This window comes from Nomascus leucogenys, chromosome X (genome assembly GCF_006542625.1).
Source record: "Nomascus leucogenys isolate Asia chromosome X, Asia_NLE_v1, whole genome shotgun sequence".
NCBI lineage: Eukaryota > Metazoa > Chordata > Mammalia > Primates > Hylobatidae > Nomascus > Nomascus leucogenys.
Window position 1 is genome coordinate 105,802,014 of NC_044406.1, and position 107,206 is coordinate 105,909,219.

The 107,206-nt window shown below is 43.8% G+C and overlaps 3 protein-coding genes across 5 annotated transcripts; 1 reads left to right on the top strand and 2 right to left on the bottom strand.

The window, feature by feature from the left end:
- Positions 1-3,800: 3,800 nt before the first annotated feature.
- On the bottom strand, positions 3,801-63,452 carry CXHXorf56 (chromosome X CXorf56 homolog). Of its 3 annotated transcripts, XR_004028651.1 has the most exons (9): positions 63,241-63,452; positions 58,286-58,403; positions 42,984-43,025; positions 41,863-42,001; positions 40,004-40,093; positions 39,307-39,399; positions 37,663-37,780; positions 11,900-12,040; positions 3,801-4,037 (listed from the first exon to the last, which is right to left on the bottom strand). XR_004028651.1 is itself a non-coding variant. In XM_003262249.2 (7 exons), exons 1-7 carry the CDS (start codon positions 63,362-63,364, stop codon positions 37,718-37,720), a joined length of 669 nt encoding a protein of 222 aa, XP_003262297.1. In that variant the 5' UTR covers positions 63,365-63,452; the 3' UTR covers positions 36,875-37,717. The 3 variants fall into 3 exon arrangements, 2 of the variants coding, with proteins under 2 accessions (XP_003262297.1, XP_030662264.1); XM_003262249.2 differs by lacking the exons at positions 3,801-4,037; positions 11,900-12,040 and having other exon boundaries at positions 36,875-37,780; XM_030806404.1 differs by lacking the exons at positions 3,801-4,037; positions 11,900-12,040; positions 63,241-63,452 and adding an exon at positions 62,722-62,798 and having other exon boundaries at positions 36,875-37,780.
- A 9,260-nt stretch (positions 63,453-72,712) lies between these two features.
- Positions 72,713-82,633, top strand: UBE2A (ubiquitin conjugating enzyme E2 A). Its single transcript, XM_004092669.3, has 6 exons — positions 72,713-72,995; positions 73,141-73,221; positions 73,614-73,639; positions 79,714-79,803; positions 80,794-80,882; positions 81,338-82,633. Exons 1-6 carry the CDS (start codon positions 72,952-72,954, stop codon positions 81,464-81,466), a joined length of 459 nt encoding a protein of 152 aa, XP_004092717.1. The 5' UTR covers positions 72,713-72,951; the 3' UTR covers positions 81,467-82,633.
- Positions 82,634-87,486: 4,853 nt separating this feature from the next.
- NKRF (NFKB repressing factor) lies at positions 87,487-105,421 on the bottom strand. Its single transcript, XM_030806672.1, has 3 exons — positions 104,726-105,421; positions 91,525-91,655; positions 87,487-90,452 (listed from the first exon to the last, which is right to left on the bottom strand). Exons 1-3 carry the CDS (start codon positions 104,989-104,991, stop codon positions 88,495-88,497), a joined length of 2,355 nt encoding a protein of 784 aa, XP_030662532.1. The 5' UTR covers positions 104,992-105,421; the 3' UTR covers positions 87,487-88,494.
- Between the last annotated feature and the right edge of the window lie 1,785 nt (positions 105,422-107,206).

Sequence of the window (107,206 nt, forward strand, 5' to 3'; positions counted from 1 at the left end):
AAGCCTCCCTCAGACTCTGAAGAGGATCAGGATCTGCCTACCCAGAGGAAGAAATGCATGGCTCTGTCAACTTTTCAGGTCATAGGTCTTGAGTGGGAGAATGGGAGCCCTTCTTCAACCCCATCCCCAAATTTCCTCTTGCCAGTTTCTTTCTCCCTCCTGGAAGGAAGCCTGGACACCACATTCTGGGAGATCATAACTCTCCCCCTGAGAGCTATTTGCTGGCTCTCCCCACAGAAAGACCTTGGGAGGGAAGCACAGTCACCTGTTGTGGCAGGAGCTGGCAAGCTGAGACCTCTCCCTTCCACTGGCCTTGCCTTCTTCCGGGCCGGGCTTCCTCATGGGCTGTCCCTTCAGAACCCAGCCCACACCTTTTCAGGAAGCCACTCCCCACAAATCCTCTCTGGTCCTATGGACATGCGCATTACTCTTCTCTGGGCCTTCCCCTGACTTCCTCATTGGTGTCAAAACTTTTTTTTTTCTTTTGAGACGGAGTCTTTTTTTTTTTTTTTTTGAGACGGAGTGTTGCTCTTATTGCCCAGCCTGGAGTGCAGTGGTGCAATCTCGGCTCACTGCAACCTCCACCTCCCGGATTCAAGCAATTCTCCTGCCTCAGCCTCCTGAGTAGCTGGGATTACAGGCATGTGCCACAATGCCCGGCTAATTTTGTATTTTTAGTAGAGACGGGGTTTCACCATGTTGGTCAGGCTGGTCTCAAACTCCTGACCTCAGGTATTCCGCCCACTTTGGCCTCCCAAAGTGCTGGGATTACAGGCGTGAGCCACTGCGCCCAGCCTCAAAACTTTCTTCTCAGTTTACATTCCTTCCTTTCTGCCAATGCTGGTAGGGTAAATCAGATAACCTAGAGTGGTGAGCTAGCTAATATGGCAATGCTGTCCCCAGAAACTACTGGAATAAGGGGGAACATCAGGCACCTACAACCTGGAGAAAAAGACTTGTCAGGCAGGTCTGCTTCCTGCTGCCTTGGGCACTTCCTTCGGGACTGGTTTGTTGAGAGGGTTGAGAATGGATTGGAGGGTGGGGTAGGGATAGTAGGGGAACTAGAGGCAGGAAAGCTCATCAGGAGGCGTTGCTGCACTTCCACGTAGATGGGGGCCTAACCTGAAGTAGTGACCGTGCATGGAGAGTGAGGTTGTTGAAGTGAAAACGTGAAGGCTAGAACAGGCCTGACTTGATGACTAGGCCTATGGGAGTGTGAGACGAGGGTGTGCCCAGATTTCCTGCTTGGCCAGGTAGGTGAGTGGCAGTGCCACTTATTGAGAAAGGGATCATCAGGCAGGACAAACTGTGAGTTTGAGGGGGAAGGAAAGGATGACAAGTTGTGCTGGGTAGATTCAATTTGAGTTGCCTATAGGACATGTAAGTGGGGCTGTCCAGGAGGCACCTGGATGGGAGTGTGTGTGTTTCGAGCACAGAAGCAAAGTCTGGTCTGGAAACAAGAGTATTAATTTTCTCTCTCTCTCACTATCTCTCTCTCCTTCAGACACACACACACACATGCACACACACACACACACACACACACACATATATGCAAACACCAGAACTTTCAAAGCTGGGTGCACTCACAGGGTCATTAAGCCCAGGACATTTGACAAGGGTGTGGAGGTGTCATCCTCGGGGACATGCAGGGAGTGTTCTTGGACAGTGGTTTTTACATCACTTCCCTAATTGTCCATAGCCATAACCATGATCCATAGCCATAAGGACAATAGGAATTGTGGTCCCCCAGAGATTTTTTTCCTACTGAAACTCCATAGTCACACCTCTTTGCAGACTTTATGGCAGGCCTTCCCTTTTTTCCAACCCCCTGTGAATAGTGTCAGACAGCATCTGCGGGAGGATGTGTGTGAATGCTGGGATGCAGGGGGCATGGCAGGGAGTGGAGCACTTGTAATTCTGTTGAGGTTGGAGCCCTCCCCTTTCAGAGTGCATTGAGTCCTTAGTGTGTGCACCCTCACCCCGATCAATTCCCAATCCCTGTGTTGCAGGGAGGGCAGCACCACCCTCTCAGCCTCACAGGATGTTCTCAGGCTGATGCCAAGAGCAAATCGCTCCCAGCCAGCACACTTCTGCCAGCCTTGGTAGGCACAGCGTGTAGCAGTGCGCATGTGGGTGGGGACAAAGGTGACTTTTCTCATAGATTGGGAGAAAAAAATGGCATCTGAACTTCCTGGTTACAGAACATCCGGCTAGTAGAAACCTTTGTGTGTTTGTACGTGTCGGGCAGTGGGGGATTAGTGAGGTTCCCCACCCCTCAAGTGTTAGCAATAATGAAGGACACTCTTTGTACAAGACGTCAAGATGAGAGCTTCCACACAGGACTCCACACTGTGCTTCTGTTTCACCAGGAAGAAATCTTGAATGTCAGCCAGGCTTGTACTCATCAATTCATTCAGCCAGTCTCTGAGGGCTGGTCCTTCTACTGAGTGCTGGCTAGGGTGGGGCTGAGGACTGTGCCCCTGGAGGGCTGCCAGCCTAGGTGCAAACACAGAACCTTCATTCATGCAACGACATCAGAGCAGCCCATCACAACACTGCCCCAACTGCATCAGAGCAGTTTCACCTGGTAAGTTTCCCAAGGGTTACCTGAGGAGCAAAGCCAAGTGGGTGTGGCCCGAAGGAGACAGCATATAGGGCCTGCACGCTGAGGACCACCCCAAATGCTGGCCCAGCTTTCTCCACCAGGGAGGGTCAGATTCCAAAGCCGACTAAGCCAGTCAGCATGAGGCCCAGACCCAAATCCCACTGCCAGCCACTTCTGCTGCTGAAAAGGAAATAGGGCTGAAAATGTAGACTTCAAGGGCAAACACTGGATCACCCTTGGGAGTAGCTTCCAGAGCTCTGGGTAACATCCTGGAGGCAGAAGAGAAAGGTTTGCCCTGCCCCCCAGTCCACAGTCTCCAGCATCACCAGCCTTTCTGGAAAGCCTTCCGAAATCAATTTCAGCCCAGCCAGGAGCAGGGCCAAGTTGACAGAGGGCTGAGCCAGAGCTCCCCTGCACTCACACCTCGATCTTTCTCTTCCTCTTAGACTTGTGTGCTTGCCAGGTGTGCATTCCAGAGTCAATGCAAGTGTCCCTGGCTCTCTTCCACCCCTTCCCAGGCAAAAAGAGGCCACCCACCCATGGAAAAGCCGCTGTTGTCAACCTGTCCCCAGAACTCTCACTCAAGGTGGCAGTGAGGCTTTGGTGCCAGCTAGGGTTTGCTTTGGAATCCAGGAGCTCCTATCAAAGGCGGTGGGCTATGGGGTCCTGAATGAATGGCAAAGGGGCATGGGAGTAGGGATGAGGGTCATTCAGGACTTGGAAATATAGTTGGCCCCGGGTATGCGCTGGAGCTGGCTCCCTCTGGCCCATGAGAGCCAGATGTTATATTTTCAGAAGTTTTGTGGGTCAGTCATTAAGCATAGCACTTATTTTAAAATCTATAAAATTAAAATTAAATAAATTATATTAAAAACTAAGGTAATCAATGTCCCAAAACTCATCATATCCTAATCATTTTACTTTTTTTTTTTTTTTTTTTGAGATGGAGTTTTGCTCTTGTTGCCAGGCTGGAGTGCAATGGCACGATCTCAGCTCACCGCAACCTCTGCCTCCTGGGTTCAAGCGATTCTCCTGCCTCAGCTTCCCAAGTAGCTGGGATTACAGGAATGTGCCACCACGCCCAGCTAATTTTTTATATTTTTAGTAGAGACGGGGTTTCTCCATGTTGGTCTGGCTGATCTCGAACTCCCAACCTCAGGTGATCCGCCTGCCTCGGCCTCCCAAAGTGCTGAGATTACAGGCGTGAGCCACCATGCCCGGCCTTCATTTTACTATTACCTGTGCTCTTCAGATGATTTATGTCTACAGTATCTGTAGAGTTGAAATACTGTATAATAGTGTGCAATTGCGTCTCTTCCCAACATCACATTGAAGTTAACTGCTTGAAATCAGCCATAGTGGGAACACTTACAACTCAGAAATCAGCAAATGCTATAAATCAGGCTTGATCTATTCTTTTGTTGTCTATCTAGAGGAAAGAAAGCAATAGAAACAATGTTAATAATGCAGATAAAACTCAAAGGTGTGCCATATCTATAGCTGTTAGATTGTGAATAATACCAAAAAATGAGAAAATAGTCTTCCAGAGTTTGAAAACCACTAACCTATTCAGCAAGGAAATCAGCCAGGCACGGTGGCTCACACCTGTAATCCCAGCACTTTGGGAGGCTGAGGCTGGCGGATCACTTGAGGCCAGGAGTTCAAGACCAGTCTGGCCAACATGGCCAAACCCTGTCTCTACTAAAAATACAAAAATTAGCCAGGCATGGTGCCATGCGTCTGTAATCCCAGCTACTCAGGACGCTGAGGCACGAGAATCACCTGAACCCGGGAGGCGGAGGTTGCAGTGAGCCAAGATCACACTGCTGCACTCCAGCGTGGGCAAAGAGAGTGAGACTCCATTTAAAAAAAAAATAGAAATCACTCACATTGTGGACAAATGAATGCAGTTCTGACATCATTGTTTCTCACTTAAATGAATATATCAACCAACATTCATGTCAGAACTACATTTGTTCGGCTGGGCGCAGTGGCTCATGCTTGTAATCCCAGCACTTTGGGAGGCCGAGGCGGGTGGATCATTTGAGGTCAGGAGTCGAGACTGGGCTGGCCAACATGGTGAAACTTTGTCTCTACTAAACATACAAAAAATTAGCCGGGCATGGTGGCGCACCCCTGTAATCCCAGCTACTCGGGAGGCTGAGGCATGAGAATTGCTTGAACCTGGAAGGCAGAGGTTGCAGTGAGCTGAGATCATGCTACTGCACTCCAGCCTGGGCGACAGAGTGAGACTCTGTCTCAAAATAATAATAATAATAATAATAGTAAAGTTCTGGGTAACAGTAGATTAAATGTTTATTTAATCCATTCATCCAACTAATATTTATTGAGCATCTACTATGTTTACTGAGTGTTGATTAGGTGCCAACCTGTAATATCAGCTACTCGGGAGGCTGAGGCAGGAGAATTACTTGAATCCAGGAGGCGGAGGTTGCAGTGAGCCAAGATCATGCCACTGCATTCCACTCTGGGCAACAAGAGCAAAACTCTGTCTCAGAAAAAAAAAAGAACTACATTTGTTCATCAAGTGCAACCACAGATACAAGAGTTGGGCAACAATCAATGAAAGCATTCTGTGAGAATCACTTGGCTGTATTGAATTTACAATAAATAATATTGTATATTTTATTGTTATGGATAATTTGTGTACTATATATCCTTTACATCAGTAAAATTTATAATTAATTAGCTTATGTACATAAATGCACACAAACATACACATACCTTACCCCACCCTGAGAGCTGGTTGTTAAACATTTACAAACACACCACTGGTTAAGCCCAAGGTTCACAACTACTTTGACACCAGAAATACAAGGTTCAAAGGTCCCAGAGGTACTCCAACCCTGACCAGAACATGATGGAGGACAGACAACATGGCTAGAAAACATCTATGTGTTAAAAAAGCAAAGCAAACAAAAACTTTTTTTTTTTGCTCTCACTAGGCCATAAACTCCATGAAGGTAGGAACTTCATTTCTGTCATTCATAGTGGTATCCTTGGCACCTAGTCAGCTCAATCAGTTGGTTTTGTTTTTTTTTTTTTTTTGGTGTGTTTTGTTTTGTTTTGTTTTGTTTGAGATGGAGTCTCCCTCTGTTGCCCAGGCTGGAGTACAGCGGCCTCATCTCAGCTCACCACAACCTCTGCCTCCCGGGTTGAAGCGATTCTCCTGCCTCAGCCTCCCGAGTAGCTGGGGTTACAGGCATGCGCCACCATGCCCAGCTAACTTTTGTATTTTTTAGTAGAGACAGGGGTTTCACTATGTTGGCCAGGCTGGTCTCGAACTCCTGACCTCGTGATCCACCTGCCTCGGCCTCCCAAAGTGCTGGGATTACAGGCGTGAGGCACTGCACCCAGCCAAAAGCCCATTACTGTTTTTTTTTTTTTTTTTTTTGAAACAGTCTCACTCTGTTGCCCAGGCTGGAGTGCAGTGACGCCATCTTGGCTCACTGCAACCTCTGTCTCCCAGGTTCAATCGATTCTCCTGCCTCAGCCTCCTGAGTAACTGGGATTACAGGCATGCACCACCACACCAAGCTAATTATTTTGTATTTTTGATAGAGATGGGGTTTCGCCATGTTGGCCAGGCTGGTCTCCAACTCCTGGGCTGATGTGATCCGCCCACCTCAGCCTCCCAAAGTGCTGGTATTACAAGCGTGAGCCACCGTGCCAGGACAGATTTTGTTTTTGTTGTTGAGTCAGACTCCCACTCTGTCACCCAGGCTGGAGTGCAATGGTGCGATCTCAGCTCACTGCAACCTCTGCCTCCCAGGCTCCAACAATCCTCCCGCCTCAGCCTCTTGAGTAGCTGGGACTACAGGTGCTCACCACCACACCCGGCTAATTTTTGTATTTTTGGTAGAGACGGGGTTTCACCATGTTGGCCAGGCTAGTCTCAAACTCCTGACTGCAAGTGATCCACCCGCCTCAGCCTCCTGAAGTGCTGGGATTACAGGCGTGAGCCACTGCACTCGGCCTCAATCAGTTTTTCTTGAAAAAAATGAATGGCTCTTCTATGTCAGCTAACTTTGGTCTGACTTCTAACATCACCCAGGGATGGCCTTGAGTGGAGAGCCAGGCCTGCACTCCTCAGTCTAGCAACGGCCCTCTCAACGGGTTCCTTGCTTCCCTCTCAGTCCAGCTCGGCAAGGACTCTAGTTCCAGCATGCCTCCTTGATGCCTGCCAGGAAGAGCCACTGCTTTACTTCCTGAACACTGGCATTGAATTAAAACCTAGCTGGTTCCCCAGAAGGTGGCCCAGGCTAGCTAGATGCCTCTGCCCCTTGTTCCTGGATCTGACAAACCAAACCACTTTGGTCTAGCTGCCAACTGTGGCTGTGTGGACAGAATTAAAAGAGGTCATGGGAGGATGTAAGGAGAGTTAAAGCAATGAGGGAAGTCTAGAAAAATAAATCCAAAATGGGAAGTCATTTGGTTTGGGGAAAAAAGCATAGACCTGTCTCCCTGACTAGAAACCTAGGAGGCTTTCCAGTTCTATCAACCACTTAGTAGCTGTAGATCTCGGACGAGTCACTTTAACTTTCTGATCCTCAATCTGCTTACGTAGAAAAAGACATAAAAAAGGCTATTCCAGAAAATCTGAGTTCCCTCACCCTCCAGTTTTGCTGGTCTTGAGGGCAACTGCTAACAGACTCCTGGAAGGAATCCTTTTTTTTTTTTTCTGAGTCACAGTCTCACTATGTTCCCCAGGCCGGAGTGCAGTGGCAAGATCTCAGCTCACTGCAACCTCCACCTCCCAGGTTCAAGCGATTCTCATGCCTCAGCCTCCAGAGTAGCTGCGACTACAGGCGTGCGCCATCACACCCGGCTAATTCTTGTATTTTTAGTAGAGACGGAGTTTCACCATGTTGGCCAGGCTGGTCTCCAACTCCTGGGCTCACGTGATCCGCCCACCTCAGCCTCCCAGAGTGTTGAGATTTACAGGCGTGAGCCACCACGCCTGGCCAGGAATTCTTATACACCAGAAGAAGCGCATCACTTCTTCTGGTATATATACTTTCTTTGGGAAAGGTGTGTTTTGTGGCAAGTGGGGAAGGGGTTGTTTGTTGATTGGTTTATTTTTTAGAGATGGGGTCTCGCTATGTCACCCAGGTTGACCTCGAACTTCTGGGCTCAAATAATCCTCTGCCCTCAGCCTCCTGAGTATCTACGACTATAGGCATGCATCACCACACCTAGCTTGGACAGGTGTGTTTTTATTTTCATTTTTTTCCACATTTTATTGTTTTAATTTTTTTATTTCAATGGCTTTTGGCGTACAAGTGGTTTTTGGTTACATGGATGGATTATATAGTGGTGAATTCTGAGATTTTAGTGCACCCATCACCCAAGTAGTGTACATTGTATCCATTTTACAGTTTTTTTATCCTTCACCCACTCCCACCCTCCCCTTTCTGAGTCTCTAGTGTCCATCATACCACTCCATATGCCTTTGTGTACTGATAGCTTAGCTCTCACTTCTGAGTGAGAACATACAGTATTTGGTTTTCCATTCCTGAGTTACTTCACTTAGAATAACAGCCTCCAGCTCCATCCAAGTTGCTGCAAAAGACATTATTTCATTCTTTTTCTTTTTCTTTTTCTTTTTCTTTTTTTGTTTGGAGATGGAGTTTTGCTCTTGTCGCCCAGGTTGGAGTGCAATGGCTCGATCTCAACTCACTGCAACCTCCGCCTCCCAGGTTCAAGTGATTCTCCTGCCTCAGCCTCCCAAGTAGCTGGGATTACAGGTGCTTGCCACCACGCCTGGCTAATTTTTGTATTATTAGTAGAGACAGGGTTTCACCATGTTGGCCAGGCTGGTCTCAAAGTCCTGACCTCAGGTGATCCGCACACCTCAGCCTCAGGAGAATCGCTTGAACCCGGGAGGCAGAGGTTGCAGTGAGCCGAGATCATGCCACTGCACTCCAGCCTGGAGGGCAAGAGCAAAACTCTGTCTCAATAATAATAATAATAATAGCCATTCTGGCTGTGGTAAGGTGGTATCTCATTATTGTTTTAATTTGCATTTCCCTGATGATTAGTGATGTTGAGCATTGTTTATGTGTGTGTTGGCCATTTGTATATCTTCTTTTGAGAAATGTCTCTTCATGTCATTTGCCCCCTTTCTAATGGGATTATTTGTTTGTTTTCTTGCTGATTTGTTTGAGTTCCTTGTAGATTCTGGATATTACTCCTTTGTTGGATGCATAGTTTGCAAATATTTTCTTCCATTCTGTGGGTTCTGTTTACTCTGATGATTTTTTCTTTTGCTGTGCAAGATGCTTTTTAGTTTAATTAGGTCTCATTTATTTTTGTTTTTGTGGCATTTGCTTTTGGGGTCTTAGTCATAAATTCTTTGCCTGCCTAGGCAAAGAATGTCCAGAAGAGTTTTTCCTAGGTTTTCTTCTAGAATTTTTATGATTTCAGGTCTTAGATTTAAGACTTTGATCCATCTCAAGTTGATTTTTGCATAAGGTGAGAGATAGGGATACAGTTTCATTCTTCTACATGGGGCTAGCCAGTTTGCCCAGCACCATTTATTGAATAGGGTATCCTTTCCCCAACTTAGGTTTTTGTATGCTTTGTCAAATATCAGTTGGTTATAAGTATTTGGCTTTATTTCTGGGTTCTCTATTCTGTTCCATTGGTCTAATATAACTACTTTTATTTTATTTTATTTTATTTTTATTATTTGAGACAGAGTCTCTCCCTGTCGCCCAGGCTGGAGTGCAGTGGCGTGATCTTGACCTACCACAATCTCCACCTCCCAGGCTCAAGTGATTCTCCTGCCTCAGCCTCCTGAGTAGCTGGGATTACAGGCACGCACCACCACGCCTGGCTAATTTTTGTATTTTCAGTAGAGATGAGGTTTCACCATGTTGGCCAGCCTAGTCTTGAACTCCTGACCTCAGGTGATCCACAAACCTCGGCCTCCCAAAGTGCTGGGATTACAGATGTGAGCCACCGTGACCGGTTAATGTAACTACTTTTATATCAGTACTATTTTGTTTTGGTAACTATAGTCTTGTAGTATAATTTGAAGTCCAGTAATGTGATACCTCCAGATTTGTTCTTTTTGCTTAGGATTGCTTTGGCTATTCTGGCTCTTTTTTAGTTCCATATGAATTTTAGGATTTTTTCTGATTCTGTGAAAAATGATGTTGGTATTTTGATACAAATTGCATTGAATCTGTAGATTGCTTTGGGCAGTATGGTCATTTTCACAATATTGATTCTACCTATCCATGAGCATAGAATGTGTTTCCATTTGTTTGTGTCATCTATGATTTCTTTCAGTAGCGTTTTGTAGTTCTCCTTGTAGAGCTCTTCCAGAGAGGTATGTTTTTAATAAAATAACTTATCTTTAAATGGAAGCAAAAACGTGTGGAAAACATCCCAATTGGTGAGGCAGGCTGAAAAGAAATACTGCAATTTCTGAAAGCTTTGGATAAACTCACACCTGATAGTTTACCAAAGGACTCAAAGATGACATTTGGGTCTTCATGTTCCATGATGACCTTGTCTGAGTCAGAGGAATCCATGGCTCAGCCACAGGGTGGCATTTTATGTTCTTGTGTTCTCACATCCTTCAAACATCCTCACTGCTGCATATGCACGCCCACACCTTCTTCCCACATCCTGAAACCACTGCCTGAAGACAGGCCAGGTGATGGGCAAAATGAAGCCCCTCAGCTTCCAGTGAGCAGACAGAAGGCTTCTTCTCAGCCCTTCCTTCCCCTTGCTACTTCCCAGGGGAGAGGCAGACTATGGCCCTATGATTTTAGGAGCAGTCCCTGTCCCCAGTTGCAATATGGGTTCAACTCCCGACGATTTATTAGTCTTAGGCCTCTTGCTCTGCCTCTATTTTATGATGTTCAGAACAATTCTATGAAAATGATAAGGCTGGCATTTTTCAATCCTGCCTCTACACTGCAGGTAGGGGTGAAGCCTCTTCAACAGTGTTTTCCTGCTGGGCATGGTGACTCACGCCTGTAATCCCAGCACTTTGGAAGGCTGAGGCAGGAGGACTGCTTGAACCCAAGAGGTAGAAGCTGCAATGAGCCATGATTGTGCTATTGCACTCAGCCTGGGCAACAGTGAGACCCTGCCTGAAAAAGAAAAAAAAAAAGTAGTGTTTTTTTCTTACTACTTCTCTTTTCAGAATGCTTTCAACTGCCTGCTGTTTTGAGTCCAAATTCGTGGCATGACCTTCAAAAACAAGTTATCATTAATTCAGCACTTACTATGTGCCAGACGTTGAATCTCTTTTATCCCCTGAACCTAGTAACAACTGTAGGACAGGCATGCCGCTATCTTTCAAATGAGTGAATAAATCCTCAGAACAGCCAGAAAAGCAGGTATTATTATTCCCCATTGTATTAATGAGGAGACTGAGGCCTACAGAAGTTAAGCCACTTGCCTGAGGACACAGTTAATAAGAAGAAAAATCAAGATTCAAACCCAGGTCTGTCTGATTCTAAATCTTGGGGATGCTATATATATATATCTATATGTATCTTTTTATTTTATTTTATTTTGAGATGGAGTCTTGCTCTGTCACCCAGGCTGGAGTGCAGTGGCACGATCTCTGCTCACTGCAACCTCTGCCTCCCGGGTTCAAGTGATTTTTGTGCCTCAGCCTCCCCAGTAGCTGGAACTACAGGCATGCATCACCACACACAGCTAATTTTTGTCTTTTTTGGTAGAGACAGGGTTCCACCATGTTGCCTAGGCTGGTCTCAAACTCCTGGCCTCAAGTGATCCACCCACTTCAGCCTCCCAAAGTGCTGGGATTACAGGCGTGAGCCACAGTGCCCGGCCATATATGGCTTTTTAAGTCTCCCCCACCCTCAGCCTCCAGAGAGCAGACAGACAGGAACGTTCTGGCCTAGCAGACACAGCCCTGTGATATTTTTGGTTCCAGTTATTACTGTGGAGATGGTTGCAGCTTTCCAGGCAGACGGAAACACGCCAGCTGCCCCATCTACAGACACCGCCCTCCACAAATAGCTTCTCATACCCTGAGGATTGCAATATAATAAAACGGCTGCCCCTGGGAACTCCCACAGCCTTCCCAGGATACACACCGTTGGCCAGCCCCAACCGCCGGTCCACCCCTGGAAGAAGGACTTCTCGGAAAGCCTGGTGGTAGAAGGATTTCCTTCTAGGTAGCTGCTGTGCAGCCAGTAACCAGGGCTGCTCTCAGGGAGGATGGCTCCACCTTTCATTGTGCGGGCCGTAGCCAGCTCTGCTCCTGTGGAACCTACTGACCTCTTGTGGGCAGAGTGTAAATGTACTGCAGCTGGACAGCCTCAGAGGGTGCAGGCTTCAGCCAGCTCCTCAGTTTGATTTGTCTCTGACAGTGCTGGAGTGTGCTGGTCTCTTGACCTCGCTGCGCCTTGGTTTCCTCACCTGTACAATGGGGAATAAACAAAGATCCCTGTCCTACTTGAAAACATGAGAAAATACCTTTTTTTTTTTGAGACAGAGTCTCGCTCTGTCGTCCAGGCTGGAGTGCAGTGGCACAATCTTGGCTCACCGCAACCTCCGCCTCCCAGGTTCAAGCGATTCTCCTGCCTCAGCCTCCTGAGTAGCTGGGATTACAGGCACATGCCACCACGCCTGGCTGATTTTTGTATTTTTAGTGGAGACGGGGATTCACCATGTTGGTCAGGCTGGTTTCAAACTCCTGACTTCGTGATCCACCCGCCTCGGCCTCCCAAAGTGCTGGGATTACAGGTGTGAGCCACCGTGCCCGGCCGAGAAAAGGCTTTAATTGCGGGGAAATATATGGGTAAATTCAAGATGCCAAGGTCCCAGGTGGGCACTCACAAAATTGCAGTACCTGACCAGAATGATTAGATATTATCCAACAGTGCTCATTAACCTTTTTAAGTCTGCAGCACACACAGAAAAAGGTATTTGTCTTGCACAAAGAAGGAGGCCTCTTGTGGCTAGAGCTGCCCCAGGCCCAGCCCAGCTACCCTAAAGGCTGAGAGCAGCAACATCTCAGGATTCCTGGAATCTTTTTGCAGCACGTGGGGTTGACAGATGTGACTGTATTATACAAGCAGTTGCAGAAGCAGTGAGCATTGTCAGGATTCTCACTGTCAGGATTCTCCTCTTTCCATATAAGTCAGTTAGCAAAACGTTTGGGTGGGTGGCCCTGCCTCTTAGACACCCACAGAGTCCATAGACACAGGTAGGAACCGTCATTGCACAGTTGGGCAAGGGTCTTATATGCCTGGCCCAGGCACAAGGCAGGGTTCCATAGGCTCTGGATCCTTTGTGCTTCTTTCGTAATGCAGAGAAATTAAGAAATCACAGCAGATTGCATTTTGGGATAATCTGGGTCTGTCAGATACCAAGGAGCCTCCTGTCTCCCCTCAAACCTTGTTTCCTTTTCTCCTGCTGTCTACTTGCACTTCATTGACTCATTCATCCAACAAGCACTTAATGAGCGGCAACCAAGCGCCAAACCCCGTGCCAGGTCGTGGGATTACAGGATGAAACTGTTGCCTTCAAGGAACTCAGTCTCATAGAAAGAAAGACACAGAAAGAGAGGCACTGGATAGGCTGCAAGAGGTCCAGTGGATGTCTGTAAACAGGAGAGGAAGTGCGAGGGCCTAAGTCAACCTCAGAGAGTCGGGGACACTTGTAAAGACACCGGAAGATTAAATAAGGGGTGGGGGAGGGAAGAGTAACCAGGGAGGAACAAGGCAGCTTTGCAGAGAGAAGAACATGTGCAAAGGAGGCCCCAAGACATGACAGAATGAAGCATGTTCAAAGCACTTCAAGTAGCCCAGTTGTGCTAGAATATAAAGTGCTAGATGGGGCAGGGACGATGGAACCAGGCAGGCAAGGGCCACATGAGAGGGGCCAATGAAGGGGTTTTTATTCAATACTTCATCATTTATTAAATCGTTCAGCCACAGGCACGGTGGCTTACGCCTGTAAGCCCAGCACTTTGGGAGGCTGAGGTGAGTGGATCGTCTGAGGCCAGGAGTTTGAGAGCAGCCTGGCCAACATGGCGAAACGCCTCTCTACAAAAATTAGCCAGGCGTGGTGGTAGGCTCCTGTCGTCCCAGCTACTCAGGTGGCTGAGGCATGTGAATCGCTTGAACCCAGGAGACAGAGTTTGCAGTGAGCCGAGATCGCACCACTGCACTCCAGCCTGGGCAACACAGTGAGACTCTGTCTCAAAAATAAATAAATAGATAGATAAATAAATAAAGGCAATAGGGGGCCACTGGGGCATCTTAAACAGAAGAGTGCCATGATCCAAATTACATTTTTTTTTTGAGATGGAGTCTTGCTATGTTGCTCAGGTCAGGCTTGGCCTCCTGGGCTCAAGAGATCCTCCTGCCTCAGCCTCCTGAGTAGCTGGAACTACAGGCACGTGCCACCAAATTACTTTGGTTGTTGGGAAGTAAGTAATAAGGGAGAGAGATTGTGCTGAGAGAAATCTGTTTTCTCGCTTGAGTAACCAGATACATAGTAGCATTCACTGAATCCGGGAACACAGGGAGGACCCAGTTTGAAGCAGGGAGTGGAGACAACAGCCATTGTGAATACACTGGGTTTGAGATACCTGTAAGACATGAACGTAGGGGTGTCTAATAGTCACTTGGATATAAAAGTGTTTCATGGGTAGGCACAGTGGCTCACACCTGTAATCCCAGTGCATTGGGAGGCAGAGCGGGGAGGATTGCTTGAAGCCAGCAATTTGAGGCTGTAGTGGGCAATGATCACACCATTACACTCCAGCCTCTGCGCTCCAACCTGGGAGACAGAGCAAGACCCTGTCTCAAATAAATAAATAAATAAATAAAGTAAAATAAAAAAATAAAGTGGGAGAGGGCCAGATGCAGTGGCTCACGCCTGTAATCCCAGCACTTGGGGAGGCCCAGGCGGGTGGATCACTTGAGGTCAGGAGTTCGAGACCAGCCTGGCCAACATGGTGAAACCCCATCTCTACCAAAAAATATAAAAATTAGCCAGGTGTGGTGATGGACACGTAGTCCCAGCTACTCAGGGGGCTGAGGCAGGAGAAGCACTTGAACCCTGGAGGCGGAGGCTGCAATGAGCCAAGATTGCGCCACTGCACTCCAGCCAGGACAATAGAGTGAGAGGAAAGGAAAGGAAGAAAGAAAGAAGGAAAGAAGGAAAGAAAGGAAAGAAGGAAGAAAGAAAGAATGAAAGAAATAAGGAGGAAAGGGGGGGAGGAAGGGAGGAAGGCAGGAAGGAAGGAAGGAAGGAAAGAAAAGAAAGTGAGAGAGGGCCAAGTGTCCTAGAAATGAAGGGAAGAGGGGATGGCCATTGGAGCCACACTCACATAGAAGTCAAATAAGACAGGGCTGAAAAAGGAGAACCATTTCAGCAGTGATGGAGACCGAAGCAAGACCACAGTGGGCTTCTTCAAGAAGCTTAGACTGTGAAGGGGAGGAAAGAATGAAAGCTAGAAGTAGGTTCTGTGTCAAAGGAGGTTTTTGTTGAAGGCATTAGTTCAAATTTACATGCTGAGGAGGAGAGATGGAGAAACAGGGAAAGGTTGAGCCTGCAGGAAAGACAGAAGGTAAGTAATAGAGCAAAGTCCAAGGGGAAGTGAGGAGGATTGAAATGAACACATGGGGGAAATGGGTGTCAGCCTGGGGCAGGAGGAGGGAGTTAGGGGAGGGGGGAGGGTGGTGCAGGTTGGATTTGCTGAGAAGACTCTGAGATGGAGATTAGCATGCAGGAGGTTTCTTAGGGAGTGCTCTTGGGAGCATCACGCGTGGAAAGGAAGGAATGGAAGCAGGATCGGAGAAAGGAGACATTGGGCTGCAGTGCAGATTCAACAAAGGCCTCAGCCAGACCTATGGGAAGCTCTGAAGCTAAGAGTGGAGACAAGGGGGCCAGGCCTTTATATCCCCACATCAGTCATTCATTGGACACAGGCTGCCCTGGGAAGGAGGCATGCCCTTGGGCAAAGTGGGTCTCTTCAGCTGAGGCTGTCCCCAAAGGGGTCCACCAGCTGAGGGCTGTCTACTGTTAGGCACCGAGTCTTTCTGTTGTGAAGATCAGGGAAGCACATTGCAGTGTCTCCTATAGAGAGGAAGGGGGCGCTATTGCATTTGAGTTGAATCTGCGGCCCAGTTGGTATGAGGCTGAAGTTCACGCTGTTGGCTTGAATTTTGCTCGGTGAAAATGGAAACCAATCTTTCTGATGAAAAGGGGGCTAGCTGGGGCTGGGGGCTACAGGAGAGTGAAATGATGATGAAATGGCTGCTTCAGGACACTGAAGATGCGCTGACCAGGGACATACAATAGGATTGCCAAGCGATATTAGGCTCTTAGTTGAAACTAAAAAAATCATTTTAGCAGGCCCAAACAGTGCCGTGATTTCAAGGCTCTGTCATTCTTGGTCACTTGGATATCTGTCCCTCCTCTTATGGATTTTGTTAGTTTTTATGAGGAAATGTCTATATTATTTAGAGAGGAATATTTTGTGAGACCGTGTTCCTAAATTCTGCAACTTTTTACCTAAACTACTTCTTGAACCAGGCCTAAATTCAAGGCCTTCAGTATATAATTATAATTTTCGCTACAACAATCGTTGCTGATGCTAATGATGACAGTCTTGCTAGTGGCAAACAAAACTGTGTGGATATTAAAATATTATAGAAAACGACTTCAGGCCTGACAATAAAGAAGATAAACACTTGTCTACAAGTAGATGAATAAAAATCAGGATTAAATCTAATTAGCAGGCAAATACAAAATGTAGAAAATCACAAAGGAAAACAAAATTTGAAGCTTCAAGGAAAAAAAACACTGCTATAATAACGAAATATAGAACAGGTGATTCATCAGGTACTGGAGTGACAATAGACAAGTACACCGTCCAATTAAACAGTCGGCTTTTAAAATCCATACAGGAATTATGTGGATGATCATTCAAAAACAATGTCTCACTGTTCTGTGAAGAAAGGGTCCCTCACATGAGGGGGAGCAGTTATAATGACAATTCACTAGGCCTAAAGTGTAGGCTAGGTAACCAACTGTGCCTTGCTCACGAAACCAGCTTGTTATTCCAGAGTAAGTGAGCAAGCAACAACCATGTTCATAGCAGCAGTAGCAATACGGTTCTTTCGTTTTGTTTTTTTGAGACGGAGTTTCATTCTTGCCGCCCAGGCTGGAGTGCAATGGTGCAATCTCGGCTCACTGCAACCTCCACCTCCTGAGTTCAAGTGATTCTTGTGCCTCAGCCTTCCGAGAAGCCGGGATTACAGGCGCCTGCCACCACACCCAGCTACCTTTTGTATTTTTAGTAGAGACGGGGTTTCACCATGTTGGCCGGGCTGGTCACGAACTCCTCAGGTGATCTGCCTGCCTCAGCCTCCCAAAGTGCTGGGATTACAGGCATAAGCCACCACGCCCGGCCAGCAATACAGTTCTTAGGGAAAAAAAAATGCAATGTCCAGTTCAAGAATAAAATCGACATTCATGATGGGGCCTCATTCGGCCTCCCTGCACAGATTTGTCACCGAACTTACATTTCAACAAAGGCTTTGGTGCCCAAGAGACTCCAATTGTAGAAATTTTAGGACATAAAGGATGGAAGACCTATAGGGAAACTCTTTAGGAGGAATTAACCAGATGTACCTTAAAATCACTCTAGGGCCGGGTGCGGTGGCTCACGCCTTAATTCCAGCACTTTGGGAGGCCGACATGGGTGGATCACTTGAGGCCAGGAGTTCGAGACCAGCCTGGCCAACATGGCGAAACTCCATCTCTATTAAAAATACAAAAATTAGCCAGGCATGGTGGTGCACCCCTGTAATCCCAGCTACTCGGGAGGCTGAGGCGGGAGAATCGCTTGAACCCAGGAGGCAGAGGTTGCAGTGAGTCAAAATCATGCTACTCATTAGGAGATATACCTAATGTAAATGACGAGTTAATGGGTGCAGCACACCAACATAGTTTACTATGTATACATATGTAACAAACCTGCAAGCTGTGCACATGTACCCTAGAACTTAAAGTATAATAATAAAAAAAAAAAATCATGCTACTGCACTCCAGCCTGGACTACAAAGTGAGACTCTGTCTCAAAAAAAAAAAAAATCACTCTAGATATGAGGGGAGTCGGTACTCTTTCCGGCCCAACTTTAGAAAAGAGCTGGAGATACCCACAGCCTCCAAGGGTGGAACACTCCCAGCAAGTATAATCTTACAGCTCTTTTCTACCAGCCTGCCTGACCACTAGGCACTAATCCCAGGAGCTCCAACTACTGTTCCCCAATCCTATACCCCCTAATCTCAGAAAGACACACACGTACTGTCAACTTAAATAACAGAAAGAGACTCTCTAATAGAAAATGACATTTATTCGGGAATAAGGCATTGCAATGGGAATAATAATGCCATAGTAAACTATGTGCATATTCAGGGAGGTAAAAGAAGACAAAGGCTTTTAAATGAAAAATGGGCTAGGCACGATGGCTCACGCCTGTAATCCCAACACTTTGGGAGGCCAAGGCGGGCAGATCACGTGAGGTCAGGAGTTCGAGACCAGCCTGACCAACATGGAGAAACCCTGTCTCTACTAAAAATACAAAATTAGCCGGGCATGGTGGTGCACGCCTGTAATCTCAGCTACTCGAGAGGCTGAGGCAGGAGAATCGCTTGAACCTGGGAGGCAGAGGTTGCAGTGAGCTGAGGTCACGCCATTGCACTCCAGCCTGGGCAACAAGAGCGAAACTCCATCTCAAAAAAAAAAAAAAAGGAAAAATGAGGATTATATAATTGTTTTTGAAATGATTATCCTTGGCTACAAAGATCAACAACAAGGGTGATGCCAGTCTGAGGCTGGACAGGCAGTTGCTGGGCAGATGTCCTTGCAGAAGTTTTTTTTTTGTTGTTGTTATTTTGTGTGTGCGTGTCTGTGTGTGGTTTTTTTGTTTTTTTGAGATGGAGTTTTGCTCTTGTTGCCCAGGCTGGAGTGCAATGGCATGATCTCGGCTCACTGCAACCTCCGCCTCCCGGTTCAAGTGACTCTCCTGCCTCGGCCTCCCGAGTAGCTGGGATTACAGCCGCCCACCACCACGCCTGGCTAATTTTGTATTTTTAGTAGAGACGGGGTTTCTCCATGTTGGTCAGGCTGGTCTTGAACTCCCGACCTCAGATGATCCACCTGCCTAGCCCTCCCAAAATGCTGGAATTACAGGCGTGAGCCACTGAGCCCGGCCAAAAGTATTTTTTGTGTAAGGTTGCAATGGCCATTGTGCAAGGTTGTGGTTTTTGTGGAGTTTTTGTGATAGTCTTGTTATCATACAAGTGTGAGAATCCTCTCTTCATAGCCTTGCCTAGCTCTGTGTGTCAGGGCTTTTTAAAAAATATAAAAGTGACTCCATTTTGATTCTGACAACTTTCACAGTACACATGCACAGAAAAAGTACTGATGATCTTGGTGATCTTCTGAATCTCCAAGGATACCTACCTTACCATGTTCCAGATAATCTACTAAGGGCTTTGTGCTCATATTACCCCTTTCTTCCTCTCAAGAACTCTATAAAGCAGGTACTTCTATTATCCCCATTTTATAGATGAGGACATGGATGCACAAAGAGGTAACATGACTTACTTAAGATCACAGCCAGTAAGTGACAGAGCCAGGACACAAACCTAGGCAATCTGATAGTAAGGCTGTACATTTCCCATAATGCTATGATGCCTCCCACATTTTGAGGACTAGACCAGTGATTTCTAACCATTCTTTTTTCATTGGTCCCTCTGAAAATTGGGTGAAATCAATGAATCCTCTCCCCAGAAAAATGCCCATCTGTTCACAAGCACAGAGAACATATTTAATTCCAAGGAGCTTGGGGACTCCCTGAAGCTCACCCCTGAAGCCCATGGAGCCCAGGTTAAGAGCTTCTATTGTGTAGGCTAGTCCGCTCCCGGGAAGCAACTTGGCCTAGACCCCACCCAACTCATCATACCCCTTGCTTCCCCTGGGAGAGCTCACCCCCTGTGCTTTAGGCTACTCTCATAGCTGAAGTTCAGAATGCTTTAGGGCTTTGTAACCTGGCTCTGTAACCTGACACTTGTGACCTCACATTTGCCCCAACATACTATGTCCATGCCATCTCCTGCTGCACCAGGATGAGGTCTCTACTGGGCTAGCCCGGCCCTGGTCCAGAGAAGATAAGCTCAAAGATTGTTCACAAAGAGAGCAGGGCATAGTGCTTCAACTCCAGAAACAGACAGGGAGGGAAATCAAGTTCCCTGGCAGAGCAAATAAAAACTGGTGATGCCCAATAGCCAAGATTTGGAAGCAACCTAAGTGTCCATCAACAGGCAAATGGATAAAGAAAATGTGGTACATATACACAATGGAGTACTATTTAGCCATAAAAGAGTGAGATCCTGTCATTTCAAGAACATGATGGAACTGGAGGGCATTATGTTAAGTGACATAAGCCAGGCACAGAAAGACAAACTTCACATGTTCTCACTTATTTGTGGGAGCTAAAAATGAATTCGTGGAGAGAGAAAGAGTAGCAGGATAGTTACCAGAGGCTGGGAATGGTAGTGGGGAGTTGTGGGGGGGAAGTGTGGATGGTTAATGGGTACAAAAAAATAGAATAAGATCTAGTATTTGATAGCACAACAGTGTGACCATAGCCAATCATTTAATTTTTAATTATTTTATTTTTATTTATTAATTTTAAATTAGTTATTTTAAAATAACTAAGAGTGTCATTAGATTGTTTGTAATACAAAGGATAAACGCTTGAGGTGATGGACACCCCATTTACCCTGATGTGATTTTTACACATTGTATACCTATATCAAAATATGCCATATGCCCCATAAATATATACACCTACTATATACCCACAAAAATAAAAAGAAAACTGGTGATGCCAAGGGCTCCCCAAACAATGGCCAGAACTGGAAGTACAGTCAGGAAAGGATACAAGTGGACACAGGTGGAAACCTGCTCTGGGGGCATCTAGGGTGGGTGCTGTGGTTTGGCCTCCCCAACCAGACATTCAGATTTGAGCTGCTCCAGAGCGCTCAGCAGGAAAGACATGTGAGATTCACATTTGAACTCAGAACAGGTCGGGGGCAACCACATTTGCGGTTCATTCATTCTGTCAACAGATGGTATTTAGCATTTGTTTTTTGTTGCTGTTTTTTTTGTTTTGTTTTTTTGAGACGGAGTCTTGCTCTGTTGCACAGGCTGGAGTGGAGTGGCATGATCTCGGCTCACCACAACCTCCACCTCCCAGATTCAAGCAATTCTCCTGCCTCAGCCTCCCGAGTAGCTGGGACTACAGACGTGCACCATCATGCCTGGCTAATTTTTGTATTTTTAGTAGAGATGGGGCTTCACTATGTTGGCCGGGCTGGTCTGGAACTCCTGACCTCGTGATCCGCCTGCCTCGGCCTCCCAAAGTGCTGGGATTACAGCCGTGAGCCACCGCGCCCGGCCTGTTTTTTGTTGTTGTTGTTGTTGTTTTTGAGACCTAGTCTCATTCTGTTGTCCAGGCTGGAGTGCAGAGGTATGATCTTGTCTCACTGCAACCTCTGCCTCCCGGGTTCAAGAGATTCTCGTGCCTCAGCCTCCCGAGTAGCTGGGATTACAGGCACCTGCCACCACACCCGGCTAATTTTTGTATTTTTAGTAGAGACGGGGTTTCACCATGTTGACCAGGCTAGTCTCCAACTCCTGACCTCAGGTGATCCACCCACCTTGGCCTCCCAAAGTGCTGGGATTACAAGCGTGAGCCACAACGCCCGGCCCAGAACTCTGCTAGACTCTGGGGTATAGCAGTGAACAACAACAGAAAAAATCCCTGTCCCCACTAAACTTTTAGTTTATAGTGGGAACACCAAACAATGAGCAAAATGAGCAAATATTTATATAGGGTTTTAGCGGAAAACTATAGAAGGAGAGGGGGATAGGAAGTATGAGGAGGTGATGAAATTTTAGATACAACGGTCAGCAAAATGCTCTGAGAAAATGACATTTTCTCAGACAAAATCAAGACCTGAAGGATGTGAGAGGGCGGGCCGTTTGCAGACACCTGAGGAAAAAATGTCAAGGCAGGAATGTGCCTGGCATGCCTGAGGGCCAGGGGGGAGACCGCTGTGGCTGGAGCAGAGTGAGCTGATAGGGACTGGAGTAGGAGTTGAGGTCAGAATGAATGAACAAGTGGAGATTGGGAATGGTACCAAGAAGCAGGGGAACCAAACCAGTTCCACAGCCAGAAGCCCTCCAAGTCCTGACTGGCCCCACCGGGAAAGGGAGAGGGGAGCCCCCACAAGAGTGCCTATTAACTCACACTCCTCCAGCTCCATTCCAAAGGCGTGACTTGAGCCCCTACCCGATGCCCAGCCCTGAAACTACTGGAAAAAAAGCAGGGTATTCCTTGAACCTCCTTTTTCTCCTCAATTGGGAATAAGGGCTGAGCTGGCAGGAACAAGCTGAGATTGAGAATTGACTTGTAGAGCTAACACAGTCCACCCTTCCTCCAGAATATTCCATTTGTCCTTGGAGACAGGATGACGGAGGCCATGATGGGCTCTGGCCATCTGTTCCCTCTGGTCCTTCTGAAAGAAAACACTTTCAGATCAGGCACCGTGGCTCATGCCTGTAATCCTAGCACTTTGGGAGGCTGAGGAGGGAGAATCATTTGAGGCCTGGACTTTAAGACCAGCATGGGCAACATGGAGAAACGCTGTCACTACAAAAAAAAAAAAAAAATATATATATATATATATATATATATATAATCTATATAGAGAATATATAGTATATATATACTATATATATATAATCTATATAGAGATAGTATATATATATACTATATATATAAAATCTATATAGAGAATATATAGTAAGGTTGGTGCAAAAGTAATTGCGGTTTTTGTAACGTGATGGCAAAAGCCACAATTACTTTTGCACCAACTTAATATAAATATAGTTATATATATAATGTTTATACTTAAATATATAAAAGCCAGACGTGGTGGCATATGCCTGTTGTCCCAGCTACTTGGGAGGCTGAGGTTGGAAGGATCACAAGCCCAGGAGGTGGAAGCTGCCGTAAGCCAGCATCACGCCACCGTACCCTAGCGTGGGCAACAGAGTGAGACCTTGTCTCAAAAACAAAAACAAAAACAAAAAACACTTCCAATTACAGTCTTTAGACAGCACATTTCTTTGAAAGTTCCACTTTTCCACCTTCCTCCCTCACTCTGGCCCCACCACCAGAGGCAAAAAGAGTCACTGGCACTGCCCTCCTTTTGGGATCCCTGTGGCCAAGGACGTGGGCCTGCACTGTCCCCAAAGAGTTCCAAGGTCAAACCCTCCATTATCTAAAAGATGGTTTGGGCCGAGCACAGTGGCTCATGCCTGTAATCCCAGCACTTTGGGAGGCCGAGGTGGGCAGATTGCCTGAGGTCAGGAATTCAAGACCAGCCTGGCCAACATGGTGAAATTCCGTCTCTACTAAAAATACATCATTAGCCAGGCATGGTGGTGGGCATCTGTAGTCCCAGCTACTCGGGAGGCTGAGGCAGGAGAATCGCTTGAATCTGGGCGGCAGAGGCTGCAGTGAGCTGAGATCACGCCACTGCACTCCAGCCTGGGCGACAGAGCGAGACTCCATCTCAATTTAAAAAAGAAAAAAAAGAATGGTTAGAAGGAACTCTTTAGACACTTTGGACACAAGCCCTTCACGATTTTTGTCTTACAAGTATCTTCACCTTCTCTGTAGCTTTTCTACCCTCGATAGCATCTTTTGATGAGCAGGTGCTTTTTTTTTTTTTTTTTTTTTTTTGAGAGGGAGTCTCGCTCTGTCGCCCAGGCTGGAGTGCAGTGGCACGATCTCGGCTCACTGCAATCTCCACCTCCTGGGTTCAAGCGATTCTCTGCCTCAGCCTCTCGAGTAGCTGGGACTACAGGCGCCCGCCACCACGCCCGGCTAATTTTTGTTTTTGTTTTTTTTTAGTACAGATGGTGTTTTGCCATCTTGGCCAGGCTGGTCTTGAACTCCTGACCTCATGATCCACCCGCCTCAGCCTCCCAAAGTGCTGGGATTACAGACGTGAGCCACCGTGCCTAGCCTGAGCAGGTGCTCTTACATTGAATGCGGTATCAATCTTTTCTTTCATGGTTAGTGGTTTTGTCTTAAGAGGTCTTTCATTTCCCAGAGATAATGAAAATATTTTTATTATTTTCTAGAAGTTTTACCACTTTGCTTTTTACATTTAGATCTCATTTACCTGGAATTGACTTTTGTGGATGATGTGAGGTAGGGGGTCAAGTTTTCTTTTTGCCATGGGAATAGACAATTGTCTTAGCAAAATTTATTACAAAAAAATTCTTTCCAGCCAGGCGTGGTGGCTCACACCTATAATCCCAGCACTCTGAAGGCTGAAGCGGGTGTATCACCTGAGGTCAGGAGTTCGAGACCAGCCTGACCAACATGGTGAAACCCTGTCTCTACTAAAAATACAAAAATTAGCCAGGTGTGGTAGTGCGCGCCTGTAATCCCAGCTACTCAGGAGACTGAGGCACGAGAATCGCTTGAACCCGGGAGGCAGAGATTGCAGTGAGCCAAGACCACGCCATTGCACTCCAGCCTGAGTGACAACAGCAAAACTCCATCTCAAAAAAAAAAAAAAGAAAAAAGAAAAGAAAAAAATTATTTCCTCACTGAATAGCAGGGGCGCCTTTGCTGTACATCTGGTGACTGCACATGTGGGCCTGTTTCTGGACTCTCTATTGTTTCATTGATCTATTGTCCATCACTGGGCCAATACCATACTGTTTAAATTACTTTCAATATATAATAAAATAATTTCTAGTAGAGCAAGTCCTATCACCTTGTTCTTCAAGAGTGATATTGGACCTTTTCATTCTGTATAAATTTTATTCCTATTCTTGGACCTTCTCCTTGCTTTATAAATTTAAATTAGCTTGTCAAGTCTCCCCTGCCCCCTGCCCAGCACCACGTGGACACATGCACATGTGGACACACACACACAATTGTTGAGATTTTGATTGTGGTCTCACTGAATCTATAAATCAGTTTGTGGAGAACTGACACTTTAAAGCTATTGAGTCTTCCACATGAACACAGTGTATCATTCCATTTACTCAGGTTTTAATTTTTCTCAATGATATTTTATAGTCTTCTATGTAAAGGCCTGCATAATACTTTCTTAGATTTATCCTTAGGTATTTTTATGCTATTTTAATGATTTAATATGTCTAATTTTAAATGTTAAGTTTCCAACTGTTGGTTACTTAGATACAGAATACAATTGGTTTTCTATATTAACTGCATGTCCAGCAACTTCTTTTTTTTTTTGAGATGGAGTCTTGCTCTGTCACCCAGGCTGGAGCGCAGTGGTACAATCTCGGCTCACTGCAACCTCCGCCTCCTGGGTTCAAGCGATTCTCCTGCCTCAGCCTTCCGAGTAGCTGGGACTACAGACGCGCACTACCACGCCCGGCTAATTTTTGTATTTTTAGTAGAGACGGGGTTTAGTAGTGGCCAGGCTGGTCTCGAACTCCTGACCTGGTGATCCACCCACCTTGGCTTCCCAACTGCTGGGATTATAGGCGTGAGCCACCGCAACTGGCCAACTTTTCTAAATTCATTTATCAATTCAAATATTTATTCTTCAGTTATTTTGGATATTCTATATACACAATCACGTTTTCTACAAATAATGATGTTGTTATTTCTTCCAAGTCTTTAAACGTTTTGTTTCCTTTTCTTCTCATTGCACTGGCTAGGATTCCCAGTACCATGGTAATAAAGGGAATCTTTGTCTCATTTCCAACTTCAGGAGGCAAGCTTTTAAGTATGCTTGCTGTAGGATTTTTTAATAGATGTCATTAATCATAATTTAAAAGTTTTCTTCTATTCCTAGTTCATTTCCATGTATATCCTTATAATTAATCCCTCTCATTTTCTAACATTCAAAAGAGCCTAATTACAACAATGATAAATGTGTCACTTTCTCTTAAATATTAATACCTCATATATTTTTCTTAAAAAAAAACTTTTTAAAAATAGAGACAGGGTCTCACCATGTTGCCTAGGCTGGTCTCAAACTCCTGGACTCTAGTGATCCTCCTGCCTTGGCCTCCCAAAGTGCTAGGATTACAGGTATGAACCACCCTGCCTGGCTCCCACATTTTTCTTAATTTTTAATTGACACATAATAACTGTACATATTATGGGATACAAAGTGATGTTCCGATACATGTATACAATGTGAAATGATCAAATCAGGGTAATTAACATATCCATCACCTTAAATATTTATCATTTGTATGTGATAACACTCAAAATCCTTTCTTCTATTTTGAAATATACATTATTATTAACAATAATCATCCTACTGTGTAATAGAACATCAGAACTTATTCCTCCTAATTGTAACTTTGTACCTATTGACCGATCTCTGCCATCCCTCCTTCCCCCTCCCCAGGCTATAGTAACCACTGTTCTATCCTCTACTTCTATAAAATCAACTTTTTTTACATTCAACATATGAGTGAGATTATGGGGTATTTCCCTTCCTGCATCTGGCTAATTTCACTTAACATAATGTCCTCTATGTTCATCCACGTTGTTACAAATGATGGGATTTCATTTCTTTTTATGGCTGAATAATATTTCATTGTGTATATCTATGTGCGTGTGTGTGTATGTATGTGTATATATACACACACATATATATATATGAACTGGGATTGCTGTATCATATGGTAGTTCTATTTTTAATTTTCTGAGGAACAGCCCATACTGTGTTCCATAATGGCTGTAGTAATTTACATTTCCACTAGCAGTGTGTAAGGGTTCCCTTTTCTCCACATCCTCGCCAACCCTTACCTTTTGTCTTTTTGATAATAGCCATTCTAACTAAAGTGAGGTGATATCTCCCTCACATCACCTCACTTTGATTTGCATTTTCCTGATTAGTGATGTTCAGCATTTTTTCATATACCTGTTGGCCATTCTGTATGCCTTCTTTCCAGAAATGTCTATAAAGGTATTTTGCCCATTTAAAAATCAGATTGAGGCCAGTGCGGTGGCTCACACCTATAATCCCAGCATTTTGGGAGGGTGAGGTGGATGGATCGTTTGAGGTCAGGAGTTCAAGACCATCCTGGCCAACATACCCCATCTCTACTAAAAATACAAAAATTAGCCGGGCAGTGGTGGTACGCACCTGTAATCCCAGCTACTTGGGAGGCTGAGGCCTGAGAATCACTTGAGCCTGGGTGGTGCAGGTTGTGGTGAGCTGAGATCACACCACTGCACTCCAGTCTGGGTGACAGAGTGAGACCCTGTCTCAAAAAAAAAAAAAAAAAAAAATCAGATTAAGGCCGGGCACCGTGGTTCACACCTGTAATCCCAGCACTTTAGAAGGCCAAGGCAGATGGATCACCTGAGCTCAGGAGTTCAAGACCAGCCTGGCCAACATGGTGAAACTCCGTCTCTACTAAAAATACAAAAATTAGCTAGGCGTGGTGGCGGGCGCCTGTAATCCCAGCTACTCGGGAGGCTGAGGCAGGAGAATCGCTTGAACCTGGGAGGGTGAGGTTGCAGTGAGCCAAGACCATGCCATTGCACTCCAGCCTGGGCAACAAGTGTAAAACTCCATCTCAAAAAAAAAAAAATCAGATTGAGTTTTTGCTATTGAGTTTGAATTCCTTATACAGTCTGGATATTAACCCCTTGTCAGTTGTAGAATTTGCAAATATTTTCTCCCATTATGTAGGTTATATCTTCACTCTGTGGACTGTTTCCTTTGGTGGACAGCTTTTTAGTTTGATGTAATCCTACTTGTCTATTTTTGCTTTCGTTGCCTGTGCTTTTGAGTTCATATGAAAAAAAACAAAAAAACAAAAAACCTTGCCCAGCCCAATGTCATAAAGCATTTCCCTTTTCTTCTAGTTGTTTCAGTTTCAGATCCTACATTTAAGCCTTTAATCCACTGGGTTTTTGTATACGGTGAGAGAGAGGGGTCTGGTTTTATTCTTCTGCATATAGATATGCAGTTTTCCCAGCATCATTCATTGAAGAGACTGTCCTTTCCCTAATGTGTGTTATTGGCATTTTTATTGAAAATCTGTTGGCTATAGATGCATGGATTTATTTCTGGGCTCACTATTGTTTCATTGATCGATGCATCCCAGCTACTCGGGAGGCTGAAACATGAGAGTTTCTTCAGCCTGGGAGGCAGAGGTTACAGTGAGCTGAGATCACGCCAGTGCACTCCAGCGTGGGAGACAGAGTGCACTCCAGCATGGGAGACAGAGTGAAACTGTCTCAAAAAAAAAAAAAAGCACCAATTCCATCTGGTTGTTTTCAAAAGGAAAAATTAATTGTATTTCTCTGAAAATGACTGTTTTGGGAAACTCTAAGTTTACCATCCCTGGAGACTTTAAAGCAAAGGCTGGACCAATATGTGTCTAGGAGGCTACACAGGAAATGCCTGCACACAAGAGAAGGTTAGAGGGTATGACATTTAAGGTCTTTTCTAAACTTCAGTGATGAAGATCCTGTGACTCTGAGTTTCTATAAATCCTATCATTGGGCCGGGTGAAGTGGCTCATGCCTGTAATCCCAGAACTTTAGGAGGCCGAGGCAGGCAAATCACCCGAGGTCAGGAGTTTGAGACCAGCTAGGCCAACATGGTGAAACCCCATCTCTACTAAAAATACAAAAATTAGCCTGGGGTGGTGGCACGCACCTGTAATCCCAGTTACTCGGGAGGGTGAGGCAGGAAAATCACTTGTACTCAGGAGGCGGAAGTTGCGGTGAGCCGAGATCACGCCACCGCACTCCAGCCTGGGTGACAGAGTGAGACTCCGTCTCAAAATAAATAAATAAATAAAAAATAAATAAATAAATCCTATTATTGTACTGCTTCTGCACCAGATCCCATTCCCTCCTGCCTACTCAAGAATATTGCTTCAGTTATTTTCTCTCCTGCATTATCAGTTTTTACTTCTCTCTTGGATTTTTCCTTATCAGCATTCAAATACGCTGTTATTGCTCCCATCTTGAAAATACTGTTAATCTTAATCTTACTTCCCCCTCCAAATACCACCCCCTTTCTCTTCTTCCCTTTCATAGTGAAACTAAAAAAAAAAAAAAAAGTACCTATATTCACTACCTCCAATTCCTCTTCTTTGATTGTCTCTTGAACTCAGTCCTGCTAGGCTTTCGTTTATGCCACTCCATTCAAACAGCTTGTAAAAGTCACCAATGACCTCCCCACTGCTAAATGCAGTGGTCATTTCCAAGTCCTCATCTTGTCTGTGGCATTTGGCGGATGATCATTTCCTCCTCCTTTAAACACAGGCTGGTCATTTGTCTATTTGCTCTCAGACTCATTCTCCGCTTCTCAAACTCCTGACCTCAAGTGATCCACTTGCCTCGGCCTCCCAAAGTTGCTGGGATTACAGGCGTGAGCCACAGTGCCTGGCCCCATTCCACTCTTCGCCTGCTATGCTATGTGCAGCAGACAACATTTCCCAGGCTCCTTTCCCTCCTGACTTCTGGAGAGGTTTGGCCTATGGATGGGAATCTTTGGCAGAAGATTGGAAAGCAAGAGAAGGGAAGAAGCCAGGGTATTTCCTCCCTTTCTCTCTGTTATGAGGTCATCTCCAGCACGGACTGTTATCTCTTCTGTGGCTCCCACTGGAGTCACTCCCTCCATGGACCAAGCTCCTGCTGGGCTGGCGTTCCTGCTTCTGCTGGGTGGTCCTCGATCCCGGACTTGGGTAATACCACCTTCTGTTTTTGTCCCTCCAGCCCTAGAGGTGAAGTAGCTTCCTGCTGTTGCTAAATCTCTGAATCAATTCATCATCCCTTCCTGGGATTCTAAGGTCTTCTATCCCCTGAGTACCAGTTCCTCATGTCAAATTCGGTTTACAATTCTGAATATGTTTTGTTTTCTTTTTTTCTTTTTTAAAACGGTTGTTCGCTCCTGTTGCCCAGCTGGAATGCAATGGCATGATCTCGGCTCACCACAACCTCCGCCTCCCGGGTTCAAGCGATTCTCCTGCCTCAATCTCCCGAGCAGCTGGGATCACAGGCATGTGCCACCACGCCTGGCTAATTTTGTATTTTTTAGTAGAGACAGGGTTTCTCCATGTTGGTCAGGCTGGTCTCGAACTCCCGACCTCAGGTGATCCACCAGCCTCGGACTCCCAAAGTTGTTTTCTGTTTTCTTAACTGGACCTCGAGTCATGTAAAACACTTGCTTCTCTTCGCTGTCAGTTTTACTCCGTCTTCATCCAGCCTTAGTAGCCATTCCTTTGCAGTCTTTTTTGCTGATTTCTCCTCCTCTCTTGACCATTAAATGATGCCCCAGGACTCAATCCTTGGACTTACTCCCTTTGCTATCTGTATTTAGATCTTTGGCAATTTCATCCTGTCTCATGGCTTTAAGTAACATCTATATACTGACAGCTCCCCAATTTATATTTCTAGCTAGACCTTCCCAGTTGAGCTGACTACATATCCAACTGCCTACCTGACAACTCCACTTAGTCAATAGACATTTCAAACATAACATGTTCAAAATGGTGCTTGGCTTTCCCTTGAAAGCTGTTCTTCCCCATCTCAGTAAATGACACTTCAATTTGCCCAGTTATTCTAGCCACAATTGAGGAGTTATCCTTGATTCCTCTCTTCCCCTCACTTCCCACACCAAATCTATCACCCAGTCCTGATAAGAAAACCTCCAAAACACATCTCAAATCCATTCACTTTCTCCAATTCTTCTTTTACTACCCTGGTCCAACCATTCTCACCTCTCACCTGGACTACTGCCATGGTCTCCTAATTGGTCTCTCTGCTTCCATTCTGCCTCCCAAAAAGCCACTCTCCAAGTAGCAGCTAGAATGGCTTTTTTTTTTTTTTTTTTTGAGACAGAACCTTGCTCTGTTGCCCAGGCTGGAGTGCAGTGGCACAATGTCGGCTCACTGCAGCCTCTGCCTCCCAGGTTCAAGTGATTCTCATGCCTCAGCCCGGGAGTAGGTGGAACTACATACAGGTGTGTGCCACCACACCCGGCTAATTTTTGTATTTTTACCATGTTGCCCAGGCTGGTCTTGAACTCCTGACCTCAAGTGATCTGCCTGCCTCAACCTCCCAAAGTGCTGGGATTACAAGTGTGAGCCACCGCACCCAGCCTAGAATGACTTTAAAACAAATTGGCTGGGCACGGTGGCATATGTCTGTAATCCAGCACTTTGAGAGGGCAAGGCAGGAGGATCACTTGAGCCCAGGAGTTCAAGACCAGCCAGGGCAACCTAGTGAGAAAAAAAGGACAGGACAGGACAGGACACAACAGGAAAAAGGGAAGGACAGGAAAAAGAAAAAGGAAAGGAAAGGAGGAATTTCTTTCTACAAAAAATAGAAAAAATTAGCCAGGCGTGGAAGCACATGCCTGTACTCCCAGCTACCACTTGGGAGGCTGAGGTAGGAGGATTGCTTGAGCCCAGGAAGTTGGGGCTACAGTGAGCTATGATGGTGCCACTGCACTCCAGCCTGGGCAACAGAGACCTTATCTCAAAAAAAAAAAAAAGAAACCATAAATCATATGATGTTACTCCTCTGCTTAAAAGACTTCAATCAATAACTTCTCATTGTATTTTTAAGAACCAAAATCCTTATTCAGGCCTGCAAGGCCCTACATGGCCTGGTTTCTGCTCACTCCTCTGACCTCGCCTCCTTCCACTTGCTTGCTTTCTCTTACTTACTACAACCTAGTCACACTGGCCTTATTTCTGTTCCTCCAACATGTAAACTTATTCCCTTTGTAGGGCCTTTGTCCTTTCTAATGCCATCATCACCTGGAATGCTTTCCCCTGATCCTTATATGGCTGGCTCATTCAGATCCTTCAGGTCTTATGTGGCTCATGTGTCCCCTCCTCAGAGCCTATCCTTGATTACTCATCACTTGCTATCATATCACACTATTTTCATGGATAATTTTCTTGTTCACTTGTTCATCTGTCACCCTGCCCTCAGAATGTGAGCTGCTTTGTTCTCTACTATGCCCCCAGCTCCTAGTGCAATATCTGGCATATAATAGATACTCAATGTATACTAGTTGAATGACTAAAAGGTAGTAGATTAGCCTTAAGTAGGAAGAGGGGGATCTCTTCCTCTGAGATTTGAAAGAGAAAAAGATGGAGGCAGACACAACTAAGTGTGCCCTTAAGTTGTTGGTGCTTTGGAGATCCCTCTCTGGTCATCTACCAAGAGAGAGAGCTTGCAGGGAGAGGCTTGAAGAAAGCAGCTGTAAACTGTTCCTTAGGAAAACAGGAGAGTTGCTGATCCAAAACATACAGAAGGATTGACTAGCTGTGGTGAGAACCCATCTGACATTGGAACCATAAATTCACAGTGCCAAATATCCACTCATTGACAAGACATGAACACTCAACTATTTGGGTAAGAGATCAGACAAAACATATTGTAGGACTGATTCTAAATTGAGAGTTTGTAGGACAGATGTTATAGTTTTAAAAGAAGGTAAGATTTACAATAGCACCAGAAAAATGAAGTACTTAGGTATAAATTTAAACAAAATATCTGCAGGACCTATACATGAAAAAAAAAACACTGATGAAAGAAATCAAAGATCTAAACAAATGGAAAGTGGAAAGATACACTTTGCTCATGGGTTGGAAGATGTAATATTATTAAGATGTCAATTCTCCCCAACGTGATTTTTAGATTTTACACAATCCCAATCAAAATCCCAGAAAGAATACTGGAGATACCAACAAGCCAATTCTAAAATTTATACTGGAGGCCAGGAGCAGTGGCTCACACCTGTAATCCCAGCACTTTGGGAGGCTGAGGTGGGTGGACCACCTGAGGTCAATTTGAGACCAGCCTGGCCAACATGGTGAAACTCCATCTCTACTAAAATTACAAAAATTAGCCAGGCGTGGTAGCATACACCTGTAGTCCCAGCTACTCAGGAGGCCGAGGCAGGAGAATCGCTTGAACCTGGCAGGTAGAGGTTGCAGTGAGCCGAGATCATACCACTGCACTCCAGCCTGGACGACAGAGCGAGACTCTGTCTCAAAAAAAAAAAAAAAAATTAACCACCACACAAAAAATCAAATAATCCAATTTTAAAATGATCAAAAGAACTTGAATAGACATTTCTCTAAAGATGATATACAAATAGCCAACAAGCATATGAAAAAATGCTCAACAGCACTAATCATTAGAGAAATGAAAAAAAAAAGAACCTACAATGAGATACCACCTCACACCCACTAGGATGATTACTATTAAAAAAATAAAAATAAAAAAATAACAAGTGTTGGTGAGGATGTGGAGAAATTAGAGCCTTGGTGTATTGTTGATAACATTGTAAAATGTGGCCGGATGCAGTGGCTCACGCCTGTAATCCCAGCATTCTGGGAGGCTGAGGCGGGCAAATCACTTGAGATCAGGAGTTTGACACCAGCCTGGCCGACATGGTGAAACTCCATCTCTACTAAAAATACAAAAATGAGCTGGGCATGGTGGCACACACCTGTAATCCCAGCTACTTGGGAGGCTGAGGTGAGAGAATCACCTGAGCCCAGGAGGCAGAGGTTGCAGTGAGCTGAGACTGCACCACTGCACTCCAGCTTGGGTGATAGAGTGAGACTCTGTCTCAAAAACAAACAAAAAAAGATCGTAAAATGGTACAAGTGCTGTGGAAAACAGTACGTATGGAGGTGCCTCAAAAAATTAAAAATAGAACTACCAGCAATTTCACTTTTGGGTATGTATCAGAATTGAAAGCAGGGTCTCAGAGATATTTGCACAGTCATGTTCATTGTGCTACTATTCCACAATAGCAAGGGGTGGAAGCAACCCAAATGTCCATTGACGGATGAATGGATAAACAAAATGTGGTATACACATACAAGGGAACATTACTCAGCCTTAGAAAGGAAGGCGTTCTTGTTACATATAACATGATTTAACATTGAGGACATTATGCTAAGTGAAATAAGCCAGTCACAAAAAGATAAATGTTACATGATTCCACTTACATGAGATATCTAAAGTAGTCAAATTCATAAAAACACAAAGTAGAATGGTGGTTACCAGGTGTTGTGGGGAGAGAGAAAGGGAGAGTTGTTCCTTAATAGGTATAGAGTTTCAGATTTACAACATGAAAAAGTTCTGGAAATCTGTATCACAACAATTCAAATATACTTAACACTACTGAACTGCACAATTAAAAATGGTTAAGATGGGCCGGGCACAGTGGCTCACGCCTGTAATCCCAGCACTTTGGGAGGCCGAGGTGGGCAGATCACAAGGTCAGGAGTTCGAGACCAGCCTGGCCAACATGGAGAAACCCCATCTCTACTAAAAATACAAAAACTAGCCGGGCATAGTGGCAGGAGCCTGTAATCCCAGCTACTTGGGAGGCTGAGGCAGGAGAATCACTTGAACCTGGGAGGCAGAGGTTGCAGTGAGCCGAGATCACACCACTGCACTCCAGCCTGGGCTACGAGAGCAAAACTCCGTCTCAAAAAAAAAAAAAAAAAAAAAAAAAAAAGGTTAAGATGGTAAACTTTATGTGTTTTTTTTACCACCGTTTAAAAAAAATAAAAAGGAAAACAGTATGTTCAACACCATCTGCCATTAGGGAAATGCAAATTAAAATTACAAGATACCATGAAGAAACTGTTGCAAATTAGAGATCAAGGAGACATGGGCAGAGTGACACAGAACCTAAAATGGCCCAGGCAACCTAGTTTTTTAAAAAGCTTTTCAATTTATCTTAAAAAAATAAAGTGACATTTCTAAATGTCACTAATTAATAGAGAACATTTTGCAACATTTTAATGTTTTGTCCTACTTGATAATTTGCAAAAACGAAAACAAAAATAGAATAAGACTCTCCAAAATGTCAACATGGCTCTTCATACCAACAGTAAAACGCTGTATTTCCTGTTAAAATACAAGTTAATAAAGAAAATAGAGAAACTAAATACTAACATATCATGTTATTTTAATAACTATTTAAATATGAAAGAGTAAAACATAATGAAGAGCATATGCTTGCTTGGCGCTAATGACGTTTTACAGTCCTATAGATGAAGCAACATGCATAATTTCAACCAAATGTTGAAATGGTTTAGGATTAGTATCTAAAGACAAGTATTTCAGAAAATATGTAGAAAGGTAACCACACACTTGCTACAGGGGGTCCTCTATACAACTGTTTTGACTTTGCACTTTATTTTTCAAAATGAAATTATAATCTGTTCTGAATAATGTATGTTTTAAATTCATAGAGGGAGTTCAGCATAGTTAAGAGCTCAGGTTTGCCGGGCGCGGTGGCTCACGCTTGTAATCCCAGCACTTTGGGAGGGCGAGGCGGGCGGATCCCGAGGTCAGGAGATCGAGACCACGGTGAAACCCCGTCTCTACTAAAAATACAAAAAAAAAATTAGCCGGGCATGGTGGCGGGCGCCTGTAGTCCCAGCTACTCGGAGAGGCTGAGGCAGGAGAATGGCGTGAACCTGGGAGGCGGAGCTTGCAGTGAGCCGAGATTGCGCCACTGCACTCCAGCCTGGGCGACAGAGTGAGACTCCGTCTCAAAAAAAAAAAAAAAAAAGAGCTCAGGTTTTAGCATCAGATTTTTGGCTTTATTGCTTACTGGCTAGAGAAACTTAAACTCTCTGAGCCTCGGAGTACTCATTTCTAAAACAAGGATGGTAACAGTTAATCCTGTCCCGTAGGATGTCGTGTTGTTTAGATTAAGATAATACCTGTAAAGTGCTTTCCATGGCATCCAACACATAGTTAAGTGCTCAATAAAAGGTAGCTGGTATTATTGTTGCTATTCTTACTACTATTTTTTCATTATTACTGTTAATAAAATAATCACCCTTCAAATCTAAAAACAAAATAAAACAGGTTTAGAGGAAGTGAGCACCTGAGAGTAGCAAGGATAGGTTGTGGTCAGAGAGCAGAGTACTGGATTTCAGAGGCGGAGTGGATGACATCCAGGCTGTGGTATGGGAGTTTGTGGCTAAAGTGCAGGAAAGGTAAAGGTCACTGTCTGGAGTTGAGGTTAAGGAACTGTAAGGAGGTTATGGTTTGTCATCCACATGACGGTTAATTATCTCTCAGAATGTGGATGGGAAACAAGGTGGAGAGGAAGAATTGGTTGCAAAGACTTCATTGGATACAGGAAAATAACCGGGAAGATGGTAACATAGCCCCATCCTGGGCCTTCCTGGGACCCCCACCCCTCTTTTCCCCAGTTCTTGCTAGCTCACATCTAACCTACTTTGCCTTGCAAATAAGGAGATCAGAAAAAAAGCAAAACAAACAAACAAAAAAAACCCTGCCCTACTATCCTACTATCATCTCCCGGTAGCACCTCATGAACCTGCCTTGGGCACCTACTAAGTGCAACTTTTTGTAGATAATACAAGAAGGTTAACACAACTCCTGTCCCAACACCTTTTAATACAGTTGAATGGATAAAAACATGGATACAAACACATGGATATAGGTATCACTGAAGCAGTGTGACATAAAATAACATCTATATATACAACACTCCTCTGCAAATAGCAAATGTAAAGTAAAAGATATCCAACAGATCATTTTGTTTGTCTTGCTATTATTTCTTAATCTATAACGTCTCCCTCCCATGTATCCATGCAAGGAAGCAGTATTAGCTGCCCGACTAGAGGGTAGCTCTCTCCCTTGGGCTACTTTTTTTTTTTGTTGTAGAGACAGAGTCTCACTCTGTCGCCCAGGCTGGAGTGCTGGAGTACAGTGGTGCAATCTCAGCTCACTGCAACCTCCACCTCCCGAGTTCAAGCAATTCTCCTGCCTCAGCCTCCCAAGTAGCCGTGACTACAGGCGCACGCTGCCACACCTGGCTAATTTCTTTAGTATTTTAGTAGAGACAGGGTTTCACCATGTTGCCCTGGCTGGTCTTGAACTCCTGAGCTCAGGCAATCTGCCTGCCTCAGCCTCCCAAAGTGCTAGGATTGCAGGCGTGAGCCACCGCACCCGGCCACCCTTCGGTTACTTGAGACCCTACTTTCATTCGGATCTGAGCTGTCCTACCCGCTCACTGCAATCTGGCTTTTCCTTCTTTGAGTATAAAGTCGATACGGGATGGCTCGCCTACAGCTTCAGTGTTTGAAGTAAAGAAAGCTTTATGCAGATTCTGGCTTTTAATGGGTCTCCTCTGACAGTAGAAAGATTCAAACCACAGCCAATTCCAAGAATCATTCTAAGAACAGAGACAGAGTCACTTCAAAGGATCTGACTTGCTGTACCTAAATATAATTCATGGTGCTTTTTCTATGACACACCATAATATTTTGTCCAAAAATCTTGAAACATGTTATTAACTTTGAAGAAAGAGTAAAAGCAGCCACTTTAGAGACTGGAGACACTCAAGCACTGATCTATTCATAAAGTTTCTACATAGCTGAAGAAGTTTGCATCAAGTGGACAAAAAATAGTACAGAAAACCTAAATACAGAAAAATTCAAAAAACTCCATCTCCTAGAAAGCAGGGCAAGGCTGGGCATGGTGGCTCACTCCTGTAATCCCAGCACTTTGGGAGGCCAAGGTGGGTGGATCATTTGAGGTCAGGAGTTCGAGACCAGCCTGGCCAACATGGTGAAACCCGTCTCTACTAAAAATACAAAAATTAGCCAGGCATGGTGGCACACGCCTGTAATCCCAGCTACTCAGGAGGCTGAGGCAGGAGAACTGCTTGAACCTGGGAGGCGGAGGTTGCAGTGAGCCGAGATCACGCCACTGCACTCCATCCTGGGCAAAAGAGCAAGACTCAGTCTCGAAGAAAAAAAAAAGAAAACAAGTTAAATGGACTCAGTTAAAGACCTCACTGAATGTAGGAGAATCAATGGGAAACAACGCAAAGCCTTCTGCTAAGACATAAATAGAAGTCCATCTATGTAATCAAGAAATTACTTTGCCTCCTGATCTAAATGCTTGCCTCTAGTCTAGGGCTCAGAAAAAGGCCTGGTTATTTGAACTGGTTGTCAATCAAGGTCCCCTTCATTTTTGCTTTCTTGGCTTCCAATTCAGCCTAGAAAGAAAAAAAAAGCATATGTCTTGATACATGACACGAAATTATTTTCCTTCCTTATTCTAACCAACCCAAACACTCTCCCTTAATGTTCATTTAGTGTACAAACTAGAATCATGGTTCCCAAATCATTATAAACCTCTAACATCTACTTTCCAACCTTTCTGATGTTATAATAGCACATACACAAAAAATGCTATTTGTAGGCAAAATGGGCAAAAAGACAAGGCTGTGGCCATAGGAAATCAGCACAGGGATCCCAGCAGCCCCAGCGCCCCCCACGGGCTGAGGGAACCAATACTGTGGCATACCAGTATGCTATTCTCGGCAGAACAGGAAGAACATCACCCTAGAACAGTGCTACTTAAAAGTTATATGGTCTATGAACGATTTGTTATTGGTCCACACAAAATAGGTACAAAAACTGATAGTAAGCATTTAGAAGCTTTTATAGCAATTTGACACAATAATAATTTTTAAAATCCGATAAAAATTGAGACAATTCATTTTTATTGTATTTTATAAATTACAAATCTGTTCATGACAAATTGGAAATTTGAAAAAAGGAAAGCACTGGTCTTTCTACCTTTGAAAGGTTGAGAAGCACTGTTCTAAACGACTATGGCAAGGTAAAGCAGCTCCCAGGACCCACCACTTCTGTCACCAAAAACTCACTACAGACACGATGAGACACCAACATAGTGATATCTGATTTTGATGAAATATTTTAAGTAATTGTCAAAAAAATATATATATAGGCACCATCATACACAGATCCATATGCTCTAAGATGAGCCCATGAATAGTGCAGAAAACCACCAGTGCTTTAAGAAGCAATGACCAGCCCCAACCCCGGTACTACCAAGGTAGCCCTATCATGTGCCATTACATCCTGGGACAACGTCCAGAAACCCTGACCTTTAACTCCTGACCTTAGACCACAAGAAGCAGATTAAAACAGCATCCTGGCCTGGTGTGGTGGCTCACGCCTGAAATCCCAGCACTTTGGGAGCCCGAGGCGGGTGGATCACCGGAGGTCAGGAGTTCGAGACCAGCCTGGCCAACATGGTGAAACCCCATCTCTACTAAAAATACAAAAATTAGCCAGGCGTGGTGGCACGTGCCTGTAGTCCCCGCTACTTGGGACCTGAGGCAGGAGAATCCCTTAAACCCGGGAGGCGGAGGTTGCAGTGAGCTGAGACCACGCCACGGCACTCCAGCCTGGGTGACAAAGTGAGATTCCAGCTCCAAAATAAATAAATAAATAAAATAAAAATAAAATACAGAAAATAACATATCATCCTAGTTAGGGCTATAACAAGTATCATGATTTAGGGCCTAGATCCTGGGGTCACTACTACAGAGTAGGGTATACTGACAGTCACAGACCAGGGTTATAAAACTGGCAGCCAACCACTCTAAAAACTCCCAACAGATTTCCTAAAAGATTTCCCTGCCTGCTGGAAGGTCTTTCACACCAAATGATAGGGCCCCAGCACCTTGCTACCCTACCCCTTGCTACTCACCAGCTCTTGCAGTCGCCTCTTGCTCATGCCTTTGCGCTCCAGCTGTTTTTCAATCACTTTGGCATTCTGTGCATATGAGTCAGCAACTTCCCTCTGAAGGAAAAAAGGAGCATCCTTAAACCAGAGGTCTCACCAAGGAATAACAACAAAGACGTTAAGTCCTAATGTATACTACTCAAATCATGAAATCATGACTAAAATGGCAGGACTGTTCCTTTTCCACTCTCCATCTTTTCAGTAATCCAGGAGCATTTAGGGTATTTTTTTTTTTTTTTTTGAGACAGAGACTGACTCTGTTGCCCAGGCTGGAGTGCAGTGGCGCAATCTCAGCTCACTGAAGCCTCCACCTCCCAGGTTCAAGCGATTCTCATGCCTCAGCCTCCCGAGTAGCTGGGATTACAGGCGCGCACCAACACGCTCGGCTAATTTTTTGTATTTTTAGTAGAAACGGGGTTTCACCACGTTGGCCAGGCTGGTCTTGATCTCCTGACCTTATGATCTGCCCATCTTAGTCTCCCAAACTGCTGGGATTACAGGCGTGAGCCACCATGCCCGGCCCATAGTTTCTTATCAGCAGAGCAGGGTCTAAAAGTGAAGTCTCTAATATTTCCACTACTCCAAGGCTCCCGCTCTAGAATCCCCTTTCCTCATACCCTTCTCCCCAAATTCCAGTTTCCTTAAGACCAGAGACACTTACAGCCTCAATCTCCTCTTCCTCTTCATCAATGGTAGACACAGTGACAGAACTGAACTTGCCCATGTCTTTGGTCCGTTTGGTCATCATCACCTGGAGTGGCAGGCAAGAAGAAGTCAGTCCGGTTCACCAAAACAGGATCCATGAGCCGTGAGTGTGTGCGCACATGCCTGTGTGAGGGGCTGTGGGTATTGGGGGAAACACTACCTCTTTGGGACAGGCTGACCTATTTAAAAGTGCCAATGTTTTTATTTACATATTTTTCTAACATTTGCCATCAAAGGCTCTTATTTTTTTTTTTTTTTATTTTTTTGAAATAGGGTCTCACTCTGTTGCCCAGACTGGAATACAGTGGCACAATCATAGTTCACTGCAACCTCAAACTCCTGGGCTCAAGTGATCTTCCTGCCTCAACCTCCCACGTAGCTAGGATTACAGGCATATGCCATCACGCCTGGCTAATTTTACATTTTTTGTAGAGACTGGGTCTCGCAAAAAAACAAACAAACAAACAAAAAAAAACAGAAGGACGGAAGGTATAAAAAAGCATCCTTAACGCTTAATGTCTCAGGCTTGTATCCAACTACTGGCCTCAGGCAATCCTCCTGCCTCGGCCTCCCCAAAGTGCTAGGATTACAGGCGAGAGACACTATGCATGGTCCATCATGGGTTCTTAAAATTTATTTTTAATTACTTTTTTTTTTTGAGATGGAGTCTCACTCTTGTTGCCCAGCCTGAAGTGCAATGGTGCGATCTCGGCTCCGTAACCTCTGTTTCCTGGGTTCAAGCGATTCTCCTGCCTCAGCCTCCTGAGTAGCTGGGATTACAGGCATGCACCACCACGCCCAGCTAATTTTGTATTTTTAGTAGAGACGGGGTTTCTCCATGTTGGTCAGGCCAGTCTCAAACTCCTGACCTCAGGTGATCCGCCCACCTCGGCCTCCCAGGGTGCTGAGATTACAGGCGTGAGCCACTGCACCCGGCCAATTAATTTTTTTTAAGAGACAGGGTCTTACTGTCACCCAGGCTGAAGTGCAGTGGCACAATCACAGCTGACTGGAACCTCAAACTCCTGGGCTAAAGTGATCCTCCCGCCTCAGTCTCCTGAGTAGCTAGAACTATAGGTGAATACCATCACACCCAGCCAATTTACTTTTTATTTTTTGTAGAGATAGGGTCTTGCCATGCTGCCCAGGCTGGTCTCAAACTCCTGGTCTCAAGTGATCCTCCCACTTCTGCCTCCCAAAGTGCTCGGATTACAGGCATGAGCCACCATGCCCAGCTTGGAATATATTTTTTAATTAGCCTAATTAGTTGTTTTTAATTGTTCAAAAAAACCATTTGTAAAATATCACATGACATCTCTCCATAAAAAGAGGAAAATTTGAAGGAAATTAATGTGAGTAAAAACCATACAATTTCTAACCTTACTCATGAGGCAACTGTAGGAAAGAGAAAACACTTAACAGGTGTTACAATTATGTAGTATCTGTTTATACACAAAAATGGCATCCGATTAATAAAGAATACATCCATATACATGCTCGAGGGGACGAATACCCCATTTTCCATAATGTGATTACACACTGCATACCTGTATAAAAATATCTCATGTACCCCATAAATATGCGCATCTATATGCCCCCCAAATTGTTTTTAACTTTTAAAAAATAAAAATAAAATATAAGAATATATCCATAAAGAAAAAAGAAAAAGAAATAAAAATAAGAAAAAGACAAAAAAGAAAAAGAAATAAAAAGAATACATCCATAAAGAGCAGTTTCTCATCACTATAATCTTATTTCAAAACATGAGCTAAATCTAGAGCTATATTAAGCAGTCTCTCCTTCAGTAGTAATTACCTTCTTAGGAGGCTCTTGTTTCTGAGTATATATGTTCGTTTTCCCAAACCCCTGGCCAAACTTGACTACTGCTCCATCCACAATGAAGGTAACAGGAGCATTCTTCGGCTGGGATTGGTAGAAGAGCGGCAGTCCACACCTGCAATGACACAGTGAATTTCTGTGAGGTCTCATAATCCAAATTCCCAAAACAGCAATTTGCAAAGTGTGCTTAGACTCTGGGAATATTTCTGTTTGTGGCATAAACTAATGACTGGCTCTTCTCAGTGTTTCCCAAAACTACCTCTACCTGATAAGAATCACTTAAGCCGGGCATGGTGGCTCACGCCTGTAATCTCAGCACTTTGGGAGGCCGAGGTAGGTGGATCACCTGAGATCAGGAGTTCGAGACCAGCCTGGCCAACACGGCAAAACCCCATCTCTACTCAAAATACAAACATTAGCCAGGCATGGTGGCAGGTGCCTGTAATCCCAGCTACTCGGGAGGCTGACACAGGAGAATTGCTTGAACCCGGGAGGTGGAGGTTGCAGTGAGTGGAGATCACACCACTGCACTCCAGCCTGGGCAACAAGAGCAAGACTCTGTCTCAAAAAAAAAAATTCATTTTTCTGGCCAGCTGGTCAAAGATACAACTTTGACTAGCCTCTTTGGGGAACATATTGGTTATTTGTGCATAGTTGAAGTCTGAAGGCAGTTGAGATTATAAGGATAAAGACATAATGGGGGTCGGGCGAGGTGGCTCAGGTCTGTAATCCCAGAAGTTCTGGAGGCTGAGGTGGACAGATGAACTGAGGTCAGGAGTTCGAGACCAGCCTGACCAACATGTCGAAACCCTGTCTCTACTAAAAATACAAAAATTAGCCAGGCATGGTGGCATGTGCCTATAATCCCAGCTACTAGAGAGGCTGAGGCAGGAGAATCGCTTAAACCCAGGAGGCAGAGGTTGCGGTGACCTGAGATCGCACCACTGCACTCCAGTCTGGGCGACAGAGCAAGACTCTGTCTCAAAAAAAAAAAAAAAAAAAGACATAATGGAGAGTTGTATCCAAATAATTATTTTCCTAACACATTATGCCTCTACTTGCCTATGCTTAGAGAAACCCACATTGTTAATACTTACTTTGCACATTTCTTCCTGTACTGTCGTTCAATGCCTTCAGGTCTGCACAGAAAATGGAAGTTAAAAAATAAAAAGATATGAACAAATCTCATTATGTATCAACCTTACTATCCCATTTCTTCAAACGCTAAGAGGGCCTTTCAAAAGTTTTCGTTTGGGGGCCAGGTGCGGTGGTTCATGCCTGTAATCCCAGCACTTTGGGAGGCTGAGGCGGGCGGATCACCTGAGGTCAGGAGTTTGAGACCAACCTCAACATGGGGAAACCCCGTCTCTACTAAAAATACAAAATTAGCCGGGCATAGTAGTGCATGCCTGTAATCTCAGCTACTCGGGAGGCTGAGGCAGGAGAATTGCTTGAACCTGAGAGGTGGAGGTTGCGGTGAGCCAAGATCGAGCCATTGCACTCCAGCCTGGGCAACAAGAGCAAAACTCCGTCTCAAAAAAAAAAAAAAGTTTTCGTTTCATAGGTCAACTCATTGGTTCAACATTCCTCCCTTCCTGCAACAAACATTTATGGAGCTCCTGATACAGGTCAGGTATCTCCCTGACAAAGGAAGAGGAAGAGGAGGAGCAGTGTAGTCATAATCATAGGTAGCAATAGTAGTTGTCGTAATAACAACAACAATAATAGCGGCAACCACTTATAAACCCTTTACTATGTGCCAAGAGCTATTCTAAAGTATACTTGTATTAACTCGGCTGGGCACGGTGGCTCACTCCTGCAATCCTAGCACTTTGGGAGACCCAGGTGGGTGGATCATTTGAGGTAAGGAGTTCGAGACTATCCTGGCCAACATGGGGAAACCCTATCTCTACTAAAAATATAAAAATTAGTCGGGTGTGGTGGCGGGTGCCTGTAATCCCAGCTACTCAGGAGGCTGAGGCAGGACAATCACCTGAACCTGGAAGGCAGAGGCTGTAGTGAGCCGAGTTCACGCCACTGCACTCCAGCCTAGGTGATGAAACGAGACTCCATCTCAAAAAAAAAAAAAAAAAAGTATACATGTATTAACTCATTTAATCCTTACAACAACTCTGTGAGGTATGTCATATTATTATTCCCACTTTACAAATGAGGAACCTAGGCCCACAGAGTATTACATGGCTTGCCCAAAGTCATGGAGCTAGGAAGCAGAGGTTGAATTTAAGCCTAGGCAGTCAAGCTCAAGAGCCCACACAATACCACCTTAGACAACAAGTCATATACACAAGGACTCAATTCCACCCACACGGCTGTTTAACAGAAACCTGGGACTCATCCTTGATTCTTCTCTTCCCCTCACCTCCCATACCTACTTCATCAGCAAATTCTATGGATTTTTATCTCCAAGAAAAGACCTTAAATCTGTCTGCTTGTCTCCACGTTCCTGCCACTATCTTAGCCTACACCACCATTATCAACTCCCTGGACAACTGTAACAGCTGGTCCTGACTGGTCTCCTCACTTCCCCTCCCCTTGTTTCAACTTTGTAATAGGCAATATATGCATATGGTATACATAAGAGTATAAAACAAAAAATATCTTCCCCACTCATCCTCCACCCACCCAGTTCCCTTCCCCAGAGGCAAATACTGTTTCTGGTTTCTTCTGTTCATCCTAGAGATAGCTGATGCATATATAAGCAAAGAATTCTGACTGGTACATAAAGAAAATATTTTTTTCCTTTTTTAGACAAATGTACGCTGTTCTCTACTTTTGTTCACTTAAAAATATAACTTGGTTAAATATATATATATATATATTCCATATCAATAGATAAAGAGTTACTTCATTCTTTACAAGGACTGCATTGTATTCCTTTGTATAGATGAACCAAAATGTCTTTTACGTGTTGGACAAATTCCTAGAAGTGTGTACATTTTAAATTCTGGTAGATGCTGCCAAATTTCTCTCTATAGAAGTTGAACCAATTTAGACTCACACTACCAATATACTGAGAGTTCCTGTTTCCCTACAGTCTCACCAACACTGGATGCCATTAAATTGCATCACTGCCATTCTCACAGTGAAAATGGAATCTTTTAATTTGTATTTCTTTTTTTAAGAGTAAAGTTACACATCTTTTCATATATTTAATAGTCATTTGCATTTTCTTTGTTTTGAACTGTTAGTTCATGTCCTTTGTTTATTCAGTTACCTTTTAATTTTATATTAAGGAAACTTGCAATAATTAAGGGGCCTTGTTTATTCTCTAGTTTGTCATTTGTCTTTGACTTTTTCCACCATGTGGAAATTTTAGGTTTTTCTGTGGTCAAACCAATCTTCTTTTCTCACATAATAATTCATACAATTCAATAGCAAATAAATAAATAACCTGATTTTTTAAATGGGCAATGGACCTGAACAGACATTTCTCCAAGACATACAAATGGCCAACAGGTATATGAAAAGACTAATCATCAGGGAAATGCAAATCAATACCACAATGAGGGCCAGACGTGGTGGCTCACACCTCTAATGCCAGCACTTTGGGAGGCCGAGGCGGGCAGATCACTTGAGGCCAGGAGTTCAAGACCAGCCTGGCCAACATGGTAAAACCCCATCTCTACTAAAAATACAAAAATTAGCTGGGTGTTGTGGCACACGCCTGTAATCCCAGCTACTCGGGAGGCTGACACAGGAGAATCGCTTGAACCTGGGAGGCAGAGGTTGCAGTGAGCCAAGATTGCGTCACTGCACTCCAGCCTGGGCAACAGAGCGAGACCGTGTCTCAAACAAACAAACAAAAAAACCATAATGAGATATCCTCTCATTCTAGTTAGAATGGCTATTATCAAAAAGACAAGGCTGGGTGCAGTGGCTCACACCTGTAATCCCAGCACTGTGGGAGGCCGAGGCAGGTGGATCACAAGTTCAGGAGATCAAGACCATCCTGGCCAACATGGTGAAACCCCGTCTCTACTAAGATACAAAAAATTAGCCAGGCATGGTGGCATGCACCTGTAGTCCCAGCTACTAGGGAGGATGAGGCAGGGGAATCACTTGAACCCCGGAGGTGGAGGTTGCAGTGAGCCGAGATTGCACCACTGCACTCCAGCCTGGTGACAGAGTCAGACTCTGTCTCAAAAAAAAAGACAAAAATTAAGTATTAGGGAGGATGGAGAAAAGAGAACCCTTACACACTGCTAGTGAAAATGTAAATTAGTACAGCCATTATGGAACACAGTATGGGAGATTCCTCAGAAAATTATAGAACTACCCTATGATCCAGCAATCCCACTTCTTGGTATATATCCAAAGGAAATGAGTTCAGTATCTCAAAGAGATACGTGCACTCTCATGCTCATTGCAGCATTATTCACAACAGCCAAGATACGGAAGCAACCTAAATGTCTATCAATGGCTAAATGGATAAAGAAAAGGTGGCACGCATGCACACATGCACACACAACAGAACATTATTCAGCCTTACAAAAAGAAGGAAGTCCTGCCATTTGTGATAATATGGATGGACTTGGAGGACATTATGCTAAGTGAAATAAGCCAAATATAGAAAGACAAATACTGCATGATCTCACTTGTTTGTGGAATCCAAAATAGTCAAACTCATAGAAGCAGAGAGTAGAATGGTGATTGCCAGGGGCTGAAGGTGGAGGAAATGGAAGGTTGTTGTCCAATGGGTATAAAGTTTCTGTTACACAAGATGAGTAAGTTTTGGAGATCTAATGTACAGCATCATAACTATAGTTAACAATATTGTATTGTACATTCTAAATTTTTTAAGTATTCTCGCTACCTACACACACAAAGAAAATGGTAACTGTGAGGTGATAGATACATTAATGAGCTTAATTGTGGTGATCATTTCACAGTGTATATGTATATCAAAATATCAAGCTGTATCCCTTAAATTACACAATTTTTGTCAATTATACCTCAATAAAGCTAAAAAAATTAACACATCATATTGATAGAATGAAAGAGAAAAACATAATCATTTCAATAGACACATAGAAAAAGCACTTGACAAAATTCAAAACCCCTTCAATATACTAAGAATAGAAGGGAACTTCCTCTACCTAATAAAGGGCATCTCTGAAAAACCCCCATCTGTTTACCCACGTCTTAGTGCATTTTCTGTTGCTGTAACATAATACCACAGACTGGATAATTTATAAATAAAAGAGATTGATTTCTCACAGTTCTGAAAGCTGGGAAGCATAAGAGCATGGCTCCGGCATTGGGCAAGGGCCTTCGTGCTGCATCATAACATGGCAGAAGGGCAAGTAAGTATGAGAAAGCTCGGTTTTAAAACAAAGCCGCTCCTGCAATAACAGACCTACTCACATGACAGCAACGTTAATCCATGCATAAGAGCAGAGCCTCATTAATCCATTCATAGGGCAGACAGATGAACTTTTGGGGAACACATTCGAATCATAGCACCACATAAACTAACATCATACTTAATGGTGAAAGACTGAAAGCTTTCCCCCTAAAACGAGGAACAAGATAAAGATGCCACTCTCACTACTTCTATTCAACACCTAGAACAAATTTAACAAAAGAAGTGCAAGAAATGTACACTGAAAACTAAAAAGTATTACCAAAAGAAATTAAAGACCTAAATAAATGTAAACACATTTTGATGTTCAAGATTGGAAGACTTAATATTGTTAAGGTGGCAATACTCCTCGAATGAATTTCCAGATTCAACACAATCCCTTTCAAAATTCCAGCTGGCTTTTTCACAGAAATTTAAGCTGATCCTAAAATTAATATGCAATTGGAAGAAATCCAGTACAGCCAAAGCAATCTTGAAAAAACAAGAACAAAGTTGGAGAACTCACACTTCCCAATTTCAAAATTGACTAAAAAGCTACAGTAATAAAGACATGGTGGTACTGGCATAAGGACAGACATATGGGTCAATGGAATAGAACTGAGAGTCTAAAATAAACCCATACATATATGGTTAACTGATTTTCAACAAGGGTACCAAGACCATTAAGAGGGAAAAACCCAGTCTTTTTAACAAAAGGTCCCGGGAAAACTAGATAGCCACATGCAAAAGGATGAATTTAGCCCCCTACCTCATGCTATATAAAAAAATTAACTCAAAATGAATGAAAGATCTAAATGTAAGAAGTAAAATTATAAAACTCCTGGAAGAAAACATAGCTGCAAATCTTCATATGCTTGGATTAGGCAAACATTTCTTCTTTTATTTTTGAAACAGATTCGGGCTGTGTCACCCAGTCTGGAGTACAGTGGCACGATCTTGGCTGGCTCACTACAACCTCCATCTACTGGGTTCAAGCGATTCTCTCCTACCTCAGCCCCGAGCAGCTGAGACTACAGGTGTGCACCACTCATATGGTTAATTTTTGTATTTTTAGTAGACATGGGGTTTCACCATGTTGGCCAGGCTAGTTTCAAACTTCTGGCCTCAAATGATTCACCCACCTCGGCCTCCCAAAGTGCTGGGATTACAAGCATGAGCCACCACGCCTGGCCACTTCTTAGATATGACGCCTAAAGCACAAGCAATGGAAGAAAAAAATCAGATAAATGGGATGATAAAAATTTAAAACTTGTGTGCTTCAAAGAATATCATCAAAAAAGTGAGAAAACAATTCACAGGGTGAAAGAAAATATTTGCAAATCATATATATGATAAGGGACTAGTATGCATAATATAGAATTCTTACAACTCAACAACAGAAAGACAAATACACCAATTTAAAAATGGGGGCCAGGTGCAGCGGCTCACACCTGTAATCCCAGCACTTTGGGAGGCCAAGGCGGGTGGATCACCTGAGGTCAGGGGCTCAAGACCAGCCTGGCCAACATGGTAAAACCCCATCTCTACTAAATACAAAAAATTAGCCGGGCATGGTGGTACGTGCCTGTAATCCCAGCTACTTGGGAGGCTGAGGCAGGAGAATCGCTTGAACCCGGGAGGCAGAGATTGCAGTGAGCCAAGATTGCAACGCTGCATTCCAGCCTGGGCAACAAGAGCAAAACTCCGTCTCAAAAAAAAAAAAAAAAAAAAAGAATTTCTACTTCCTCTGTTTCCCCTGTCCTTCCTAAGGTTCCCCTCCAACTTGACTGGCCAGGGCAGAGATGAGGGAGGAACAAGGAAGCGGGCAGGCAGGCAGTACAACTGAGGCAGATGGTCTATTGGTGAATGCCAGCTGTTTGGGAAAAACTCTGTCAACCTGGGTTTTTCCTCTGATCACACCACAACAACAACCCTCAACACAGAAGAAGACTCCCATGACCAAATGTGTGTGGGGTTTTCCCCACACTCCAATAAATGGATGCCAGCTAGGTGTCCTCCAATTCAGTTCTGACACTGTCTACTCGGACACAGCGTCAGATACCACAGGTTGAGGGCTTGGTCCCCAAGACCGGCCACCAACCAGATACCAGTCGCAAGTCCAGGCTTCCAAAACTTTTTTTTTTTTTTTTTTTTTAAGACTGAGTCTCGCTCTGTGACCCAGGTTAGAGTGCAGTGGCACATCTCGGCTCATTGCAACCTCTGCCTCCCAGATTCAAGCAATTCTCCTGCCTCAGCCTCCTGAGTAGCTGGGACTACAGGTGAGTGCCACCACGCCCAGCTAATTTTTTTGTATTTTTAGTAGAGATGGGGTTTCACCGTGTTAGGATGGTCTTGATCTCCAGACCTCATGATCCACTTGCCTCAGGCTCCCAAAGTGCTGGGATTACAGGCATAAGCCACCGCACCCGGCCACCTGGCTAATTTTTGTAAGTTTTTTGTAGAGACAGGGTTTCGCCATGTTGGTCAGGCTGGTCTCGAACCCCTGACCTCAAATGATCTGCCCGCTTCGGCCTCCCAAATTGCTAGGATTACAGGCGTGAGCCGCCATGCCTAGCCAGGCCTCCAGAACTTCCAACCAACTAGCTTCAAGCTGGGGTTCCCACAACCCCCTCTTTGGGTTCGATTAATTTGCTAGTGCAGTTCACAGAACTCAGGGAAATAGTTAATGTTTACCAGTTAACTACAGAGGATATCACAAAGGATACAGAGAAGAGATGCACAGGGTGAAGTAAGGGGCAAGGGGCATGGAGCTTCCATACCCTCCCTGGGCACGCCACCCTTCAGGAACCTCCACATATTCAGCCATCCAGAAGCTTCCCAAACCCTGTCCTCCTGGGTTTTTATGGAAGCTTTGTTACAGAGGCATGATTGACAACCATGTAGAAATGTGATTGGACAAAAAGCACGTGATCTAAACCCAGCAAGGCCTGTCTGTTCAGACTTTTCTTGGCCTCTGTGCAGCATTCCTTTCTCTAGGGCGGAGGTGTCCAATCTTTTGCACAATCTTGCAAACATACTAAAACCACTGAATCATACACTTTAAAATGGTGACTTTTATGGTATGTAGATTATAACTCAATTTAAAAGAAACCAAATCTCGGCTGGGTATGGTGGCTCATGCCTGTAATCCCAGCACTTTGGGAGGCTGAGGTGGGCAGATCACCTGAGGTCAGGAGTTCAAGACCAGCCTGGCCAACATGGTGAAACCCTGTCTCTACAAAAATTACCCAGGTATGATGGTGGGTGCCTGTAATCCCAGCTACTCAGGAGGCTGAGGTTGAAGAATTGCTTGAACCTGGGAGGCGGAGGTTGCAGTGAACAGAGATCACGCAATTGCACTCCAGCCTGTGTAACAGAGTGAGACTCTGTCTCAAAAAAATGGAAAACAGAAACGAAATCTCTGAGGGTAAAGCTGAGGCATTCAAATTAAAAAAAAAAAAACAAAAAAACTCCTCCAGATGATTCCGGCACACAGCAAAGGTTGAAAATCACTTTGCTAAGGTGTACATGAAAAGTAGAATTTCTAAGGCATACATTATATGCATCTTTAGCTATACTGGATGTTGCCAAAGTGCTTTCCAAAGTCATTATAACTATTTATGTCTTTCTGGTACTGTAGGAGACTTCCAGTTGCTCTTTGACAACACATGGGTATTATTTTCCCAATTGAAGGATAAGGAAATTGGGGGCCTAAAAGATTACTCGCCCAAAGTCACAAAGTGGTACTGCTTGGGATATACAAGACTGTATAAACTATACAGACTGTGCTGACCATCATCTTTAACGTTCTGCCTCTCCATTTACAAGTATTACTTATGTCAAAGGTGCTCCAATTCATTGACATCACTGGACCAGGGCACTAATAATATTTTTGGTTCTATATACCCTCTCTGGTCCCACTGGGACTAAATTCAACCCCATACTGAAGAGAGAGATTCACTATACAGAGAATGAACTTCTCCTAGAATCCTGAAGTCGGCCAATCCCGTAAGTTCAAGCTTTCAAAATACATAGAAATATCAAATAAATGGGGCTGCATATTTCTCAATGAGTTAATCTTCAAGTACCAACGACAAACTGGATTTTGTCAAGTTTTTAAAAATGTATCTATTTCTAACTATGTGCCAAGAAGCAGGCAAGATGTCTGTCCTAAGGGTTTCAGAAAAATAAGGCAGGGTTCCTGCTCTCAAAAAGTTCATCTTATTGAAATAGTGAGACTTTAATGTAAATGAGGTAAGAATTTCAAGTGGTATGACTATAAAGAAATGATTAATATGAGATAGATGTTTGGGATAATTGACCTTGATTTTCTTTCCTATCCTGAATCTCAAGGAATATATGAGATAGGGAAGACTCTGTGACCAAAAACAAAACAAAACATTCTCGGCCGGTCGTGGTGGCTCATGCCTGTAATCCCAGCACTTTGGGAGGCCAAGGCGGGTGGATCATTTGAGGTCAGGAGTTCGAGACCAGCCTGGCCAACACGGTGAAACCCCATCTCTACTAAAAATACAAAAATTAGCCAGGCATGGTGGTGCATGCCTGTAATCCCAGCTCCTTGGGAAGCTGAGGCAGGAGAATCACTTGAACCCAGGAGGTGGAGGTTGCAGTGAGCCAAGATTGTGCCACTGCACTCCAGCCTGGGCAACAGAGTGAGACTTCGTCTCAAGAAGAAAAAAAAAAAATTATCCATTCTGGCTGTGGTAGCTGGCCTCTAAGGTGGCCCCCAGTGATCCTTGTCCCTGGTACTAACACCCTTGTATAGTCACCTCCCACAATGAATAGCACTGACTTGTGACACCAAAAGGACATCACAGAAACAACTGTGTGTGCCTTCTGAGTCATAGCCATAAAACGCATTGCGGCTTTTGCCTTGCTCTCCTGAATTACTTACATTGTGGGAAGCCAGCTGCCATGTCATGAGGATACTCAAGCAGCCTTATGGAAAGATCCCTGTGGTGAGAAACTGAGGCTTCTTGTCAACAGTTAGCACTCAACTGCCTACCATATGAGATACCCTGGAAGAGGAATCTCCAGCCCTAATCAAGATTTCAGGCCAGGCATGGTGGCTCACACCTGTAATCCCAGCATTTTGGGAGGACAAGGCAGGGGGATTGCTTGAGCCTAGGAGTTCAAGAACAGCCTGGGCAACATAGGAAGACCCTGTCTTTACAAAAAAAATTAAAAATTAGCCAGGCATGGTGGCACATGCCTATGGTCCCAGCTACTCAGGAGGCTGAGGTGGGAGGATCTCACTTGAGCCCAGGAGATTGAGACTGCAGTGAGCTGTGATTGTGCCACTGCACTCTAGCCTGGGTGACAGAGTGAAACCTTGTCTCAAAAAAAAAAAAAAAAAAAGACTTCAGATGACTGTTTACATAGTCATCTTCTTAATCGCAGCTTCATGAGAGACCACAACCACCTAGCTAAGCTTGCTCTTGAATTCCTGACCCACAGAAAATACATAAAATGATGTGTGTTCTTTAAAAAAAAAAAATCAAGAGAGTACCAGAAGATGAAGATGGACAGATCATAGAGTGCATTCAGGCTTATATTTTTATCCAGCCAACTAGGAGTGTTTTCCTTGTACTCCACAATGATCCCTAAATGAAATCAGATGGGGAGGAGGGAAGAGTCCTTAATGGATTGGGCTAGACTCCTCCCCACTCAGAGCAGCTTTCTGCTTATCAGTCTTATTTATTTATACTTCTGGGTAAGAATTTAATTAAAGAAAGGATTTTTCATCTAAAAATGTTTGAAAGGCATTGCTATAAGTGATGAAGGGTCACTAACAGATTTGAAGCAGGTGACTGACATAATGTGTATTTCAGATAATTCAAGCAGTAGAGGATAGACTGGAGGAGAGCAAAACTAGAGACCAAAAGACCAGGTAAGAGGCCACTTCAGTAGTCTAAGTAAGTGATTTTGGGTACTGAAATAATGGCAGTGCAGCAGGGCTGAACAGGAGGCGGCAGCCACAGAAGAGATTAGAAGGCAGAATCGACAGTACATGGTGAGTGACTAGATGTATGCAGGGGAGGGTAGGATGGTGGGGACAGATGAGACAAAGAGAGACTGACTCCTAGATTTCTGGCTGGGGCCACTGCACGAATCCTGGTGTCATCATAGGAAGAAGGAAAAGAAGGACTATCATTTGGCTAATAGTAATAGAGACCTGACTGCAATGGCTTCAACAAAAGAGCTTGTTCTCTCATGTAAAAGACATCAGGAGGAAGGCAGTTCTGAGCACTGGTTGAGACCCAAGGATAGCAAGGCAAAGGCTCTGCAATTCTTGTGGCCTCTCCTTCCCAGTTCCAGGCTGGCTGCTAGTGCTCCAATTATCATGTCCATTTCCCAAGAAGCAGGATGGAATAAGGATAAGGGATAAAAAAGGCTTGAAGTCACCCATCAGCTGACATCTACTTCCATCTCTTTTGCTTGGCCAAAGCTAAGTCATATTCAGAATCTTAGTTGTTGGGGGGAAGGGGACTGGAATATGCACCCTAACTTTACAGACACTCGTGTATAGGAGGGTGTAGCAGAAGAGTGTCAGGGTACACCTGTAATCCCAGCACTTTGGGAGGCCGAAGCGGGTGGATCACGAGGTCAGGAGATTGAGACCGTCCCGGCTAACACAGTGAAACCCCGTCTCTACTAAAAATACAAAAAATTAGCTGGGCGTGGTTGCAGGCGCCTGTAGTCCCAGCTACTTGGGAGGCTGAGGCAGGAGAATGGCCTGAACCCAGGAGGCGGAGCTTGCAGTGAGCTGAGATGGCGCCACTGCACTCCAGCCTGGGCGACAGAGCGAGACTCCGTCTCAAAAAAAAAAAAAGAGTGTCAGAGTGGTGCGGAGTGAATCAATCTGTGGTATTGTCCACAGTAGAGAAATGATGAGTTTGGCCTTCATCATGTTGGATCTGAAAGGTAGGACATCAGGGACATCAGGTGAAGAGGCAGAGTAGGCAACTGGCTATACAGTTCTGGGACACAGGAAGGCACAGTAGGCAGATTTAGATTTTATCATCAGCATAAAAGTATAACTAATGCCATGTAAGGTGACAAGAATGCCCAAGGAAGGCATAAAGAGAGTGGGGACAAAAGCAAGGTCAGAACCGCGTGGAATACCAATACTTGAGGGGCAGGCAGAAGAAAAAGAATCCAAAGGATTGAGAAAGCCAAAGAAGGAGAAGGAGGCTCACAAGAGCAGCTTCACGTGGTGAAACCCTGTCTCTACTAAAAATACAAAAATTAGCCAGGCGTAGTGGTGCACAACCGTAATCCCAGCTACATGGGAGGCTGAGGCAGATAGATCACTTGAACCCGGGTGGCAGAGGTTGCTGTGAGCTGAGATCGCATCACTGCACTCCAGCTTGGGCGACAGAGAGAGACTCCATCTCAAAAAAAAAAAAAAAAAAAAAAAAAAGAAAGAAAGAAAACACGTAGCTAGATGTCAGCCTATAGCTTTTTCTGGTTCAACACTAAAGTTTCATAAGGGCAGGATTCTTTGCTGTTTACTGGTTATACTGGGTTAGATAGTGACCCTTAAAAATTCACATTCTGGCCGGGCACAGTGGCTCATGCCTGTGATCCCAGCACTTTGGGAGGCCGAGGTGGGAGGATCACTTGAGTCTAAGAGTTTGAGACCAGCCTGGCCAACATGGTGAAACCCTGTCTCTACTAAAAATACAAAAACTAGCCAGGCATGGTAGCACGCACCATCTCAAAAAAAAGAAAAAGAAACAAAGAAAAAAGAAAAAAAAAAATCCACATCCATCCAGGAACCTCAGAATGTGACATTTGGAAATAGTGATGTTGCAGATATAATTAGTTAAGTTGGAGGAGGATGGGCCCTTAATCTAATATGATTGGTGCCCTTGTAAGAAAAGAACAGGCAAAGGGAGAATGCCATGTGATGATACAAGCACTGACTGGAGTGATGCATTTACAATACGAGCCAAGGAATGCCAAGGATTGCTGGTAAACGCCAAAAACCAGGAATGAGGCAAGGAAGGATTCTCCCCTACAATCTTGAGAGAGAGCATGGACTAACACCTTGATTTCAGACTTCTAGCCTCCACAACTATTAAACAATTTCTATTGTTTTAGGCCACCCAGTTTGTAGTACTTTATTTTTTTTTTTGAGACAGAGTCTCACTCTGTTGCCCAGGCTGGAGTACAGTGGCACAATCTCAGCTCACTGTAACCTCTGCCTCCCCATACAAGCAATTCTCCTATCCCAGGCTCCTGAGTAGCTGGGATTACAGGCACATGCGCCACCATGCCCAACTAATTTTTGTATTTTTAGTAGAGATGGGGTTTCACTACGTTGGCCAGCCTGGTCTCGAACTCCTGGTCTCAAGTGATCCACCCACCTCAGCCTCTCAAAGTGTTGGGATTACAGGCGTAAGCCACCACACCCAGGCTGTAGTACTTTATTATGGCACCTCCAGAAAACTAACACACTGGCGGCAGGGCGCAGTGGCTCAGGCCTGTAATCCCAACACTTTGGGAGGCCAAGGCAGGCGGACCACAAGGTCAGGAGATCGAGACCATCCTGGCTAACACAGCGAAACCCTGTCTCTACTAAAAATACAAAAAAAAATTAGCCGGGCATGGTGGCGGGCGCCTGTAGTCCCAGCTACTCAGGACGCTGAGGCAGGAGAATGGCGTGAACCCGGGAGGCAGAGCTTGCAGTGAGCCGATATCGCGCCACTGTACTCCAGCCTGGGCGACAGAGCAAGACTCTGTCTCAAAAAAAAAAAAAAAAAAGAAAAGAAAAAAGAAAACTAATACACTGGTATATATTCCAGACTTCTAGGATAGTATCTGGAACGTAGCAGGAGCTCAGCAAATGAAATATTTGTTGCATGAATGGATGGATTTTTTAATTCCCTAGGACTGACCTTTCCATGACTTCTAGCACCTGCTGCTGACCGTCCCCTAGCCACACCCCCACACACTTCTTGATACTCTCTCCTCTGTTTTCTGCATCACCAGGTTCTTCTGGTTCTGTTCCAATTCTTTTGTCTGCCTTTTAAATATTCAGTCCTATCTGCTTGCTCCACACTCTGTAATTTTATCCCTTCCCAGGTTTCAATTTCCCATATATACCAAACTCCCAAATCTAAAACATAGCTAACCACATCACACCCCTGCTTAAAAAACAGAGATAGGCCGGGCGTAGAGGCTCACCCCTCTAATCCCAGCACTTTGGGAGGCAGAGGCAGGTGGATCGCCTGAGGCCAGAAGTTCGAGAACAGCCTGGCCAACATAGTGAAACCTCATCTCTACTAAAAATACAAAAAATTAGCCAGGCGTGGTGGCAGGTGCCTGAAATCCCAGCTACTCAGGAGGCTGAGGCAGGAGAATCGCTTGAACCTGGGAGGCGGAGGTTGCAGTGAGCCAAGATCACACCATTGCACTCCAGCCTGGGCAACAAGAGCGAAACTCCATCCAAAAAAAAAAAAAAAAAAAAAAAAAACGGAGATGGCTCTTCATTGCCTACAGATTAAGGCCAAACCTGTCCACTTCAGCACTTTACTCTGTCCTCACCCTAGTATGCATGAACCCCTTCCTGTAAAGTAACCTGTGCTCCAGTCACAAAGGACAATTCAGGTTTCTAAAGCACACCATGTTTGATGTTTTTAATGCTTCCATATTCCTTCCACCTGAAATGCTCTTCATTCCCTTCATCTACTTGGTGAAATCCTAGTTCAGGCTAAATACAAATGCCATCATCTTTTGAAGCCTTTCCTGGCCACCATTGAGGACAAATGACCCACTCCCACCTGTTTTTCCTTTCATTGAGAAGACCAGTATTTTTTCCTATCACAATAGGAGTCATTCCCTTAGAGTCATGAGCTCTTTAATGGTAAAAATTATACCTTATTCATCTTCACAGATCCAGTACCTAGCTCAGTGCCTGGCACATGGTATGCTCCACAAGATTACAGGTTGAATGAACTCATTCAAACCTGTAAATTGTAAACAAACTACAGCTATCAAATGGCAATGGAGGGGCCGGGCACAGTGGCTTATGCCTGTAATCCCAGCACTTTGGGAGGCCAAGGAGGGAGGATCACTTGAGGCCAGGAGCTCAAGACCAGCCTGGCCAACATGGTGAAACCGCGTCTCTACTAAAAATACAAAAATTAGCTGGGCGTGGTGGTGCACGCCTGTCATCCCAGCTACTGGGGAGGCTGAGGCAAGAGAGTTGCTTGAATCTGGGAGGTGGAGGTTGCGGTAAGCCGAGGTCACACCACTGCACTTCAGCCTGAGCAACAGAGTGAGTGAGACTCCATCTCAATTAAAAAAAAAAAAAAAAAAGCAATGGAATCACATCTGAGCACCATTTCAACAAAGCATAATAAAGATATTACTACATTAACAGAAGTTAGAAAACCACCACAGGGCTGGACATGGTGGCTCACGCCTGTAGTCCCAGCACTCTAGGAGGCCGAGGCGGGTTGATCACTTGAGGCTAGGAGTTCAAGACCAGCCTGGCCAACGTGGCGAAACATATGAAAAATACAACAAACCAACCAACCAACCCAGCAACAACAAAACAGGTCTACCCTGGAGTCATACTCTAATTTTTTCTATTTTCCTCCCTTTCTAATCCTTTATCCCACTTTCTTTTTCTTCCTCTTCCTTCTCCTTCTTCTTTGTCAAATAGAGGATTGAGTTATTATCATTGATCCATACAAAGTCCCTCTCTCATTTATTTTCTTTAATTCCCACCCCCCATTTCTATTCCCTGTCTTCCCATGTGCAACCTTCCTAATATGTTTGATATGCATCTTTTTGTTTGTATGTATTTTTAGAAAATGTTTATTGTTTTGTGTGCAAAAGAAAAAATTAATAATAAAAAAATAAAAAAAAAGAAAGAAAACCACCACAAATGTCAAAGTATTGGGACCAACTGACCTGTTCAACAATAGATGTGATATTTATATTATTCAGAAACAGACTCCAACACAATAGGGAAATCCTAAACAGGAAGCATCAACCTCTTACCTCCGCAGATACATAGTCTCCTCGTCTTCTGTGTTACAAAACTTATGGGCATGTTTGGCAGCATCAATCACACGGGACCGGTCCCGGGGCCTCATGGGCAATTTCTCTAACTGGCAGTCTGAAGGAATGGAGAGATCTGGTCACTAGAGTCACGGCAAAATACAGCAAATGAGTCACTGCAAAATATCCTGAGAAGTTTTGAGTGGGGTCCCTAGCACTAGAATTTTCTACTACAATTACTATGCTTATTGAAGCCTATTATTGAATGTTCCAACTAAAAATGACTTGCTGTCAGGAGACCTTGGTATTTGGTCCCAGCTCTCTTACTACCCTGGTGATCTTTGGCAAATCACTTCCTCCTTTGGAGACTTTTGCCTCATTTGAAAGATGAGTTAGATGATATCTCAAAAGTCCTTCCCAGTACTGCAATTCAGGTTTCTATGAGTATTTCTGTGATCATAGTACACTTTGTTTGTGTTATAATGCATTAGAATCAGGAGACACAATCAAGCATACTGGAATGCCTACGAGGAAGCACTGGGAAAAGTGGGTATGTGCTAAGAAAAGGAGAGAGGCTGGGCGTGGTGGCATGCACCTGTAGTCCCAGCTACTCAGAAGAATGAGGCAGGGCGATTGCTTGAGACCAGGAGTGCAATGCTGTAGTGTTCCATGTTTGTGCCTGTGAATAGCCACTGTACTCCTGCCTGGACAACACAGCAAGACCCTGTCTCTGTTAAAAAAAAAAAAAAAAAAAGAGGTGGCTCATGCCTGTAATCTAAGCACTTTGGGAGGCCAAGACGGGCAGATCACCTGAGGTCAGTAGTTCAAGACCAGCCTGGCCCAGCTACTTGGGAGACTGAGGCGAGAGAATCGCTTGAACCCAGGAGGTGGAGGTTGCAGCAAGCCGGTAACGCACCATTGCACTCCAGCCTGGGCAACAGAGCAAGACTCTGTCAAAAAAAAAAAAAAAAAAAAAAAGAGAGAGAGGGTGATTATATAGTATACAAATGATCCATCCTAGTTGGAGGAATTTTAATCTGAAAACAATGAAAACACAGTAAACAAATTAGGTACAGTTGTAAAGCAGATTGAAAATTGATATAATGGGCCGGGTGTGGTGGCTCACGCTTGTAATCCAGCACTTTGGGAGGCTGAGGTGGCAGGTGGATCACCTGAGGTCAGAAGTTCGAGACCAGCCTGGCCAACATATAGTGAAACCGTCTCTACTAAAACATACAAAAATTAGCAGGGCGTGGTGGCACACACCTGTAGTCCCAGCTAGTTGGGAAGCTGAGGCAGGAGAATCGCTTGAACCTGGGAGGCAGAGGGTTGCAGTGAGCTGGGATCACACCACTGCACTCCTGCCTGAGCAACAGGGCAAAACTCCGTCTCTCAAAAGAAAAGAAAAGAAAATTTATATAATGCAAATTAAGTACCTAAAGGATCACAGAGAAAGTCAAGTGGTCAGAGTAATTCAAGATGAATAGAGGAGGTGAAGAGAGGAGTTAGAGAACACTAGGCAGTTTACATGTCAGCTCATTTACTCTTCACAATGAATGGTTAAAATAGAGATTTGTTGTTCCTGTTTTAAAGATGAAGGAACTGAGGTTAAAAAGGGTAAGAGATATACCATGCATCTAATAAGAAGCAGAACAAGAATTCACACCCAACTCTAAGTGATTCGAAAGCACATGCTGCTTCCACCACACCTCCTTACCAAGAATTAATTTCTTCAATAAATACGTGAGGGCCCTCTAGGTAGCAGGCACTGTTCTAACACTGTGCTGAAGATTCAGCAAACAACAAAGCAGATAAAGTCTCCGCCCTGGCCGGGCATGGTGGCTCACGCCTGTAATCCCAGCACTTTGGGAAGCCAAGACAGGTGGATCACCTGAGGTCAGGAGTTCGAGACCAGCCTGGCCAACATGGTAAAACCCCGTCTCTACTAAAAATACAAAAATTAGCCGGGTGCGGTTGCTCACGTCTGTAATCCCAGCACTTTGGGAGGCCGAGGTCAGCGGATCACCTGAGGTCGGGAGTTCAAGACCGGCCTGACCAACATGGAGAAACCCTGTCTCTACTAAAAAAAATACAAAATTAGCTGGGCATGGTGGTGCACGCCTCCCAGCTACTCGGGAGGCTGAGGCAGGAGAATTGCTTGAACCCGGGAGACGGAGGTTGCAGTGAGCCCAGATGGTGCCATTACACTCCAGCCTGGACAACAAGAGCGAAACTCACTATCAAAAAAAAAAAAAAAAAAAAAATTAGCCGGGCATGGTGGCAGGCGCCTGTAATCCCAGCTACTCGGGAGGCTGACGCAGAAGAATCACTTGAACCTGGGAGGCAGAGGTTGCAGTGAGGTGAGATCGCACCATTGCACTCCAGCCTGGGCTACAAGAGCTAGACACTGTTTCAAAAAAAAAAAAAAGTCCCGGCCCTGATGAAGCTTACATTCTAGTGGAAGAGGCAACATATTTTAAAATAATTATAATATGACCTTGGGTAATGATAAGTGCTAAATATTAAGCAGGGTAAGAGGACAAAGTGACAGGGATGATGTTTTAGATAAGGTAATCAGGGAAAGGTTCTCTAAGGAAATGACATTTTAGCAGAGACCTGAATGAAGTAAGGAGGGACTGAGGGAAAAGTTTTTGGGGCAGAAGAAATACCAATTCCAAAGGCATTGGGGGGCAGGAACACTTTGGACATGATGGAAAAAAAGCAAAAAGGCCACTGTGGCTGAAGTGCAATGAGCAAGGGGAAGACTGTTAGGGGATGAAGCCTGAGAGGTAGCCACAGGCCTGATCAAGGGTCTTGGGATGGATGGACTTTGGTTTTATTCTCAGTGTTATATGAAACCATTGGTTTTGAACAGGACTCTGGCTACTATGTGGAAAAGAGTGGAAGCAACGAGAGCAAGAGACTATTGTGCCAATCCAGGTGAAAGATGGTAGTAGCTTGGACTACAGTGTTAGAAGTGGAGGTGGTAGGCCGGCCGCGGTGGCTCATGCCAGTAATCCCAGCACTTTGGGAGGCCTAGGTGGGTGGATCACTTGAGGTCAGGAGTTCAAGACCAGCCTGGCCAACATGGTGAAACCCCGTCTCTACTACAAATACACAATTAGCCAGGTGTGGTGGCGCATGCCTGTAATCCCAGCTACTAGGGAGGCTGAGGCAGGAGAATCGCTTGAACCTGGGAGGCGGAAGTTGCAGTGAGCCGAGATCACACCACTGCACTCCAGCCTCGGCAAGAAGAGCGAAACTCCGTCTCAAAAAAAAAAGAAAAAAATTAGCCGGGCCTGGTGACGCACACTACTTGGGAGGCTGAGGCAGGAGAATCGCTTGAACCTAGGAGGCGGAGGTTGCAGTGAGCTGAGACCGTGCCACAGCACTCCAGTCTGGGTGACAGAGTGAGACTCCCCCTGTCTCAAAAAGAAAAAGAAATGGAGGTGGTAAGAAGCAGTCAGATCCTGCATACATTTTCACGAAAGCACCTGCAGGATTTCCTGATGGACTGGACAGATGTAAGGTATGTGACAGAGAGAAATCAAGACTGATTCCAGGATTTGGTCTGAGATACTGGATGAATAGTTGCACTACTGACTGCAATAGGGATGACTATAAGAGGAGCAATTGGAGAGCGGGTGTAGAGGGTCATGAATTCAATTTTCAGCACGATATGTTTGAGAGGCCCATTAGACATTCAAGTGGAGATGTTGAATAGGTAATTGGAGTCTCAGGAGAGGTGCAGGTTAAAGATGAACATCTGGGAGTTACCAGCATGTCGGTTGTATTTAAAGCTTGGGAATGAATGAGATCACCTAGGGGGTGGGTACAGAGTGAGAATAGGTGAGAGTACTGAGCTATATATAAGGCGTTGGAATGCCTAAAAGTCTGAGAGAGAAAAGGGAGCCAGACAAGAAGGGGAAAAATCTAAGGCTGGGCGCGGTGGCTCACGCCTGTAATCCCAGCCCCTTGGGAGGCCGAGGCGGGTGGATCACGAGGTCACGAGTTCGAGACTAGCCTGGCCAACGTAGTGAAACCCCCGTCTCTACTAAAAACACAAAAATTAGCCGGGCGTGGTGGTGGGCGCCTGTAATCCCAGCTACTCGGGAGGCTGAGGCAGGAGAATCACTTGAATCCGGGAAGCAGAGCTTGCAGTGAGCCGAGACTGCACCATTGCACTCCAGCCTGGGCAGCAGAGTGAGACTCCATCTCAAAAAAAAAAGGGGGGGGGAAATCTGAGGTAGGAGGAAAATCAGGTGAGTATGGAGTCTTGGAAGCAAATAAAAAACATGTTGCAAAAGGAATGAAATGATTACCTCTGTCAAATGCCACTGAGAGAAGAATTAAAATGAACATTGATAACTGACCACTAGAACTGTTAACATGGAGCCAAATACGGTTAAGATGATGAGGTGGGAAGGAAAGCCTACCTGAAGTGAGGTCAGGAGAGAATGAGAAGTCAGGATGCAGAGACAGCCAATATAGGCAACTCTTTTGAGAAGCTTTGCTATAAAAGAAGCAACGAAATGGGGTTATAGCTGGAGGGGAATACAGGATCAAGGGAGGGTTTTATTTTCGTTTGCTGTGAGGTAAGAGCAACTGCAGCATCTTGGTAACCAGCAGAAACGTTATAAAGCTTCTAGAGGCAGTAGTTTTTGAAGACAGTGGATTAAGAGGGAAATACAATATGTTTGTGTTTCTATTTTTGTTCTCCTGAAGGAGTTTAGTTTTGAGGAAGGTCTGGATACAGCGTCACAAGGCTAAACAAAAAGCAGGAAAAAAAATGCCCTGGAGTGCGGCGGGGATGCGTAGGGAGGATTCAGTCCAAGAGAGAAAACCCACCAATCTTCGTTGAGAAGTGGCTCCCAGATCACAGCCAGAGAAAATTCGCCTTCAAGAACCCGAAGTCTGGCTCCTTGCAGACGCCCCCGCAGTTCCCGGCTACTCACCCAGCACTAGGACCATCTGGCCGCACAAACAGTAGTAAACATGGAGGGGCTTCTCGCCGTCGTCATATTCCTCCCGGTCCCGAGTGTCAGAGCAGACTACTGACCGAGACACTACTTTCGGCATGGTTCCCAAGAGCAATCTGAAAACTCTACGCCAAGAAGAGGGTCGCGCCGAAATGACGTCACGAGTGAGCCTTGCACCGTTTCCTTGTGGCTACGCTGGTCACGTGTTAGCAGAAGTCTTATAAACTTCCGGGCTGTCCTATCAGGCTAAGATGTACGGGGGTGCGCCTGGAGCCTCCCAGAACCTACTTTGTCTTGGCCAAGTTAGCTGGGACTCCTGTGATCTGAGAGTCACTTCTCAATGAAGATTGGTGGGCTTTCTCACAACACCCTTAATATTATATAAATTCTTTACATTTCTGTAACGCATGCATTTATATGTATATATACACATACTTATGTATAAGACCAGCTAAATAAAGGACTATGCATTATATAGTTTATATTTTATATATATATATGATACTGATTTGGGTGTGTTTCTGAATATGATTTTGATTTTAATGACTATTCTAGATGAGTACCTAATTTTTTAGGTATCTTATTTTTTAGTTGATATAAGTCACGTAACATAAAATTCACCCTTTTAAAATGTGTAATTGGGTGGTTTTTAGTGTATTCACAAAGTTGTGTAACCATCACCACTAATTCCAGAACATTTCCATCTTCTCAAAAAGAAATCTTATACCCATTAGTAGTCACCACCACCCGCACACCCCTCACCTTCCCAGCCCACGGCAACCACTAATCTACTTTTTATCTCTGTGGATTTGCCTATTCTGGACATTTCATATAAATGGAATCCTACAATATGTGGCCATTTGTCTGGCTTCTTTCATTTACCATAATGTTTTCAAGGTTCATCCATGTTACAGTACTTCTTTCCTTTTTATGGCTGAATAATATTTCATCATATGGATATACCCCATTTTGTTCATTCATCAATTGGCAGACAACGGGGATGTTTTCACTTTTTGGTTATCATATAGATAATGCTGCTATGAATATTCATGTACAAGAATACTTCCACCGCAAATTTGTGTGGGAATATAAATCTGGATTTTTAACTTTTGACAGCACGAGAAGTGATTAAAGCACCTTGACATTGTTTGTGATTCAAACAATGTAGGATGTCATTGAATGACTTTACTGTGGTACAAGTTTCAGGTATAAACACTGTTTTGCGTTATAATTTTAGGTTAAATTCATTAAGGAACATTACTAAGTCTATGGCAAAAGCCATTTTTAAAAACTATTCGTGTTCAATAATAGTGGTCAAGGGTGGAGTTCTTCTCATTTAGAAAATTTTCTAAAATTTTGAATTCAAATTCAAATTCAAATTCAAATTTTCTAAAATCTTGAACTCCTGACCTCGTGATCCACCCATCTTGGTCTCCCAAAGTGCTGGGATTACAGGCGTGAGCCACCGCGCTCAGCTGAACTTCACTGTTGACACTACTGTCAAGAATAACACAAGATAGATTCAAGTTTGTTTATTTGTTTGTTTTTTGCAAAGTACGTGCTGTTTAATAATACAATTAATAACTACAGGATTTTAAACAACTTACATTTTGACAAGTATTGTACATTTGTCTAAACCTTTTCTGCTCCATACATATTTGTAATACATCTTAGCAGATTCTGCTTTAGACTGAATTGAATTAGTGTTTTCTTGACTTCTTTGAAAATACTCTCATCTGCAGTTGTTCCACACGGACCATATACACAGGCCAATTTTTTTTTTTTTTTTTTGAGACAGAGTCTGGCTCTGTCACCCAGGCTGGAGTGCAGTGGCACAATCTTGGCTCACTGCAACCTCCACCTACCAGGTTCAATCGATTCTCCTGCCTCAGCCTCCTGAGTAGCTGGGATTACAGACACATGCCACCATGCCTGGCTAATTTTTTTTTTTTTTTGTATTTTTAGTAGAGGCAGGTTTTCACTATGTTGCCCAGGCTGATCTCAAACTCCTGACCTCAAGTGATCTGCCCACGTCGGCCTCCCAAAGTGCTGAGATTACAGGCGTGAGCCACCGTGCCCGGTCCAATTCTTCAGTCACTTTAAACTCAACATTGACTCCTTGAGTAAAAAACAACTGAGGAATATTGGTAAACATTCAATTCATCAGGAGCCAAGGAAAACCACTTGAAATCATTTGCATTGTTTTTGTTTTTGTTTTTGAGACAGGGTCTTGCTCTGTCACTCAGCCTGGAGTGCAGTGGCATGATCACAGCTCACTGCAGCCTCAAACTCCTGGGCTCAAGTGATCCTCCCAGCTTAGCCTCCCTAGTAGCTGGGACCACAGGTGCACACCACCACATCAGCTATTTTTTTTTTTTTTTTTGTAGAGACAAGGTCTTGCTATGTTGCCCAGGCTGGTCTTGAACTGTTGGGCTTCATCCTTCTGCTGCAGGCTTTCAAAGTGCTGAGATTACAGGTGTGAGCCACCGTGCCTTGCCCTTTTTTGTTTGTTTTTGTTTTGATGTTGCTTTCAATGTCCTCAACTCTTAGCGCCACTGTTGTTGCTGAAAGGTGAATGGTCTTCAACAAGTTTTATTTTTCTTGAGCCTATTTCTTTGACTTCTGCAACCAAACACAATTTAGCTCAATATCAGTAAATGACTTTCCTTGGTTGGCTAACAAAGGAGCCACTCAGAAACTTACTTTGACTACAGGCTTATTTTTATTTTTTACTTTTTTTGCGGGGGGGATGGAGTCTCGCTCTGTCGCCCAGGCTGGAGGGCAATGGCGTGATCTCGGCTCACTGCAACCTCCACCTCCCAGGTTCAAGCAATTCTCCTGTCTCAGCCTCCTGAGTAGATGGGATTACAGGCATGTGCCACCACACTCAGCTACTTTTTGTATTTTTAGTAGAGATTTGGTTTTACCATGTTGGCCAAGCTGGCCTCAAACTCCTAACCTCGTGATTCGCACACCTCAGCCTCCCAAAGTGCTGGGATTACAGGCAGGAGCCAATGCGCCTGGCCTATTTTTTAGTTTTATTATGAATTTTGCCATAATAAGATATTCTACTTAAAATTTTAAATTTTACTAGCCATTGCTCTCCTCTGAGTTGGGAATATTGTGATGAATGCTTTGTCTGGTAACGTTGATGTACATTATAATCTTGTAGCAATGTGATGGTGTCATTGTGTAATAAACACAATGCTCCCACATCTAATTTGGTAACTAAGTAATCCACACTCCATTGTACCTTAAAAGCAAGACCATCAAAGTCCACTTTCTTTACTTTTGACACAATAGGTATACACTTATAACTTTTTTTAATGCCATGGTAGATACATGTGGTATTCAATACACTGTGGAGTTATGCTGCATTCCTGCAATTTGTAGTACTTGGAGCAGCAGTATGAAGTGATGAGAGCACCACACACAGTCTCTGTCACTCAACTTTGCCATTGTAGCACAGATGCAGCCACGGCCAATACAGTAGGCCCTCTGCATCCGTGGATGCAGGACCCACAGATACGGAGGGCCGAATGGGGGACTTTAGCATCTGTGGATTTTGGTATCTGAGAGGGACCCTGGAACCAATCCCCTGAGGATACCAAGGGATGACTGTGCATAAATGAAAGAGCATGGCTGTGTCCCAGTGAAACTTTATTTATGGGCATTGAAATTTGAATTTCATGTAATTTTCATGTGTTACAAAATATTATTAAATTTTTTGACTTTTTTCAACCGTTTAAGAATATAGAAAGCCATTCTTAGTTTGTAGGCCATAGACAAATAATGGCAGGTTAGATTTGGCTGTAGTTTGCTGAGCCCTGGTCTGGTGGATGTGGCTAGTTTGATTGAATTCCCATGTACAACATGGTAGACATGTGTATTAGTTTCATATTACTGCTGTAACAAGTTACCACAAACTTGGTGGCTTAAGACAACACAAATTTATTATCTTAGAGTTTTGGACATCAGAAGTCCAAAACCAATATCAGCGGTCTAAAGTCAAGGTGTCAGCAGGTCTGATTGCTTCTGGGGCTTCAGGCTTCCATCTTTTGCCCCTTCCCACTCCTACTGCAGACATACTTTGGCTCCTTCACTGGTGGCCACATCACTCCAGTCTCTGCTTCAGTCATCACATGGCCTCCTCTTTGACTCCTACTTCATCTTTCGTATAAGGACTGGTGTGATTGCCTCAGGCCCACCCCTTTAATCCAGGATAATATCCCCATGTCAAGATTCTTAATTTAATCACATCTGCAAAGTCCCTTTTGCTATGTAAGGTAACATATTCACCAGTTACAGAGATAAAGGAAATGGAGATCTGGGGGGGGTGGGGGCGGAGGGGGCAGGGTTGTGCATTATTCAGCATACCACACCATGCCTTTGTTTTCTTTGATTCAGTAATTTAGCAGGTAGTGAAATCCTTTTTTTTTTTTTGAGACAGAGTCTGGCTCTGTCACCCAGTCTGGAGTGTAGTGAGTGGCGTGATCTCTGCTCACTGCAGCCTCCGCCTCCCAGGTTCCAGTGATTCTTCTGCCTCAGCCTTCCAGGTAGCTGGGATTACAGGCCCGCACCACCAAGCTTAGCTAATTTTTTGTATTTTTAGTAGAGACAGGATTTCGCCATGTTGGCCAGGCTGGTCTCAAACGCCTGACCTCAGGTGATCCGCTCGCCTCGGCCTCCCAAAGTGCTCGGATTACAGGCGTGAGCCACTGTGCCCGGCCTGAAATCCCATTTTCAAGGCCTTAATTTCCCCATTTCCCTCAGCTTTGAAATTCCCCTCCCTCCATCCCAATCTCTTTGTCTCTCTCTCTCTCTTCCCCCCCCCAACTTATGTCCTAGAGGCTGAAGATGAACAACATACTACAAGTTGTCAAGAGCAAGAGCACGCACTTTGCTAACTGTTGCTTCCTAAAAGTGATTCTCTTGAAATATTTTCTGAGATTATTTGAGTCAAGAAATACCTTTCGATTTTATTTTCTGTTGGTGCTTTGTTGCTGTTTGTACTAAATTTTATCAACAGAGGTGAAAACCGTAGGAAAATAAAAGTCCTTTGCCTTCACTGGATAACAGAAATACAAACTTACAGCCTGATAAGGCAAGAAATGGTCTTTAATTTCGTCTCTTCTCCTAACCCAAAATACTTCAGGAAAATAAAAACCTATTTTTCACGTTGAAATCTTCATGAATGAAATCTCACAATTTTTTTGGTTTTTTTGAGACAAGTCTTGCAGTTTTGCCGGGACTGATCTCAAACTCCTCACTTCAAGTGATCCTCCCACCTCCACCTCCCAAAATGCTGGGATTACAGGCATGAGCCACTGTGCCCAGCCCACTTTTCTTTAAATTGAGAAGACTTGTCCTTTCTGGACCCCTGCTCTTGGGTAGGGGTGGTGCTTGGCTGCGAAGAGGGTATTTCTTCAAGATGTCAAGGTGATAAAAGGGTAGAAAGAATGCTTGGCCAAACTGTGCTATAGTTAGTATGTTCTAGCCTGATAATCATCATGCTGGAAAACAATCTTCTGTATCGCTGCTTGCTATGACAACCCTGCTTCTGCTGAGGAATGTGGGGGCACGGTGTTCCTGCAATGCAGTTTCATTCCTTAGTCAGAGAATGCTACTCCCATGCAGGTGCCAGGGGGCTTCCAACTGTTTGGGTCATGCTCCTGAGTTTTTTTTTGTTTGTTTGTGTTTTGTTTTCTGAGACGGAGTTTCACTCTTGTTGCCCAGGCTGGAGTGCAATGGTGCAATCTTGGCTCCCTGTAACCTCCGCCTCCCGGGTTCAAGCAATTCTCCTGCCTCAGCCTCCAGAATAGCTGGGATTATAGGCATGCACCACCATGTCCGGCTAATTTTGTATTTTTAGTAGAGATGGGGTTTCTCCATGTTGGTCAGGCTGCTCTCAAACTCCTGACCTCAGGTGATCCACTTGGCCTCCCCAAGTGCTGGGATTGCAGGCTTGAGCCACTGAGCCCAGCCCTTAGTTTTCTTGATTATGTAGTCCAAGAAAAGAAGAGAAAGGGGGTTTCAAAAAACAGACAAGCTTGCAACAAACTTACATACATCTATATCCTTCAATAAATTTCAGACATGTATATCCAGTAGCAGGAGCTTCTCAGTCCCTTTCATACTTTCCAGTACGGTACATGCCAATTCTTAATAGGATATTTTCTTTTTCTTTTTTTTTTTTTTTTTTTTGTCTGGTTCTAATGCCCAGGCTGGAGTGTAGTGGCATGATCTCCACTCACTGCAACCTCCGCCTCCTGGGTTCCAGCGATTCTTCTGTCTCAGCCTCCCGAGTAGCTCGGACTACAGGTCCTCGCCACCACGCCCAGCTAATTTTTTTGTATTTTTAGTAGAGATGGGGTTTCCCCATGTTGGCCAGGTTAGTCTTGAACTCCTGAACTCAGGTGATCTACCTGCCTCGGCCTCCCAAGTGCTGGGATTATAGGCGTGAGCCACCATGCCTGGCCTCAAAAGGATATTTTCTTTTTTTTTTTTTTTTTTTTTTTTGAGACAGAGTCTCACTCTGTCGCCCAGGCTGGAGTGCAGTGGCGCGATCTTGGCTCACTGCAAGCTCTGCCTCCGGGGCTCACGCCATTCTCCTGCCTCAGCCTCCGGAGTAGGTGGGACTACAGGCGCCCTCCACCATGCCCGGATAATTTTTTGTATTTTTAGTGGAGATGGGGTTTCACCGTGTTAGCCAGGATGGTCTCGATCTCCCGACCTCGTGATCTGCCCGCCTCGGCCTCCTAAAGTGCTGGGATTACAGGCGTGAGCCACCAAGCCCAGCCAGGATATTTTCAATACATCTCTCTCATGCTCAAACACCTATAAAAGCTGACTAAATTCCCCATTCTCGCATTTGAGGGCATTTATTCAACTTCTGTCACCCTCACTTTTCCTAGCTGAGGTCTCACCATTCCCCAGCCAAGAACCTGTCCATTAGCCAAGCTCATCTGCCCATGGGTTTAGCTCCATGCCCTTGTCTGTGCCATTGCCCCCATATAAACTGCTTAAGTTCTTCGTTCTCAATCTCCACTTTCATCTCTTTTGAAACAAAATTGAAATACACCCATTTCAGGAAGCTTGTCCTGATCCCTCTAGAATGACGATTCCTCTGCTGTGCAATCTCTCAGCATCTGTGGTTTCATATACTTCTACAAGTTGAGGATCTCAAATCTGAAAATCCAAAATCCCAAATGCTCCAAAACCTGAAACTTTCATAATGCAAATAATTCCAAAATCTGAAAAAAAAAAAAAAAAAAAAAAAAAAAAAAGAAACGTGAAACCGTTCTGGTTCTGCTGTTGCTGTCGTAGGCAGACTTCTAAGATGCTACCCTCCCCTAAGATTCTTGGTCCTTGGTATATACACACACTTTCTCCCAGTTATTAAATGAAATACTAATCTAGGTTCTGCAGTGACAAAATTTAGCAGACGTAGTAAAGGTCCCAAATTAGATGTTTTTAAGATAGGGAGATCATCCATGGGGTGGGCCTGACATAATCTGATAAGCCTTTAAAGTAGACTGTGCTCTTCCTGAAAAGAAGATTCAAAGAGTGAGAGGGATGTGGTGGGAGAGAAATCCTCTGTTGATGACTTCGAAGATGGAGTAGGCCACTTGGCAAGGAATGCAGGCGGCCTCTAGGAGCTGAGAGTAGTTCCCAGGTGGCAGCTAGTAAGGAAATAGGGACCAAAGTCTTACAACTGCAATGAACTGGGCTTGGCCAACAACCTAGAATTTGTTAAGCAGTGATGAAAACGAATATATTTGCTTTTGTAGATCTTGCTTTTGTTGATTTCATATGTGTGTATGTGTGTGTTAGTAGACTGCAAGTTCCTAGATGAGAGGAAAAAAAGTTTTTTTTTAAATTTTTGTACCCCCTTCCTACTACAGCCATAATGTGATGCTATTAGGGAGACTTGCCTTAACTGATATGTTGGAGTTAATGGGAGATAGAAATCCTTGACCATGAAAGTACCTGTTGTTAAGCAGCAGCTAGAATCACTACCATTGTCAAGTGCCTCCTGCTTCTCATGTTAGAAACAAATTCCTGCACATCTGATATCTTCTGGACATCTTCACGGGGATGTCTCACCAGTCCCATGAACTCAGTAAGTCCCACCCAAAATTTCCTCTCCCAAACTTGTCCCCCTCTCTCTATTCTGTAATTCTGTTAATGGCACCTTCAAATCCCCAGTTATCTTGGGGCTTAGAGTTTCAGCCACTGTTGACTCCTTCCTCTCTCTTGCCTCCATATTCAACCTGTTGCCAAGTCCTCCCCATTCATTCATATCCCACTCGCCTTTATTGTCACTGCCTGGTTCAGTATCTCGCACCTAGATACTGCAAGAGTCTCCTGCCTGCTCTCTTGAGACCAATCTCTGATAAGCACAGCTCTAACGATGTCACTTCCCTGCTCAATGGACTTCCAAGGAATCCATTAGCTTGGCATTCGAAACTCTTGATGACTTAACCCAAACCTACCTTTCTCCTATTTTCAATAATTTTTAAATGTGTATTATGCCTATCTTCTAAGTTATTTTGGGTTGACCTTTAAAAATTATCCTTTAAAACTGTTATTGCTTTTGCAGGTCCACGGACTGTGACTCTTCCTGCAACCTGCAGCTTTTCCACGTTCCTTTTACTTCAGACCCACTGTCCTTGCAACTCCCTGCAGTCGGATAGTCTCATACCTTGGACTCATCTGAACATAAATAGCCGCTTGGCTTGCTGAACTACCAAGGGGAAATGTGGTTCCAGAGCCAAATTGTGAGTGCCCAAAACAAAACAAAACAAAAAAAGCAAAACCCTACTCTGCGTGCCTTAAGCTCCCATTCCCTCCCACAGGACAGACAACACCATTTCATTCTGCCCTGGGGTGATCATTGGCCTAAACGTTGAGCGCGCAATCCTGCATTCAATCCCACAGCCCCGCCCCGCCCCCCCGTCGTAGTCAAGGCCGATTTATTCTTTTGATTTTCCGTGATTTTAACCAATCACCCCGCTCCCCAACCCTCCGACCCCAGTCTCCGGTGTCCGCAGGGGTTGCGCACCCTAGAGTTGCTGGTTTTTGAGAACCGGTTTTACCTCCGCCCACTCCTTCGTCCTCTAGTTTGGGAGTTCCAAACTTCTCCCCTCTCCTCCCTGGGCACAGTGCGCGCTTTCATGAATGATCTGGTCACAAAACAAACAAAAAAGAATAGAAAAAGAAAAAAAAGAAGAAAAAAAGAGAAAAAGAAAAAAAGCCGAAAACTTCCCAGGGTTTGCCTTAGAATTAGCAGGTGGGGATGGACCCCGTTCCACCACGAGCTCCTCCAGCGCCCAGGGCTCCGGCGTACCCTACGCCTCTGCGCTCGCGGCCCCGCCCCCGGCCTCCCGCGGGGCTTTAATGACATAAGCAACTTTCCTCGCGCACCCCCCGCCCCGTCTTGGTACGGCCTGTCCGGCGCTCGACGTTCCACCCCCCTCTCTCTGCTCTCAGGTTGGTTCAGCCCCCGTCTACACTGGGGTGGTGCTTAGCCGGCGCCAGACCGACCCTCGACTTCGGAGAGGCAGCGCGGTTCCCCTGGGTGCTTCCGCCTCCCCTTCCCCGGCTTCTCCAGCCTCCTCGGCCTCGTCGCCCGCCGCGGGAACCCGAGACCCCAGTGTATGCCCCACCCCTGACCCCGCTCGCGACATGTCCACCCCGGCTCGGCGGCGCCTCATGCGGGACTTCAAGAGGTAAACCGAGGGGACGGCCGAGGCCGGGGGTTGCGAGCCGGAGCACAGGGCGGGTCCCGAGGCGCGCCGGGCGGGGAGGGCTGGGGAGCGGCCGGGAGCGGGCGCCAGTGCCGGCCTAGGGGGACCCCTGTCTGTCTTCCCGAAGGTTGCAGGAGGATCCTCCAGCCGGAGTCAGCGGGGCTCCGTCCGAGAACAACATAATGGTGTGGAACGCGGTCATTTTCGGGTGAGTCTGCGTTCGTGGCGGTGGCGAGAGAACTGGGGACGCGAGCTGCCTCGGTCTGCGCTCCGGGGCGGGCCCCCCGCGGAGGCCGACGGGGTAGGGGAAAATGTTTGGGTCTGGCTGGGCCTAGGCGCCTCCCCGGAGCCTGTGCCTCGATTAGCTCAGTTCCCGCTGCCAGGGGGAACCGCTTGGGGTTCTAGGGGGGCGGGGCGGGGAGTGGTGGCGGTTAGGCGCGGCGGTTTGCCCTGTGTCTGTGAGCCCGGGACATCCATTTGTAGTGGCTTCCGACCCCGGCAGCAGTGCTGGAGATAGCAGAGCTCGGGATAGGCATCTCAGATGAGGCAGGGAGAAGGGGGCCCCTTAAGTGGAACTGACCATTTTTCTCTGTGTTGCAGGCCTGAAGGGACCCCGTTTGAGGATGGTAAGAGAGAGTTTCTTTACCCACTTTTCAGGAGCCTGGTCATCGGGGGAAAGGGTTCCCAGTCATCCTGGAAGTGTCTCCTGCTTAGGAACCTGCCTCTGCCTAGTCTCTGTCTGCTAAAGGCTTGAGTGGAATGCAGTGTGTGGCTGGTTGTTCTGGATATTGTATGCTTGACTAGAACTGCACCTTTCTTCTTGCTTTCTTAAAAAAAAATCTGGGTAAGGCAGTCACTTTTTAAAAGGAGCAATCATAGCACTGGTATTAAGGATTTTTGAGGCTTGGGCTATGATTCTGCTAAATTCAGCCCTCCATCACTGAATTAGTATAAACCCAACCAGTTGCTGATAGTCAGCAGAGACCCCAGAGACCATCTGGTTCAGAATTCTACCCCAAGGGCAGGAATTGTGTTCAGCAGGTGCTTGGTAGATGTGTGTTGGATGTTGAGTGGATGCGAGAATCCCTTGCATACAACTGTCTGGTTTCTGCAGTCTGACATTGAATGCCTGTCAGCCTCACTGCTCTAAGATGGTCTTAAATGCCTCATTTGAGTACAGTATTCTTTCTTATTTTTAAGTGAATTTGCAGTGTGTGCTTTCATCAAGACGTTATGATCAGTAATTTCAAAGCAGCTTCACAATTGAAGTTAGCCTTAATGTACCCTTTTGATCAGTGTCCTGCCTACTTGAAAGTACTACATGTACCAGTAGGTACATAATTTTTAATTGATTTAGGTTTAACTTTTAAAAACATGTAAATTGCTTTTTAAAAACTTTCTGATTTTAGATAATTATAGATTCATATGCAGTTGCAAGAAATAATAGAGACACCCTTTATACCCTTAACCCAGTCCTCTCCCCAAACCCTCCCGTTTGGTTACATCTTGAGTGACTAGACCCTATCACAACCAGAAAAATGACATTGATAGTTCTACACTCAGTTGTGTGTGTGTATGGTTGTTTTTTGAAAGTTTAATACATTTAAAGGATGATTAAAGTATTTGAACTCATGAAATTCTTTAATATTTGAGGTTTTTTAAAAAAAGGAAAAGGATCTTTCTGTTATTTTTTTCCTCAATGATTTCCTTCGGTCACATAGCATTTATACACACACACACTTCAGTTTGAAGGTGGGAACAAAAACGTTTTTTGCAAACTACTTAATACATACTTATGTTGCTGAGCCGGATTGCTTTTTGATGCTACCAGTCCACAAAATGTTGTGAGGTAAGTCAATATCAACTAAGTCTGTAATTCATCTCAAGTACTTAGATTTCCCCAGGAAACTGTGGACAGTTACCTGAATATTTTTAGCTTCCTCTTTACCTTTACCCCCTGGGTAAATATCATTACTCTTCAGGGCTGCAAAGGAAAGAAATGACAGCAAGAGACAGTGATTGTAAGGGCATACTACTGTGGCGTGGTTAATCATTTGAACTGTAGCAAGAAACTATAGCTAGATTTAATTTTCCTCTACCAGACTGGCACTAGTTTTTTTTGTTTTTTTTTTTTTTTTTTTGAGACGGAGTTGCGCCCTGTCACCCAGGCTGGAGTGCGATGGCGTGATCTCGGCTCACTGCAACCTCCACCTCCTAGGTTCAAGCGATTCTCCTGCCTCAGCCTCCTGAGTAGCTGGGATTACAGGTGCGCGACACCGCGCCTGGCTAATTTTTTGTATCTTTAGTAGAGATGGGGTTTCACCACGTTGGCCAGGCTGGTCTCAAACTCCTGACCTTGGGATCCACCCGCCTTGGCCTCCCAAAGTGCTGGGACTACAGGCTTGAGCCACCGCACCCGGCCAGCACTAGTTCTTTATACCTGAGCTTTAAATGTACAGATTAACTGTGTATTTGCTTTAGCCCTAGTAGGCCTTGTTTTCATTGGCTTCTTTTTTCCTTGTCTTACTCTGTTTTATGATGGGCACAGCTTTATTAATAGTACATCATTTTGCTGGGGATTGGCTACCTAAATATTTCAAGGGTGCTTCTCTTAAGTGGTATGAATTGAAAAGGTACTTATGGAGTCCATTATCTACCAGGACTGTCACCTTTGACATTACTGGTTCTATTTTTGATGATGTGTATCTCCATCCTAGCATTACTGAAATTAATTACTCAGGCTGATTTGTTCTGTTGAACAGTCTGCTACCCATGGATGCTTCCTCAGGTGTCTGGAACACTGTGGCCTGTGTTTCCCCCCCAAAAAAATTTAGCTTTTTTTTTTTGAGACGGAGTTTTGCTCTTGTCGCCCAGGCTGGAGTGCAGTGGCACGAGCTCAGCTCACTGCAACCTCTGCCTCCCAGGTTCAAGCAATTCTTCTGCCTCAGCCTCCCGAGTAGCTGGGATTACAGGCACCTACCACCATGCCCAGCTAATTTTTGTGTTTTTAGTAGAGAGGGGGGTTTCACTATGTTGGCCAGGCTGGTCTCGAACTCCTGACCTGAGGTGATCCACCCACCTCGGCCTCCCAAAGTGCTATGATTACAGGCATGAGCTGCCGTGCCCAGCCTTAACCATTTTTTGAATATCCTTTATTTATAGTTGGGGAATTTACAGTTAGAGAAAAGACTGATTAGGGATAAGTAGCATAGTTGATTTTGCTGTTTCCAATGTATTATGTTATTAATTAAGAACCTCAAAACTACTTTTGCTTCATTGTAAACCGTTCGTTATGGAAGTTTCTGGAACAACCAGGTCCTAGTTAGAGTGATGAAATCTTAAGAAAAGCAACACTTAAGGGTATTTTGGTTTAACTTCACACACTCGAAGTAAGAGGAATATATTCTCAAGAGCTTACACTACCAAAACATTGGGGAGAAATGCTTCCTCATCAGAATATCTTGGTATACATGCCAAATACAAAGGTTATGGGATATAATCTTCATCACATAATCTAAAAATTGTTAATAGACATGGTAAGGTACTGGTATTTGCTTTTCATAATAGATGTGTTCTTTAGAATTGGGGTATAAATCTTTTTTATTTTTTTTTTAATTTTTGGAAATGTTTCTGAGTCATAAAATCTTTTTCAAAATGAATCTCTAAAGTCCACTAAGAGTGTTTTAAAGATAAACAAATCCTATGATGAAGAGTTTTGGATATTACTTGAAAAATCGATTTTCAGTCATCAAAAATAATTTTGAAGTTATATGTATTTTGCTTTCTTCTCAGGGGTCACAAACTGGTGGCCAAATGGCAGAAAACACCTGCAGGTGTGTTTTCTTTGGCCAATATAGTATTTTCCAAAACTTGACTTTGTGAATGTCTTTAGGCAGAACATATACCCCTTCTAGTCCAACCATATCACTCCTTATTGCCATACACCAGTCACTTAACACGTTTATGTAATTTTGGTGGTCTCCCTGTATAGATGGATTAATTGATACTTTCCTTACGATGTCTTAGCCTCCTCGGGAAGATGAACAAAATTAGTATACATTATGTACAACAATGGTGAGGCTTAAGTTTTCAGTTATTTTAAAGCCTAGCCTTCTAAATATTCAGAGGGTAAGCTGTAGTCTCAGACTGCATAATACTAATTCTGGGATTTTAAATTCCCTTAACATTTGTTTTAGAGCTTAGAAATTACATTGAAGGTTATACTAAACAGGTTCCGATTAATGTGACTAAAAGTGTGAAGTTTTTACCCTCTTTTTAATGTGTACCTTGAATAAGATTTGGGTTAAGTCTTAATTTATATTCAAGTAGACATAAATAGGTTGCTTCACTTCTCAAGATTTTAAGTGAACTGTTTTAAAAGACTTGCGATTAACTTCTTTGGTAGCTAGGTAATCACCTAGTTGAACTTCTGGGCAAGTGTATGCAGAAAGCTCAAGTCAAGGAACTTGTAAGCCACCAATATAGGTACTCAACTTGCTTTGAACTGTGAGTGTTTGATGTAGACCTAAAAGTACTGTTTAATATCTGAATGCCTTAATTGTATATTTCTTACTGATAGTTCTGATTTTTGAGTTTTACCTCCTTCAGCTGAGTCTAGAGATGTGAAACTTTAGAATTACTATAGCAAAAATAGTTGCTCATGGTTTTGGAGCACTTAACTTTGTGTCACTGCATATTTCTCTCATTTAAACCTCACAACAATGCTGTATGGTGGGTACTATTATTAATCTCATTTTACAAATGAGGAACTTAAGGTTTAGTCAAGGAGAACACCTTCCCCAAAGTCTCACAGCTAGTAAGTACCAAAGCAAGGACTTGGGCCCAGACCTGTCTGACTGCAGAGCTCATGCTCTTAGCCAGTATGTTTTTACTGTTTTTGCTTATGGCTTCCCTATGTCTTGCTTTACTACCTTTAGATACCATATTTAGTGATGGTTTTAAAGTAGCTGGGATCTCCATGTGCTATTACATCTGCCCAGTTTTAGAGCAGTGTCTCTTACCCATAATTTAGTCAGATTGCAACATTGATCCAAGTGTGTTTACACTTGAGATCATAATACATAAGGAGACTCAAAGTTTTGAACTCAAACACATTCCCACTTTTTCTTGCATATTATAATGTCAATAAATACTGAAAAGGAAGAACTGTGCTTTCTTCCTCAGAAAGAGGAAGATTTATGACCAAGTGGTGATAAAGGTGAAGTATGTTCTGATGGACATACTTCCGCACTTCTAATGGGCATATGTTTGTCCATTCCATAAGATTTTACTTTCTTTCCTTAGTTATAATACATAGTATCTTCAGGTCTGGCTTTGAAAAGAGAATAGGGAGTAACAATAGTTTGAGGAATATGTCTCTGTATGTTGCATTTTATATTATTATGAAGCTTTGAGACACTTGTTGATACTAAGGGCAGCTTTGTTAGCAAATTGTTTCCAATGAGCTTGCTAAAAACAAACTTCTTGATATTGTTTGGTCAGATCTAGTCCTAGAATGATTATAGTCTTCTCTCTTTTTCTTAAGCAGTGATAAACCTTTTAAGGAGAACAAAAAGGAAATAAATTGCTAACTCTGAAGGAACCAGTAAGAAATACACTGAAGTACGGTCTGTTGTTTTAGAATAATTTGTTAAATGGACCAGAATAATACAGTGGAACACGCATCACCTTATACCATATAGTAACTGATTCTTTTAAGTTTACTTGAACAGATTTCAGTCAGGAAAAAACATTGCTCAATTGTTTTCTTGAATTTATTCAACAAACAATTGAAAATAATATTTTAAAGGGCATAATCTCTTCAGATCACATCTTACAATTCTTGAATGAGATCCAGTTTGTCCATGCCTTGTAAGTAAGTTTATAACCTACTATGCTTTAGGGCCTCCTGCTACCTTAGGTTGACATATATTTAAGAAAAATAATTTCATTTCAATAGTAGCGTAAACATTAGAAAAATAAATTTGCTGGAAACATGAATGCAATCTAAACCAAATGTGATTTTAAAATTATTTCTGCCATTAATTCCCTCCATATGTGTGAATAATTGAGTTGATTTTATAGTGAAGTACCTTATGAGCCATACTTAAGGGTTTCTGAGAGGGACTATGAAGTTTTTCCTGGCTTAAATTCAATTAAGTTTTCATTATAGGGTCACTATGACATGAAAAGGAACCAGTATGAACACTTTTATACTTATTCCCTTTTATTTTAAAAACAACTTGATGATGGATTTGTATTCTGGCATTGGTTTTTGAACCCTCGTGCTTTCATTCTTTCTAGTCTGTTTAAAAATCACTGGAGAGTTTAAGATGGCAGCTGACTAAAATAGGCCTTTGAGGTCTTTTGGTCTTCTAAAGGAAGAAGGCCAAATTTTGGGCCCAGTTTCTTATTTTAAGGATGTTTTCAAAATGTACAGTGGCTAAAGTCTTGTAAGCAGTAATTTGGTGTTTATGATGGCTGTCTTCACGTTTGGGGGAAAATAATGGCAAAACAAAAAATCACATTTGAGTAGTTCTTAGAGCAATTCCTAGAGATGTATTTCTTACCTGGCCTCTCCTCTCTACCCTGTATCTTTGCTTTATTTAATACTTGGAAAAACCCACATAGCATTAAAAACAAAGTACTACTGAACAAAGTGATAAATACATTTTCTTAAATCTTTCTTTTCTAACCACAGGAACATTTAAACTTACAATAGAATTCACTGAAGAATATCCAAATAAACCACCTACAGTTAGATTTGTCTCTAAGATGTTCCATCCAAATGGCAAGTATCACTTTTAGTACAGTGTTTTAAACTACTATAGTGTTTATTATGGAGTATTCCACATTTCCTGTGTATTTTGTGGTGCCTGAGTATTTGTTTAGGCAGCTTGCTGCTTCCTGAAAGCTGAACTTGTTCTTGGTTGTCTGTGGCTGTCTTGTCCTAGAACTGAAGCAGTTGGAGGTATTTTCCCTTTGCTTGGAGTCTGGGAGCCTCCTGATTTTGATGATCTTTGTCATTTACTTATTAAACAAAACGAAGGATGCTTTTGAGGTTTCCTTTTAATGCTAGGCCAGATTGGGATAGTCTTGTGTTGTAATTATTTTCACTAGCGTTTAGAAAATTAGTTTTCATTGGATGCATATCAGAATTACTGTGGAACATTTTAAAAATACAGATGCCTTCGCCCCACTCCAAACCTACTGAATAGGATTCTGTTGTTGAGGGCCAGGCATACGGTATGTCAGAAAAGCACCACAGGTGATTCTAACTTACCACTTTGCACTTTTTAAAATAGTAGTAAGCCTAGAACAGCTTGCCTTTTATTTAGGTTAATGAAGTATTTTTCAGGGTATCAGATATTTTTATCTTTATGCCAAAATGAAATCTTGTGAACTCTGAGTGATCTTTTGTTATTTCAGATAGGTGATACAGCCTACAAATTTGGTGGAATGAATTTCCCACATCTGTGGATAGCTAGGGACCCTGTTCAAAAATGTTTCTGATTTCCTGGATAATAGGGCAGCCTTTCCCAAAGGATGAACACTAAGTATCTTCCAGTTTTATACTGATCACATCTGACATTCTCTGATCATCCTGATTATTTCACTAGTGGTGGTTATGACTCATCTTTTCAGGCAGTTAACTGGGAAGCAACATAGGAATCTTTTTAAACTTCAAAAGCAAAGTATTCTTGACTATTTTTGTTTTGTCTATAATGTTAAAACCTTAGTGGTCTTGTTACGTTTAATGTACCTACTTCTTTGTTCTTAGTCTATGCAGATGGTAGTATATGTCTGGACATACTTCAGAACCGTTGGAGTCCAACCTATGATGTGTCTTCCATTCTAACATCCATACAGGTGAATTTTTCCTTAATGTGACGAACTATAACTTTTAATATGTTTATATTAGCAATTGAATTGTTTTGGAAAGTCATAATGTAATAGATCTTTTTATTTTTGGTCAAAGCTTGTTTGTTTTATAGATGAAAAGTAGACCATTAAGACCCAAGTCAGCTAGGCGCAGTCCCTCACACCTGTAACCTCAGCACTTTGGCAGGCCAAGGTGGGAGGACTGCTTGAGTTCAGGAGTTTGAGACCAGCCCGGGCAACATAGTGAGACTCCATCTCCTTTAAAAAAAAAAAAAAAAAGCCACATATATTTTCCTAGCTACTAGCAGATTCATATAATTCTGGGTTTGTATGCTAAAGACAAGAAATGTAGCTGTACTTAGGACAATTCAATTGAGTGTCACTACCTTATAAAATAGTTGTTTTGCATTAAGGAACTGACATTTAAAAAATTGTCTCTTTAGTCTCTATTGGATGAACCCAATCCCAATAGTCCAGCAAACAGCCAGGCTGCTCAGCTGTACCAGGAGAACAAACGGGAATATGAAAAGCGTGTTTCTGCAATAGTAGAACAAAGCTGGCGCGATTGTTGACCCCGGGTACGGTTTAAAGAAGCTGGCCATAAGAAAAATATATATTGATGTGTTTGTCACCTCCCTACTCCTGTCATTACATTTACTTTATTAAAAGCAAAATAGCTGTTGTGCTGTTTCCATCTTCCTTGCCAAGTTTTCCTACCCCTTCTACCCTCTCCTTAAACATCAGAAAACACCCTCTATGAAATCAAATGTACTGTACCTGGGTTACTTGCAAAAATTACTAATGCTTCAGTTTTTCTGTTGTATTTCATTTCCAGTTTTCAGGCAGTTATTTTTATTATTGTACTTTAAGCTTTTAAGATAAATTGTTATACAAGAGGTGCTTATGCTTAGCTTGATGACCAGGATGTTATTTTTAACAAAATGATTGCTGAAGTGTTTCATCCTGGCCGGTCCTTCACTTGTGTTGGATTTAGAAGTGAATGTGTTTGGAATATGGCCTACAGAGAATAGAAACAAATCCATGTAAACAATTTTGAAGGAAGAATGGGAGCTAAAAATCTTGTGATACTAAGATCTGAGTCATATGAATTACAAGATAGTATTTACTGGCAAGAAGGAGAAAGCTGAAGGACTCAGCTAAAGGAGTACAGCAATTGTAGTAACTGACACATCCTCTCTTTGCAAGCTGCTGACTGGGCACACTCATGCTAAGTTTCAGAATTATTGGTCTTCTGGGTTTTTGCTTTTTAAAAGAGGTGTGGGAGCAGAGGAATGGAAACAATCATGAGTTTGTGAGCTAGGGAAAGTTGGAGATCCTTTAATCTTTTTAAAGGATCAGTGCTGCCCTAGGTGAATAAATTCAATTGTCCGTCTTTATTTTAGAGTTTTAATGAATTCAAGGAAGGGAGCATAGCATATCTGTGGCAAACTATTTTCCACTCAAATCCTGAGTTATTACTGCATGCTTTAATTTCTTCCCTTTCAGCATCTGACAACCTTAAAGCCAACGTCTGCGATCTTTTTTTGGATATTTATACTTCTAGATATATAGTACCTTTAAGTAGCAGTATGGGACAAGGCTTGTAAATGTTTTGTCTAATGTTCTATTGTCACCTTTTATGCATTTATCACTTCCAAATCTAACTTTGCACAAGTAACCCATGTAAAAAAAATGTACATTTTTCAAAAGTTGTAAATAAAAATAACCTTAAAATTTCATAGTCAAGGTATCTTTTTTTTTTTTTTAGCTCAGTATAAACTTTTTGTATTGGTTTCTTACTGGGATCTCATATCTACTCATTTCCCCCCTCAAACATTAAGGTAAAAGCAAAAATACTCATTCTGGGAATGGAAAAGACAAGACAGATACTTCTGGAGAGAACCTTTGTTTTCTTTCCAGTCATAAGTGGTAATGCTTTTTAAATATATTAACAGAATATGTTGCTGGGCACGGTGGTTCACGCCTGTAATCTCAGCACTTTGGGAGGCCGAGGCGGGCAGATCATGAGGTCAGAAGATCGACCATCCTGGCTAACACGGTGAAACCCTGTCTCTACTAAAAATAGAAAGAAATTAGCCAGGCGTGGTGGCATGCCCCTGTAGTCCCAGCTGCTTGGGAGGCTGAGGCAGGAGAATTGCTTGAACCCAGGAGGCAGAGGTTGCAGTGAGCCAAGATCGCGCTACTGCACTCCAGCCTGGTGACAGAGTGAGACTTCCTCTCAAAAAAAAAAATTTAACAATGTAAAATTATTAAATAAAGTTACCTCAGTATACATTATAATCAATCAAGGGAATGAAGTTATGGGGGGTGGGAGCAGGGATAAACCAACCTAGATATTTATCAGTACCCTCAGAGACCAAGATCTAACTTGTTGATCCTGACACACAACCTCTTTAAAAGCCCTAGCTCAAAAACAAACAGTACCAAACTATTAATTAGATTTTTTTTTTTTTTTCCTGAGATGGAGTCTAGCTCTGTCACCCAGACTGGAGTGCAGTGGTGCAATTTTGGCTCACTGCCACCTCTGCCTCCTGGGTTCAAACGATTCTCCTGCCTCAGCCTCCCAAGTAGCTGGGATTACAGGCGCTCGCCACCATGCCCAGCTAATTTTTGTATTTTTAGTAGAGACAGGGTTTCACTGTGTTGGCCAGGCTGGTCTTAAACTCCTGACCTCATGATCCATCCGCCTCAGCCTCCCAAAGTGCTGGGATTACAAGCCTGAGCCACCGTGCCCGGCCTAGATGGTATTTTAAATCCTATGTAGTTTGGGAGTACAGGTATCCTCAATCATTTTGATTAAACAAAACTGCTTTCTTGTGAGGAGCAACCAATCTCATTTGAAAGAGGTAAGGACAATGACTTTGTAAAAACTACCACCTCTTGGTACTTGGTTTTTTTTTTTTTTTTTTTTTTTTTTTTTTTTTTTTTTTTTTTTGAGACGGAGTCTCGCTCTGTCACTCAGGCTGGAGTGCAGTGGCGCAATCTCGGCTCACTGCAAGCTCCGCCTCCCGGGTTCACGCCATTCTCCTGCCTCAGCCTCTCCGAGTAGCTGGGACTACAGGCGCCCGCCACCACGCCCAGCTAATTTTTTGTATTTTTAGTAGAGACGGGGTTTCACCGTGGTCTCGATCTCCTGACCTCGTGATCCGCCCGCCTCGGCCTCCCAAAGTGCTGGGATTACAAGCGTGAGCCACCGCGTCCGGCCTCTTGGTACTTGTTTGGTTGGGTGGATGGGGCTAAATGAAGTTAAGTCCTTATGACACATGTATCTCACTCATCTTTTAAGACATGGTACTTGAAGCCTCAGTATGGAAGAGTACAATCTGCACTAATTACATTACTTGGATTGTTTCACCTAGGAGCAATGTCCTTAAATTTGCTTAATATTTTCCCTCAAGTCCATTTCTGCTTCAAAGTAGAACCACATTAAATTTTTCTATTTGGTGGATTAGTTTTACATTAACTTTTTCATCCTGCTATGTGGCTGAGTGCTTTAAATATTGACACTGTTAATCATACCTGAAAAAATGTAAGGCGAGACTCAGAATGGTCAGATTTAATACCTGTTTTCTTTTGTACACCTCCTGAGAAACACGATACCCAGTCTCTTTCATAGGATAATCCGTTTAAAACCTTACAACAGAGCCAACAAGCTGACCTCCCAAAACAACATATGCATGGTCAAAGGCACCACAAACCATTCATTTGAACATTTCATGCTAATTGCCTGTTTCTCCCTTTAAAATTTTTAACACCGTAGGCTACATGTGTTGGTAACAAAGTTAACGAAAACAAATTTGCAAGTTCCCTTTTTCAAATGGCAGTCAGGTTTGAACTTTCCAATTCTGCACGTGCTGATGTGGGGAAGGAGGTATGATGAAGAACCAAAACTGCAATTAGAATCCTTTATTTAGGACCCATCTCCAGCTTCAGGGGTTACTCATAGCAAAGAGAATGCATTGTATACTACTAAAAAAGAATCCCAACAAAGTGCATGATATTGCCATTCATTTTGCAATCAAAGGGGAGGAAAAAAATCCAAAAAGTAGATCTGTGAGACTAAAAGCTAGATATAAAATGAACAGTTCCTCAGTGTAAAAAACACTTAATCCAAATAAAATTTGAAATTGCTCATGTACCTGTACAGATTTTATAGGAAGGTTACTGAGTTAAGAATGACTACATTTCGGCAGGGTGCGGTGGCTCACGCCTGTAATCCTAGCACTCTGGGAGGCCGAGGCAGGCGGATCACGAGGTCAGGAGATCGAGACCATCCTGGCTAACACGGTGAAACCCCGTCTCTACTAAAAATACAAAAAAATTAGCCGGGTGTGGTGGCGGGCGCCTGTAGTCCCAGCTACTCAGGAGGCTGAGGCAGGAGAATGGCGTGAACCCGGGAGGCGGAGCTTGCAGTGAGCTGAGATCACGCCACTGCACTCCAGCCTGGGCAACAGAGCGAGACTCCGTCTCAAAAAAAAAAAAAATATATATATATATATATATATATATATATATTTCAAAGAAAGGGAAAATACAGTAACCAACTGAAAGGGGACAAAAATGGAACAACAGCAAGCTTGTCAGCAGCTCATTCATGCCAACGCCATTCTCAACATTTTATCCTCAAGCAAGTTAGGTGATTTTGCTCTAATTCTGTATCAGTATCACAGATCCTAAGAAGTTAGGCAATCTGGCCCCTCAAATCCGGTAACCAAATTTGTATCTACTTGGCGGAATTATTTGGGAGCCTTCCTAACTGTAACTACCTTAATATTCTGTTCTGTTGGACTCACCTAGACAAACCAGATTATATTTAACAACCCCCTACCTTTCCCTGCCTCAAAATCATTTGGGAGAAGAAAGAAATGTAAAGAGAGTAATCAGTCAAGTTTTCATATCCCTTAATCCCAAAGCCACTCTTTTTTTTTGAGACGGAGTCTCGCTCTGTCGCCCAGGCTGGAGTGCAGAGGCGCGATCTCGGCTCACTGCAAGCTCCGCCTCCCGGGTTCACGCCATTCTCCTGCCTCAGCCTCTCCGAGTAGCTGGGACTACAGGCGCCCGCCACCACGCCCAGCTAATTTTTTTGTATTTTTAGTAGAGACGAGGTTTCACCGTGGTCTCGATCTCCTGACCTCGTGATCCGCCCGCCTCGGCCGCCCAAAGTGCTGGGATTACAAGTGTGAGCTACCGCGCCCGGCTCCCAAAGCCACTTTTACTCAGAGAAGACAGGTTTTTTCTAACTCACAAATTCAACCATAGCTTCTGAAGGTTGGCATGAACCTTGTAAATTAAAAACAAACCAAACAAAATTGTAGCCCGGGTGTAGTGGCTCATGCCTGTAATCCCAGCACTTTGGGAGGCTGAGAAGGGTGGACTGCGTAACTCCAGGAGCTTGAGACCAAGCTGGTCTCTTTGGCAGAGACCAGAATCCCATCTCTACTAAAAATACAAAAAAATTAGCCAGGCCAGGTGGTGCGCACCTGTAGTCCCAGCTACTCGGGAGGTGGAGGTTGCAGTGAGCCAAGACTGCGCCACTGCACTCCAGACTGGGTAACCGGAGTGGGACCCTGTCTCAAAAAAAAAATTGTAATCCTATAAAATCTATAAATATTTTGCTTAGTTCTTTTTGCCTATGTTAATATGAAGTGCCAAAATAAAATGTACACCTCATTTCTCTTCCTACCAACATTAAGAAAGGCTATGCACTGTAGGAAGACGGTTAATGGAAAACAATTATCACACTGTTTAGTTACTGTAGATGATTACCAGTTACAGAGATCCAGGTGTAAAGGCTAATCCCTTTATATTTTTTAAGCATTAATTTAACTACAGTGGGCAGCTGCTTAATGTAAAATATAAAAAACAGGGCCAGGCGCAATGGCTCAAGCCTGTAATCCCAGCACTTTGGGAAGCCAAGGTGGGGAGATCACCTGAGGTCAGAACTTCAAGACCAGCCTGGCCAGCATGGTGAAATCCCGTCTCTACTAAAAATACAAAAATTAGCCGGGCGTGGTGGCAGGTGCCTGTAATCCCAGCTACTTGGGAGGATGACACAGGAGAATCGTTTGAACCCAGGAGGTGGAGGTTGCAGTGAGTCGAGACTGCGCCATTGCACTCCAGCCTGGGCAAGAAGAGCGAAACTCCATCTCAAAAACAAACAAACAAAAAACAGGGGAAAGGAAATTACGATTTCTTGTTGGCCAATTACATGTCAAGCACGGTGCTAAATGTTTTCAAGCACTGTAAACCACCTAATTGTCCTGAACATCATTTCATTAGAGGTGTCTAATGATCAATGGTAAATTCACCTGTGCTATTATGAGGTTATACTTGATTTATCTGAGATACAAAAATAAAATCACATAAAAGGGGGCAGCCTAAGATTTGGTTGAAGCCAGCATGTTGGTCCATAGGAAAAAGGTGATAGTTGACTGATTCCTATCTGTTAAATCTGGACATTCATCCACATGTGCTCTGGGTGCTGAACTATTCTGTGCAAACACCACTTCCCTTCTCCAAAGACCCAGTGTTGCTACAAGGCTGCTGCCCGGAAATGAGCACGCCACCATTCTGATCAACTTTGGCTCCTTTTTATTCAGGAAGCATACACTAATTCTTTTTATACATTTTTTTTTTTACATTCCAGAAATAAGCGAAAATAGCAGTTTTAAATATGTTACAAAGTTGGCTTTTCAGGCTTAATAAGCTTTTTGAGAGAGGGACCAGCCAACTGACCTTTTCATCAAAGCACCAATGTATCTTCAGTCTTTTACCAAGCTCTACCACAGCTATGGTTGCCTTGGATGTGCTGCACATCCAAACCGTGTGAAAGCTATAATGGAGAGTTGCTGTGAGTCTCTCTGCAAGGCACCAAGAACAAACAGTTCAAGCTTCCTTTCTTCAGATTGAACCAAAGTTTTTGAAACTTTCAACTGCTCTCTCAAGTAGTGCTCTCTCAGCGTGAAGACTAGAATTTGTTAAAACCCATATATCACAAGATACAGTAAATCACTTCCAATATTCTGGAAATCACATGGTAGAAGTTATAAATAAATGAACACTAAAATTACTTTAAGAAAGTTTTACATCATTTAGTTGGTAAGGACATTTACGTGTACAGCACAATTTATTGTTAAACATTCTATAACTGGCTTCACACAAAGATGAAAATAGATTAATACAAAATGATCTGACATTTTCAGTAAATCTGGAATTAAGACTGGATTTTTATTGTAGTCAATATCAACTTTACATATTGTTGCAGATTGCTGTGCTATGCCCTTTAAAATGATAATTTCTCAGGGTAAAATTCCATTTGGATATGTGTTCTTGCTTGTCAAACTACTAAAATCCGAGGAACACAGCAATATCAAAGACACAAACAGTAACTGCACAATATCATCTGCTGGATTAAGCTAATACAAGTGGACAGAATTCTTTAGGTTCCAATATCTAATAAACCACTATGTGAAATGAACAAGGTGAGACATCTGAATATACTCTGCAACCGGAACATGTAGCATTTCTTTAATTCAAAAATCTGCCTCATTAGGCATTTACAAAATAAATTAGTAAGATCTCAATTTGCTTGAGGCATAACAAGCTCGTAATGGCCCACTTGGCCTTCCTGTTTGAGCTGATCTAGTAGGTCTTCCTTCCGTCTTTTTCTACCTACCACTAGGTACCTATCATGGCCCACCCCATGAGACTTACTCTTAAGACCATACTTCTGGGCAATCTGATGTATTTGCTTCCGTTCGTCATTAGTCAGCTCTCTAGAGAAAGTCAAATCTGTGTGGCTCTCAGAGCGGGCGTAGTTTCTGATGATCTGTTCAATATCTCTCTTGGCAATTTTATTCACCCTCTCTACATCCAGACCAAGCCCTTCCCGCTTATGCTGCTCTTTGACTGAGATAGGCTCCCGTATGCCCTCACCAGATTTACCTAAACCACCACCAGTCCAACCCATCTTTCTCAGCAGCTGATTTCCAATATTATCTTCTTTGATTTGCTGTTTGTAAGCCTCCTCTGCTGAGCGGCCCTGAATTTCATTTCTTGAAATCACATCTTCAACAGCTCCTTTCTTCAAGTTGTTAATGACAGTTGGCTGGGTCTTTTTGAGGGTTTTCACAGCTTCCCCAGCAGCTTCATATTTGACAGTTTTCTTCACCCCAACTGCTTCTGCAATTACTTCACTCTCTAGAATCACTTTGCATTTCCAGCGGAGGCCTGTCATCCTTTCATAGACATACTCAACTGTCATTCGGTTAAACTGAGCTGTGTCGTTCAGCGTGCACACGGGATTTGAAGAATTCTCATAAACTACAAGATCCTTTATATCTTTCTTCTTTCCAGATCCTCTGGGTGAAGAGCCTGTATGGCATTGTGAACTTTTGACAGATGGATAAGTGGGCTGTGTTTTTTGAAGAATTTTCAAAGCCTCGTCAGCAGCTGCATGTTTACTTGTTTTCTTGGTTCCATAACCTTCAGCTAAGCAGTGATCTTGTAAAAACACTCGACAACGCCATGTGCGATTTGGCATCATCTCATATTTGTATTCAATTGACATCTTGTTGAATGAGGCAGAATTGTTAAGGATACCAATTGCATCATTTGCATTTTCTGTAATGACAAAATTGGTCCAGTGTTTGGCGGAAGCATTAAAAATTGGCTGCCCAGAAGCATCTTTACCCAGCACCACCAGGTCTTCTGGTGGTTTCAGAGCTGGAGGAAATTCATAGGAGGACATGCCAATCTGACACACCACAAGGTCCTCTCCAAACGTATGCTTGAATTTCCGCCGGACAACTCTAACTTCAATACGTTTCTGTAAGAGTTTTACAGCTAGTTCTGTAGCTCGATCCCTGGACCCATTCTTGCTGCCAGCATAACCTGTAGTTAAGTAGATATTTTGGCATCTAACTTCACAAGCATAGCCATCAGTTAGAAGTTTTTTATTTTTGGGGATGTCGGCAGGAGGAATTTCCTTTAAAGGAGCATATATATATTCAGGATTTGTCTTACATGCCTGAATACAACGAGTTAACATATATGTATAATTAATTTTATCAGATCCAGAAGTCATCTCTGGATTAGAAAGGTTCTTCCAGATTGTCGCCGTTAATTTTTCAATAAAATACTGCTTCTCAGCTACCACAGACTCGGGAAATGTCTGTGATGGTGAAGGCTCAGGAGTTGACTGAGAGTTTGCCTGCTGTGATGTGGTGCCTGGGGCAGGGTTCCCACTGTCAAAATACATGTTGGCTGTTACAGGCTGGTCTTTTGTGAGAATGAATCCTGATGAATCACAATACTGAGAATTCCCATCTTGTATACTGAAAGAATCTTGAGTGTAATCTTGGTAGATGTCTCTTGGCATGCTGGCAAAATGTGTTTGTTCATTTACCTCTTTTGTTTGAGGGCCATAAGGATCTTCCTGTCTTTCATCTTTTGAACTACTAGCTACAAAATGTACAGGCTCAAAACGAGGTCTCGCATGGAATTTGGAACCGGCTTGCTTTTTAGGAGGATTTTGACCTATAGAATGAGTGAAATTTACAATTCATTAAAATGGGAATATTTCAAAAGAACCAAGCAGGAAAATAGTACCAACCATATTATTTGCAAGCTGCATTGTTGGTACGAGATACTTCCATCACAAAAACTTCACGCCATTTGGGTGAAGGGACTCAATTATCAATGTAAGATTCCAGCATAAGGAGGGACGCTCCCTGTCTTCCCACATGTAAGGGAAGACCCTTGATAGAAAATATACCATTGAGTCAAGTATGCAGGTCACCACCACACGACTGGTAGCTGCTTTTGCATCAAATGAGCTAAAGCACAGGTGAAGTGTACTCTTCACTTGTGCTGGAAGGTGAAGTGGACTGGAAGACTGTTCCAGTACAATCTCATACCACCCATGCTGAAAAGCTCACTTAAGGACTGAAAATGGAACAGATGACTCTAATGCAAGACAGATGATGAGCAGAGGCAGTTACAAAGCCTTTCTCTTTTGTATCAGAGGTGAGTGACTCTGTGATGGTGCTTTACATAGTTGTGACTAAAAAATCAAAGAAAAAGAATTATCAAAAGATTCCAAAAGTTTTCAACTTCAAAACCTCAGCTCTGACCCATTCATCACAAAAGGGTGTTTGCTCTATTTTCTTTCTAGAACAAACAACAGCTGGAAACTAATGATTTATGTGAGATGCCAAATTTAAAGCTATGGAAGAACTCTGATGAAGCTATACTAGACACTAGAGCTTCTTCCCTTTAACACTGCTCAGTAGAAAGCTTGTCCATCCTGGACCCATCCAAGAGGATTTAGTGACTTAGATGCTCAAGTGATCACAGTATAAGATTTTATTTAGAGGGCGGTTCCATGGCATAAATTTCAAGGACTGCATAATAACGTGATTTCAATATTCTTAGTTTTCAATTCTATTTAGCATCCTCAAAAAATTGTATATAATTAAAAGCTAAAACTCTTTTACCCATAAGAACTAATGTTACCAATGTTATTTGAAATCATATACCACACTCATATCATTTTTTTAAAGCCATGTTGTTTCTTCAAATCCCACCTTTCAGAAACAAGTATACTCACCATCACATGTTGAGAGGTGGCGTTTTTGACCTTTGGAAGGCTTGGACAGCACCAGATCATATGAAGGCATCTCCCCAATATCAATACCTTCAGCCATTTGGAGAATTTTTTCCATCAAGCGTGGGCTGTACCTATTTAAGTTAACATAATCTACAGTTAAAACAGGTAAGGATGTCTTTTTTAAAAAGCTTCAAAATAAGCCAGTCTTATAATTGCTCCCACAAGACTTTATCAACAGGGTATCTTGGCTATAAAAACCAAAGAATCGGCCCTAAAATATTTACCCATCAAATGAATAATTATGTTACTAATTAGGAATCAAGATTTTTCAGCATAGTTCATGATGATACTTACAAACTATTATTGGTCACCTTTGGAGGATGGAAGGAACCATGTCATTATTCTGCAAACAGGTAAATATGAAAGGAAGAAAACAAACATTTATCCTGTATTTTCCTGTATAAATTGTACTTAGAGCAACCAAAGAGATGAGGAGGAAAATGTCTTTTAGAGAAGCATTCCAGCTAATAAATGAAGGAATAGACTACTACCATTTTGTAACCTAAAATAAAATAAAAAATGATCATCAGGCGGGCATGGTGGCTCACATCTGTAATCTCAGCACTTTGGAAGGCCGATGCGGGTGGATCACTTGAGGTCAGGAGTTCGCGAACAGCCTGGCCAACATGGTGAAACTCCATCTCTACTAAAAATACAAAAATTACCCGGGCATGGTGGTGGACACCTGTAATACCAGCTACTCAGGAGGCTAAGGCAGGAAAACTGCTTGAACCTGGGAGGCAGAGACTGCAGCGAGCCGAGATCACGCCACTGCATTCCAGCCTGGGCGACAGAGCTAGACTCCATCTCAAAAAAAAAAAAAAAAAAGAAAAAATCAATGGCTGCTAAACCTATTAGGTGAAAAGCTAATGGGGGAAGAACTCACAGTCAGACCCAAGCAAATATTCTCAACTGATTATTGACAAAGGTGCCAAGGCAATTCAATGGAGGAAGGATAGCCTTCTCAACAAATGGTGCCAGAACAAGTGGGCATCCATAGGCAAAAAAAAAAACAAAAACCAATTCTACAACCTAAACCTCACACCTTACACAAAACTAACTCAAAATACATCATAAACCTAAATGTAAAACTATGAAACTTTTATTGAAAAAAAACACAGGGCCAGGCGCGGTGGCTCACGCCTGTAATCCCAGCACTTTGGGAGGCTGAGGCGGGCGGATCACGAGGTCAGGAGATCAAGACCACCCTGGCTAACACGGTGAAACCCTGTCTCTACTAAAAATACAAAAAATTAGCCGGGCGAGGTGGTGGGCACCTGTAGTCCCAGCTACTCAGGAGGCTGAGGCAGGAGAATGGCGTGAACCCCAGGGGGCGGAGCCTGCAGTGAGCCGAGATCGCGCCACTGCACTCCAGCCTGGGCAACAGCGAGACTCCATCTCAAAAAAAAAAAAAAAAAAAAAAAAAAAAAAAAAAAAAAACACAGGAGAAAATCCGTGGGATCTAGGGCTAGGCAAACAGTTCTTAGGCTTGATACCAAGCATGATCCATAAAGAAACTGGTGATAAAATGGACCTCATTGAAATTAAAAAGTTTTGGCTAGGTGTGGTGGCTCACTCCTGTAATCCCAGCACTTTGGGAGGCCGAGGTGGGCGGATCACTTGAGGTCAGGAGTTCAAGACCAGCCTGGCCAACATGGCAAACCCCCATCTCTACAAAAATAGAAAAAAAAAAATAGCTGGTCATGGTGGTACACACCTGTAGTCCAAGCTACTTGTAAGACTGAAGCAGAAGAATCACTCAAACCCAGGAGATGGAGGTTGCAGCGAGCCGAGATCGCGCCACTACACTCCAGTCTGGGTCTGGGTGACAGAGCGAGACTCCGTCTCAAAAAAACAAACAAAAAAAGAGTAAAAAGTTTTGCTTTTGAAAGACTGTGAAGAGGATGAAAAGTCAAGCTGCAGACTGGGAGAAAATATTTCTAAACCACACACTTGACAGAATAGTAGTACCTAAAACTCAATAGAAAAAAAAATCAAATTAAAAAATGAACAAAAGACATAAACAAAATATTTCACCAAAGAGGATAGACAGATTGCAAATAAGCACATGAAAAGATGTTCATCACTAGCCACCAGGGAAATGCAATTTAAAATCACAATGAGGTATCACTATACACTTATTAGAATGGCCAAAATAAAAAAGTGACAATGGCTGGGCACGGTAGCTCACGCCTGTAATCCCAGCACTTTGGGAGGCCGAGGCGGGTAGATCATGAGGTCAGGAGTTCAAGACCAGCCTGACCAACATGGTGAAACCCCGTCTCTACTAAAAATATAAAAATTAGCCTGGCGTGGTGGCGTGTACCTGTAATCCCAGAATCGCTTGAACCTGGGAGAATCGCTTGAACCTGGGAGGCAGAGGTTGCAGTGAGCTGAGATTGTGCCACTGCACTCCAGCCTGAGTGACAGAGCAAGACTCCATCTCAAAAAAAAAAAAAAAAGTGATAATACCAAATGCTGGCAAAAATGAGGAGAAACTGGATCACTCAGACATTGCTGCGGGGAATGTAAAATGATACAGTCACTCTGGAAAACAGTTTGGTAGTTTCTTATAAAACCAAACATCAGGCCAGGTGCGGTGGCTCATGCTTGTAATCCCAGCACTTTGGGAGGCCAAGGTGGGCGGATCACCTGAGGTCGGGAGTTCGAGACCAGCCTGACCAACATGGAGAAACCCCGTCTCTACTAAAAAGACAAAATTAGCCAGGCGTGATGGTGCATGCCTGTAATCCCAGCTACTCAGGAGGCTGAGGCAGGAGAATCGCTTGAACCCAGGAGGCAGACGTTGCAATGAGCCAAGATTGCACCATTGCACTCCAGCCTGGGCAACAAGAATGAAACGCCGCCTCCAAAAAAAAAAAAAAAAATCAGTTACCACTTGTTCCAGCGATTGCAATTATACTCTTGGACATTTATTCCAGAGAAATGAGAACTTACGTCCACACAAAAACCTGTACATGAATGTTCATAGCAGCTTTATTTGTAACAGCCCAAAACTACAATCAGCCCAGATGTCCTTCAACAGGTGAATAGTTAGATTCTGGTACACACATACTATGGAACACTACTTGGGACAAAAAGGAACTTTTTTTTTTTTTTTGAAAGAGTCTCACTCTGTCACCCATGCTGGAATGCAATGGTGCGATCTCGGCTCACAGCAACCTCCACCTCCTGGATTCAAGTGATTCTCCTGCCTCAGTCTCCCAAGTAGCTGGGACTATAAGCATGCACCACCATGCGGGGCTAATTTTTGTATTTTTAGTAAGACAAGGGTCTCATCATGTTGGCCAGGCTGGTGTCAAACTCCTGACCTCTCTGCCAGCCTCAGCCTTCCAAAGTGCTGGGATTACAGGCATGAGCCACCGCACCCGGCCATCTCTTTGTATTATTTCTTACAGTTGCATGTCAATCTATAATTATCTCAAGAAAAATTTCAGTTTAAAAAGCTGATCGGGGACTTTATCACCTTAATATCACTAAAAGTGGGACAACCAAACATGTACCCCACGATGTGATACAATAGGATATCACGGCACTATCTAGAAAACATTATGGTTCTCCAGAGAATTGAACCTGAACCTAATCAAGTTCCTGACTCCCTGAAACATGTGAAACACCACAAGAATGGAACTATCCAACTCCAGAATGAGGGAACAGTATGTGACAGCCCAGTTTCCTCATCAAATAAATACTGTAGAATGAAAACAAAAGGAAGAGGGAGTGGTTATAGGTTAAGGGAGATGGATCAATCAAATACATTGTATAGACTTTGTATCATGAATGAATCAAACGAGCTGTAAAAAGACATTTGAGACAAATGAAGAAAACTGAACATGCAATAGGCAATGGGTGATTTTTAAGAAATTACTGTTAATTTTGTTGAATATGAATAATGGTATGGTGACTATTTTTAAAAATTCTTATCTGATACAGATGTGTACTGAAGAATGTACAGGTGAAATGATGTCAGGATTTTAAAAAATATACTCCAGACTATTGCCCACAAAAACCTAGGGCAGAATAGATGAAGGGTAGTATGGCAGACTGCTGATGATTGCTGAGTGATGGGTACATGGGATTCATTAAACTCTTTTCTACTTTTGTGTGTTTGAAATTTTAAGACGAAGCTTTAAAATATACAATTTAAAAAATGGCTCCTGGCTGAGCACAGTGGTTCATGCCTGTAATCCCAGCAGGGATTTGTAATTGAGAGGTGGAGGTGGGCAGATCACTTGAAGCCAGGAATTCAAGACCAGCCTGGGCAACATGGCGAAACACCATCATTACAAAAACTAAAAATAACAACAAAAAACGTAGCCAGGCATGGTGACCCATGCCTGTAGTCCCAGCTACTTGGGAAGCTGAGGTGGGAGGATCACTTGAGCTGGGAAGGTCAAGGCTGCAGTGAGCTGTGATCGCACCACTGCACTCCAGCCTGGGTGACAGAGTGAGACCCTGTTTCTTTCTTTTTTTGAGAGGGAGTCTTGCTCTGTCTCCCAGGCTGGAGTGCAGTGGCACAATATTAGCTCACTGCAACCTCCACCTCCTGGGTTCAAGCACTTCTCCTGCCTCAGCCTCCCAAGTAGCTGGGATTACAGGCATGCGCCACCACGCCTGGCTAATTTTTGTATTTTTTAGTAGAGACAGAGTTTTGCCATGTTGGCCAGGCTGACCTTGAACTCCTGACTTCAGGTAATCCACCTGCCTCAGCCTCCCAAAGTGCTAGGATTACAGGTGAGCAACTGCACCTGGCTGAGACGGTCTCTTAAAAAAAAAAAAAAAAAAAGGCTCCTTATGAAGATTGGCTGCTTGATAGAATAACATTTTACTACAGAGAAACAGACACAGGAGCTCAAGTAAAGTGTTTGTTATCACGGTTACCTGCTCTCCCTTCCTACCTTCAGAGCCTTCCCCAGCCTAGGACCAAAAAAGAGATTCCTGGTAGCATTTGGGAAGAAAGTTCTGAAAATGAGTAACTATCACACCTTTACATGAATCGGTTCTGAACCAGAAGGAGGGTAACATTTTCCATTTTCAGTAGAACAGGTTGTACACCCATCACGTATCATTCCACGCAAAGCAGAAGTTAAGGCACAGTGGCCTCCCCAACAGATTGCTGGAAGCTAGCTCAGTTGTAACCTGTACTTCCCACTGACAACTGTTGCTGCTAAAGCTAGCACGAGTATTTAAATACCAAGAGTAATTTTATTTTCATTGACTCTTATCTGCACATCAGAAAGCACAGTCTAAAACACAATATGGCTGGGCGGGGTGGCTCACACCTGTAATCCCAACACTTTGGGAGGCTGAGGTGGTCAGGAGTTCAAGACCAGCTTGCCCAACATGGTGAAACCCCGTCTCTACTAAAAATACAAAAATTAGCTGGGCATGGTAGCAGGCGCCTGTAATCCTAGCTACTCAAGAGGCTGAGGCAGGAGAATCGCTTGAACCCGGGAGGCAGAGGTTGCAGTGAGCTGAGATTGCACCATTGCACTCCAGCCTGGACGACAAGAGCGAGACTCTGTCTCAAAAATAATAATAAAATAAAATAAACACAATACATTCTAATATCACTTCTATTCAAATTTGGGAGTACAATTTCCAAAGTATGAGATAAAAACAAAAGCCGGGCACGTGTGGCTCATGCCTGTAATCCCAACACTTTGGGAGGCCAAGGCAGGCGGATCACCTGAGGTCGGGAATTCGAGACCAGCCTGACCAACATAGAGAAACTCTGCCTCTACTAAAAATACAAAAATTAGCAGGGTGTGATGGCGCATGCCTGTAATCCCAGCTACTTGGGAGGCTGAGACAGGAGAATCGCTTGAACCCGGGAGGCAGAGGTTGCAGTGAGCCGAGATCGCGCCACTGCACTCCAGCCTGACAACAAGACTGAAACTCCATCTCAAAAAAAAAAAAAAAAGTCTATGAAAATGAGATGAGTCTATAAATCTTAAACTACTAATCCCATGCCTGTTATCAAAAGTGGCCCTACAACCAGGCAACTTACCTTGAATTCCAGTCAATATTCTCCAGATCTTCAGTTAGAGCCTGATTCCAAGTACAGTATACAACTGCAAACGGCATATATGTCTTACGGTGTGATGCACTTAGGGCTTACTCATTCATGCTCACTTTTCTCAGGTTTCTTCCAGCATTAGTAATTATTCTACCTACTTACTATACCCTATTCACTACATCTGCCACAAAACTCAACTTCACCCATAGGCCATAAAAATAAGTCTTTGCATAGGTTGCTGATACAGTTCTCTGTCCTTTGCTATGAAGTCATAATACTGAAGAAGCCCAGCCAGCTTGAACAATAATGAAAAAGATCGTGTAGTACCTAACAAACACTTCACTATTCAAAGAACAATGTAAATACGAATCTAGAGTGTTTAGTAAGACCACGAGGCTTCTACAATCCAGAGTAGCTATCCAAAGATAAAGAAGTGGTGCCACATATTTAAAGTAAGCCAAGGCAGTAAAGCTTTTATTATTCACTTTCTCCAGAGTCTATTTTTTAATAGTGTGTTTTAAAGTAACACCTTTAACACCAGGCATTTTAGAAAATCCACCAAGAAAAGCACCTACATTCCCAACCACTGGCCGGGAGCGGTGGCTCACACCTGTAATCCTAACACTCTGGGAGACCAAGGCAAGAGGATCACTTAAGCCCAGGAGTTCAAGATCAGCGTGGGCAACATGGCAAGACCCTGTCTCTACAAAGAAAAAAAAAAGAAAAAGCTGGGCGCGGTGGCATACACCTGTAATCCCAGCTACTCAAATCACTTGAGCCTAGGAAGTTGAGGCTACAGTGAGCTGTGATCACACCACTGTACTCCAGCCTGGGTGACAGAGTAAGAACCTGTCTCAAAAAGTTATAATAACCCCAACCACTGATAACTTCATCAACATGTTGGGTTTTTTTTTTAATTAATTTTTTTTTTTGAGACTGAGTCTCACTCTATTGCCCAGGCTGGAGTGCAATGGCGTGACCTTGGCTCACTGCAGCCTCTGCCTCCTCAGTTCAAGTGATTCTCCTGCCTCAGCCTCCCGAGTAGCTGGGATTACAGGAGCGCACCATCATGCCCGACTAATTTTTGTATTTTTAGTAGAGACAGGGTTTCACCATGTTGGCCATGTTGGTCTCGAACTCCTGACCTCGTGATCTGCCTGCCTCAGCCCCCCAAAGTGCTGAGATTACAGGCATGAGCCACCGTGTCCGGCCATGTTGGAGTTTATTTTTTAATGCTTTTTCTGTGTTTTCCATAGCTCCCCGTCACTATCAAGTCATCTATGTTGATTTGAAATCTGGTGGGGTTTTTTGTTTTTAGTTTAATTTATCATAAGCCTTTTCTCCACATCATTACCACATGAGTTTTAATGGCTATACAGTATTTATATTATTGAATAAAATGTAAGATATCATTAAGGCAAGTCTAATATAGTAATTTTTTAAGATGCACGCATACTGTATTTTTAAGTCTGCTAAGTTACCCTTTAGATTATAAATGCTTAAAAAAGAAAACCAGGCCGGGCATGGTGGCTCATGCCTGTAATCCCAGCACTTTGGGAGGCCGAGGCAGGCGGATCACTTGAGGCTAGGAGTTCAAGACCAGCCTGGACAACATGGTGAAACCCTGTCTCTATTAAAAATACAAAAATTAGCCAGTTGTGGTGGCATGCACCTGTAGACCCAGCTACTCGGGAGGCTGAGGCAGGAGAATCGCTTGAACCCGGGAGGCGGAGGTTGCAGTGAGCCGAGATCACAGGCTGCACTCCAGCCTTGGCGACAGAGCAAGACTGTCTCAAAAGAGAAAGAAAAAAAAGAACCCCAAAATTCTGAGGTTTTATGGTTCTCGAAAGTAGCTGATATTATACCAAGCTTTTGGAAACCAGGATGTGACTCAACTATCCCACCATATCTAGCACATAAAAAGATGATTTCTAATGAACAAAAACATCTGTCTTCATAAGTTTTACATCTCTGGACACAAGACAGGTGCATATATATGCATACTTATGAATAACGTAAACCACTATAATATACAACGGCAGCTGAAATTTAATAAATATTCAGTAATAGATGCTTACAAAACTTTTTTTTTTTTTTTTTTTGAGATGGACTCTCACTCTGGCGCCCAAGCTGAAGTGCAATGACGCGATCTCGGCTCACTGTAACCCCTGCTTCCCAGGTTCAAGCAATTCTCCCACCTCAACCTCCCAAGTAGCTGGGACTACAAGCACCCGTCACCACGCCCGAGTTTTACCACGTTGGTCATGCTGGTCTCAAACTCCTGACCTCACGTGATCTGCCCGCCTCGGGCTCCCAAAGTGCTGGGATTACAGGCATGGGCCACCGGGCACGGCCTTTTTACAAAACTTTAAAAAAGTATATTAAACTGTTCTACTAAGTTCAAATAAAAAAGCTGAGATTTGAAAATTAAGCAAAGATTAAAGTTTCCAAGTATAAAATTGTTTATTCAAAACTATTCATAAGGAAAACTAATTAAAAAAAAAACAACTTTTCATAAGACTTGGGCCAGAGCCTGGCGAAATGGCTGACGCCTATAATCCCAGCACTTTGGGAGGCCCAGGTGGGCGGCTCACCTGAGGTCAGGACCAGCCTGGCAAACGTGGTGAAACCCCGTCTCTACTGAAAATACAAACAAAATTAGCTGGGAGTGGTGGTGCACGCCTGTAATCCCAGCTACTCGGAAGGTGGAGGCAGGAGAATCGCTTGAACTCGGGAGGTGGAGGCTGCACTGAGCTGAGACCACACCATTGCACTTCAGCCTGGGTGACAGAGCAAGGTTCTCTCAAAAAAAAAAAAAAAAAAAAAAAAAAAAAAAAAGAAGAAGAAGAAGAAAAAAAAAAGCTGGGAGCAGTGGCTCATGCCTGTAATCTCAGCACTTTGGGAGGCCGAGGCGGGCAGATCATCTGAGGTCGGGAGTTCGAGACCAGCCTGACCAACATGGAGAAACCCTGCCTCGGCTAAAAATACAAAATTACTCGGGCGTGGTGGTTGCAAGCCTGTAATCCCAGCTACTAGAGAGGTTGAGGCAGGAGAATCGCTTGAACCCGGGAGGCAGAGGTTGCGGTGAGCCGAGATTGCGCCACTGCACTCCAGCCTGGGAAACAAGAGCGAAACATTGTCACAAAAAAAAAAAAAAAAAAAGAAAAGAAAAAAAGACTCGGGCCAGGCGCAGTGGCTCACCCTTGTAATCCCAGCACTCTGGGAGGCCAAGGCGAGTGGATCACTTGAGCTCAGGAGTTCAAGATCAGCCTGAGCCACACAGGGAAACCCCATCTCTATTAAAACAACAACAATTGATAAGACTCCTCATATCGTAAGTTAATAACATACACCCAGATTATTGATAATCTTTCAAAAGCTCCCACACCCATTTCATTAGCTAGTGATTTATGCACTCTCCCTACTATGTGCACAGTTTTGCAACATGAGCCCAGCCAGCATCTACCTTCCAAACACCAGTCTTGTATCAACCAGGTAAAGACAAATAAGGGAGCAAAGCTGGTTTCATTTTAAGGTATATTTTATCTATTAATTAATGTCTCATCAAAGGTAAATACTAGGCCAGGATTCTCCTTCTAATCTTACTGATCAACAATGACTGGAAAACTAAATGCCCCAGTTAATCAAACTGCTTTATTAAATATAAAGACACTATCTACAATTTTAACTAAAAATCACACAGTTCTTTAGGCATTCATATGTACAATTATTTAAGTGCTGTAGATGTAGTTGGTCAGAAAACTGAACTAATTTTTCAGTAGCCACAAGACATATCTTAGAAATTGCTTGCAGAAAAAAATTACTGGTTGTTTACTTGGACGAAACAGACAAATGAAAAAATGAAGTGAAACAATTTTAGCCATTTGAGCTTTCTGGTTGCCTGGACAATGAGGGAGAAAATGATTAAAAAAGAATAGAAACATTTTTATTTTATCCTACAAAGCAGTGGTTCTGAGAGTGCTGATCTCTGGATCAGCAACATCGGCATCACCTGGGAACTTGTCAACAATACAAATTCTGAGGCCCCACCTCAGACCTACGGAGTCAGACACCCTGGGGCTGGGACCCAGCAATCTGTTTTAACAAGCCTAACAGGTGATTTTGATGTGTACTTAAGTTTGAAATCCCCAGTTACAGAGTCAAGAAGATATTCAAATTTGTTCTGTGGAAATTGCCACCATCACCAAAAGGAATGAAATATGGTCTGTTTCCCTGCACATTTGAGTTCCTCCTGGCTCGGTCTTATGATGAAGGAATTTTCAAAGATTTCTTTGACCTAGAAGTTTATTTCAGCTCCAAGTAAAATGGAATACAAAACATTTTGCCAGAGGGAAAAAAGAGCAAGGAAATTCCTTTGTGCTATTCTTCACAGCCTGTTCCAGAAGTCAAGTGATAAACCTTGAGCAACAAATCAACAATTTAAGGCCAGGTGCAGTGACTCACTCCTGTAATCCCAGCACTTTGGGAAGCCGAGGCTGGCGGATCACTTGAGCCCAGGAGTTCGAGACCAGCCTGGCCAAAATGGCGAAACCCCATCTCTACCAAAAATACAAAAATGAGCCGGGTGTGGTGGTGCATGCCTGCAATCCCAGCTACTTGGGAGGCTGAGACATGAGAACTGCTTGAACCCAGGAGGTGGAGGTTGTAGTGAGCCAAGATCGTGCCACCACACTCCTGCCTGGGCGATAGAGCAAGACTCTGTCTCAAAAAAAAAAAAAAAATTAACAATTTAAATTTAGAAAGAGCTATTTCACCATGTATTCTGCAATTCACTTGAGAGAAGAGTATTCTGCCACAGAAAACAAGAACTCTACCAAAATCTACATTAACATCAACAAGTATTGGAACACAAGTTTTACCCACCTGAAGATGAGAGGTAACATAAAGCCCATCTAAAGACTGCACTTGGTCCCTAGCTTCCAAGATTCTTCATTGGCCCTTCCCTTTCTTCTATATGGAAGCTATCAGATATAATGCAAATATTACTTTTCAGTTAAGCTATTTGATAATGTAATGGCAATTCTTGTATTAACTAAACTGACTTAGCTACAATGTAACATGGTGACTATAGCATACATAGTATCCACAGATGCACCTGTGTGCACACACAACAGCCTGCAATGCTTGAGCCTTTAACACCGACTACCATTGGTCTACTTTGTGTTTTTAATGCCCTGGTTATGTACAAGGGTGTTGTTCTTGGAATTAAATCCTGAGATACAATGATGTGGCTTATGTCAGTTACTTGCTTTCACTCATGATCCATCCTTCCCAAATATGGCAGCTGTGGCTCAGTGGAAAGAGCATCAGTCTGGGCATCAGAAGACCTGGGTCCTAGCCCCAGCTGTAAGACCTTGGAAACGTCACTTAACTTCTTGGCCTCCACTGATTTAGCAGTAAAAATGAGATGCCACCTAATCCCCAAGGTTGTAGGAAATAATAAATATTTAAAATGTGTTATACATCATAAAGCTGTATACATCCACTCACTCCACACATATTTATTGAGCAGCTATTATTTAGCAGGCAATCTTCTAGGCACTGAGGATAAAGGTGTAAACAAGAAAGCAAAATCCCTATCCCTAAGGGAGCTTCCATTGTAGTGGGAAGGTAAGATTTATTATTAACAAAAAGGATGGTTATCCTCATTTAAGTTTTTGTTTTTATTTTAAGGATTCAGATTTCCAACAGCCTTCTGTGATATTATGGAGACTTATGATTATAGGATAAAGGTAACTTTTGAACTCAAGAACAACACTGTTAGACAAAGGTCAAGTAGGTTTATCTGACTTGTTTAATAACTAAGGCTTCTTCAGTTGTAACCAGTTCCTTCTAATCATTATCTCTGGAGGTAGAAATTATGCTAACCTAGAGAAGACAGAAAAATAATGTCTGTGATGAGAACAAAGTATATCACACTGAATGCCATGTTCAATAATTAAGGGCAGGAGTAGACAATACTATTTTTCTGCATCTGTTACAGTCACTCCTGGAACTGAACTGGCCAAAATTGACATGATCATATTCCAGAATCTCTCACCCTTCCTGATTAAAAAAAAAAAAAAACTATGATTGCAGGAATGTCAAAAGAAGTCCTCTCCCAGTCTATCAAAGAATGACTAGTCTAGTATAGGGCCGATTTAGGGGTTCTGAAGGACAGAGGTCCAAGTAGCCTGTTCAAAAAAAAAAAAAAAAACACACTGCGTTGGAACCATACTGCAGTCTCCATTGAATGCAAAGAGCTTTCAAAGAGGCCTGTTCAAAACGTCACCAGGTTCTAGGAAAGGGGGAAAAAACAAACACACACACACCCCCACCCCCACCACAGACACACACACCTAAAACCTCACTCAGAGCCAAATGTTAATCCTTCTGATCCCATTTAGGGTAAAAAGAGGGCAATCCATTTGTACAGTAGATATATCCATTTCTTTGTTTGAGTCCAGACACATTATGCGCAAATCTACAAGCAAGGCTGACGCTGCTGCGGCTCAGAGAGCTGATACGTACCGCCTCCCCAGGAGAAGACAGTAAGACCCTGCTAGGGGGCTGCAAGTAGAGGGGGATATTTAAGAGGAATGGAAAAAGAGTGGTCAGGAGGAGACTAGAACAGTGGGGTCCCCTCGCCCTTCCCCCACAACCCCAACTGTCGAATATATTCTCTGCGGATACTGCATCCTTGGAAGGCCCTACGCAGGTCCGAGATGCTGCTATTCATCATTTCCCACGTCCTCTAATACCGCCACCAACTTACAATGACCACTTCTCAATAATCCTCTTCTAGGCGCTGCTTCATCTCCATCCCTGGTCCTGGAGAGGCCGCTTCCGCGATCTCTGCACCCTCCTAGCTGTTATGTCATGCCCAGCCACCACAGTTGGCCACCCCACCCCCAGGCCAATAGTGATCCCTCTAGTGCCCTCCAGCACCTCCAAATCTCCAGCCTCCAAGCTATCCTCCGCATCCCGCCCCCGTCCCTATCCCAACCACCATCATCGATCCCTCCAGCGCCGTCCCTAACCCGATCCCCCATCACCGATCTCTCACCCCCGTCCCTAACCCGACACCCACACCTTCCTCACCTGCAGCCCAGGAAGACGTGGTTGGTCCAGGCGGCGGAGAGCGCGAGGAGCTGGTCGAGGGCAGCCCCAGGATAGCTGTGCAGGTGCCGACAGATGAAGCTGCGCCGCAGAGCCCACTGCCAGTCACTTTCGTGGCTATAGCGCCACTGCTCCAGCACTGGCTCGGGCGGGGGCGGCGGGAGGGGCGGCAGCGGCGGCGGCGGGAGGGGGGGCAGCGGCGGCGGCGACAGGAAGTCGCCCCCCAACAGCAGACGTCCTCCAGCCATCTTCTCCGCCCCCAAGCAGGGACCCCAGGGACGAAGCCGACTACGGACCCGCGAGCTAGGCAGCTAGCAAGCGGGCGGAAACGGGGGGCCGGTGGGAGGGGCCGGGTAAGGAGGGGCGCGCTGAGGGGCGAAGATCAACTCTCGGGGGGACTGGAGTGTGTGGGTAGGGGCCACCGTTAGGAGGAAAAGAGGAGCACGAGCTCGCGTCCCGACACCGGGGTGCACGTCCCCTGCACTCCTCTAACTCGTGGAAGAGCAGAAGGGCTTCCGCCGCACTCACGCGCGAGCCGGGGAGGCCGAGTCACGCTCCGCACCTCCACGGATCCGCAGACCCACGCACTGAGCGGAGAGCGATAAAAGACCCCAGCACGCTCTGCTCCCCTCCTCTAGGTTCTAGCCTACCTACCCGCGTGCCGTCCGGGGTTGTGAGGCCAGTGCGCTTGCGCCGCGGCTGTTCCCTAACTTCCAAATCCCGTCGCAGAATCTCGCGCGACGTACTTTTTTCCCTCCAGTGACGACTACGGGCCTTTGACGCACTACGGTGAGAAGCGGAGGGCGGGGACTCCAGAAAGGGAATTTAGGAAGGTTCTCTGAGGTTCGAGAATATGGTTAGAAGGTGCCCTCAGATGAATGTTGGTAGCCCACGGCTCGTCTGACGCTTTTCCCTGGATTTTTAAGTGGCGCGACAGTGAGACCATGTTCCTTGTAAGGGATTTAGGTCTGCAATGGACTTTACATTAAGACAAAACAAAACAGTCAGCTCCCCGAGGTGCGTTTTCTTCAGAGAGTAGCTTGAAATGCTCTGTGCATCGTGCATCATTAGCTTTGTGTAATAGCTTACTGCGAAAACGTAGTAAAAAATGAAACACTTGCCAAGAAAATCATCCACAGCGCCGCTTCTCAAGTTAGCCAGTTTCAAGTCCATACTGTATCCCAATTACGAACACAGACACTGTTTACACAGTTCTGATCACGATTGCAAGTAAGTCTGTATTTCACGTATCAACTTAAGTGCAAAAGATTACAAGATACAAAAGGGGCCCAGAGAAGAGGGTACTGCAAGGTAGCAAGCCGCTCAATCACTGTAGCCAAATGTATCACTCCACCCCGAGTCAGCTTCACTCAAAAACTTCAGTCCCTATCTGCCAACCTGTGTCACGAAAGCAGTTAATCAATGAGTGTATGTCGGCGGGAATTTACACAGCACCTACTGTGTGCTCAATACAGCAAGAGTACAAAAAAGAAGGAAAGAAAATGGGTTTTCTCTGTTGTCCTGGAATTGACTACAATCTTGGTGGGGAGAAATAGCCCTGCATAAAACTAAATATTCCACGAGGAGCCGGACCATTGGATGAGGTGGCTTTGACACACTACCATCTTTAACTCTCTAATGACGTATTTCTAATTATATGACACTTTATGTGTAGGGGTGTATTAGACTGAGAGGAGCAGAAGATAACAGCACTTTACACACTTTCATAATTTATTTCCACGTCTTTCTCCGTGGTGGGCATTCAAGTTTACTGGGGTAACAATCGAACTGTTTTTAAAAAGTTCACAAGGTGATACATGCTGTGAAGAAAATAAAACAGGCCGGGTGCGGTGGCTCACGCCTGTCATCCCAGCACTTTGGGAGGCCGAGGCAGGAGGATTACTTGAGGTCAGGAGTTCGAGACCAGCCTGGCCAACATGGTGAAACCCCCGTCTCCACTAAAAATACAAAAATTAGCTGGGCGTGGTGGCAGGCGCCTGTAATCCCAGCTACTCGTGAGGCTGAGGCAGGAGAATCGCTTGAACCCGGGAGGCAGAGGTTGCAGTGAGCCAATATCACGCCACTACACTCCAGCCTGGGCAATGGAGTGAGACTCCGTTTCAAAAAAAGAAAAAAAGAAAGAAAGAAAAGAAAGAAAACAGAGCAGGGCAAAGGCAAATGACTGGGGGAACACTAGATGAGGAGTCAGGTGACCTAAATTCTCATCTCATCATTGCCAACAACTATCTCTACAGCCTTCGGCAAGACACTTCACCTCTGTGGCCTTATTTTTCTCACTCATACAATCATTACTTGAATTTATTATCTCTAACCTTCCTTCATAGTACTATATTCTTTGATTTGATGGTTCAGAGACTAACATTACCTCAATAAACATGAATGCCCACCATAGAGAAAGACAGACATGGAAATACAGAATTCTGAAACTGAAAAGTGCTGTTC

What these genes read in the sequence shown, in the direction of transcription:
- CXHXorf56 (XM_003262249.2), bottom strand. Translation starts at nt 63,364, where the DNA reads ATGCCGAAAGTAGTGTCTCGGTCAGTAGTCTGCTCTGACACTCGGGAC. An exon ending in CCAGATGGTCCTAGTGCTGG is followed by an intron (nt 58,404 to 63,240) that starts GTGAGTAGCCGG and finishes CCATTCCTTCAG; the next exon opens with ACTGCCAGTTAGAGAAATTG. An exon ending in AACAAGAGCCTCCTAAGAAG is followed by an intron (nt 40,094 to 41,862) that starts GTAATTACTACT and finishes CTGCCACTCCAG; the next exon opens with GTGATGATGACCAAACGGAC.
- UBE2A (XM_004092669.3), top strand. Translation starts at nt 72,952, where the DNA reads ATGTCCACCCCGGCTCGGCGGCGCCTCATGCGGGACTTCAAGAG. An exon ending in TGGAACGCGGTCATTTTCGG is followed by an intron (nt 73,222 to 73,613) that starts GTGAGTCTGCGT and finishes TCTGTGTTGCAG; the next exon opens with GCCTGAAGGGACCCCGTTTG. An exon ending in CCATTCTAACATCCATACAG is followed by an intron (nt 80,883 to 81,337) that starts GTGAATTTTTCC and finishes TTGTCTCTTTAG; the next exon opens with TCTCTATTGGATGAACCCAA.
- NKRF (XM_030806672.1), bottom strand. Translation starts at nt 104,991, where the DNA reads ATGGCTGGAGGACGTCTGCTGTTGGGGGGCGACTTCCTGTCGCCGCCG. An exon ending in CACGTCTTCCTGGGCTGCAG is followed by an intron (nt 91,656 to 104,725) that starts GTGAGGAAGGTG and finishes TAACTTAAATAG; the next exon opens with GTACAGCCCACGCTTGATGG. An exon ending in CCACCTCTCAACATGTGATG is followed by an intron (nt 90,453 to 91,524) that starts GTGAGTATACTT and finishes CTCATTCTATAG; the next exon opens with GTCAAAATCCTCCTAAAAAG.